This window comes from Lynx rufus, unplaced genomic scaffold (genome assembly GCF_022079265.1).
Source record: "Lynx rufus isolate CCGP_SWC_20201006 ecotype Redwood Valley unplaced genomic scaffold, mLynRuf1.p SCAF_2, whole genome shotgun sequence".
NCBI lineage: Eukaryota > Metazoa > Chordata > Mammalia > Carnivora > Felidae > Lynx > Lynx rufus.
Window position 1 is genome coordinate 6,640,519 of NW_025814834.1, and position 144,179 is coordinate 6,784,697.

Genomic DNA, 144,179 nt, shown 5'->3' on the forward strand with positions numbered 1-144,179 from the left:
CCTCCGGTACAAGGTCAGCATCCCGGGCAGCGGGTAAAGGCCACACCGGCCGACGGAACGGAACGCTGCCGACCGGGTGTTGCCAAGGGTCAGTTTGCGGCTGGAGGGCGCCCTTCCTCTCCCCTCAGGGACACGGGCCTCCCTCCTTCCGAACACCCGGAAACCACCTGAGGGAGGAAAGCAGGGCAAGGTACGTGCGTTAACGGAGGGGCCTTCAAGCAGAGCGGACCCAGAGCGGAGTCGGCTGGTGACGGCGGCCCGCGGCCCCTCCCCCCGCACACCTGGCGTGGCTGGGCCCCCAGCTGGGCTCCCGCTTCCAGGTGGGCTCAGGAAACCTCACGCGCACTCGTCCGCGCTCCCCCCACCCTGGCAGGAAGGTGACCGGAGCCACCGTGGCCACGTGGGCCAGACCCCCAAGTGACACGTGGAGGGGGCCGCGGCCGGGGTACCCGAGTGCCTGAAGCACAACCCCCCGTGACTGTTCTGGGAACCAGAATACACTTGGTTTGAGCCACTGCACTCCAAGGCTTACTTGTTTAGGCAGCTCGCCGGCTCACCAGGAGAGATGGCATCAGCCAGACCGCGGAGAGCACGGGGGTCTTGGCGACGAATTCCGAGCCGGGAGCCGCTCCGGTTTAGAACGACTGCTCCGCCCTCTGCACACACCGCGTCGGCAAGTCTTGCGATCGGATTATACTCGAGCCCTCCCCCTCGTCGCCCTCCCGGGAACCGGGAGAGGACAGAGTGACCTTGACCTTGGAGAGGCCACTCCCTTGGCATAAAGGTGCTGGGAGTAAACAGAAGAGCTTGTGGTCTAGTTTTATATGAAAGATTTAGGAGGATGAGACTACTTGCTTCAATGACCCTCCCTCAGTAGGCTGGGCCACGCTGCCTGTGATGAAGTCTGAACCTCTGCCCTACCCGCGCCCCGCCTCCTGGCTGGGTCCTTCATTCCACAGATCCGAGCGGCCACACCCTAAGAGACACAGTGGCTTTCCATTTTGCTTTTCAGCCACGCCAACTTACTTCCAGAGTAGCTAAGATACAAAATCCTGAATCCGGTTTGGAAAGATCTGGGCGACGAGGAATGACGACAAGAAATCTGACAATGGCAGGTTTTATTTATACACAGAACAACCTATTTACAACCCCGATTGGGTCTGTACACAGCAATACAGGAGGCATTTGCTTCCACGGCGGGCACCGTATAAATTAAGATCATAAATATGAGGGGTAAGCCCCGCCCGAGGGCACAAAACCTTTTGTCCAAGACTCCCCAGGACCCTTCCTCCCTCCCTCCACGCTGACGGGACCGGGGTCCCCGCGGGACGGCGCCCAGCCTCGGCAGGGACGTCGGGGGGCAGGCAGAGGAGCGGCCTCCCGGGAACCAACACGGCCACCGCAGCAGATGCGGCACCGGCCGGACGCCAACACACTTCCATGCAACACTCACGTTTACTCCGTTCGCCTCTAACTTACTAGAATCAGAAAAACGGTTTTTACGTAAACAGTGTTGTTTTAGTCACTGACGACATACTAATTCTAAACACCATGCTTCACCCAGCCCTCGGGCTTTCCCAAGGGAGGGCGCGGAGGGTACGGGACGGCCCCACAGCGTCAGCACCGGCCGCCGCTCCCCTCCTCACCGAGCACGTGCCTGTCCCCGGCTCGCCCCGAGGACCTCAGAGCCCAGGGCCCGGCCAGAGGTGACAGAGCAGACGCCGTTCTGGTACCGCGGGCTCGGGACCCCACGGTCTCCTTTGTCAGCCTGTTCTACCTTGAAAGCCGGTGACTTCCAGCGGCCAGATGATCCCTCTCTGCCTTCCCGGGTCCAAAGCAGCCGTCTGATGGCACAGGGGGCGTCGGGGTGGGGAAGGCCACGCACAACAGCTGAGCGCGCTGCGGAGCACAGGCGCCCCGCCCCACCCCGCCCTGTCGCCGCCGCCACACCCTCAGGGACAGGAGCAGGCCAGGTGCCCGCCAGGGTGCCCCCAAACCGGCAGCAGAGGCCCGGCCGGGCTCACGGGGGGCGGGGGTGGAGGGGCCGCCGTGCACCCCAGTGAGGGGGAGGGGCTTGCAGAGGGAACAGCAGGCAGATGCTGTTCAGCGCCCCAAAGGTTCCCCCGCTTTGAGGTTCCCCCAAGGGTGACCGGATGACACCTGCAGCCCCCCCCCGCCCCCTCACGAGGATGAGGGGTGAAGCGAGCTACAGGGTAGGGGCGCGGGGCCCCGGCTCGCAGCTGGGCCGGGTTACAGAGCCCTGCAGGGTGGGCTGTGGCGGCGACGGGGGAGACGGGGAGGGCCGGGGACGTGGGCGAGAGCGGCCCGAGGCAGACGGCCGCCCACAGGGCCAGAGACGGTCGGTGGGGACGGTCCCCCAGGACGGGGCGAGGCATCGCCCCAGCGCCCGGGACGCGCTCGCGCTCGCCAACACCGAGCTCACGCAAACACACCCTCTGTCTGAGGGGAGACGGGAGGCTACGGCATCTCGGGGACAGAGGGACCACGTGCCCACGCCAGCACCTCAAGAGGAGGGCGCCACGCGGACGAGGCCAAAGGCAACCGGAGAGGGGATCTGTCAGCCCGAGATCGTCACCGTCCGTCCGCTCGGCTCGAGGAGGGCGAGCGCGCTTCGTCCTTCGTCTCCGCGCACCGCGAACACGGGCGGGACGGCAGCGCGTCCAGGCCGCTTTCAAAGCAGGAGAGGCCGCGTCTCGGCCAAAGACTCCGCAATACCCGGGGGACATCAGGCGGGGGCCTTGCAAGGCTGCCGCGGAGAACCAGGGTGGCCCGCGGACATGGAACTTGCCGGTGCGGGAGGCTGCCGGCCAGGCCGGGGTCCGCACGCCCGGGGGAGGCCACGCGGCGCGCGGTCACGGGGCTCGCGGCGGGGACCCGCGGGACAAGCTCGCGTGGCCCAGGCGGGCCGCCTCCACGGGACAACCCGGCGCCCGGAGGCCGGGCCCGGCCCGGGTCCCGGGTCGGCAGGAGCAGAGAGGTGGTGGCGGTCCGCCCCACGCGGTGTCAGGGCCGGACGAGGTGTCGTTTCGAAGGTAGCTGTGTTGGTGTGCGCGAGACCCCGGGACGGTCACGGAACGGGCGTCCGCGAGGCTTCCCGTCCGGAGCAGGGGGGAGTAGCACCATGAGAAGGGGCAGCGGGTCCCCGGCCTCAGTCGCGGGGCGAGCGGGGGACGCAGGCCGACAGGGCCACGGCTAGGCCTCGGTGGCAGGAGCGCTCCGGCTCAGCTCCTTGATGCCACACAGGATCCGCTTCACGTGGCCCACCTTGGTCACGCCGAGGTCCTGCAACGAGAGGACAGCACCCTGACGCCGGGCAGGGAGCCGGACCCCCGCGGGCCTTCCCGCCCGACCTTCCGAACACAAACACGGTGAGGACGAAGACGGTGACGCGAGGTGAAAACGACACACACACAGCCGTGCAGACGCCCGCCACACCCCTCCCGCGAGCCACAGAGTCGCCGGCGCCTTCGTGCCAGACAGACACAGACCCTGCCCGGCAGCAGGTGGAGGCAGGTGACTCGAGAGCGCGGCCGTGAGGACGTCCTGGGGGGCCTTTTGCCCTCTCAGGGCGCAGCTCTGGCGCCACCCCCCACCCCCCCTCCCTCAGGCAGGCCCCAGGGGACTCCGCCCGCAGTCCTGGCGCCTGGTCCCCCCGGGGCTCAGCGGCCACAGGCGTGCCTCATCTCACTGCCCCCGCCTCGCCGTGCCCCGCACCTCAGGGTTCCTGGTGGCCTGCGTCCAGCAGGTCCCCCCGGGGCCGTTTTCCCAACGGCGCGAGTCTCTGTGTCACGTGTTGGTAATTCTCCCAATACTTCAGACATTTTGGCCGTTAAATTTGTTACGGTCACCCGTGACCAGTGATGATGGCTCACCGAAAGCTCAGATGACAGCATTTTGCAGCGAGCAAGTATTTTTAGGCTAACGTGTGCACGCTTTTCAGACCTAATGCCGCTGCACGCGTAGGAGCCCACAGCGTGTTAGAAACCTGACCCTCACGCGCACCGGGAAACCAAGGAGTTCACGGGACTCGCTTCCTCGCAGTGCTCTGCGGCAGCTCGGAGGTGTGCCCGTGTGTGGGCTCCAAAGGGAGAGGGACCCACGCACTGGGGGCCGTCATCACACGCAGCCCTTTGCTGGCCAATTAGCACAGGGCTGTGTCCCACAACAGGCTGTTTTTTTTACTTTTAAGTAGCCCCGCCCCCGATGTGGGGCTCGAACCCACGACTTGGATCAAGAGTCACACGCTCCACCTACTGAGCCAGCCAGCACCGAACCGACCCCCCCCCCCCCGGCAACAGGGTTTTTAATGTTAAAATAGTTCATTGGTCCAAGCAGGTAAAGAAAAGCAAGGTCCCCCCCCGTTACTTCTGCTCTGGCTTCGTTTGGCTGTGGCGGGTTGGAGACATCACTGCTGGGGGGCAGAGGTGGCCTCTCGGCCACTTCCACGTGTCACCCCGAGCCATGCACGAGGAGAGTCCGACGACACCGGAGCACGGCCAGGTCAGAGGGAGGGACAGAGAAGGGAGTGCAGGGAAGCCCGGGACGGGTTCCCAGGAGCCGCTGTGGAAGTACCTTGAGGTCCCTCCGCTCCAGGTGCAGGAGCTCGGAGCCCCGGATGTCGTGCCGCGTGAAGATGTCCTTATACTCACAGAGACTGAGGTGCTCCAGCCAGGCAGCAACCTCCTCTGTCCCCCAGAGGTGAACTGTCGGAGATGGAAAAGCACGAATGCAGTGAGTGCCCAGAGCCCAGTGCGAGGCAGGTGGCAGCCGGCACCCGAGCCACCCCAGTAGCAGGCACCCAGATGCCCCGGCAGCCAGCGCCCAAAATGCCAGCAGCCGGCTCCCCGGATGCCCCAAGAGCCGACTCCCCAGACGCCCAGCACCCTGTACCTGAGACGCCCAGCACCCGGCACCCCAGACACCCCGGCAGCAGGCACCCACACGCCCCCAAAGCCGGCACCCAAGATGCGCAGCAGCCGGCTCCCCAGACGCCCCGGCACCCGGCTCCCCAGACGCCCCGGCACCTGGCTCCTGAGACGTCCCAGCACCCAGCACGTGAGACGCCCCAGCAGCCGGCTCCCCAGACGCCCCAGCAGCCGGCACCCGCCACTCAGCCACACGCACCACCCAGAGCTCTGCAGGAAGAAGCAGGGGAGCCACCCGCATTCAGGGGACATGAGCCACAGCAGGAGCTGCTGTCTGTTCCTGCCGGGTTGGCCATCGGCCTTCTGGACATTTGCCGTGTGTCCCAGGGGAGACTGGATGCCACCAAATAAGAGGAAAACGCCAATCTGACTGTGCAGCTGCAGTCAGCTTGCCCTCCTTTCTAGAGGGTTCACTTCGCTTCTGGTCCACAGCAGGAAGGGAAACAGGCAGAGATTTCACATGGTCAGAGCGACCACTGTTACAGAGCCACTATCGTTAAAAGAAACCCAACTGCTGGGCAAACATTCGAAGAAGAAAAATCAAAGGGAGTGACCACCACCTACAAATCCAAACCTGGGCTGCCGGGCACCGGAGGGCACTGAAAACAGCCATGCTCAGAGCCGACCTTCCAGACAGAGATTTTAAGGCCCAATCTACTGACTCTCCCTCAAAACTGTCCTCGAGTGCCACGTTCTATTGATTTGGCCAACCACAGTCGCTGCTGGCCTGGGCTCCAGCCCGGGGCCCGGATCAATGACTCGTTAGCCGGGGAACGGCAGCCCCTCCCAAGAGGCAGGCCCGGTGGGCCCAGCACAAGACCCGAGTGTGAGCTCTGTGTCTCCGGGGGTCCTGTCACCTCTGCTGCCCTCCTCCCACTCTGCAGCCCCGATCCAGGGCGGGCGGGCAGCGTGGTGCCAGCCGCCGGAGGAATCTGCACGGGGAGCGACTCCAGGCAGGAGCGACCGCCTGGCATGGGACTCAAGAAGGCGCAGTTCTCTAGCTACAGACGGGACGCCGCGGCGCAGGCGGGGACCCTGGGGAAGAGCCACAAGGCCACGGACAGAGCGGAGACCGGGAGGGCGCACGCAGCAGGCGCATACGGCCAGAGGACAGCGGGAGGGCAGGTACCCGGGGCTCCCAGGCTACTGCGGGCTTCTCTGTTCTTGCTGTTTTTCTTAAACTTCGTCACCAGGCGGAATTTGCCACTGCGGCTGCGTTTGGAAAGCTCCAGCATCACATTCTGTGGGGAAAGCGGGAGACACGGAGAGTCAGACCCCGACCTAGTCAGGCCCACTTCTCAGACAGGCGGGGAGCTTGGCAAAGGGGCTGCGGTCCCTGCTTCATTTACTCGGTTTCCCTCAGTTTCTAGTCTTGGCATTTATTGATCTGTGACGCCTTTTAAAAGCGGTTGTGCAGTGACTGCACAGTGTCTATTTTCACATTCGGCTTTCATTTTATAACGTGTTTCTCATACGATTAAAAAGCTTCATAAATATCACCTAAATGTCAGCACGTTGTACAAAGATCATCCAGTAGGCTCCCAGCCGACCTAGTGCTACACTGGCAGGCGGGGACCATCGGTACTGGAGTATCTTTCTAAACAAAGCTTTTCCTGCCCTTGGCGCTCTTTCCTTGGGACCGACTCCCTGAAGCAGCGAGGAGGGAGGGGGCCAGAGGGACAGGGGCACTGGGTCCCCACTTGGCAGCCGCCTCCCCACAGAGCCGCCCAGGACACGGGTGGAGCTAACACTGCCCCTTCCCAGCTGGTCTGTGGACCTTCTCGGAGGATGTTCTCACGCCAGGTAGGAAGGGGGTCTCTGCAGTGAAGGATGTTTGCACACACAATGCACTTAACTGTATTTATAACCTGTGTACTCGTATCACCCCTGTATTCACAAATAAAGCATAATTTCCTTATTTTTCAGGTGTGCCTGTTTCTTCCTGCCCCAGAGCCCCGTCTGCCGACGTCCCCACGTCAACCCACACAGTCAGCCTTTCGGCTTTATGGCACTTCCAGATCTGAAAGGGATTTTCATTAGACTGACCAAACCTAGACGGGGTAATAATCCACAGCCTCACGTCTGGAAATGCGCTCTGTCGTACCTCCAATTTTCCTTCTGCCCCTGATGGCCCCTTCATGGATCTCTTAATCAGAAGCATTTCATGTTTCAGGCTCTTAACTAACAAAAGAAACCTCTTACAATTTTCTAACCAATGACTGCAGCACTCAGGAACCATTTTCACAAACATCTTACATTTGGCAAAACTCTCAACTGTCAATTCTAACAGCTCCATTAAAGACCTCCCACGTGACCAGGCTGTTCTGTCCTGAGACTGGCTGGCGCCCACCTCGCTCCCCAACACTTTCCGTGGGGCCCGGCGACCGCAGGGACAGGCAGCTGTCCCGCAGCACGGCCCAAACAAAATCCTACTCCTAACTTCAAAATTTCTTCTTTTTTTTAACGCATACAGGAGTATTACATTTACTTCTAACTTTTAGTAGGAATATTTTCATCCATGCATAAAATGGGGAGACCAGCAGAACAAGCCTCATTATCAACATGTGATCTTACTTCGGCTCCCTTATTTTAAGACCTCAATCTGCTCCCCTCACAAATACTTCAACATGCCACCCATACAGATGGGAATACTCTCTTCTTAAAGCCTCTAACCACGACACCATCGCCACTCATGACACCAGCAAGAATTCACTTATAGTTAATAACATCAACTCTCCCCGACCACTGCAAAGGTTTATCCTCATGGCTGGTTTGTCTGAATCAGGACCGTCATGAGAGCCACAAGTGACACTCAGCTGTTGTGGCCGTCCAAACCAACTGTCTGTCCTGTAAGACAGCTCCTACTGTGACCTCTGACCACCTGCCGGCTCTGGGGAGCGGCCGCGCTGCCCCCTGTCCCTCCCGCCCACACATGGAGCTGCCGATTCCATCCGGCTTCCCACTCTCAGGCACGAGGAGGTCACCGGTGGTGTTGCCACTGCCCTCCTCCCCACAGGGGAGACATGCTGTCCTCTCTCGGCGGGGGGACACCACAGGTAGAGCTACCCACCGAGGATCCCCTGGAAATCAAGCACTTCCCACTGCGGGGGTGGGGGGGATGGCCTTTCAATCCCTGTGCACGTCCCAGCCGGAAAGCTTTTATAAAGAACTGCTTTCAATTATTTGACTTAAAGAAATTATTCTTACGAATCTCCTGATAATACTGAATTTTGAAATCAGATGTGCTAAGCTTTTAAAAAAATGAACTGTTTGAAAGTTTCAAAGATTTGCTTCACAACATTGTGAACATACTTAATGCTACTTAAACCATACACTTAAAAACAACAAATATGGAAAATCTTTTTTAATTTTTTTTAATGTTTATTTATTCTTGAGGGAGAGAGAGAGAGAGAGAGAGAGAGAGACAGAGTGTGAGTGGAGGAGGGGCTGAGATAGACGGAGACACAGAATGCGAAGCAGGCTCCAGGCTCTGAGCTGTCAGCACAGAGCCCGATGTGGGGCTTGAACTCATGAGCCGTGAGATCATGACCTGAGCTGAAGTCAGACGCTTAACCAACTCAGCCACCCAGGCACCCCCAAATATGGTAAATCTTACGCGTTTAAGAATTTAAAAAAAGAACTGGAACAATGTCCATCGTTTCCTAGCTTTGACACTCTTCCTTATATATAGAAATCACACATTCCTTGACATTTTTCTTTTGCAGATGATACTTATTTCTTCAAGTTGTCCTGTGGCTATTCTTTTTAAAATGTCTTCAGATTTCAATCTGTATAGTTTAAATTTTTCCTGAAGACTCAACAGTTTCATCAAGATTTTTAAATTAGCATTTCTTTGAAGATAGTATAACTTGATTTATTTTATCTATTCTTACATGACCTTTATCACTTCATTTTTTCAAACTTTCCTTGATTATATTTGCCAGAGGCTAATTAATTTCTTGCACTTTACGGGGAACCTCTGAACAACGTAGAAGTTACGGGAGCCAACCCCCACCCACGAAACTGAAACTCCAGTGTAACTTCTGACTCCCCAAAGGGTCTGAATGATCTGATTAACATGTATTTTGCATGTATTATATACTGTTTTCTTACTAACAAGCTACAGAAAAGAGAACGTTAGGAAAATCATAAGAGAAAATACATTTACAGTACTGCACTATGTAGTATGTATGTAAGTGGACCCACGCAGTTCAAACCGTATTATTCAGGGGTCAGTACTTTCAAAGAACTAGCTCACAGAGTTGTCAACTTTTTTTTGCTCTCAAATAAATAATTTTCCTATTTTTATGCCAGTAGAAATGTGGCACCGTGCCCTGCCCCTGCTTCTCTCTGCCCACTGAACGCCACCCCAGAGCCGGAGTCCCACAGGGCGGGAACGCGGAGCCAAACGGCAGCCGGCAAAGAAGGCCGGAGAAGGCAGGAGCCCTGGGAGGCCCAGAAGGCCCCAGGAGCAAGAGTGGTTTTCCTTTCTTTCCCAGGACACCTGGCTGCAGGTTCGGCCTTGGGCTCCACAAAATGAATGCCTGCAGGAACACTACCCCAGCCCTCCCTGCTCTGCCCTGGCCAGCTCCAGAGGGTTTCTGGTTTTGCAGCTAAACCTGCCCCTGGAGTCATCTATACAACTTCCCGCCTGTTACTCTGCACCGTCTCATGAGCTCACAACCAGGAACCCTAGAAACCAGGGCCCCTACAGACATGGCTTGAAGGATTCATTAGGTCAGACCTCTGGGGGGGGGGGGGCGCACTCACGCTGCTTTGTTTCTGCAGTGGCTGTACATTTGGTGATAATTTGTTTTGAAACATTTTTATGTTTGAAGCTTTGGAACCGCAGTTCGTGAAATAAGAGCTTTTAGTATTGAGACCCGAAAGTCCCCAAACAAACCAAGCTGACTGGTCACCCTGCAACCAGGCACTAGGCCATGAGCCTCCTGCTGCAGCAGCAGCCGCAGTGCCCACGAACCAAGGAAAATCCTAGCCCTCTGCTGTCTTCAGAGGGAATCTGCACGGAGAGGGGGAGCTGCCCACCATGGGCAGGGCGTGGGAACACAGGGCCCACAGCTGACGGCTATGGTACCTGGGGTTTCCTGTGGCCCAGCACTGGGCTGCTGAAACCACTCTTGGAAAGGAACCAACTTTAACAATTTCCAGGCCACAGTGGACTGGTACTCCCATGAAATGCAATAAAATAAACTACTAAAAAAATGAAACCGAAAAAGGACATATAAAACATAAACCTCAATTTTTTATTATTTTCAACAGAAATATAATTCTGTTAATTGCCTAAAAGTTTCTAAACGCTCCCTCTCAATTTCTAGAATAACAAAGAGATTCCTACTCTCGGTACTTTTTAATGTCCTATGGGCAACAAGAAAAAATATATGCCCTCTTTACAGAGTATAAAGTTCTCTCTCTGTAGACACATGATATATATATGTTCTATACATACATATTTTTCCAAGTTTTTTTTGTTGTTGTTCATATGCTATAATTTATTTCATTAATCATGGACTGGTAGTGATGGTTCACACTACAGTTTGGTTTCTGTCCCTTTCTCTCATTTCAAGAATTTTTTGCTTTACAGATTTTATATAAATTAAAATTTGGAAGGTAGTCACTAAAAGAATAGACAGTATATATTTCCAAACTACTAGAGGGGACAAAGAGAGTTGTGTAGGAGGAAGGAGAGACTTCTCAATCAAAAAGGAGAAATGAAAAGAAACAAAAAAAGAATACAGAACACAAAATATGGCAAAATACACATATAAATACATTAATAATCACAATAAATATAAATAGACCAAACATTCCAGTTAAAACAGAAAATAACAGATTGGATAAAAATCCAACATTTGACAATACGCTAGTCATAAGAGAGACACTTTTGAAAGTAAAAGTATAAAGATGAAAATACCAAACAAGTAAACTTAAAAACAATCACTAAGGGTCTTTACATAATGATAAAATCTATATGCAGCCAACAATATAGCCTCAAAACACAGAAAGCAAAAATAAGACCACAAGGGTAAACTGAGCTATCTACATTCATGTCAGAGACTTTAGAAATAACTGATAGATCAAGAAGACAAAAATAAATTTTATTATTATAAAAATATATTTTGCCAATATAAAGTGATCGGTTTCTATCATTTATTGCAATTCTATTTTTATATTAATATTGTAACTTCAGATTTTATGTGTTTTCTTGAAATTGTTTTGATCTTTTTGTGTCTAAGTTTTTGCTGGGGGTAGGGAGAGAAAATTAGGCTCTTGTGATTGGTATATGGTTAGATTTCCTTTTTAACACAACCTTATGATAATTTGCTTTTCAGAGGAGAAGCTACACCATTTTTTATCTTTTACACTGTTAGCTACATCTTTATTGGTCTCTTATTTTTTCACAATGTAGATTATATTTTGTTTTTGTTTTTAGAAAACTGATTTGGAAAAACATACACCTTTTCAATTCCGTTAGAAACTACCTTTAAGTTTTTAAAGATATTACTAACTCTGCATTTCCCTAATTATCAAAGTCAAGAACTTTTTTTTAAACCTTCCACCTTAAAGGAATTTAACGGCCTTCATTCCTCTGTCCCTGTCTTCTTCCCAGCCTCCCATCTCACTCTCCACTTCACCGGCTTTGGTAACTTAGTCTGGAACTACAGGCTATGTTATCATTACATCTATTATTTTATATATTATTTGAGGAATTTTCTTTTAAATGAAAATTTTGTATTTATAATTCACAATTTAACTAATTTTGATGAGCTTGGCCTATCCCTTTAAAACAAAATGTCCTCTGCATTTGTCAACAAATGCCTGCATGTTCAGAGCAGAGCAGGACAGACTGTTGGAACTTTCCTTTGTACCATCACCTAACTGCTGCCAACAGGTTCTAACAAACAAAACTGGAGATAGGAGTGCCAGACGTGTAACGTCTAACAGTTACTTCTCTGGCAAGACTGCAGAACCCAAGCCTAGGATGAACTTTTCTCCAGGCCCACCTCTGCTCTACCCCTGAGAAGAAAGGCAATCCACGGTTCGTCTTTATCAGGATGCTGCCCACAAAACTGACCCTCCAACAAGCACCTCTCCGGGGCTCTTCCTGCCTATCCTCCTGCTGCAGGAGGCAACGACATCCCAGGCTGCCATATGCCTGGGGTCCTGTCTCTCCTGGCTACAGGACCTATGACAAGCTGGAGTCTCTAAATACGTGCAAAACAAAAACGTGATTGTGAGCGAAACACACTGACTCCATCCCTGACGACGACAAACTTAAGAAGCTGCCATTTATCCAACCGACGTGTCTGCGCACCAGGGGCAAACAGCGGGGCCGGGCTCAGCCTTCTAGGGACTTCCTGGCCAGCCCTGCCATTCTGTTTCTGAGGATGACGAGTGCCCCAGTCATCAAGGATTATGCTCAGTACTAACTCCCAACCTTCTCGCTGCCAGTCTTTTTCCACGCCTCCACGGCATTTTTTTTTTCTTTTTTTAAAGTTTATTTATTTATTGAGAGAAAGGGAAAGAAGGGCATACAGAAAGGGGGAGAGAGAGAATCCCAAGTAGGCTCCACACTGTCAGCATGGAGCCTGATGCTCTGTGAACTGCTGAACCATATGATCATGTCCTGAATCGAAATCAAGAGTTGGATGCTTAACTGACTGAGCCACCCAGACATGCCTATTCTATTCTTTATCTAAAAGTTCTACTCCACGGCATTTTAATAGAGGAGTCTTGAGAAGCCTTATCAGGGGCTGCAAGATGGCCACCAACTTAATCTCAAAGCCGCACGGGTCACGGTGATTACAGGTACTGAAGGGAAAGCCACTGCATCCCGCGGTGCCCAAGCTGAAGCCCCAGGACCCCCTTACCTCCTCATCACCGGGCTCCACGGGCTGGCACAGCCAGGGGGTGTCCGCCAGCTTCCTGAGCTGCTGGTCCATCTCGGCAAGCGCGGCCCCGAGCCGCTCTTTTTGAGGGGGATCCAACTGCTGCTCCGGGCAGAAAAGAAACACAGCTGGTTATCGGCGGTGAGGAGCTGGGGCCACAGCAAAGCCCCCATGCAGGCGTGCAGGCTGCTCCAGCAGAAGTGGTCTGTTTGTCTCAGAGAGTCCTTACAAGAACTCCTACAGAAAGTCAGTCACACAGCACTGGCTAAGGGGCCAAGCTCAGAAGCTCTCCTTCTAAGTAGGTTGAGATGCAGGAACTAAAACTCTCCTCTCGTAAAGAGCGGAATGAACCAAGCTTGTCTGAAAATTGCAATGGCAGAGCTGACGTCTCGCCTACTTTGGTTGACCTGGGGACCCCTGTGTCAGAAAGAGGACAGGCCCAGCGGGCCCACGTCAGAGTGCAGGGAATGCTAGCAGGCGGCAAAGGGGCGGCTGTCACACCCAGAAAAGCAGAGTATTTGGGGATGAAGAGCAGAGGACGGGGTGGTTCTCCAGATGTGGGATCTTCAGCAGGTCGCCCCACCTCCTTGGCCTCCACGTCCTCATCTTTGAAGCAAGAAGGCTGGCCAGACCTTCCCTCAGGCCCTCCCTACTCTGGCTTCTGCGATTCAGTGAGACCCGACCTGCCTGCTCGCCCAGGGCGGACTCCTCGCCAGGTCTGCAGGGCTGAACGAGGAAGGGTGACAGTGCCGCGTGTCTCAGAACAAGGCCCACGTGCCTGGTCGCAGGCAGATGGCTCCACACCTGCAGATTTCTAAGGCAGAATTCTGAGCACAGCGACAAAGGTGGTCCTGTCCACAGAAGTCTAACACACCAGAGATGACGTGGTTGAGATGTGGCCAGAGAGTCTGTTTGAGAACCAACCATACGGCCAGATCGGATGACCTCCAAGGCCCCTTCCTACACTGAGTCTAGAACTCCCCCGGCCAGGAGTTCTAGACTAAAACGTGCTGCCCTGGGTACCACAACGGTCACTGCACGCAAAGCGCGAGGCCAGCCTGCCCCAGCTTACCAGGGCCATCTTCCCAGCCAGCAGCAGTTCGGTCTCGCTGCGCAGAGCTTTGATGTTATTCACCATTTCCAGGACAAAGCTGCAGTTCAGCCCCTGAGAGGAACCAGAACGACAACCATGTAGAAGGCCCCAGGGCTACAGGACTCCCAGGGAGCGAGACCTGAAAAGCACAGGCACCTCTGTGGCTCTGGGCTTGCCGTACACCCGGTCCATGGACTTGGAGCTGGCATTGACGGCGTGGGCAAGTTCCTGCTCCATGTCGTGATGGGACTGAGCTATCTCCCGGATACTAGAGAAAGACAGAGACATGGCACTCATCAGAGCAGGCGAAAGGGCAGCCTACGACGTCACCTTGCTCGAACACAGACCCAGGTTCAGCCCAGAGGGCCAATGCAGACACAGCCCAGCCATGAGAACGAGCACAGGATGACCCCGACCGGCATTCCCTCACCGATGGCAAACAGAGAAGGTCTTAAACGGGAACCATGACATCAAAATCCAAGTTTTTCCGGAAACTTGACCAGGGAGGAAAATCCCCAGAATGAGACTCACACCCTGTAAAATAGCAAGCTGGCAGCTGATCGTCTGTGAGAGGGGACTTGGCCTGCCTCACTCTGTAAATGGGAACGACAGGACCCTCCTCTGTGGGGACCATCCTGCTTCAAACGGCTCAGATCCCAGGAAGTAGCCACAGGCAGCAGCCTGTTGTCCAAGGGACCCAAACGGGCAGGGAGGGGGCGGTGACAGGGTCAGACACAGCCAGAGCGCCAGGGACAGAAGGAGCACGAGAGTCAGGGAAGCTGGCCAGGGAACCACTCGTCCTGCCCTGGGGAAAACGAGGAGCAGCTACCAGACTTCAAACAAGACAGTGAGATGCAGGGCCCCATCTGTGGGGCTGCCACAGGCTTTGAGGGGACGAGAACAAAGACAGAAGGAAGCCAGAAGTGGGTGGCACACCAAGGAACCGAGAAAAAGTGTAAGAAGCGAAGCCATCAGGCCCGGATACTGATTTGGTCACCGGGAACGAGGGCTGCAAAAGTGGCGCTGGCTGCTCCAGACAGAACTCAGCACAGGGCGTGCTCTCGGGGGACCCAGAAGGACCCCGAGAACCAGAAGTGCCCACAGCATTCCCAGGAGAGCCGCGGGCCAAGAGCCTGACGCCTGGGGAAAGGGCAGGGGAATGGCCCCAAAGGGCGCACAGAGCCCAGAGCCCGCAGGGCAGCGATGCTCCCGGCGAGGACAGCGGAAGAGGAAGCCACAAATGGCACCACCGAAGATGGCAGGATGTGGCGGCCGAGAGACCCCTCTGGAGTGAGGCAGGCCAGCAGCAGGCACACCGGGGAGGTGGGGAGGATGGAGAGGGGCAGAGGGACCTCTGTGCTCCAAGTCTCATGGTCCCAGGAGCCACTTCTCCAAGGCGGAGTAAGAGCAGGAAATGCCTCCGGCTGTTGTCTTTTTTTGTTTTTTAAATACCTACAAGGTGTTTTAATAGCAAACCTGCTGTCTGGGATAAAGGAGAAGAGGCAGTAAGTGAGCGATTCTGAAGAATTCGGGATAGGTTTTAAAATCTGTGAGCTGGCTCTGAAAACGCCTGGGGGTTTTAGGCCTCCTCTACATACACCCCGAGCGATCTCGGAAAGTCACGCGAAATAAACCCCATCCGAGGGCCAGCGGAAACCCCAGCCGGGCCCTCGAGGCGGCGGTGGCGGCCCAAGGAAGACCCGGGGGGAGGCCCAGCACGCAGGGAAGGCGAGGGCCCACCTGTGGATGAGGGCTCCCGCCGCCTGCCCGAAGTGGTCCATCTGCGTGGCCTCTTCCTCAGACAGGATCTCCGGGTGCAGAGAGAAAGACGGAGGGCGAGGAAGTTCACACTTCTGCTTGTCTTCCCAGGACTTGAGGGTGTTCTCAAACGCCTAGGGCACGGAAACCTGGCGTCACACTGTGCGACCCTCTCTCAAGAGGCGTGCACGTGTTCAACCGCAAACGCTGCTGGGACACCAGCTGGACGACAGCCAGAAAAGGAGACACAGACTTCTTTTTTACACTGAGGAGGGCGAATCGTCCTGGAAATTACGCCCCTGTTCACTTAATCTCTGCGTCTGAAAAAAGCAAATTCCCAGAACAAAACGCTGGAAACTCCAGGTCTCCTGACAGGAGGTGCACAGGTGTGCCTGCAGGTGAGCCCCGGGACTCACACAGGTGAGTCCCTCTGGGTCTCCGCACGCAGCCCTTCTTACCCTATCTCTGGTGAGCGTCTGTGCCCGGTTCTTGTGGACGATCCGAATGTATCCTGGAGGCTGGACCCAGGCCTCTCCGTCCACTTGCACAGGTACGCCCTCATCCCCCAGGATGGAAATCTTCACCGTGCGACACTGAGAAAACACCACAGCTGTGACTCGTGCGCCGCGCTGAACCAAGGAGCTAAGGTGCTAGATCTCAGCCCTGCAGGAGCCTTCCTGTCCCACACGCCCCTGCACAAGCCAGCTGACATCTGGGGCGACGCCGTGCCCACGGCCAACCACCACTGCGGCCAGAGCATCCCTGTCCAGGGCACGGCTCATGAAGCCCAAGGATCTGTCCCTCCCCACCATCCCCTCACCCAGCACGGCATCTGTGACCGCAGTGAGACCTCAGTGGTCAGACACGAGCACCAGGCCCAGGGTGGGGACTCACGACCAGCAAGAGCCACGGGGCCCTGCTCAAGTGCAAACACTCCCAGAACAGGGTAAACCAGTCCCAACAAGTGGTTAGCGATGTACTGTTTCTCTCTTCAACAGAGAACACTGCCAAAGAGTTCGATCATAAAATTCAAACACCCTACGCTCCGCAGGGACAGACTGAGGCAGGAAGGGCCGTAACATCACAGCCTGGGACTTGGGTGGGCTAGGGAATCAGCCTCCCTGCTTCCTTGTGCCTAAGAACACTGCCCTCCCCAGCCCATCACCAGTAGCAGGGAAGCCCCTTCCCCTTCTCCCCTCTCCGGGTAGGCCTCAGACCAGCCAGGCGAGGCCACACTTTCTCCACCGCTCCCGTAGGCTTGGCCTCCATTCCCAAACTCAGGATGCAGCTCCCGAAAGCTGCAGCCACAAGCCGAGTTCAGTGGGGCCTGTCTCATCTCATCCCACCGGCACCCGCAGAGAAAGTCACGGCAGGGGGCGCAGGCAGGATTCAAGTTGGCCCCCGTTTTGTAAGAGTGTGTGTTAATTGTCAAATACAGCAAGTGGGGCCGTGGGCGGTCCTGGAAAAGCACCCCTTCTCCCGGGCTCTGTGCAGCAGGAGCCTGCTGACAGAGGAGATGGTTCTGGGCCAGGCCCGGCCTCTCCAAACATGCGTGAGCCACGCTGCCTCCCACGTCCCTCCCACCTGCGGGCCCACGGCCGATACCTGGGCGATTCGGTGATGCTGCAGCCTAATGACGCGAGAGACGGCCATCTGCATACTGCCAAATACAGCGACCACCTCCAGAATCTTATCATCGAATGACGGAGCTGCAAAAGTCTGAAAGGGCCCGTGTTAGGAGCTGACCCCTGCTCCAAACCTCCCCGCACAGCCCTCTGCTGTTCACTCTCGGGGCTGCTGCTCTGGTTACAGATAGGCGCACGACTCGGCTGGTGTGTCCTGAGAAGCAGCTGTGGTGTGACTGTGTCATTGAGGGGGTTTCTAGTGAGACCTTGACTAGAACCAGCTGCCTGGGACCAAATCTCTGATCTGCCACTTTCTGGCAGTGCGACCTCGAGCAAGGTACTTAATTTTCTCATCCTCGGTTTTGGGTAAAATTAGCGTGTTCCCCGAGAGGCTCTCAAGAGGACTGAGTTAATGCACGCACAGTGCTTAGAACGGCAACCGAACATCTTTCTTCTTGTTAATTTTCGGTAATCTCTACACCCAATGTAGGGCTCAAACTCACAGCCCCGAGATCAAAAGTTGCACACTCCACTCACTGAGCCAGCCCGGCACCCCGGCAACCAGAACATCCTGAGTGCGCAGTTCACGTTCATTATTTTGTTAGCTATTACGTACAATGGAAGCTGCATCCGTGGTTAAAAGCAAACACTTTCCAAAGTTAAGAGTAATCCCAGACTTCTTCCGTGGATTACACAACCCCACGTGGGCTCGGACTTGTCTGCACTCTGCCCACTACACGCCGTCAGAGAGCTTCCTCCACACCCGTGTCCCCGCTAAGCCTTCACATGTGCTGTTCCAGCAATTACCTGGAACAGCCTCTGCACCCTCCCCTGACCGGACCCAGCCAATCCTGCGAGGTCTCCCTTCAGGTCTCAGTGCAGATGTCCCCTCCTCTGAGAAGTCTGCCCAGACCACCCCAAATCGGAGTCGGGCCTGGCTGCTGGCATCACACCTGTGCCCCTGACCACATCTGTCCTGCCCGGCCTCTCTTCTCACGAGCGGGGGACCATCTCTGTCTCGTTCTCCACTGTCCTCTGACCACCCGCACAAGGGAGGAGTTCTACCCACACCTCCGCACCACCCTCAGAGCCCCAAGAGCCAGAAGGCTCCATCAGGGCCTGAAGTGGTGGACACTCCTTGAAGGGATTACCCACACCCAGCTTGGGCCCGGCCACCCAGAACCCCCATACGTACATCATCTTCCTTGGTGCCCCCCCAGAAGTTGGTCCCTCCGGCATAGCTGGGAATGTTGAGGACAGCAATCCCCTGGAGACTGGGGAGTGGGATGGGTCGCCCATCACACTGTGCGGCAGAAATGCCAGAGAAGGAAACAAGGGAATGACAGCATCAACCTGGTCCTTCTTCACCAGCAACCCGCCCGCCCGCGGCGGCGAAGGCCACCACCACAGCTGGGCTCTCACTGAGGGACCTCAGGGCAGCGGGACCCCACACCCAGCGAGGAGAGGGGCTCACAGGAGACCAGGCGGGCGCTGGCCTGCCTGCAGGAGACCCTCTTGCTCACCTCCAGCAGGACCTTCTGCTCCAGGTTCCTGTAGGTTCTGTGCAGCAGCTCTTTGGTTCCAAGAACTCCGTACCACATCATGTTCTTGGTCCGGCTCCTGGAGGTGGAAAGCAAAGAAGTGACAGGACTCCCGCTCTCTTTATACAGCTAACGGCAGCCACTACCGCAGCCGCAGGAAGACGTCCCATCACACAGCAGTCAGACTCGGCAACCACTCACAGCCCCGACATCTCAATAAGGAAGGGCATTTCCTCATTATGTGCCGATGTAAGATGTGCATAAAGAGACACGTTTAGTGATAGAAAATTCTGCTGAAAAGTAACATTCCCAAGAAAGTAATTTTACCTAAAAAGGTAAAAAAGACATTACAGAACCTCACAAAAAACCGATAATGATTTTTTTTCCAGCTAGAAAATTATGCTTAGCATAGAAAATTTGGGAAGTGCAAAAAAGCACAAAGGAGAAAAAAATCCTCCTAATCCCCACAGCTGTGCGTCCTGATGGTAAAAACTTTGGTGTATTTCTTCAGTCTTTTCTAAGTCTTCGACTCACGTGGGGAAACAGCCAGTTTACAGTCTGCTGACCGACTCTGCTCACTTGGCCCTGCACCCTGCGTCCAGACGCCGGACTGATCACAGCAGGGCCTTTCCCTACGGGCCCTTGTCCACTTAATCCCTGTGACTGGACCCAGCCGGTTCCCAGTCCCAGGCTCCGTAAGTCACGTGGCAGTGGCCCCTTTGCACACACCTCTTTGCAAATGTTTCGTTACTTCTTAGGATAGACTCGTAGAAATGGAATTCCTCTTAGACCTTTTCAAAGCTCTTGATACAAACTCAGGGATTATCCTAGCAGGGGCCCACAGTTCTAAAAATGTATTGCACATGGCTTTGTCACTCACTATCTTACTCTGTTAAATTGCACGCATTCTCATGCCTTTTCAGTTATTTTTGAACTAACGGGGGCCTTTTTAAAGGAGTCGGGCTCGCCATCATGTGCTGAACAACAGAGATGTCCCTGGGGGGCTTCTGAGACACTTTCCTCCACTTAAGAACCCCAGCATTCAAAGGTTTCTTGAATTCTTAAGCTTGATTTTGTTTTCTGAGAAATCTGCACCTACAGAGCACCTGGGTGATCACCAGGGCAACTCCTTAGGTGTGTGAGCCCCTCCCACCCAGCTCTCCCAGCGTCCCCTTCCAAGTGACAACGGCACCAAGGAAGCAGGGGGCACATGGACGAGATGGGACGACGAACAAGTTTGTAGGCTCTCCAGCAAGGGGCCCCGACTCCTGCATCAGCGGCTGTCTCTGGCCAAACTGCACATCAGCTTCTCCTTTGCCAGTTCTAGAATGTCAAAGCTGAACGGTCTCCTCCTCCAGGTGATTACTGAAGGGTGGGGTGGGAGACGCTAACTCCCTGCTTCACTTCTCGTGTTTTCCCAGGGGAGACGGAATCTCCACCTCAACCAAGGAGAAAGCTGCCCATTTCTCTGCATCCCCTCCCAAGGTGGGGAGGGATGAGTAGACGTCATTTAGGGGGAAAAAAGGAACATCCCCAAGGACACCCCTCGGGCCTCTCACGTGGCTGTCTTCCTACAGAGGGGTGTCTCCTCATGGGCATGGTGGGGAGGCAGCCGGGCCGCCCCCAACGCCGCCGGGGTCTCACGTACCTGGCACAGTACCCTCCTAGCACACTTTGTCACCTGTCCCTCTACAGCACCACCACGACTTACGACGCAGACCCTTCTGACTGACTGCAGTCACTCATGTTCTCATGTGGAATTTGTCCTGACCACACCAACCCTGAGGGCTGGAACCCCCCTCCAGGCTGGCCTCCCAGACCCCCAGCCTGGTCCCACCCACATCTCGTGCAAGCACCTCTCTTTCCAACAACGAGGCACCTGGTTTTCACATCTGCCTTCTGCCTCCGCGCTCTGGACACCCACTGCCTCGCTGACTCTAGCGGTTCCCTCGCTACCCGGAAGGGGAAGCGAGGACGAAGGAGCAGTGTGCACACAAGCCCGCCACACCGCCTACCTGCACTTCTCTGGGTGCTCGTCACGCTTGTTGTTGAAGTCCAGGGATATCTTCGCATCCAGGCCGATGCCAAAATAATTGTTCATGACGCACTTCTCCGTGTAATACTCTCTGCAAAGGGGGTTTCGGACCCGTGAGAACCGCAGGTGGCTTCACAGCCTCCCCCTGCAAGCATTTCTCCCTGAGGGCAAAACTCATGGCTTTTCCTTCAGTAGCAGCTTTACTGAGGCTCAACCTCACATACTGCCTGAGGCGCCCACTTAAAACTTAAGACTCTGATATTTGGTTGAAATTTTTTTTAATGTTTATTTATTTTTGAGAGAGTGAGACAGAGCATGAACGAGGGAGAAACAGAGAGAGAGGCAGACACAGAATCCGAAGCAGGCTCCAGGCTCTGAGCTGTCAGCACAGAGCCCGACGCGGGGCTCGAACCACAAACTGTGAGAACATGACCTGAGCGGAAGTTGGACATTAACCGACTGAGCCACCCGGGCGCCCCAGGACTCGGTGATTTTTAACATATTTGGTTGGGCACTACTATGCATTTTAGGGCATCTCATCACCCCAAAAGCAAGTCCGCAGCCCTTCGCCATCAGCTCCCAAACCCCCCCACCAGCCCTGGCAACTCAGATCTGCTGTCTCCATGGTGCGCCTACTCTGCCAGGTTCGTATAAACGGAATCCACGAGCATAATGTTTTCAGATCGCATCCGTGCTCAGGACCTCATCCCTGTTGATGGCCAAACAGCACTCTGCCGTAGACACGTGAGCACCAACACGCACGCTGTCGTGGACATGTTCTCACTCCTCGGTCGTGGCCCCACAGGTGCTCTGAGCCGCGTGGAAACCGTACCATGAGGAACTACCAGACCGGGTCCCAGAGCAGCCGCGCCATCTCGCGCTCCCACCAGCAGCGTGAACCTGACCATATCTATGGCACACGCGCTCTGGCGTCTTCAACCCAAGGCCTCCCACACGTCTTCCTCCCCGAGATCCGATCAGAGCAGTGCATCCCAGGCCCGGGGCCAGCACCGCCCTTTCCCGAGTCCTCTGCCCACGAGACTCATTTCATTCCAGCTTCTCGGCCTCCCCGGCGATCACTGTGGCCACCAGGGCCACACCGGGGCTCCAGGGCTCTCCTTTCCTTCCAGGAGGCTGGCTGAAGGAAGGAGTCCCTGAGCCTCCACCCAGAGGAAACAGCAAGGAGGAAAGTCCGTGCCTGGCGCTCCTGGGCTCTGCAGGGAACATGTCTGGGGTCAGAACTCGAGGTTTCAGCTTAATTTCAGGTTAATTTCAGGTTAACAGGCATGTGCAGCCTGATTTGGGAAGCCATCACCACATGGACGTGTTTTTAGGACACATCTAATCCGAGTGCCTACCAGCTTAGTGAGAACAAAGCTCAGGGAGAAACTGTTTTCTGAAAAGACGACCACGTGCTGACCAGTATCTACAGGTCCTGGGAAAACGGACAGATCCAACTCACAGAACCAGCATGGGGACAGGGGAAGGGGGATGAGGAGACCGGGCGCAGGGGCCTGGGAAGTGGGGGATGGCCAGGCCCCAGGGGCCACCACAGGCAAAGGCAGAATGACCACAAGTCTAGGGGCCCCAAGCTACAGCCCCAGCACACCGCCCTGCGCAGAGGGAGGAGAGCAGCTGGCCTCCCCGGGTTAGGCTCCCGCTTCCTGAAGCGGAGAGGAGGAAAAGACACCGATGCTGCCAGGTGTGGGACTTCTGGTCTCAGGGGAAGGGAACAAACGAAATACTTGGCTCAGGGGGCCCTGTGTGCGCTGCTCACGGAAGGCTGCGGCTCTGGCCTAAGGAAAACGGCACCAGGGAGCGTCAGGACCAGAGCCCCGTGGGGCAGGCAGGAGGCAGTGTTGGGCCCGGGACAGGGACACTGAGGTGCCTGGGCAGGCCAGAGGCTGGCAGCAGGTAACTCCATTGAGGCCACCCTGGCAAATCGGGGTGGCAGAAACGGCCACTCTGCACACTTCCAGCTCTGCTCTCAGAACCCACGGAGTCCGTGCAAGCTGTGCATTTCTGTCCCCTCCCCCAGCATACCAGACACACGCGGCTGGGAACATGCAACCCACTGCCACCGGCCACACTGCCCAGAACTTGCCATCAACCAGCAGAAAGGGAAATCTAGAAGACCAGATTTTCAAAATACCGTTTGTCTCCATAACGGCCTCCATACACACAAGAACGAAGTCCACTAAACTGCCTCGTCAAAGTCCCCACCACCTGAGAAACAGGGCAGAGGACACAGCACCAGCCCACAGAGCAGCATCGAACCTTCTTCCCTGTGATGGCAAACCTGGGACGGTATCTCCCAGATTCAGCCCCAGAATCCAGGCCACTGCAGCACCAATAGGGCAGAGCGGGGGAAGGAAGGATGTCGGGACAAGGTGCCAACGCAGCACTAGCTGGGTACGGGAGAGCGACAGTGAGAACAAGGACCGAGTCAGCTCCCAGCAGGAGTTTCTGAACCTGCCAAAAACCTCAGACCAGGAGAGATGTTCAGGAGCCATAGACGCGTGACCTCATGGGAAGCTGGGATGAGCCGGGACAGGCTATGCCCGTCACACATTTCCAACCAGACTCTTAGCTGAGGCATTTCTAGGTTTTCCTTATCAGCTAACCAAAGCTAGAAAAGGACAACCTAGTCATCTGTACACGAATTCCTCTGGCCAATGCCAAATCTATTTTCTGGGCTCCAATATTCTTTTTGTTGTTGTTGTTGTTGTCTGTTTTTAACATTTATTTATTTTTGAGAGAGAGAGAGAGACGAACAGAGACAGAGGGTGAGGAAAGGAGGGGCAGAGAGCGAGGAAGACACAGAATCTGAAGCAGGCTCCAGGCTCTGAGTTGTCAGCACAGAGCACGACGCGGGGTTCGAACTCAGGAACCGTGAGATCATGACCTGAGCCAAAGTCGGACACTTAACCGACTGAACCACCCAGGTGCCTCATGGCCTCCAACATTCTTTTAACATCGCGCTCGCCTGGTTTACCCCCATACTCACAGGTTTTCTGATTCCGAGTTGAAGGGATCAGCATTAATTAACAGGCGACTGATGACTGAACCTCCAGGCAAGGAACCAGACATCCCAGCCCGAACGTCTGTAGAGGAGAGAACAGGAAGAGACAGCAGGTTGGGATTCAGAAGCTCATGTCTTCAAGGCTAAGGGACACATACTCTAAAACACTATTGTGACTAAATATTTCTAAATAACGTATAAACAGATCCAAATTTTGACATCTAAGTGTTTCAGGTCAAAAATCACCATCATAAAGCCATATTCATGGAGCAAAATCAAACACGGTAGATAGTAGAAACCATCACCTAAAAGTTCAAAAAACAGCTTAAAAAGACGGTTCTCATTACGTGTAAGAAGCTGCACCAAAATGATCTCTCAGTACAAGTAATCTTAGCGTTCAGTCCTACAGCTGCGCAAAACTAAATTCATGAGACAGAAACATCAAGGAACACCCTCAAGGAACCTGCACCCTTAAGTCACGGGGGTGCCTGAGTGGCTCAGTCGGTTAAGCGTTCGACTTCAGCTCAGGCCATAATCTCGCAGAGTTCATGGGTTTGAGCTCCGTGTCAGGCTCTGTGCTGACAGCTCAGAGCCTGAAGCCCCTGGAGCCTGCTTCGGATTCTGTCTCCCTCTCTCTCTCTCTCTGCCCCTCCCTTGCTCGTGCTCTTTCTCTCTCTCTCTGAAATAAACATTAAAAAAAACTGTTTTTAAGTTTTAAAGGCAGAGATAGAACCCTGCTTTTAAACCTTCTGCCAATCCACCCCTTCCAGTAACATCTATGTCTCTGGTTAACCAAATAGGTCTCGTTAGCCTCATCGCCCAAGGACTTCTGGAATTTTCTTTCTATTCAATTGAGATTCACCAAGAAATTGCTAAATCACTATGGGAGCAGATGGTATGGCATGGGCTCTGCCAGGCCCAGGAGGCCTCAGGAAGTCACCTGAAGCTGGTGAAGGGGCTCTTACTGGCAATCTCAACCCCTTGTGCTACTCCTTCCTTCTGCACAAAGTATGGTCAGCCTCAACCCTATGCCGGGAATGCTGGGAAAAATGAAGGCAAAGACAGAAAAGTGGACTGTGCCCAACTCCCCTGGTGGCCAGTTGTGCCCTCCCACCATCATGCTAGAAACGATGGGATGACTCGACTGGCTCCCCGTCACAACCCTCCCCTCCCCTTTTTCCCAGGAGAACTCCTACTCATCCTTCAGTACCCAGCTCAGATATTACCCTCTCAACGACATCTTCCTGGGGCCCCGAGAAGCAATATGGGTGCTTGCTGCCCTTTACACTAAATAAGGGCACTTTTCACACCATGACATAACTTTGGAATCCTGTCTGTTTGCCACAGGCCTGTATATAAACTCTTAGAGGACAGGGACCCGGTCACATTCATTCTCACAACTCAGTGCCAAAGCAACAGATCCTGGACCTCGCTAGTTGGCAGCTTACTGCCCCACGTGCACGGCCCACAGACACTCAGCCAACCCACGGGGGACACTCACTCGAGAACAGGATCTTGGTGTTCAGTGCGGGCAGCCCATCCCGGTTTCCTGACTGGGGAGGAAGAGAGGCAGAACTGCCCAGTGTCAAACTTCCTTTGCTTATCAGCTTCTCACATGGGGATCTGGACACTATAAAATTATAAAACAGAACCAAAACCCATAAAACTGTCCAAAACAGAACATTACTCAAGTACTGGAAATGGTCATTAGAGAAACGACCGTTCCGAGGGCTGAGGGGACTGGACAACAGTTGCCAGCCGCTGGTCAGCCCCCTGCAGAGTGTGCAAGAGGAAAGAGGAGGGGAACGGGAAGGGGGACAGAGAGGCCAGTGGGCCTGGACGCCCTCCGGGGGGAACACAGGTGCAGCCGAGGCTGGGATGGGCAGGAGGGGCTCGTTCCCGGTCACAGGCGGGGCCCAGTGGAGCTCAGAGCAGATCAGAGCAAACCCCCCTCCGGAAGACACCTCCCAGCAGCTGGTACAGGCTATGAGGGAGGGGGCTGCACACAGAGGGGAGGCCGTGTCTCTCCACAGCGGCAGTCTGCGCTGGGGGCCGGTCCAGGAGGGATAAGCATCCCCAGGCAGAGCACCCCAAAGGGCTAGGTGGTGCCCCGGCCAAAATGCCTGGCAGCCTGGCCTGGAGCAAACTGCACAGGTGCACAGAGCTCGGAGGCTGCAGCCAGGAACGCCTGCGCCCCAGGTCGGGAGCTGCGGTGCGCAGAAAGGACCACAGGCCTGAGCCCTGCTGGGTCTGGGGTATACAAGCAGGTTCTGAGGAAAGCGCACGCCTTCCTACGGGGGTCCCACTGGGTCTCCCCCAGGCCAGGGAGGTGGTGCACGGAAACAGGCCATGCGTCTGCGACTTTTTATACTGCCCGTGGCCAAAGCAATTATGAGAAGGCACCCTAAAACGTCCGGGGCAGGCTTTCCCACTACTGCAAACCCAAGGGGCTGATTGATGATGGCACTGGGATCAAGACCGGCCGGTACCTTTGCGGAGGCTCCTGGCCTTGGCAACCCCACAGCTCTCCGTGGGACACACTCTGTCATCCTTCGGGTCTTTTCTCTCTTCCGACTCAGAGAGACCTAAGGTGAACCCCTCCTGTTCTTGGGTCTGGGCGTTCTGCTCATCGACAGCTGCAAGGAAAGAACGCCCACAGCTAAGCGCGCAGCCACGGAGTGCGCAGACGACGACGTCTAGTGACACGGCGCCTGCTGTGCACAGGCTCCTCTTGGACTCGGTGAGCTTTCTTCCATATCCTCTCAGCAGAAGGCTCACAGCCCGACACTGCCACCCCGTCCCCACTGTTCTCCGAGTGCCCGTAAGAGTGCCAGGCACCTGGGCATCCATGCGGACGGGCTGGGGAGAAGGGGGAGAGCCGAGGGCTGGAAGATGTGGAGAAGGGGAGTGGAGTGAGGGCACACAGTGCCCAGAGGGGACGTGACAAGGGGGCCTCCGCCTGAGGGTCACACCGGTGCGGGGTCACAACCCGTCATTCTCACTGGAGGACAAAGATGGAGTGAGTGGGAACGGGGTGGGATTTCCGAGGGTAACGTGAGCATACACAGACGGAGAAGGAGACAGTCCGAGTGCGGCTGGAAGCAAGGAAGCGCCCACGTCACCGTGCGCCTGCAGCGTTCCCTTCAAAGCTCAGAAACCAAGTCTAGAAAAGGAGTGACCAGCCGGCAAGTCTTTAATCTGACCCAGCCGGTCCCCACCCCCCCGCCACCGCTCGTGGGCTTGTCGTAGAGCGAGCAGCCTGGCCGCCAGGCCCCGAGTACCATCGGCACCACAGCCTGGCGCCCGCCACACATCAGCCCCCACGGTGCCGGTGCTCCCACGGCTCCCCCACTGCTCCCACCACCTCCGGCTCGCCGGCCTCCCACCCCCGCCCTCCACTTCCCAGCCTCTCTCTCCATCTCTCAGCTGACAGCCTCAGCCACGGCCCCGACCCCGCCCTCCTCCCACAGGGCCCGCCCCTCCACAAAGTCGCTGAACCGCTGGGGCCACCGCCTGCCCGTTTCTGCCAAGCTGCGCCCGGGGTCGGGGCAGTGACAGCAGGGCCAGGCCCCTTCCAGGGAGCGGACCCCCACCCAAGGACCGGTCTGCATCTTCCCCAGTTGGGGACGCTCTCTGCTCCCTCCAGTCCTTCCATCAGAAGCGAGTGCAGTGAAGAGGGAGAATGTTCCCCAGCAGGTTCTCGGATACAAGGTACTGCCAGTGACCCCTGGGCATCTGGTTTCGTCCTACACAGTGGGTTGTCTGTCACCGTGTTTGGGGGGAAAGAGAGTGCCAGTCCTTGCCTAAGAAAGTTACTTCATCATTAAGCGACCTACTACCTTTTTCTGTGTGTTCTATGATCTGCCGGATGGCTTTCTTCAGGCTATTGGCTCTGAGCATGAGCTGTTCCCGTGGACGGAATATCTGCGGCCGGGAGGGGCACGTCGACCCCACCGAGCGCTCCCCAGTGGAGCCGCAGCCGCTGCCCGCCCCGTCTCCATCTTCCACCTCCTCCGCGATGGTGGGGGGCGGGGTGGGCAGGGAGGACGAGGCCTGGGACTCATCGTCCAGGGTCTTGAGGAGAGAGTCCAGCTTCTCTTTCAGGACAGAGCACTGGCGGGAAACAAACGGAATGGGGCGGAGTGCTTCTCTGTCCTACACCCTCCCGCCCAGGAGCCCAGGGACAGACCTTCTTGGCCATGACCTCTGACTCCTCTGAGCTCTCTGTGGTCTTCTCGTAGGCCTTCCCCACCCGAGCCACAAAGTCCTTCACCGTCTCGCAGAGCACTCTGTGGGAGGAAACATGGAAAGACACTTTCAGAGAAAGTTCTGGCCGGGAACCAGGCACCCTGCGAGGTGGACCCCCGGCTCCCCCAAAGCCACCGGGCACTCACTTGGCTGAGGAAATCACCACCGAGTGCTGGTCTGAGGTCAGGATTTTAGAAAGGTGGGCCGCCACTGAGTCTTCATAGAAGAGGATTTGTTGCACCTGCAATTATCCCCAGACAGGGGGTGCGGTGACTGAATGCTCCCAGTGAGTTCCTCGCCCACTCTCCCTGCCAGCCCGGGGCCTCGGTCCACTTCACACGCCAACCTGAGATTCGCCAGTGCCGGCTCAAAGATTTCAAAAGCTTGCCCGAGCTGTGCACAGACAGATCCTAACAAAAAAGGCCACGCCAATAAAAGCCTGCAAACAGCTCGTGCTGCTTTTAGTCTGATTCCACACCACCAGCCTGTGCTGGTCGCTGCAGGCTTTCATCGCAGCCCCTTACAGCAGCAAGGTGGACAGGCAAGGCCTCACTCACGGAGGTTCCATTCACAGCGGACAACACGTTTCTCGTTCTGGCTGGGAACTTGGCCCTGGCCCCTCTCCTTCTCTCGGTGTAAATTACCCCCTTCGCCACTGAGCGCTGCCTGCTGAAGCAGGATGACTGTGCGACAAACAGGCCCTAGCCCGGGGCGAGCCAGACGGTAACTATTTTAGTCTTTGCACGTGCATCCTTCCTCTCTCAAAACCTACAAACCGTTCTCTGCTCATAGGCCCTAGCCCAACGTCCCTAACCCTCCCGATGGGGAGACAAATCTTGGCAGAGTGTTCTCTCCGCTCAGCCAGCTCTTCCAGTGGGGAGGAGCACAGCCGAGGGCCCCGCGCTGCACCAGCCTGGGCAAAATCTAGGCCCTGAGGGGACCATTAAATCCGTAAAATGAAGAGAAGAGTTGAACACTGAACGAGCATAGCCTAACTGCACGGGCTGCAGGAGGGAGGGTGGTCACAGAGGATGTGGGACTAGAGAGAGCGCCTGGGGCCCGCGGGGGACAATGGCAGTGGGGGCGCAGCCCAGGCAGTGTCCAGTGCAAGAGCAGGAAGTCCTAGGAGACTGTCATGAGGGCCCCCAAACCCTGGGGTAGCGCCAGGAAGCCCCCAAGCGACCCCGAAGCCCGCGAGGCAGTCAGGATTCACTCAGGTCCAGCGCACCCCTGGGCTGCCCCTGCCCCCCTGCGGGTCTGACCTAGGGCAGGACGTTTAAGGAGCGGCTCATCACCAAAGGGTGGGGGAGGCGGCGAGAACCGGCAAGCGGGCCGGTGAGATAGTGCCGGGGCGGGGGGTTAGGGCGCGACAGCAAATACCTCAGAGCCCTCGCTGAAGTCCTCAGTGCCAGTGGAAGAGGAGGCCGGCCGGGGCAGCTTGGTCTCGTAGGCCATGACGCTCCACCTGCACACACGAAGGCGGCTCTCAGCAGGTGGCCCGGCCCCCAGGCCAGCTCGAACTTCATCTGTAAGCCCTTCCTCTCAACTCTGCCTCCCTTCCCTTAGCTGACAACAACCTTCACGAACAAGGCCCCGCAGCATCCCTTTAGGAGGGGAAAGGGATCCCACAAACGACCATCTGCCTCTGCGAGGAACGGGCTCCCCTTCTGCAGGGTGCAAACACCCCTCGGCCAGCGGACAGCTCGCCGGGGTGTGAGCGCTCCACAGGCACCGAAGGCACACACACCTCCCTAAAGAGAGAGGACGTGGCAGGGGCAGCCAGAGCGTGTGCTCAGACTCACGCTGTGAATCGCAACTACCGGATCCTTCCTGAGACTTCGAAGTGTTTTCAGTGAAACCAATTCGCCACAGGCATGTAGTTAGCAGGCTTCCCCACAGCTAACTCAGAACTAAAAGTAGCTCGCTCAAAAAGGACGCCGATCGGGGCGCCTGGGTGGCGCAGTCGGTTAAGCGTCCGACTTCAGCCGGGTCACGATCTCATGGTCCGTGAGTTCGAGCCCCGTGTCGGGCTCTGGGCTGATGGCTCAGAGCCTGGAGCCTGTTTCCGATTCTGTGTCTCCCTCTCTCTCTGCCCCTCGCCCGTTCATGCTCTGTCTCTCTCTGTCCCAAAAATAAATAAACGTTGAAAAAAAAAAATTAAAAAAAAAAAAAAAAAAAAAAAAGGATGCCGAACTATTTTTAAACCCACACAGGACAGTCACCCAGAACTTCAGATTCTTCTGGGAACACAACACGGGAACGTGGGACCACTCAGCCATGCGACAAGGGCGACTCTGCCGACAGGTGTCCGAAGGGGGCAGAGCCGCCTTCTCCAAAGCCCTGAAGGCCTCTCGAGACCGGACTACTCACAAGCGCTCGGTTCCTAATCTGTTCTGTTGGCTTTTACCTTCTGCTTAATCTGATGAAAAGTTAAAAACTATTAGAAAAAAAGAATTCCTACTCAGGTCCAATTTTTTCTCTTTTCAACAACAAAAAAAATATTAGAACTGACCAAATGCACAAACTCTAATCTCTCAACAAGAGCTGAGATTATTTTTCTTTTACTGACAAGAAGAGTAAGCTGCTCAAGTTCATGCAACTCCCTGTGACAGGGCAAGGATTTACATCTCAGATCTGTTTGACTTTTTTATGTCTTTTACTGAAGTATAATTAGCACGCACTGTTATGATAGTTTCAGGTGTACAACATACTGATTCAACACTCTTCATTCAGGTCCAATTTCTACAAACAGTTGCACAGGACCCATATTTAAGCATCCGACTGGATGGCTCAGTCGGTTAAGCATCTGACTTTCACTCAGGTCATGATCTCACATTTCGTGAGTTCAAGCACCATGCTGAGTTCGCTGCTATCAGCGTAGAGCCTGCTTCGGATCCTCTGTCCGCCCCCCACCCCACCCCCGCCTCTGTCCTTTCTTTTTGCGTGCGCTCTCTTCCTCTCTCAAAAATGAAAGAAAAGAAAAGAAAAGAGAAAAGAAAAGAAAAGAAAAGAAAAGAAAAGAAAAGAAAAGAAAAGAAAAGACAAGACAAGACAAGACAAGACAAGACAAGACAAGACAAGACAAGACAAGACAAGACATACACCTGGTCAAGGTGGCCTGCCTTGTTCAGCACAAGTACGCCCTCCACTCACCGGTCCAGCATCTTGGTGCTGGCTCTTTCTAGCTTTTCCAAGATCTGCGGGAGCTGGGTGTCATCATCACAGGCTGAGCCCCAGCCTAGCACACGAGCCAGGTCGTTCCCTGTGCCGAGGGGCAGCACTCCCAGCTGACACTGACAAGACACAGAGGAGAAGACACAGCATTGAACACTCTCCTTGTCTGGTTACCTACAACGGTGGTTAAATCCAGCAAGAGGTCTCGTCTACAGTGGCATGGCGCTCAGGCTCTAGGCAGAGCCCGCTGGACAAGACAGGGGATCTTCTAACCTGAGAGATGATTCCAGAACCATCTGACCCACCCTCTCCCACACCCATTTCTCATCCTGACACTTAATCCTCTAGGACCTCTCTGACGTAGATTTCCAAAATCTCCTCCCTTCCCCTTTTCACTGTTCTGGCCACAGTCCTGTCCCTCCCTGTGAGTATCTGAACCCCACAGAGAATCATTCTCTGAGTCAACACCACCTCTCCATCCACTACATCTTACTAATGCCAAGCTCATCTTCCAAAAATATCACTAGTGTCCTTTCACCCCACTAAACACACCTTCCGTGCTTCTAAGTTCTACCAAAAACAGGTGCCAGAGCACCCACAGTCTGGTCGCCAAACCTGAACATGTGCCAGCGCCCTGCCTACAGCCTTCCGCCAGACCCTCCCCCGAGCAACGGTGGGTACTGCTCAGGCCCGACCTCCACCCGGAACTCTCATCGGGCCGGTTTGGTCTCAGGGAGCCCTCCAGACGCTGGATGCCCAGAATCTCCACCTCCAGCCCCACCACGCAGCCTGTGAAAGAGCTATCGGTCCTCCCGAAGCACAGCCTGTGGCCACCCACCCTGACCACCCTGCCAGGGCCAGCAAGTCAGACAGAAGGCCCCGCATGCCCGAGGGTGAGAACAAGGAAGCCCAGCAAGCCACGAGGAGGGGACCTGGCACTGGAGCCTTGGAGAAAAGGAGCGGGCAGTGCAGTGAAGGCACAGCAGTGTTCTAGGTGGAGAGGTGACCCGCCTGCCAAGTCAGGAGACAGGAAGTCAGGGAAGCAGAGAAGGAAGAAGGAGCCACACCCAGGGGGCTCTGATAACCATGTTAAAGTCTAGACTTTATCCTCAAGCCAAGGAGGCGTCCAGGAATGCTGGGGGGGGGGGGGGTGGTGAGTGGCACTGCCCCTGGGGGAGGTCCCCGTGGAGGAGCAGACGGACAGAGGCCCAGGGTCAGCTGAGGTGTACCCAGCAGCACACAGTGGGTGGCCTAGACACTCTGGGGTAGCAGATGATCCCAGTGATTCACTAGAAATGAGGGAGGGCGAGGGAAGAATCCAGAGCAACTGTCAGATTTCCGGCCTAAGTGCCTGGTGGATGAGATTTTCAGACTCCAAGGAAAGAAATGAGGGGTAGGTGGGGCTGTGTGGTAGGCTCGGTGCTGGAAGTGCCAGGCTTGAGGCACTACAAGGCATCTAGGAAGGCAGGAGGGCAGCCAGGAAAAAGAGAAGGGTGAGAGCGGGGTCTCAGGGAAGCCAGGAAAGTGAGGGACTGACCAAGTGCCACAGAGAAGCCAAAGGAGCTGAATGCTCACTGAACTCAGCATTCTGAATGGATGAAAACAAATGACTGGTCCCCCCCACTCCCCCCCATCCTCTTGACTAGTGATAATGAACTTACAAATAATCCTAGAAGTCACAGAACTTAAAATTGGGCCAAGTGTATTAGTCCAATTTCACCACTGGGGAGCAGTATGTGCTTGAGTTGAGCAATTCACCTGCACAGGCCTGGTTCAGACTGTCCACTTTCCAACATCATCCTGAGCCCAGGGCTAAATACAGACCACAAAAAGTTCAACCAGAGTCAGGAGAGAAAGCTAAGTCTCTGAAAAATATGCTCAAGTCAGGTAGAAGATCTGGGAAAAAATTATGCTGAAAGCAAATGACAAACTAGGAAAAACATGACCAACAAGGAGTTTATATCTCTAATATAACAATCCTTAGAAATCAATTTTTTAGGGCCACCTGGGTGGCTCAGTCATTGTGCGTCTGACTTCGGCTCAGGTCATGATCTAACATTCAGTGAGTTTGAGCCCTGCATCAGGCTCTGTGTTGACAGCTCAGAGCCCGGAGCGTTCTTCAGATTCTGTGTCTCCCTCTCTCTCTGTCCTTACCCCACTCACACTCTGTCTCTCTCTCTCAAAATAAATAAACATTTTTAAAAAAATAAATATTTAAAAAAGACAAATACCCAATAGGAAACTAGGCAAAAGGGGCACCTGGGTGGCTCAGTCAGTTAAGTGTCTAATTTCAGCTCAGGTCATGATCTCACAGGTTTGTGAGTTCAAGCCCTGCGTCAGGCTCTGTGTTAATAACTCAGAGCTTGGAGCCTGCTTCCAATTCTGTGTCTCCCTCTCTCTCTGCCCCTCCCCTACTCTCGTTTTCTCTCTCTCTCTCAAAAATAAATAAAAATTTTCAAAAAAGAAACTAGGCAAAAAACATGAACATGTGATTCATTTAAAAATCCATGTATTGGGGGCATCTGGGTGGCTCAATCGGTTGAGCATCCGACTTCAGCTCAGATCATGATCTCACGGTTCGTGGGTTCGAGCCCCACATTGGGCTCTGTACTGACAGCTCAGAGCCTGGAGCCTGCTTGGGATTCTGTGTCTCCCTCTCCCTCTGCCCTTCCCTTGCTTGAGGGTGCACATGCTCTCTCTCTCTCTCTCAAAAATAAACACTTAAAAAAAGTTTTTTTTTTAAATCCACATATTGACTTCAACAGTATTAAATAAAAATAAAACATATCTTTGCTTGTCTACTTAGGCAAAACTAAGAAGGTGAACAACACTGAAAGGGAAAGGCTGGTTTCTGTGGCACCAGGAGTGTGAAGCGGCGAGGCCCCGGTGGGGAGCAGCCTAAGGCACGGAGGAGGAGCCAGAGCCGGCAGGCCAGCTAACCCAGCCGCATGGCTCTGCCTGATGGAAAACCGTCGCTGGGCTATTTACAGACGTGGATCACAAGGCAAAACACAGTAACAGAACAGCATGGGTAATGGGAGTGTGTTTACATTAAAACTGCATCAACCTTCTACCCTATGTACACACATACATATGTGTATGTATGTCGACAGGAGGTCTCAAAGACCGTTCTCAAGACGTTAGTGGCAGCGGTTAACTTTGGGGAGTGGGTTGAGGATGACAGAGCAGAGAGTGGAAAATCAATGAACACTTTTCCAATCAGGAAAATCTACTTTTAATTTAATAGCAAAACAACAACAACAACAAAAATCCTAAGTCCCGACGTGATGCCCAAGCCTACCTCCGCCCCCTCCCCCCCCGGCAGGAGGCACGAGGCAGCAGATCTATCGCCATCCAACGAAAGCCAGCGGGGGCACCTCGGATGGCAGCCCCAGCCCCACCCAACTTGCTCCTGCCTGGGACCTCCGGGGACAGGAACACTCTCTGGTAGTTCCCTGTACTTCTAGCTGTGAAGTTCCCATCCCCACGTCACAGCTCCTGGGCCCTGCGAGGCCACCAAGCTACCTGCCCTTCCCTCGGAGCCCTTGGCTGTGCCCTGCCGAGGGCCACGGGGCATCCTGTCACCACAGCATCCCTCTCCCCGGGCTGGGCCCCTCCACGTCCACGCACCTGTTTGTGAAGATTGAGGCTGTCAATCTCAGAGAGCACCCAGCCAACGCTGCCATCCCCACCACAAACCAGAATCCGGAATGTGTCAAACTTCTGGAATAAGCGTAAGCTGCAGAGAAAAGAGAAAGTCAAAGAAATGAGGTGCGTTCTAAAGGACAAATGACGGCCAGTCAGTCCTGCCCCGAGAGGCCCCACCTGCACTCGAGGCCGACCTGCACCCCTGCCGTGAATAAGCCTCTTGGAGCCCGTGCCCACATGTGCTGAGGCTCAGCCTGCAGGGCCGCCCACCCACACCTCTGCGCCCACTGCCCCTCACTCACATAGCTCAGGAGCCCCAGGCTGCAGGACTGTATGGGCCCCTCCGTCCTGGGCAGGAGGCCCGTCCCACTCCCCACAAAGCTCATCTCCATCTCCCTCCTGTGTTCATCTTGGTCGCCCCCCCCCCACGTGCATGGCCCTTCAGGACACCCCACAGCCTTCTGCTGACGCCCCACCCTCCTCCTGAGAGACCTTATCCACGTTTCGGCTTTCAGGGGCCACACAGATAGCGATGACCCTGAATGATGACCTCCAGGCCTTCCTGAAGGACAATACCAGCACCTGTCTACCAGAATGCACCAGCCAGTGTCCCATGGGCACCTCCTCGTCCTAGGCTTCCTTCCTTGGGGAATGGCAGCACCATCGACCTCGGTTACAGGCCCAGACCCCATCGTCCCTCGGAGTGCAGCGCCTCTCTCGTAGTCGCTACAAGAGCCTCCGACCTACCTCGTGTCTCCTTCGGGCACCTTCAATTCGTGCCACCAGCATGACCTTCCCAAAACAAGTCTCATCCAGGGTCTAGCTTTAGAAGTTGCCACTCGCTTCTAGGAAAGGTTCAAACCTCTCAGCCAGTGCCACCTGCCCCCACTCCACCAGCCACCCCACCACGTCCACACCCCCTACACACACAGCACCCTCTGTCTAGTAGGTACCCTGCCTCCCTCTCTGCCATTAAAACACTAACTCTCCTCAAATGCCAGCTCAGCAGAGAAACTGAGACTCTCCAGTTTAATTTATATGCTTCTTTCCTGGGTTCCCAAAAAAGGTGCCCATCAGCCTGGCCAGGGACAGATCGCCCGGTCTTGTGACCTTGACTACCTGTATGTGTGCCGTGCACCATGAAGACAGGGACCCCACCCCACTCAGCCTTGCGTCTGACATAGAGTCCAAGCCAGAAGTCCCCCAGAAAACAAGCAGGGGTGAGTGACACTGCACAAAACAGGTATACACAACAGAGCTGAAGTTCTGAAGCAACAAGGCTGCACCTGACCTTCAAGCGAAATGGGCAGGGGGCGTTGCCTTGGGAACACTGGCCTCTCTCGGGCCTTCTTTCTCTGGAAAAGACGTGATACGTCCAGGTTGGGAATCAGAAAAATGAAGCCATATCTCCAAGTTTCATGGTGAGGAACAGGAGGTCAAGGCTGCTTCCCAGCAACCGGAACTTACTAAACCAACCCCCGCTGCACCTCTGCGGGGGCTTGTGAAGCCGCCTCGTCTCCAGCTGACTCCTGCGGGGGCTTGGGGGCTCGCCAAGACGAGCACACGGCCGTTCCCTGATTGTGCCATACGGCTCACCGTGTCCCTCGTCACCCCCCAGCACCCACCCAACAACCCTGCAGCCGTGCTGGGTAACAGCAGGCCCTGTCTGGGATACAAAGGCTTGTGATCCTGCGCCTGCCCCCTTTTTAACCAAAATGACTTTTTTTTTTTTTTAATGACTCTTTATCAAGCCAATAGTGAACATGCTCCCGCGTCTCTCAGTCCATCGGTCTATCCGCAGAAACCCACGGAGCACCGCCTCTGGGGCACAGGCTAGCAAGCTGCCCTTTGTGACTGTTCCCCAACAGAGACTTGCTGCCAGGGGGCAAAAGCAACATGCCAGACCCCCACGGGCCAGTGGGCACGTTCCTCTCCTCCGCCAGGCACCCAGGCTCCTGTTCCACCAACATCTGGCTGCAAAGTAGCACACTCCGAGGAGCCTCGGAGGCAAATGCACACCAGAGAACGCGTTCTACTTTCCCCGACAAACTTCCCGGACAATCCCCCTTCCAGGCAAGGCTGCCTCTTAGAGCCGCTACCTTGAACTGATGCCGCCAAGCACAGAAGCTAAGAGTTCATTCAAATGACACCATTTACAGCAGCAAATGTTCTCCACAAACTGTACAATGTGCACAAGTAGAAAGAACACCCATCAGACCTCCAGCTGGCAGATAAAAGGCATCAGTAGTTTGCCCCATACACTGGACTTCACACATCTGCATGCGTCACTGCACCCGTAAGGTAACAGACGTCTGGTGCCCTCCCACAATAAGGGATCTCCCTGTGGCCTCACCGGAGAAAACATCCTCCTTAGTACTATGCACCATTAAAAAGAACGAGGCAGATCTGTAACCAGTGACATAAAAACATGTCCATGCCGACACACGCAAGGAGCAGGCGGTACACAGGAGGCAAGGGTAGGTAACCCGGCTTAAAAGTGCGTCTGCACAAGTGAAACATGCTTTTGAAAGCTGGAAAGCCCCGCAGCTGTACTCGCTGTTAAGCGTGTGTGCCTCCGCTGATGGAATCTAGGGAGGGGATGGTTCAACAAAGACTATTTTCATCTCCTGTTTAAATTTTTCTGTATCTTTGAATGTTTTCTTCATAAGCATGCATTATCTTCAAAATTGTTTTGAACTCCAAGAAATTTCGATCGATTTTGTAAGCTTCCTACCCAAGGTGTGGTCCTCCGTTCATGAGGTCAAACACTTGGGCAGGGTTCAGCAGCTGTTTGAATCTTCTGAGGAACTTCACACCCTGGTTATCCCCACTTTTGGAGTTGACAAAGACCAACAACGGGCTCGTGCAGGACGGAGGGCACGTGGCCTTCCAGAAGCCTGGACATGAGAATGGAAAGGGAGGGGAGAAAATCAGAGGGCCATCAAAGACTCCGGGAGCACAATCATATAAAAAGCAGCAGACACCCCAAAAAGACCTGTGACTTACACATACACGTCCAGTCACCAGCAAGAGAGCAATAAACAGATCTCCACATCGCCATTCCCTACGAAGAAGGACGGGAGTCCCATCCGGTTTGACCTTACGTTTACATGACCGTGCACCTCACCACTGTCCTTCCCTCTTGCTCTCCATCTGGAGGAGCTAGTTCCCCCAGCTTCCCACCTTTCTACCAACACCTGCTAGCATACATCATCATCTCCCATCTGGACAGTGAGCAGGTACGGAACAGCATGCTGACCACTTCTGCTGCCGGATAAGCCAGCACATGGGACAGCACGAGTGTGCCGGCTCCCGTCCGCGTGTGCCCCGCAGCCATCAGGACCCCGTTTACCACCTCTGCGCGTATCTTCTCCCCACAGCGGTCCGGCCTGACCTCTTCCCGACCACATCCCCACATCACCAGTGTGACCAATGCTGGCATGGCAGAGGGGAGAGGGCATGGAGAAAGAAGGCCAAGGAAACAGGTGAGCCAGGAGAGTGTGAGGCACCCACCGTCAGAATCGATGCTGTTGAGCGCTGTGGGTGGGATGACCGACACCTTACACAGGCCCAGCGGACACTTGGTCTGTAAGGACTCTTTACACGACGTGTGCACCTGAAACAAGAACCCACGCATGACAAGGGTCACCGCATCCCCCGCGACTGTCCCTGCCACCATGGGAGTGGGCACTCCAGGACCGGCCGAGCTGCCGACCCCATCCGGGCGTGTATGGGATCGGGCACGGGGCCTGCACGCACTCACCATGGCCTTGCACCAGAGACAGCGCCAGTCCTGCAGGCGCAGCACGCTGCCACACGTCTTGTCGCACACCGTGCACTTGGCGCTCACGGGCAGGTTCCCTTCCAGCCACTGGTGCGGCATGGCGATCTGCGAACCGCAAAGACGTGGGCGCTCAGACGAGGAAGCCCTCAGGCAAAAACGTCCTCAAATAAACTCAACTGCAGCCACCTCCACAGCACAAGCGGGGGCGGGGCGGGGCGGGGCGGGGCCTGTAGGGGTCTCCTGCAGGAGCCGGCCAGGAGCAGGGGCGCGCTGGACCATGCCCGGCCCCCAACACGCACGAAAGCCTGCGAGCCAGAGGAGCGAGCGCGGGCCTGGGGACGGGGCTCCCTTTGGCCAGCGCCAGCACAAGGCGGGGAGGTCTGCGCAGGGTCGGCAGCCTGGCACAGGGCCCCCATGCGTACCCCGTCCTCATCCTCAAGGATGTCCTTCCCGATGGAGGCCAGCGTGGTCCACTTGCAGTTGTTGGTTGCACGTACAGCACACCGTTTGTGGGCCTTAAATTTGCACACTGTGAGAGAACAGACACGGGACCTTCAAGCCCCATTCGAGACGGTGCTTCCCATGCTGGAGGAGGCGACTGCCCTACTCCTCCAGGACCGTTGGGACCGAGCACGGAGCGCTCCCCATGCTGTAAACTGAACAGCCAGGGCGTGCACAGTCTGACCACAGTGAGACCGGCATCCAGGACAGGCTCTGACCCAACTCCCCAACTCCTCAACCCCGCCCGGCAGCACGAGGGCCACCGCGGGCCATGCTCCATGTACAGACACCGAAATTTAAATGTGACAAGATCCCTATGTCACAAAACTGTCATCTTTTGATTTTTTCCACTTAACATGTACAAACCATTCTTAACCCCACAGGTGGTACCAGAACAGGCGGCAGGTGGGAAGTGGTCCGCGGACCAGAGCTCGACCACCCCTGCTCCTGCCCCCTGCTCCTGCACGACCGCTGGAACCTGCCCTCCGCATCCGGAAGACCAGGTTTCACCGTTTATCCACAACCTGGTTTACCCAAGGTGGGTATAACCACCTCAGGGCCGACAGAGACTTTTAACCTCTTTTCCCTCTGTCCCTTTAATGTTTCTCCTTCGTGTGTCCTTACCACTTCCCTTCTTTCCACTTTGTCTGTTACTACCCAAGATCATTTATCAAACTCCTCAGTAGGTACAATAAGTAAGCACAGAGTCCCAGAAATCACTTTACACGGACTGATTTGTGGTGACCATGCTAAGGTTTCTAAGGTTTCATAAAGGCAAACATCAGGCTACGCTTCCCACGGCACACCACGCCATTCGCACCTTCACAGGACAGTCCGTGCGACGTGACCCCAGACAGAGCCTCGCGACACACGTTGCAGTAGGTCGGCCGTGCATGGGAACACGCGTACCAGTTGTGCATCCCTGAGAAATGGTCCATGCTGTACTGGGAAGGCTGCAAGAACAAAATAAAGATGGCAAAGGTAAGCTGTCCCTCTGACACTCTTGAATGGGACTCAATGAAGTATCCAGGGGAGGGGAGGGGAGGGGAGGGGAGGGGAGGGGAGGGGAGGGGAGGGAAGGGGGGCAGGCTCAGCCAAAAGGTCGAGCAGCAAGCCTAAATTTTACAAGGAACACACGAGAAAGTGAGTTCCAGGCTGCTCGGTCCACACGTGGAAATACTGGGACGGCAGAGTATTCAGGGGCAGGCCCCAAGGAGGGACATTTGTCTTTCTGAACCTCAAAGTGCTCCCTGTTCTGGACGGTCTTCAGCGCTGCAATCCAGTCTTCCATCTCTTTCCTGTGGTCAGCACATAAGATGAGCTTCCTACATGGAGTGATGACCTGTGGGACGAAACAAGAACCAGGTGGTACAGCGAGAGCAAAGGACAAATGCTAACCGCTGCAAAACTTCTCCACATCTCCTTCTGTTATGTGTGTGTGTGTGTGTGTGTGTACATTTGTATGAAAAATGGCCAATTCGTTCGGATTCTCAATTGAACACAACATAAAAATGATTATCATGGGTCATTAAAAATCAAGAAAAATCTCAAACCAAAAAGACAATCAACTTCAATGTATACATTCACCAAAAATCAAGTAAGTGGGCATTCACCAACCACCTGCTACTCGGACATGGTAATAAGCCACAGGAAGCGTTTAAAAAGAAAAAAGAAAACACAGTTGCCATCACTCCAAAGAGCTCACAAACTAAGGTCCAGCACATGACCAGTTTAGGGAAATTGGTCCAAGTTACTCTAGGAATGGTGTACTTCAAATGCACCATACATGATGTCCTTGTACAAAACCTTGTGATATGTGACAAGAGAAAAAACCACCAGTTACTACACTGAAGGGCCTCAACAATTTAACTGGAAATGAGGTCAGGAACCTGGTGATAATCAACAAATGTAAACTGTATCTACAACATATAAAGAGTTTTTACAAACCAATAGAAAAGTCTTTCTTACAAAAAGAGGTTATAAACTTGCATTTCAGAGAAGAAGTACAAAAGGGCTAACAAATAAAAGATGCTTAACTGCTCTAGTCATTGGGGAACACGAATGAAAACAGCCAACAGTCTGCCAACAGACTGGCAAAGTTCTGAAAGATGGTAATCCAATGTTGGCAAAAGTATGGGAGAGAAGAGTTCTCCTCAAGCAATGATAGAAACTCAATAGGATATATATTTTGGGGAAAAAATTTGATAGTGAATACCAAAATTTTAGAAAAATAACCTTTTATGTACTTCCGTTTTACAGTGATGTAAAATATCTGCATGGTTCTAAAGTCAAATCCACAAAACAAGGTATAGTCAGAAGTCCAGCTTTTCCTTCTGTCCCCTCCACCCTGGGTCCCTCCCTTCCCCATATGCAGCTTTATAAAAGTAAATAAGAGTATGGTTTATCCCTCCATTTTTAAGACACATGCAAACACATACATATATTCATATTCCCCTTCTAAAACAGGAGTATATCATACACACTTTTCTCCATCTCTGCTTTTTCATCTAATTATCTATCTTGCCCACCTCTCCTTAGCAACATGGAGCATCTCTTTACTCTTTCTTAGGGCTGCACGGAGCTTTGCTGGACAGAAGCACGAGAGTCCATTCAACCAGGTCTCTATTAATAGAAATCTTTTTTTTTTTTTAATGTTTATTTTATTTTTGAGAGAGACAGAGGGTGAGTAGGGGAGGGGCAGAGAGAGAAAGGAAACACAGAATCGGAAGCAGCAGGCTCCAGGCTCCGAGCTGTCAGCACAGAGCCTGACTCTGGGCTCGAACTCACAAGCCATGAGATCACGACCTGAGCCAAAGTTGGACACTTAACCAACTGAGCCACCCAGGCGCCCCTCTATTAATAGAAATCTTCTGTTGTTGAAAATCCTTTCCTATCTCAAACAGTGCCGCAATGAATGGCCTTTGCACAGACCTCATGTGCTTCCCAGTGTATGTGGGGGAGAAGTTCCTAGAAGCAGAACTGCCCTGACAAAGAATAAGCGCATTTGTAATTTTGCAGCTGAAATCCCTCCCCAGGGCTTGTGCCGTCTGCATTCCCACCAGCAGTGTTAGGAAAATGCCTGCTTCCCCAAGGCTGCACCAATAAAACATGTTAACTTCTGGATCTCTGCCCATCTTCTAGCTTTAATTTATATTATTAGATGATCATGTTTCTGGCTCAGAAAACTTAGAAATGGTGTTTTATAGATTATCTCTTTGGTGATTTCTATAACCACCTATAAAGCTTAATCACAGAAGCGGCTAATTAGAGCTGGGTCACAAATGCATGGTTCATTCTCTCACGTCACCAAGGTGACAGGGATAACTACACACAGGGGCCAAACTGGGTGTAGAAAGAAGGGAAGCTAGGGGAGGGGGAGGGGAGACTGGAGGACAGAGAAAACAGAACCAGAGAAGCTGGGTGCCCTCCTGAGGGTGGGGGTGAGGGTGACAGCCACACTCCTTTACACCTGGACAGTGCCACGAAGAGCCCACATCCCAGCATCTGCTGGGCAAGTGCATGATGAGTGTCTGCTCCACACCTGAGATTCTAAGACTATACAGGCAAGGTTCCCACTCACAGAGAACTTATACTGGGGAAAGGCAGAGAAACAAGAAAACAATTTCAGACACTGACACGGGCCCTGAAGACAAAGTGGTAGTGTGAATGGGGCTGGTGGGTGCTTTGCACAGAAGGCCATGGGAGTGCTGGCAACTGCCAATGGCCTGGGGTCAGTGCTTATGGAATTTTCATCAGTAACCGTCTATAAAATCTCAGCAAACATTTCTTTTCATTCATTCTTGGGTGGGTTTTAATATTTAAGCATTTTTATCGGTGTAATAAACATAGTTAGAGAAGAGAATATATTTTTTATAACTCAGGGATTCTATGCAGAGTTATGCAACATGACAGCTACAGAAAAGAACAATGACATTTTTTAGGTCCGTTCTATTTCAGGTTTTGTTTCTGCTAGTCCGGTGACAATCTTTACAAGATGAAGTACCCACATTATTCCAGAATTCAGCTATGTCATCGAATCTTTGGGTCAACCATCTTCCACGTGACAAAGGAGAGAGGTTTTGTGGAATAGCTTTGTGAGTACTGGGCACCACTGGACAGCAAGTTACAGACAAAACTGTTGTGTTTAAGTTAATGAAACAAAAGACAGATGACCTCACTTCCTCAATCCATGTGACTGTTTACAGGGAGTAAACACTGATGGATGAATATCCAAGAACCTGGTTTCAGCCTTTTTAAAAAAAACTCCTACTTGTGCATGTTTGAAGAAGCCTCAGACAGACTCAGATCTGAACCCCACCCAGCCACTGAGCAGCCAGGAAAAATGGGCAGACTGTCTTCATTTCTATTCTGGAAAAGGGGGATGATAAAGTTACCTGGCCTGGGTTGTTATGGGATCGAATGGGACCAGCATGCACAGGAGTGGCATAGGGCCCAACACACAGCTTTTAAGACGCACCTCCAGGTCTGAAGCCCTGACGAGCTGGGTAACTGAAGCAGCTGACTCCCCTCGCCAGGCCTCCACATGCCCCTCTGGACACTGGGGCCGTAATGACGGTGTCACGCCCCAGGGTCATCCGAGCGTGGAAGCGTGTTCTCACGTGCACGCACCTGCCACTCACCCTCGGCGTTGCTTCAGACTCTAGGGCCTGACCTTGGGGCATTATCTGTTTGATAGGACCACGTGACACCTCCCTCCATTCAAGTTGACACCATTCAAGTGCCAACAGTCCGCGTCCCAGATCATGAGATTTGTCACAGAAGATTCTCTGCTTCTCCTGCTCCTCTCCCAGCACATTCTGTCACCTTCGAGACAGAGTCCCTATTTCTTAGCCACCCGCAAAACTGGTCAACCTCCTCACAAGGCTCCTCCTCACCCTGGTCCCCTGGCAAGGTCCTCAACGGCCTTCTGGCCATGGAGGAAGCTTCCCGAACACCGGCTAGCAGTATCACACGTCCCGGCAAAGGCTCCCGCCAGTCCCTCTTTGTTCCCTGAACAGCAGCCTGGGACCAACGCACGAGAGAGGTGAGGGTGGAGGGCCTATACAGTCGAAAGGAAAACGAGTGACTGTTAATGAGAGCTGTCTTGGACGGGGCTTCTTATTCAATCCCTTGACTTTGGAGACAGAGTGGGCAGGACAGGCCCCAGGAGAGAAGCAGGTGCTGGATGAGACCTCTCCCGGCTGCTCATCCAGCTCAGCAGGGCAGGAAGAAGGCGGGAAGAAACGTTCCTACAAATATTAAAACTGTCCTTCTGTTGGACTGTAGCCAAGATCATCCCTCTTAAAAATCAAGGAACGGTGCAAAAAAAGGTAAAACCGTCCCCAAGGATAAGACTTTACAGACCAAAAAGGCTCTGTGTTTTTCAAGCGAAGAAATGGCTCACGTAACTCAATCAACTGAAATGATAAATGCGAATTAAAAGCAGGGTCATACATGAACTTGATAGGACCAATCAGTGACACCACAGAGATTCGGTGAGCCAGGACCCATGACTGGAATGAGCAGGCTTGGTACCAAGGGACAGGGCAGAGTTAATACCGCAGAGCAAGGTGACAGACCACAACACGCAAACCCACGAGCTGGAGAGTGAAAGTACACGCAGACCTTGACGCTGGAAGGATGAGGGAGGCTGAAAGAGAACACAGGTCACAGAGGAAAGAGTGGAAGCATGTCTCTCCTACTCCTCGGAGGCAGGCTAGGAAAGCAATAAACAGGTGTGAGTCCTTAGTCACTCAGCGAAAGTCTCCTGAAGGTGAAAGAATTTAAAAATCAATAAGAAAATAGACCAACTAACAGAAAAATGGACAAAAGCCTCGAACGCTTATTTCACAAATGACCAACAAGGCACACGAAAATGCATTCCACTTTGTCAGTCATCTGGGAAGCGGGCATTAAAACCCCAGCACGGAACACCTTTCCCAGTGGCTGGGCTGAAAAGATGGACACAAGTGAGTGTTGGTGAGCATGCGGAGCAACTGAACACTTGCTCGGCACCAGCGGGAGGCAGCCGGGCACAGCTACTCTCTAAAACAGTAGAGGTGAACTCTCGTACACCCCATGGTTCGGCAATTCCACCCAAGCACCCATCGGAAACACAAACACGTATCCTCCTCCTCAAGGCACAAAAACATGTATAGCATCACTACTGCTAACAGGCCTACAATGGACACAACCCAAACACCCAGCACTGGTAGAGTGTGTAAATGCGCTGTAATGTATTAATATAGGGGACGATGACAGAACAACAACAAGGAACCATCTGCTGCTAATCCAATAATACAATGTACTTTACATGCTGAAAGAAAGAAGCCAGGCACAGAAGAACATAAATATTCATATAATTTCATTATGCATATATAAAGTTAAAAAAAAATTAAAAAACAGGGGCGCCTAGGTGGCTCAGTCAGTTAAGCGTCTGACTCTTGATCTCAGCTCAGGTCACGATCTCACGGTTCATGAGCTCGAGCCCCACGTCAGACTCTGTGCAGAGCCTGCTTGGGATATTCATTCGTATCCTCTCTCTCTCTCTCTTTCCAAATAAACATTTTCTTAAAACCATATAATCATTTCAATAGATGTAGAAAAAGCATTTGACAAAGCACAACATCCATTCATGATTAAAAAAAAAAACCCTCTGCAAAGCAGGTCTTGAGGGAACATACCCCAACACAGTAAAGTCCATATATGAAAAACCCACAGCCAACACCATACTCAATTGGTGAAAAAAATCAGACAGCTTTCCCCCTTATCAGGGACAAGATAAGGACATCCACTCTCACCACTTTTATCCAACACAGTACTGGAAGTCCTAGCCACAGCAATCAGACAACAAAAAGAAATAAAAGGCATCCAAAGTAGTAAGGAAGTAAAACTCTATTTGCAGATGACATGATACTATATACAGAAAACCCTAAAGACTCTACAAAAAAAACTACCAAAACTGATAAATGAATTCAGTAGTCACAGAATACAAAATCAATATACAGAAATCCGTAGCATTTCTATACACTAATAATGAAGCAACAGAGAGTGATACTAAGAAAATAATCCCATTTACAATTGCATCAAAAACAGTAACCTATCCAGGAATAAACTTAACCAAAGAGCTGAAAGACCTGTACTCTGAAAACTATAAAACAATGATGAAAGAAATTCAAGATGCAACAAAGAAATGGAAAGACATTCCACGCTTATGGGTTAGAAGAATATTGTTAAAACATCTATACTACCCAAAGCAATCTACACATTTAATGCAATCCCTATCAAAATACCAACAGCATTTTTAACAGAACTAGAACAAACTAATGCTAAAATCTGAATAGAACCATGAAAGACCTGAAACAGTCAAAGCAATCTTGACAAAGAAAAAGAGAACTGGAGAGACCACAATTCCAGACTTCAAGTCATATTATAAAGCTGCCATGATCAAAACGGTATGGTACTGGCACAAAAACAGACTCATAGATCAACAGAAAAGAACAGAAAACACAGAAATAAATCCAGTGATGTGGTCAATTAATCTTTGACAAAGAAGGAATGAATATCCAATGGGGAAAAGTCTCTTCAACAAAAGATGGGAAAACTGGGCAGCTACATGCAAAAGAATGGAAGTGGACCACTTCCTTTCACCATCTACAAAAACAAACTCAAAATGGATTAGATCCATAAAAATCCTCGAAGAGAGCACAGGCAGTAATTTCTCTGACATCGGCCAGAGCAACATTTTTCTTGATTTGCCTCCTGAGACAAGGGAAACAAAAGCAAAAATAAACTATTAGAGCTACAGCAACATAAAAAGCTTCTGCACAGTAAAGGAAACAATCAATAAAACTAAAGACAACCAACCTACAGAATGGGAAAAGATATTTGCAAATGACATATTCAGTAAAGGGTTAATATCCAAAATATATAAGGAACTGATACAACACCAAACCCAGCCCCAAGCAATCCAATTAAAAATGGTCAGAAGAGGGGCGCCTGGGTGGCTCAGTCGGTTAAGCGTCCGACTTCAGCTCAGGTCACGATCTCGCGGTCCGTGAGTTCGAGCCCCGCGTCGGGCTCTGGGCTGATGGCTCAGAGCCTGGAGCCTGCTTCCGATTCTGTGTCTCCCTCTCTCTCTGCCCCTCCCCCGTTCATGCTCTGTTTCTCTCTGTCTCAAAAATGAATAAACGTTAAAAAAAAAAAAAATTTAAAAATGGTCAGAAGACAGCAGTCATTTCTCCAAAGAAGACATCCGGATGGACAACAGATCTGGAAACATGAAAAGATGCTCAACATCACTCATCGTCAGGGAAATGCAAATCAAAATCACAATGAGATACCACCTCACATCTGTCAGAATAGCTAAAATCAAAATTATAAGAAACAACAGACGTTGGCGAAGGTGTGGAGAAAAAGGAACCCTCCTGCAATGATGGTGGGCATGCAAACTGGTGCAGCCATTGTGGAAAAGAGTATGGAAGTTCCTCAAAAAGTTAAAAACAGAATTACCCTAAGATCCAATAATCACACTACTGGGTATTTACCCGAAGGAAGAATAAGAAAACCCTAATTCGAAGGGATACGTGCACCTCATGATTACTGCAGCCTTATTTACAATAGCAAAGATATGGAAGCAGCCTGTTTCCATTGACATAGAAATGGATAAAGAAGCTGTGGTATTTACATACAATGGAGTATCACTCAGCCACAGGAAAGAATAAAATCTTAACCCTGCCGTTTGCAAGAACAGGGATGGAAGCAGAGTACGTTATGCTAAGCAAAATAAGCCAGTCAGAGAAAGGCAAATACCATATGATTTGGTGGAATACGTGGAATTAAAGAAACAAAACAAGTGAGCAAAGGAAAAAAGAGACACAAGACTCTTCTCTCCCAACTATAGAGAATAAACTGATGGTTGCCAGAGGGGAGGGGGGCTAGAAGGATGGGGGAAATAGGCGTTGGGGATAAAAGAGTGGACTTACCATGATGAAAAACAAAATAAAGCCTTAATATATGCTAAACACTCTAAAATAGAGCCTTAGAAGTTTTACTTGAACCGAGAACTTTTGCTTCCATCCTTTCATACAAATGGTCTTCCAGGAGGTATGCGGAAACACCTAGCTACTCCAAACAAATCTGAGACACCCCCGCCTGATAAAACCATCTCCCGGTGTCTGGGGGAGAGTTAGCCAAGGAGGTTCCTAAACTATGGGCAAATGGTCTTTGAGAAATACAGGTGAAAAGGGAGGCATGCCAGAGAACAAAGAAGTGATGCTCAAATGAAGAAAGCTGAAGTACTCCTGAAGTACACACACACTAGCTCTTATGACAGGGACAACAAAGAGGGTGTCACATGCCAGTGGCAGGCTCCAACGCCGGGCACTTGGTCGTCTCGGGAAACCTGCTGCGTATTTACAGGTGTTTGCACACCTTGTCTTCTCCACAGCCTGATAAAGCAGGTGTCCAGAGAGGAGACTGAAGCCCCGAGACCCACGGCTAAGGAAGCAGGGGCCGGGACGCCAGGCAGACTGGCTCCTGACCTCTACCCAAGGGCAGTGTCCCTCCCGGATTCCCGGCAAGACTGCAATAGAATAAAGCCAGCACGGAGGGCCTGGGGTGGGGGAGGAGCTGGCACTCACCAACAGTCTTCCCGGGCTCTCAGAACAAGCAGGGTCTGGCACAGTGCATTTCCTTTTTGGCAGGGGCACCGGACTGGGCCACCAGTGCAAGGACGACAGGGACATCTCACTGAGTCATCTGCCCACTGCCCCGCCCACCCCTCTTTGACCAGGTTCCCCAAGAGCTTGAAATGAGAGGGTGGAGAAAGGAGATCTGGAAGATGATGACAAGGGCAGTCCCTGACTCACCAGCCATGTTCTGTCCAGCAATTTCTAATCACAGATTTATCTGGACGTGCCTCTCGTTCATAAAAGTGACCTTAAATGACAAAAAGATCAAGAGCCTGCAGACTCTGTCGTGCTGGAACCACGGGCCAAACCAAACCACCTGAACACTGATTAACACCAGGCCCTGGGCCTGAGATGGTCCAAAGGCCACGACGTGCAGGCGGGGCAGACATGCAGCCGGGACTGAGGGCCGCTCAGACACGCTTTGTCGAATCTGCAGGTCCAAAAAATAAGAAAAGTAACAAGCAGACTTCTGCTTCCAGGAAGAACCTTAGACATACTTCTTCCTACTCCTCTGGCTAAGTACCACTAAAACCCTGGACATTAGATATTTAAAAAAATATGAAAAGACTCTGAAAGGTGGAGAGAAGCAGGCAGACAGGGGCCCAGAGCCTCAGAATGACACATGGTGCAGCTCTGTGGGTTCTCTGCTGACCCCAGACATCCTAGAGCGGGACTGAGAAAGCCAGCAACCAGAAAGAGCAATGAGCCAGGAAGAGTTAAAAAGCCTATCAAGAGCCTGCTTCTCCCTAGGTGTGGGACCAGGAACGGGCAAACAGGACAGAAATCAATAGCAGTAGAGTTGCCAATGACCACGTTACTCCAGTCAAACACCACAGAAAACACTGTGGCCCCCACCCCCACAGCACTGGGCAAAAGCGAGGCACTCCAGCACCCCACCAGGTAGTGTCCAGAGAAGGCCAAGTAGAAATGTCCATCCCTGCAGACCATACCCCGGGCTGTCGGGAGATATGCAGAAGCAAATAAGCACAAAGAAAGGTATCCCACCTCATTAGCCACGAAGGAAATGCTGATTAAGATCACAATGCACTATTACTAGATACCCATTAAATGGCTTAAAATAAGAAACAGTGACAACACCAAATGCCAGAGAGGATGTAGGGAAATCAGCTCACACTGTTGGTGGGCATGTAAAATTGTACAGCCACTCTGCAAAACAGTGTAGCAATTTCTTAAAAAACCAAACGTGCAGCTACCATACGACCCAGCAATTCCATTCCTGGGCATTTATCTCCAAAAAATGAAGACTTGTGTTCAACACAAAAAACGTGTCCATGAATGTCCACAGCAGCTTTATTTGCAATCACCAAAAACTGGAAACAACCCAGATGCCTTTTAGTGGCAAATGATTAAACACACAACACACCCTTTCCATGGAATACTACTCAGTAATAAAAAGGAACAACTATCAAATACACAACAACCTGGGGGAACTCCAGGGAGTTATGCTGAGTGGGAAAAAAGCCAATCCCAAAAGGTTGCATACCGTATTCTCCCATGTATAGATCATTTTTGAGAAAACAAAATTGCAGAAACGAAGAACAGACAGGGGTTGCCCCAGGTTAAAGAAGAGGGTGGGTGTGGCTATCAAAGGGCATGAGATGGATCCCTGTGGACATGGAAACATTCTTGACGGTATCTATGTCAACATCCTGCTTGTGATGTTGTACTATAGTTTCACAAGACGTTACCGCTGGGGAACTGGGTAGAGAACACAAAGGATCCCTGTACTCTTTCAATTCCATGTGAATCTACAATGGTCTCAAAATAAAAGGCTTAATTAAAAATAACCGCAGTCAACATTTTCTAATATCTAATATGTTTAAATTGGGAAAAGAGGGAGTAACTCCAGAACAATGTTGCATTTCTTTAAGGACAAGTGCATCTGTGGTCTCACTCGGCATAAATTAAAAGTGTAATCTTATCGGGCGCCTGGGTGGCGCAGTCGGTTAAGCGTCCGACTTCAGCCAGGTCACGATCTCGCGGTCCGTGAGTTCGAGCCCCGCGTCGGGCTCTGGGCTGATGGCTCGGAGCCTGGAGCCTGCTTCCGAGTCTGTGTCTCCCTCTCTCTCTGCCCCTCCCCCGTTCATGCTCTGTCTCTCTCTGTCCCAAAAATAAATAAACGTTGAAAAAAAAAATTAAAAAAAAAGAAAAGTGTAATCTTATCTTGTTAAAGTCATTTGTAGGTAGTGCAAACTCATGAAACGTCTGACTTGCCAAGGAAATATGTGGACACACCTTCAGTGCACATTCTCTAAGAAATCCAAAGCAGGTCCTCTCCGTATACCTGAGTGCAGGGAAGCACATGTGAAGGTCACAGAGCTCACGGTTATCCGGCTGTGACACGTGGCCTGGAACTCAAGCCTCCAAAAAAGAGAGCACCGGAAATGGCAGGACTCATTTTGACACACGACAGTGCTTGAAAAATCAATGAAGCCGTGTCTCGTTGCAGCCACGGAAGGAGGATGTCAGAACCACACACAGCACCGCACTTCCTGGACGGGGCGACCCCAGCGCCCCCACCCCAACTGCAGGTGCGCTTGGGGAGCAACCAGAAACCCCGCAAGACAAGCCGCTCCCCCAGCTCCAGACCCACAGATCCCACCGCCAACCAGACAGGACCCTCAAGGTCCCCGCTCCCACTTAGACATGTCCTTCTGCTGACAGTCCCCCACAGGCCAGCTTCACCTCCTCTCCCACGCCCCACCCTCCTGTTTGGGCTCCAAGTTCTTCCTTTCTTCTCAGAAATAAATTCAAGCAATCTTTCACTTGAACAGACAGGTGAAACAGATAAGACCCTGCTCTCATGGAGCTTACATTCAAATGCAGACAGGAAATGAATACTAAATACTTATAGTAGATTATACAGCATGGGGAGTAGTGGCTGGTGATAAATCTATCGAAAAAAGACCAGACAAAGGAGGTCGGGGTTAACACGGGCCTCACTGGAAAAGACTGGAAGGACGTGGAAGGGAAGAGGTGGTCCAGCTGGTGGCTGGAGCAAAGTGAACAGGGGCAGAGGAGCCAGGCATGAGCTTGCAGAAGGAACTGGCCATGGAGCATCAGGCAGGCACCACCAAGAGCTTTGGCCTTCACGCCAAGTGAAATGGGAAATGGTGGAGCTTTTGAGCAGAAGACGGACATGGGACTTAGGTTTAAAAAGCAGCATTCTGGCAGCTTTATTGAAAACTGAATGCACAGGGCCGGGCAGAAGTCAGGACCTTTGGGGGAGGGTGCGTGGCACTGCCATCCAGAGAGAAGGGAAGGGGAGTGGCTGCACTCTGGCGTCCTGAAGGCAACAGGGTTTCCGGACACGCTGGACAGGGCACAGGACAAAGAGGGGCCAACAAGCACCCCTTGAATAGCTGGCAAGATCAGCTCCCCTCCTGGGATGGAGGAGGCTGAGAACAGGCCTTGAAGTGGGGGGAGCAGTCTGTGGCTCAATCTCAGACACGCTGAGGTTGAGGTGTCTATCGGTCAAAATCTTGACCGTGACCAATGCCTTACCACATCCATGGGGTCTGCGCCTTGCCGTGAGCCTGGCTACGTTAAGAAAAGAAATGAGGGGCGCCTGGGTGGCGCAGTCGGTTAAGCGTCCGACTTCAGCCAGGTCATGATCTCGCGGTCCGTGAGTTCGAGCCCCGCGTCGGGCTCTGGGCTGATGGCTCAGAGCCTGGAGCCTGTTTCCGATTCTGTGTCTCCTTCTCTCTCTGCCCCTCCCCCGTTCATGCTCTGTCTCTCTCTGTCCCAAAAATAAATAAATGTTGAAAAAAAAAATTTAAAAAAAAATTAAAAAAAAAAAAAGAAAAGAAATGAGACCGCTCATAAATTACCACTGCTGGTGGGAGTTTTAAAAAAATCAAGTTTTAGAGAGCAACCTGACAATATCTCGTCAAGCTGAAGACGTTCACACCTGACAGCTCGATCCTTACAGCCACACTCTAGAGACTCGTGCCCGGGCACCCGGGGAGGCAAGCGTACGAATGGCAGTGCTGTTTGTAACGGCCAAAGCTGGGAAGACACAGGTCGAGTGTGGGATGCTCCGCACGCTGGGCCACTACGTAAGCCACACACTCACAACTGAGCACATGATCCTCAGACGACAGCCGTACCCGTCCAAAGTTCTGAGGTTCGTGCCCCACTCCCCAGAAACTGACTTAATTCCAGGAATCAGGAATCAGTCATTTTAAACCTGGAGCCACTTAACTGAAGACAAACGTGTCCACACAGATAAATCTTGGAAACGCAACGCTGGGGAAAAAGGGCACGCTGCAGGAGATACAACATGGCACGATGCCATTTACTCACAACTGTAAACCCGGCCAAATATGACATGCTGTTTATACCTACATATGGAGTAGAAAAAGGATAAAGAAGCACGCACACGATAAACACCAAACTGAGAACTAGGGTGACCTCTGGGGAGGGAGGGCAAGGGGGATGGGTAGGCAGGATCTGGACTATAAAAAACATCAACTATATCCGCACAGTTTCGTTCTCGTTCTTGGGCTGGGAAGTATACACAGTTGTCCACCGTGTCACTTTTGAAAGCCTGAAATATTTAATAATGTTTTAAAGGTTAAACATTTTGGCACAAACCTACGCTAAAACCCCTAAGCCAGGGCTTGAGATTACACAGTATGTCTTACATTTATAGCTTATCGTTTATTGTATGTGTATATACAAAAATACACACGCACGGTGCACACAGTTTAAGTACTTCTAGCGTATGGTCTAGCCTCGGAGAAGGGAATGGCTCGGCCCGAAAGCATGCCTGCGGACAGATTCTGCCCCTGAAGCAGAACCGTCAGCGCGCCTGAGCACGCCGTGCTGTTCCCGCACACGATCACGCAGCGACGTAACGCCCTCCTGCAGGCGCTCCTGGGGCACTGTGCACCCGGCTGCCTCCGCTGGCTGCTGTGCCATCCGCGGCAGACACAATTATTCCCGATTTGCCCTCCAGCTTCTCACCCTAGAACAGACTCCTGCATTCTAAAGAACTGGCTCAGTGTGTGAAAAGAAGGCCGACAGTTTATGGAGGGAGGAAGGGGAAGGTACCGGTTGGACTGTTGAGAAGGAAGCTTTTAGAGACCAACAAAAACACCTCTCCAACACGCCCCTTTCCGTGAATCTTTAGGATGGCAGCCACCGGAAGCTAATATCAAACCCTAGAAACTTCCTTTTCGAGGATTATCAAAGCACACGGAGATACACGTCCTGCTGCTCGAGGACAAGCCCGCTCAGTAAGCCTGAGTGAGGGTACGGGCACGTGGCAGAGAGGGCGGTACCACACAGCAGACAGACAAATATCACAGACCCCGGTGCAGACGACCTGTCCCTAAGCCTCAGCTTCTCAACCTGCAAAATGGGCGTCAGCGCCTGTCACTCGGGCTCATTCTAGGGGGAACGCAGCAGGATGCCCCTGCCGTTGGCAGCTGGGGCCATCACCTGCTGTCCTCCAGCAGGAAGACGTTGGTCGGTCCGCAGGCCAGCACGGGTCAGAGTGGACAAGGCTCCCCAGCTGCCCGTACGGCGAGATGGTAGTCACAGCGGACAGCTGGGCGCGGGGGACACCGAGCAGCCCACGTGGGCATCTGGTCAGCAGCTGCCCGAAGTGCGGTCCAACAGCACTGGGAGACAATCACTGGAGTCAACGGCACTTCAAACAAGGAGTGAGCACTCCGCCTGGACAATTTTCCAGGCTCCGTACTACTTGTCTCAGGGATGGTGGGGTGAAATCTCTCCCGTGACAACGTTCAGACAACAGAAATTCATCAAAGAGAAGTCTACCCGACCTGCAGGCTTTCTACCTGACCAGGTAGAGACCAAAGAGGTTTCTAGCATGTGGGTGAAGTCACATCACCAAGCCTATGGCTTTAAGAATCCCAGCCTTCCACTTCTAAGAAATACGAGACAAAGATCAACCCTCTAGGGATGCTTACAGTAATCTTCAATTCCTTCCTCTTACTTCGTTTTAAGCCCTTACTTCTCAGCTGCCTTCCCACACAGCATCACCTGGCCCTACTGCCCCCCAACACCTGGGACTCTTACCTGCCCTCTTGGAGAACATTTTCCAACTGCTCAAAACTGGGTCGGAACTGGAGTGGCCCAGCAAGAACAAAACTTGAGCTTTAAAACTGACGGACAGACAAGACCCCGTGGGTCACCGTGGTAGGCCAGAGGCACCAGAGTAACAAATCGGCACCTCAAAGTTCAGCCACTGACCAAAAGAGGAGCAAAGGAACAGTGTCCGGGCAGGATCAGGAACCTGGAAATACTGTACTAAATATAGCGCCCCAGCCTGCGGGACTCGGAAAGGTGGCCAAGAATAAGTATCTGGCGCATTTGGTAATTTCTGTCACTTCCTGTTACTCACATCCTGCTGTTCTGATGCTGCCCAAAACTCTGGATTCGCCACACACACATCCCTACCTTGAAGCCCCCTGAGACCCGGACTATTCAAAACAGCTGGGATGTGCGTAGACAACGGACTTCCTCACAGAGTGCCATACACAACACAAAAATAGCACCATGCAAACAAGCTCCTGGAGGTGCCTGGGTGAAAGCAGCCCCAGGATGCAGGTTCAGACCCCCAGGTACCCAACTGCTGTGGCCAGACCCCCAGAGAGGAGCCCAAGTGCAAACTGCTCACAGGACATTTGCTCTCTAAAGCTGCACTCCTCTCCAGTCTCAGGACAGCTTTGGGGTCAAAAGGAGGCCCCAACCACAACTATGCCACCTGCCCAAGGGCCCAGAGCACACAGCCTAAGCCAAACACCCCCTGCCCCACCCAAGCCCCCAACCCGTCTCAGGATACCAGTCCCCGGGAACACAGGATGCTCAGGTAGGGAGCAAAGCCAACCGGGCCAGAGGCCAAAAGCACATGTAATCCATCAGATGGTACATTTTTAAAAAGGAACAAAAAGCAAGACGAAGCAAAAAGTAAAAGTTATACCTAAAACAGAAATATGACAAACACTTGGGATTATTTCTTTATTAAGCTTTGAAATGTGCTCCAAGTGTGGAAAACTTTACAGACTGGAGGACACCCTGAGCAGGATGCTGGAGGCAGCGGGCCCCGGCAGGGGAGGGAGGGGGCACTAACAAAGGGCACCCTAGGTGTGCAGGTGGTGCCCACACTGCCTCCCCCGACCCCGACAGTGGGCAGGAAACAAGCAGCTGAGGCACAGAAGGCAAAATACAAACAAACAAAACCTAGCGTGCTTCCAGCGGCAAAACACTACAAATGACCTAAATCTCCAAAAACTCATGCCATGATCACACAGGGGAATACCATAGAGCCAAGGCTTAAAAGCACAACGTAAGTGTATATTCATGGACACAGATGTTCATAATATAATACATTTCAAACACAGGTTATCAATTAGTATGTGTAACTAATCGTACTGTTTATAAAACTATTTACTAATATTCGTAGGAAAACACCTAGAGAACTATTTGTCTGACCTGGTGCAGCCATCTGGAAAACAGTATGGAGGTTCCTCAAAAAACTAAAAATAGAACTACCCTACGACCCAGCAATTGCACTACTAGGTATTTATCCGAGGGATACAGGTGTGCTGTTTCGAAGGGGCACATGCACCCCCATATTTAGAGCAGCACTATCAACAATAGCCAAAGTATGGAAGGAACCCAAATGTCCATCGATGGATGAATGGATAAAGAAGGTGTGGTATATATACACAATGGAGTATTATTCGGCAATCAGGAAGAATGAAATCTTGCCATTTGCAACCATGTGGATGGAACCAGAGGGTACTATGCTAAGTGAAATTAGAGAAAGACAAATATATGGCTTCATTCACAGGAGGACTTTAAGAGACAAAACAGATGAACACAAGGGAAGGGAAGCAAAAATAATATAAAAACAGGGAGGGGGACAAAACCCAAGACACTCTTAAATATGGAGAACAAACAGAGGGTTACTGGAGGGGTTGTGGGGGGGGGATGGGCTAAATGGGTCAGGGGCATTAAGGAATCTACTCCTGAAATCACTGTTACACTACATGAAAACTAACTGAATGTAAATGTTTTAAAAAATAAATTTGAGAAAAGGGGGAAAAAAGAATTAGTAAAATAAAATAATAAAATAAAATTAAATTAATTAAATTAAATTAGTAAAGTAAGTTTCGCTGGAACAAAGCCATTCCTGTTTATTTACATATTGTCTCCAACTGCTACATATGGCCAGAGAGACCCTACAGCCCACAAAGCCCTCTAAAGAAGTTTGCCACTAGCCCTGGACGTATAAACCATTCGTCACGTGTATGTGAGGAAGAGCATAAAGAGAATGTGGTGTGGGGGTGTTAAACGCAATGTGCCACAAAAAAATGGAATTTGCACCTTGTCCGTCTCCCTGACTCTGGCTCCACAAAGGAAGGGTCTCCATTCTGTCCCCAGAGGAATCCCTGGGTGCCTGGCAGGTAGTACGTGCTCGATGAATACTCACAGAATCAAAACCTCCCCATCTACAACGAAGGGTCACTCACTACGCAATTTAGGGTGAAAACCCTCGTGGACATGGAACATACCACCGTGACGTGTCCTTGAGCACAACTCCCCTAACCCATCCTGTCCCCACCTCACGGGGAACATTTCCAGGTGGTTCACGCTGCGCATGGAGGAGTCCCACGCTCCCCCATCCTCCTGCGATTCAGTCTGGGAGCCACGCTGTCTGTGAGAGGCCCACACCCCACACTGAGGCCACAGGGCGACATGCATGGGGACGCGCTCAAGTCTTGCTCCCAGCAAAGCCAGAGGCCAGCAGGAGCAGGAGCGGAGGTGTGGGTCCTGTCCACCCCTTACCACAGCCCTCACGGTCTGCTCCCAGGCAACCCACCTCCTCCCCTCCAGGACTAACCGAGGACCATGGCTTCAGACATGTTACTGACACTACAAAGTGAAGGCTTCAAATCTGATGGTCGTGATGCGAAGCTGGAGGAGGAGGAGGAGGAGGAGACAAAGACGGCTGGATGTGAGCCCTTGCTCTTCACAGCTCACAGCTGTCGAGTGGCTCCGCTGTGGTTCCGCCGGAAGCTGAGGTCACAGACTCACGCACATGCCTATGACTGGGCGACCATCTGTCCTAACCCCGTTTCACGCGCTGGGACGCAGATACCCGGAGAGGACAGATGACTCCCCAAGGCCACATGCTTGTAGGAGGCAGAGTGAGGGCCAGAAGACAGTTGGCCAACCAGTCACATCCAGGGCACAGTGTGGCCCTTGAGGGATGCTTGAGGGATGGAGCGCCTGCTCCGCCCCACGTGGTCTAGGGGAGCAGCGAGAGCCAGCAGGGGCCCGGGAAGAACATGGGACCAGGAGGGGCACAGCTGTTGCTCTCAGCTCCCTCACCCAACCTCTGCAGCTGCTGGAGGTGCACACAGACCCAGCCCCCGAGATGCAAATGAGAGAGGGGGGCACCGGACCTGAACAGGGTCACATCCTCACAGAGATGCCCAGTCCAAATCACCCTGTCCTGTCTACCCCCCTGAGTGATCCCTGTCCTAACCCTGAGTGATTAATATACTCAGTCCGGAGCTGGCATCTGTAAGCAATCCAGGGAAGGACATCTCAGACCACGTTTCCAGTCAGGCAGGTAAATCACACACTACGTCAACCGCCTTTTGGGATCATCTCGCCCCACGTATAACCCCCCTTCCTAACTTTAAACAATTCATCCCTTTCCTCTGACCAAGCTTCCTGCAGTCCTCTGGTGTTTCAAGTATATTTCAAAACTGAAAAGAGTAATTCTAACCACAGGATTTAACATTTTAAAAAACCAAAACAGAAAAAAAGTTGAAAATATTTCCCCCCTTCTCGGCAGGTCGTGACTCAGAGGTCTGTCTACCAGGGCTGTGGGACGCATCACCAGGTTATCTGAACAAGCCACCGTGGGAGGGCATGGCATGCGGGTTGGCTGAGGCCAGCTGGCCTGACTCAGGAGCCACCTTCCTTTGTCATGGCACAGCTATGACACAGGCCCATGTGGACAGAGAAGACAGGAAAGCTTCCCAGAGATGCCAAGTGGCAGAGACACAGGAACAACAAACCAGTTAACCCAACGGATATTTACAGAATGCCTACTTTGTGCCAGGCATACGGCTCTGGGTGCTGGAATAAAGAGAGAGTCAACAAGCCCCAGGAAATCCCTTGTCTCACAAAGTTTACAACTCTCCCTCCAACAAACAGAAATCAAGAGTGGGAAAGAAAGGGTGCGTATGTTAATGTTGACATAAAAAACAGAAACTCTAAATAGCCTACATCCAATAAAAATTTTAATTCATAATAAAAAATGTCAAAAGGTATTATCAAAAACGTTCCCCAAAAGGAAACCCCACACCCAGTGGCACTGGTAAATTCTAGCAAAACTTTAAGAAAGAAGTAACACCAAATTCCATCAAAAATGGGGGGGGGAGTGATATTGCCCCCTTATATTATGATGCTAGTTTATGTTTTATAAAGCCAGCTTAACCCATGTACCAAAACCTGGCAAAGATAAAAGGAAAGAAAATTCCAAATCAATATCTTTCACGGATATAGATGCAAAAATCCTTAACAAAATAAAAGCAAATTAAATTTAACAATAAATAAAAACGATAATACATCATGAGGAAATAAGGTTTGTTTCAGGAATACAAGGTTGGTTTAACATTTGAATATCAATTTAATTTGCCCTTTTAACAAAATTAAGGGGGGAAAAAAACCATGATTACTTCAATAGATGCAGAAAAGCATTTGACAAAATTCAGTACCCATTCATAATAAAAATTCTCAGCAAGTAAGAAAATCCTCAAACTGATAAAGGGTACCAACAAAAGGGCACCTGGATGTCTCAGTCAGTTGAGTATCCAGCTCTCGGTTTCGGCTCAGGTCATGATCTCACGGTTCGTGGGTTTGAGCCCTACATTGGGATCCATGCTGACACTGCGGGGCCTGCTTGGAATTCTCTCTCCCTTGCTCTCTTGCCTCTTCCCCACTCACGCACTCTTTCTCTAGCTCTCAAAATAAATTTAAAAAACTTTTTAAAAAAAGGTGCCAACAAAAAGCCTACAGCTAACATCATACTCAAAAGTAAAAAGCTGAATTGTTTCCTATTAAGATTAGAAGAAACGAAAAAATTCCTGTTTTCACTACTTCTATTCAACATTGTCCAAGCAATCCTAGCTTTTGCAATGAGGCATGAAAAATATAAGGCATTTGGGTAAGAAAGAAGTACAGCTGTCCCTATTTGCAGACGATATAGCGGTTTATACAGAAATTTCTGGGGAATCTACAAAAGAACTACCAGAGTTAATAAGTTGTTTTCCAAGGTCACAAAATCCATTGTATTCTTATATATTTGCAGCAAACAATGAAACATATTTTTAAATTTCATTTAACAGGAACAAAAATCAAACTACACAGGCATAAATCTAACAAAAGACATGAAAGACATGTACCCTGAAAACCACAAAACTTTGATGAAAGAAATTAAAATAAGATCTAAATAAATTATATCTAAATAAATTATATATCACGTTCATGGAAAAATTCAATGTTAAGATATCAATTCTCCCCAAACTGATTTATAGATTCGATGCAATTTCAATCCACAGTCCAGCAGGGGGGTGCCTGGCCGGCTGAGTGGGTGGAGCACACGATTCGATGTCAGGATTGTGAAATCCAGCCCCACGGTGGGTGAAGAGATTACTTAAAAATAAAAGCTTGAGAAAAAAAAAAGATTCCAGCAAACTTATTTTGTAGAAATGGACTAGTTACTCTTAAAATTTACATGAAAATGGAAAGGACCAAGAAATAACCAAAGCAATTTTAAGAAAGAACAAAAGTTAGAGGACTTGCCCTGATTTCAATACTTACCACGAAGCTATGATAATCAACCAAGTATGGTACTGGGGTAAGGTGAGATGTATAGATAGATCAATGGACCAGGAGAAAAAGTCGGGAAACAGATTCACAAATATATGGTCAATTGACTTGTGACAAAGGTGGCAAGGTGATTCAATGAGAAAAGGAAAGTCTCTTCAACAATGCTGCTGGAAAAACTGAACATCCGTAAGGAAAACAATGGGTATCAACTCTTTCCTCAGACTACACACAGAATTAACTGTACATCAATCATAATCCTAACTTTTAGCAAAAAACCTTTGCGGTGCTGAGGTAGAAAAAGGTCTCTTGGATAGAAAAACAAGAAGCATGAACCATGAAGAAAAAAACTGATGAATTCGATTTCACCAAAAAGAATGACTCTATTCTTCTAAAGATGCCATTAAAGGGGCGCCTGGGTGGCACAGTCGGTTAAGCGTCCGACTTCAGCCAGGTCACGATCTCTCAGTCCGTGGGTTCGAGCCCCGCGTCGGGCTCTGGGCGGATGGCTCGGAACCTGGAGCCTGTTTCCGATTCTGTGTCTCCCTCTCTCTCTGCCCCTCCCCCGTTCATGCTCTGTCTCTCTCTGTCCCAAAAATAAATAATAAAAAAAAAAAATGTTTAGGGGCGCCTGGGTGGCGCAGTCGGTTAAGCGTCCGACTTCAGCCAGGTCACGATCTTGCGGTCTGTGAGTTCGAGCCCCGCGTCAGGCTCTGGGCTGATGGCTCGGAGCCTGGAGCCTACTTCCGGTTCTGTGTCTCCCTCTCTCTCTGCCCCTCCCCCGTTCATGCTCTGTTTCTCTCTGTCCCAAAAAAAATAAATAAAAAACGTTGAAAAAAAAAAATTAAAAAAAAAAAATGTTTAAAAAAATAAAAATAAATAAATAAATAAAGATGCCATTAAAAAAAAAAAAAAGGCAAGCCACAGATTGGGAACAACATTCATAACACATGTCACACAACTCAACAATAAGACAACCAATTCAATACAAAAATGGACAAATGGTTCTACCATATACTTCACAAAAAATGACAAAATGTCAACAGGCACATGAAAAGACGCAGACGTTATCTGTCATCAGGGAAATGGAAATTAAAAGCACAGTAGGATACCACACCGCTACCCATCTATCGGACCCGTAAGATAAAAGACAAGTGCTGGTGAGGATGTGGAGAAGCTGGAACTCACATGCACTGCTGGCGAGAATGGTAAAGTCCAAGCACTTTGGAAAAGAGTTGAGCGGTTTCTTAAAAAGTTAAACATACACCTACTATATGCTAAATACCCAGCAATTCTACTAGGTATTTACCAAGGTAAAAGAAAACATGTCCACACAAACACTTGTATACAAATGTTCATGGCAGATTTACGTGCAATAGTTCAGAACTAGAAACTGCTCAAATGCCCACTAACGTACACGGATCAACAAATTGTGGGAAAAGAACAAACTGTGGTTATACTCAATGTGGAAAATTTCAAAATCATTATACTGAGCCAAAGATGCCGTAAAAAGGGGGACATACTTTCAATTTACAGTGAATTATTATTCAATTCAATTTACATGGGATTATTCAATTTATACAGAATTCTTTAAAAAACGCAGAATAATCTTAAAGACAGAAAACAGATCCATGTCTGCCTGGGGAGGGGTGTAGAGAAAGGATGGATCCCCAGGAAACCTTCAGGGGGATGGAACCATTCAGGGGATGGAAATGTTTGCTGCCCTGACCGGTGACCGTTTCAACAGAGGTGGGGGCGGGGGTGTGAACACCCAACAAGCCTTACACTTTAAATAGCGCAGTTCCTTGTACCGCAACGACACCTCAACTAAGTTATAAAAAGTACATCTAATGCACTGGAATAGTCTTTAAAGGACAGGGTGAACCTTTCTCTGAATGACTGGGGTGACCATATAGTTTTATCATCCAAGCCAGGAAATTTGTGCAAGTCAAAGTGAGTGCTAAAAATAATTAACGGGTGTTATCTCATCTACAACAGGGTGTGTGAGCTGGCAGTGCCCTGCACAAAACAGCGCTTACGGCTTTGGGAACAACAAATACCCAATCTATCCCTCGGTGTGATTAGATACTTGTTACATAAAGCAAACCGCAACGTTCACTCCTCAGAAGACAGCCAGAGCTGGCAACGGCCAGCTGGAAAGCAGTCACGGAAATGGTGCTGGTCTTCAGTGTCGCGCAGGACAGATGCCAAGGCTCCCGCCTCAAGGTCAGTGTCCCTCCGGCCCCATCAAGGATGGGGTGGGGCCCAACCCACTCCTAACTACTCCCCAAATGTGTTAATTACTCTGATCTACAATCTCTGGACTTTGGCAGCCAGGGACCATCAGGCAACGGTGGAGAGGACACCTGACACGACCAGGTTGTTGCTGTTGTTGTTGTTTTAAGTATATTTTGAGAAAGAGAGAGAGACAGCACAAGCAAGGAAGGAACAGAGACAGAGCGGGGGAGGGAGGGAGTGAGAGAGAGAGAGACAGAGAGAGAGAGAGAGAGACAGACAGAGAATCCCAAGCAGGCTCCGTGCTTTTAGCGCAGAGCCTGATGCGGGGCTGGAACTCATGAAACCACAAAATCATGACCTAAGCCGAAGCGGGTCACTCAACTGACTGAGCCACCCAGGCACCCCATGAACCAGTTTTTCCAATGCAAGTCCACCAGGGGACACCTGGCTGGCTGAGTCAGCAGAGCACAGGACTCTGGATCTCAGGGTCATGAGTTCAGGTTGGGCATAGAGCCTACTTAAAAACTAAATTAAATGTAACTGTAACTGTAAATATAAATATAAAATATAAATATAAATGGTACAGAAGAGACAGCCAGTGAACAGCCCTGTGCAGGGGGTGCTCCCAGACTTATGAGAACACCTCAACACCGGGCTGAAGTCTCGAGGTTTAGCTGAACAGAGAACTGGGACAGCAGTTCCTACAGTCCTCCTCCTGACTAAAAAAAAAAAAAAAAAAAAAAAAAAAAAGCAAAGCTGGGGGTTGGGGGGGTGGGGATCATGTGTTTCATTCTTGGGTTTACATTTCAAAGCAGGTGCTTCAACTGTGGAGAGGGAGGGATTATTGAGTCAATAAACCAGAGCCTCCCCACCACAGGGCAGGGAATTATCTTAATTTGATAACAAGTCGTTTCAAGGAAATAAAAGGATCCTATTCACTACTCTACCTGCTCTGAAATACCAGGTTATCCTGGGACAGAAAAGTAGGGGTTTTTCTAAGAAAAAATATAATATCCTACAGAATGATTCCATTTTCCTAACTTTCAAGGGGAAAAAAAAAAAAAAAACCAGGACTTGACTCAATCATATTCCTGGCACATGTACCAAAGAATATTGGGTAAAGGATGACTGAAATTATTACTTTCCTAGACACCCTAAGAAAAAACTCACGCACATCCACATACCTTCTCCAGTGTTTGTCTTCCCGAAAAACTCTAAATGTACTAGAGTCAAACTACAGTCTCTCAACTGTCCATTCTGGTTGTTTCCTCTATCATTTGTAACTAAGAACAATTAGAAGCATCAACAACTCTCTCTCTCTCTCTCTCTCTCTCTCTCACACACACACACACACACACACACACACACACACACACTCTGAAAATGGCTTACATTTCACAAACACAACCCCTCCTGGACAACACCACACGGCCCAGACCAGTGAGAGTCCTCCTACACCCCCACCTCCAAATACACCTAAGAGACCACCACTGGCCCCAGCACTCACCACAAGGTTGTCAGGAAACAGTGTCCCCTCCCTCTGCCTGCTTGGAACAACTGTAAGACCTGAGTCTGAACCCCTGCCGTGGAGCACCTGGCTCGGAGGCTCCAGAGGCAAGCACTGCCCACAGCAAAACCCCACACTTAGCAAACACACGCTACCAATTTGGCTCAACGCCTGCTTCTTCCTGCTTCTTGAAACTGAGAACACAGAGTGGCTTATGAAGCAGAGGATTTGCTGGATTCACTTCCTCCTGCAGCTGCTCACTCGGTCCCATTCCACCGCCCAAAGGCTGTTTTAACAATCACAGCCTTTAATTCGCTAAGCACCTACTATGTGCCGGGCACTTGCCCCACCAGCATACGTGAGTGCTGTGACAATGGGAGGACAAAGCGACAGGTGTTGAGAAGCGCAGGTCCCACAGCTGACAGCTGGCACAGCCAGGACGTGAGGTCAGCTCTCCTGGAGCCCTGTGCTTGAGCAGGAACCAGGGTGGGCTTGCTCGTGGCAGGGAGCCCAGGTGGCAGGCGCTGCTGTCCTAAATACGTGGGGCTTCCCATCTGGCACGTGGTCTAGCTTAAGAGGACACATGGGACACCCTCAACCCACGAGAACGACCTGCCCCACCCCAGCTCCAGGCCTGCAGTCACAGAAATTGGGAAGAGTTTTTCCATGAAGGAAATTTGCCAACTATATATATAGCTTTTCCTCTCTCCAAGCCAAAGTGACTGGCGTAGGGGTTTTGCCCAGGAAATATCCGAACTCCAAACAAGCTGAGAAGGAAAACTGATGTTGAAATCTGGATAAAGGTCATGGTTCCTCGGCAAAGGAGCAGCCCTGATCACCCCACAGGCTGACGTCGACTGGAAACAGCTGAGAAAGTCAGGTCCAGGGTTCCACCCTGTGCAGTTCTACTAGGGAACGTTCATTCATTCAACAAACATGAATGCCTAACAGACGAGATTTAAAACCACTAAAAATATTACTTAAAATCATTGCATAGCTTCTTTCTTACTTGAAGTTATTAGGCAATAACTACTAAAAACAGGAACCTTTTATTTCTCCTGTTTTTAGTAGTTATTGCTTGATAATTCTAAGGATAATAACTCTCCCAATACCTACTCTTCAGCAGCAGATGCTATTTTTTAACACTCTCTGGACTCCATCTAAAATTCCTGTGTAGGGGCGCCTGGGTGGCGCAGTCGGTTGAGCGTCCGACTTCAGCCAGGTCACGATCTCGCAGTCCGTGAGTTCGAGCCCCGCATCAGGCTCTGGGCTGATGGCTCAGAGCCTGGAGCCTGTTTCCGATTCTGTGTCTCCCTCTCTCTCTGCCCCTCCCCCGTTCATGGTCTCTCTCTCTCTGTCCCAAAAATAAATAAACGTTGAAAAAAAAAATTTTAAATTCCTGTGTATCAGAATAACTGCTAAGTGTGCAAGTTGAACCCTATTACCTTCTTACTATCACTGATGAGTGCCAGTGGAGATAGAAATCGGGAAACCCTCAGAGGGCACTTTTTTGCCAACCCAGTGACCTAGGAGAGGCTATCCCATTTCACAGATGAGAAAATGGAGTCACACAGCTAACAAAGAAGACCACCTTTATAATAGACTTCATAAAACCTCTGCATACAATTAAATATTTCAACAATAACAGGGTACCTGTCTGGCTCAGTCAGTAGCACATGTGAGTCTTGACCTCAGGGTCATGAGTTCAAGCCCCACATCGTGCGTAGGGCCTACTCAACAATATTACTTGGGGAAAGGGAAGTCACAAATACAGACATGACAAATTACTCCTCTCTTTGCAGGGCACGGTTATCCTCACACGGTCATTTCAGGGCAATCATTAGGATGACACTAGGAGCAAAGCCTGCTGGATCAATCCCCATCCCAGCAAGCCGTGCGGTGTGGAAACATGACCCGGCAGAGGTGCACCATGATACTTCGGGGAAGCCACGTGAGATTTCAATATGGCATTCTGCAGAAGCAGTCCTCTAAACACGTATATCCCACATGAGAATACAATTCCCAATTTATAGGAAATTACACTGAAATATGGCACATCTTTTTTGTGCCATGGACCCCTTGCGACAGTCTGGTGAAGCCTATGGACCCCTTCTCAGAATGTGTCTAAATACAAAAATTGAAACACTTAGGATTGCAATGGAAACCAATTTTAATAAAATATAGTCATGTCCACAGACCCCTTGCAGGAATCCAAACGTAAGTTAAAAGCTGCTACCAGGCAACACACTTTCTTCTCTCTTCCCTCTCTCTTCTCTCTCAAAAGGAGATACAAGGGGTGCCTGGGTAACTCAGTCAGTTAGGCATCTGAGTTCTGCTCAGGTCGTGATCTCACAGGTCGTGACCTCACAGGTCATCAGCTCTAGCCCCGCATCGGGCTGTCGGCAGGGAGCCCACTTGGGATTCTCTGAACACCCCCCACCTTTGCCCCTCCTCCGCTCGTTCTCTCTCTCTCTCTCTCTCAAAATAAATAAACTTAAAGAGAGAGAGACAGAGAGAGAGATAAAAGGGGACTGACACTCTGGCACTGATCTGGAGCTAGGAGAACCGAATTCTGGAAGGACCCAGATGACTCTGTGGAACTGCCATACTGACCAAGGACTGCCTTCTTTTGCATGGAATAAAACTTTACATGTTCACATCATTCTTATTTTGGCATTTTTTCTTATAAGCAGATGAAGAAGGATGAATGATGGCCTCCAAGATGATACGTGCACATTCTATCCCCTGGAACCTGTGAACATCAGCTTGTTTGGAATAAGGATCTTTGCAAATGTAATTAAGGATCCAGAGATGAGATCATCCTAGGTTATCTGACTGGGCCCTAAATCAGTGACAAGTGTTCTGAAAACAGACAAGAGAGGAACCAGGAAGCAGGGGACAGCCATGTGGAGACAGGCAGAGACTGGAGGGATGTGGCCACAAGCCCAGGAGAGCCAGGGGCTGGGAGGGGCTGGCGTGGAGTCTCCCCTAGGCCTCGGGAGGAGGCACAGTCCCACCACACCTCCGTCTTGGATTTCTGACCTCTAGAAGGGTGACAGAATAAATCTCTGTCGTTCTAGTCTGTCCTGGCAGCCCCAGGACACTAACAGTGCAGCCAAACCCTCTTCTAAGAAACACATCTCTATGATTTTCTAAACATTAAATACTGGGAATTCAATATAAACTCCCTTTTATGCATGCAGTGTTATATATGGCATGATGCCAAAGTGGCCCTCTAAGCATGAATATCCTACACTTAATTCTCATCCAGTTCATACTGAAAACCCTCTTTCTTGTCCATCCCCATTATTTGCAATCCATTTTCCTGAAATTTAAAAATAAATTTAAATTTATTTAATAGGGCCTTCTCCTTCCCTTTACTCTGTTCTCACATGATGCCAACAGACACTGGCGTCTCGCTTCCAGCCCTCTGCCCGTGCCCCTCTGCTCCCTCTCACACCCCTGCCCCTCATGCCAGCGTGCACTCACTCATCCTCTGCCCTTCTCCAGCCCACCCTTCTGCTCTCGCTTCTTCCTTGGCCAGCTCAGCTCGGTCACTTCCACCCAGGTCCCCTGATTTGCCCGCTTCCTCATCATCAACCCAGCCTCGCCTCTATTCCTTTATCACAGGCACGTGACACGCTCACCAGAGATTCTGGGGAATCAGGACACAGTACAGCCCCAACCATGATCCATCTGAAATGAGGTAGACAGAAGCCGAGGAAGCTGTAAACCAGAACCAAGCCCGAATCAAATAGATCAGGCAACAAAAAGGACACAAGACAGAGCGAAGGCTGCCCTTTCAAGGAGAACTGCACCCTCTCTTGGGCAGGGGGCTCAGCACAGGGGCTGCTCTGCAAGGGAGACCACACTCATTTTCCCAAACGTCCCTCCTGTGGCCTACGATGCTTGTTCTAGCCGTACCATCTGCACGAACACCTGAACGCATTCTGAGCCCCCAGTGCTACAGAGCGAGGAAATAGAGTTTAAATGATCAACTTTGCCACATCTACAGATGAAATGTCTCCACCTACACAAGTGATCGTTGTAGACCCATGATGTGGAAGGGCTTACGATGAAAATGTAAAGTTACACACACACTGCTCTGCGTATAACATGGGAAAAGCAGCATACGCCCCCGGCAAAAGCCTGAAGGGACTCGGAGAAAGAGAAGAGCTGCTGAACTGTGACCTTTCCTCCCCTCACTTTAAATCTCCTCTAGAACCATTATTATGATGTAAGCACTCTGCACAATAAGGGGGTAAGCTGCCTGCACGTGTTCCGGTCCCAGGACGCTCCTGGGGCCCGCCCCCCAGCTCACTCACTCACTCGCCCCTTCTCAGTGGCCAGTCCAGCCCCCGGGCCCACAGAGATCTGCCCCACGCTTGCACTGTGTTCTGCCCCTTCTGCTGTTACACCTGTCACGGGACACTATAATCACTTCTTTTCACGTCTAACAGGCTGTGAGAAGTCCCTGAGTGCAGGGGACATGTTTATCCATGTCCGTCTGCCCTCAGGCACTGGGCAGAGAGAGTACCTCCACGCTGGATCCTTGAAAGAAGGAAAAACAAGTCTGTCCAAAACCTGCGTCTTTTCCAATTGGTTTCTGTTTGTTTTCAGAAATCAGAATGCCAAGGTACAGCCGGAGTGTTGTCAAATTGTTGCTGGGCTCTCCAGGGGTAGATGAGAAGTTTTCACACTGTCAAACTTAAGGGAAACACACACACACACACACACACACACACACACACACAAATGAACACCACCCAGGGACACACAGACAGACACACACATGGACATACATACACGGGCGTGCGCGCACACACACACACACACTCACACTCACACAGAAAAAGGAGCCGGACCCAACCCATAGCTGCTCCTCAGAATCCAAAGACGCACAGCTCCCAGCAAGCTCTCGGCCCAGTACGAAGGGCATTTGTAAGAGGGTAACAGCAACCCACAGCATAGTCCACTGCGACGAACGAACCATTCAATATCCTCTCTGAAGAGAAAGACGCAACAAAGCCTCCTTCCCGGCTCACGCTCGCCGGCACAGAGCCCATGTGCATCCTGCACGGGGAACAGCAAGCTTCAAAGAGAACCCCTAGCCTCAAATCAAGACCTAAGAAAGTGTGACCAAGTGCACAGATTACTAAGGAGCCTGTGCGCATCTGGCATCACAAGGGTGTGAGTCCCAAACGTGGCTGCACTGCAAAATCATGGAAAGCACCGAAAAGTCACCCACTTACAAATCGGCATCAGAATCTCTGGGGATGGTGCCGATATTTTTTTCCCAAAGGGTGCTCAGGCACAGCCAAGTTTGGGAACCGCTGCCCTGAGTAAGCAGAAGGTGGCAACATGTTACCTTCTGACCACGGCATGAACACGAAGACCTCCCAGAAGAGACAGTTGTCACCCTACCTTTGAGGAATGGACAGGTCTGTAGAGGGAACTTCAGCAAAGGGCCCCCATACTGAGGAGCCCCACCAAGACCAGGGTGACCTGTGCACAGGGTACCGGTTCCCTACAAAAAGCAGGTCAGCTGGAGCAGGTCCGTGGCGAGGCGAGAGGCTGGGACAGCTGGGGAGCACCACGTCCCATGGACTGGAGGAGGTAAGAACTGAGGTGGCCCTTGATGATTTACACTGCTTTTAGAAATGGGCAGAATGTGACTCTTTTTAATGGTTTTATATTTCAGGCATATTCCAGTCAAACTTGTCTTTCCTCTTCAAGGTCCAACTCAAGTGCGGTTGCTGCCAGGACCCCAGGGATAAGAGTAAAACAGCCCGACTGCTTTTAGGGCCAGTGAAGTCTAGAATAATCCACAGTGATTTTAATTAGAAGTTATTATTCAGCAAACAGAGAAAGTATGAAACATTTCACTTAAGAAATGTAAGTAACTCAAACTAAAAGAAAAAGGTCTAGTTAAGTACCAAAGGATATCATAAATTAATTTGGTCCACTGCTTTCAATTTACCCACTGAATAGATAGGCAGTGAGTGCCTATAACCATAATGTTAACAACAGCCAACACTTACGTCATGTCTACATTTTATCAGCTCATTTAATCCTCACAGCAACCTCATAAGTAGGTACTATTATTATCCCATGTCTCAGATGAGGAAGCTGAGGCTCAGAGTTGTTCAGTGACTTGCCCAGGGCCACTCAGCTAGTGAGCTGAGATTCATGACCTGGCTTCCCAGTCCTTGTCTCTGAGCCCTGCTGCTTCTGCACAAGGTCCCACGCTGGGTACTTTCAGCAGTGAAAAAAAGAATATAACCTAGTTCTACTGTCTAGGTTCTTACACTTGAGGAAATACAGATCCCAGACATTCAAAGACAGAGTCCCTGATTCCTCTGGGAAAACCAGAACATGGAACACCACATAGCACATCATTTTCCCCAAAAATGAAGTAAAGAGTAACCGAACCTGTTACAGCCTGAGTCCCTAACACACAAGCTGCGTAACTTATAAAGCCCCGTCCTTTCCTTGGGATCCTGTTCCCCCACAGCGCTGGCTTTCTCGGTCCCTGATGACGTCAGCTTCCGTCCCCGCCCTCTGGCTGCTCAGGGGGGACCCAGAGCCCCACCGAGGGAGGGTGCCGTGGGCACCCCCACCCACCAGCCTGGGGAATGGGACGTGCACCTGGACAAGACCAGAACTGACTGCTGGTCCCAGGGCCAAGGTACCGTCCAACACCAGCACCAGAGCCCAAGGGGTTCGAGGCGGGGGGTCAGGCCTCAAGCTCGTGATGCTGGGACAGCAGATGACCTCCCCGACAGAGGTAAAGGGCTCCAGAGTGCGGAATGAACTTCCAGAGAGCCACCGTCCTCTCCCAGGCAATGCGGGTGCAAACGCCTCACAATCCCCGTGGGCCCCAGACTCCCTGCCATCCAAGGGACACGGGCCAGTACTCGGCCTGCACCCGCCTGCAGTCAGCCCTCAACCTGCTTCCCGCTGTCCATCAGCAGCACCTGAGTCACCCTCCGATGACGAGTCCCTCAGTCCTACTTAGCTTAGAAAACCTTCACTAAATTCACCTCGGCTCATTCTACCTCCCTCAAAAGGGACAGAGCCTCTGACACCAGCAACCATGAAGTCAGCGTCTGAGGTGAAATTTACAGAACTGGAGGGGTCAGTGATGCACCCCTGGTAAAGGGAGGGCGTCCACAGCCACCCCTGAGTCTGGCCCTGCACGCATGTACCGTGGGGCCTCGTGCAGAGCTGCTTTCTGGGAAAGCAGCAATTACCAACTGCTCAAAATCCCATTTTTCCTCACCACCCTACTGAATTCCCAAGTCATGCAAGACAAGGAACAGCATGGTAGCAACGAGAAGTGCCTAGCCAAAGCGCCTGCAACCCTGCTCTCCATCCGGCCCCTCCTCTCCACAGTAGCTCCATCGAGGCTTCCACACGTCCCACTGGGCCACAGCAAGGCCACCCGTCCGACCTCCACACATCCATGCTGACCTCCTCTTCCTGCAAGACCTCGTCTTCGGCAGCAGCCAGACTTGTAACAAAAACAGTCACCAACCCCGGCTTTGGTGACTTAGAAGAACCTTAACGGCTTCCCAGCACCCATGACAAAAAAGTCCAAACTCCGCATGGCGTGGAAAGCACTTCACCTCTGACCTCTGCCCATCTCGCCGCCCTCACACGCTCTGCCCTCTCTGGCGGGAACCACTTCCACCCCCTGGACACTCGCATTGCTGGCCAGGGCTCCCTCTCAGCCTCAGGCCTCCAAGACTCTCGCCCCTGACACCTGCCCCCCACCGCAGCCCCGAGCTGGTTCCTCCCCGGCCCGCTGCGCCCACGGAACCACACACCACGTGAGGGCAGACCTGCCCAGCCGCCCGGAGTGCGCACTGGAAGCGTTCTGCTGGTGAGATCAGCCAAAGGAACGGGGCGGGGCCCAAGTCATCCTGGAGTCAGCGGCAATCAAGTCACCCTTCGAGCAGTACCGTGTGGGGGCTCTCAGGCACAGCAGTGAGCAAAACTAAACCCTTGCTCTCGCGCAGGAGATGCTACAGCCCTGTGACAAGCAGACCCAAATGGACTCAGAGGAGGGGCTCTCAGGGACGGGGAGGGGGGAGGCGGGGGGGGGCAGGGGGAATGGAGCTGTGCCACGCCCCACTACTTGGACTTGTTTTTGCGGCCTTTTGACACTTCAAGTAACATTAAAGGAGGTGATGACATTTCATCGAATCTTTATTAAAATAGGACAAAGCTTTAAATGATGAAAACACTGACTTGGCAAAATAAGTAAGAGCACTAAACTCTGATGGCCCTGCTCCTCCTTGCACACTCTACAGCTCTATGCCGCTCCGGGAAGGTCATAAAAGAAGCCAGTGCGGGACTGGAAGACAAAATCACCACCGAAAACTCAAAGATAAAGAGATCAGGCAAGGGGGAAATCCAAATCAATGAAAACATTTGGAAGCCCAAGAGAAAATGGAAAATCTTTCCCGAAGCAGAAAATGACATTAAACAGAAAGAATTTTTAGAATCTCTCTCTATCTGGGTGCCTGGGTGGCTCAGTCTGTTAAGCGTCTTGATTTTAGCTCAGGTCATGATCTCCGGGTTGTGAAATTGAGCCCCACATCGGGCTCCGTGCGAAGCGTGGAGCCTGCTTAAGATTCTCTCACTCTCCCTCTCCCTCCTCCCCAACTTGTACTTTCTCTCAAAATAAAGAAATTAATTAAAAAAAAAACAACAAAAACCTCTCTATCAAATGAGAATTGGCCAGGAGATAAAAACAAGGCAAAAATAACATGAAAGCTATGCTGGATGGGGGTAAAAATCATAAGGAAATGCAATAGGAAATAAAATTAAAACTTTCCTAAATAGAATCTGGGAAAATCAACAAATTTAAATAATGCAGGAGAACTCGACAGACACGGAGATACAGAACCCTCCTGGACAAAACCTGACACCTTCATCCGCCTCCACGGGGCTGTGCCGATGGCACCACCTGTCCAGTGCCCGCCCTCCGTCCCCCTCCACTCAGAACCAGCAGCAGGTGGTCTCCCGCCGCCTCCTACATACCCTCCGCCCTCTCCCTTCCTCCTCCAGGTCACCCTCCACATTGCAACCAGAGTATAACATTCTCACACTGCAAGTCTGGGAAATTCACCAAAAGGAACGATTCAATGGTATTACCTGGTGAAGGATGAAGCCTGGAGCCCTCCCCCTGGTCTCTCTCTCCCCCTCAGGCCTCAGCAGCCACACAGCCCTTCTTCCGCTTCTTCACACAGGCTGTGCCGTGTCCTCCATCACGAGGCCTTTACACACACTGGGCCCCTGACCTGCCCCATTCTAGGGTGCCTACAGGGGCACACACTTCCTTCAGCTGATTTACCACTAACCGGTCTTCACATCTCAAGGAAAATATCACCTCTTCAGGGGCAGTCCTCCCAACTCCACCCCAGTACCAGTGGGGGGGGGGGGGGTCCTCACTATGCAGGCTTCCTTCCCTACCACCTGCTTCAGCTGTCACCTCTTCCTGCGTGCTGCCCTGAGGCCCAAGGAGGACACAAGCTTGACGAAGAGCCCCTCTTTTCTGCTCACCAATGAAACTCCACCACTGAGAATGGTGCTCCGCCCTGGGCAGGCCCTCAATAGACATATTCTGAACCAATAAATGAGCAAACAACAAAGTTCCCAAAGAACAAGACAAAGCACATGAACCAGAACTATACAGAAAATAAAAGGAAAAAAAGATCTTTGTAAAAGTTGGAAAACCAAAAGCAAGTCTGGAAGACAGAAGATTTAGTATATACCAGACAAACTAGTAAGCAAAATCCAACAGCACAGAAGAGAAAAAGAATCCCACAAGATTTCAAGCAGAAATGTACAGATATCCTCGACGATAACGACAACAGCAAGGCTAGCTTCAGATGCCTCCCCTCCAACACCAGGATCAGAAAACATGATGTTGTTGGAATTATCTAATAAAAAAAAAAACAAAAAAACAAAAAAAACACCATATTTTGTTTCCTTTGTGGAAAGCAGAACATTCTACATTATTTTTCTTTGTTCCTCGGTGCCTTCTCATTTTCATTAGTGTAATACAAACAACAGTTGGTGAAAGAAAGCACTGAGAAGCGTGTTCTATGTGACTAAACACCCTGTCAGTTACAAAGGTTGACCAGAAAAGGACATCACCAACTGGGCTGGCTATAAGCAGATACAGCATAAGAAAATCTGTGAATTATAAATGTATTTTTTAAAGGAATTTTAAACTCAAATCATTAACAAATATCAACAGTGCACACCACTCACAAAAATGCCAAACAGAAGAGAGGTACCAAGGAAGCATCCAATCAAGAAAGCACAACAGTCAGCCACCAAACACAGGAGTCCGAAGTGCACAAACCCTGACAAGTAGAAAATGTCTAAAGTCCACTATTACAGGCAAAGAGCTCCAGACTGAAGTAAAACAACTTCTAACCACATACTGCTTACAAGAATTACAATCTAAAATAACAAGGAAAAACTGAAGCTAGAAGTGAGGGTGGGAGGGAAGTACACATTCTTAAATTCTGAACAAAAAAAGATGGCAATATTAGTATCACAGTTAGTGGTAAGAACTATTCAGTGTAAAAAAGATCGTACCTTATTGACAAATGGTTACTCAGGAATGGTTAACATCCACGCGCTTTTTTTTTAAAAGAGCTTCAGAAATGATGAAGGTGAAACATGTTGCAAATTTAAGAATAAAATGACAAATATAATTGTCCTGAAATAGAGTAATTCTTCATCAGTCTATGGAAGATCAAGTAAATTAAAAACAGGATCATAAGAAGACCTAAACAACAAATTTCATAAATGACAAAGGCCAAACATTATTCCCTTTGGTAAATACATCATCCTTCAAGTAAATGGTATCTCACGTTTTATAATCGGTGATCTTAATGTCAGACACCTATAAATATCACTGAGTGACAGGATGCAGAAAAAATTAAACTAGTGACAACTGCAGATTCATTCATAAGTGGGTTCACTCATAAGTGGAAGAGGCTGAGACGCTAAACAGAGCTTCTGGTAATACCACAGGACTGGTGGGAAAAACACAAATTCAGAGCCCAATAGAGAACGAATACCTCAAATTTATAGATGAGACTTCTGAAGGAGTATCCCATAAGGAGTGCAAAGAGACTGGCCAATGGAAAAAGTAAAGTCCACATTCAAATTAGCTCTATCACAAACTGGATTTAAGATAATCTGCTGCTACCCTGCTTACCTAACTAGAAGCAAAAGTAAATGCTCTCTAAGGGAAGACACCATCACCTGAGCATAAAATTATCTTGACAGTTTTCCAACAATATTTGTCAACCAAAATTAACAGGCATGCAAGAAAAAAAGACTAAAGGAACAAAAGCCAACAGAAAGGCCAGACAATAGAAGAAGACCCATAAAAGAACCAGATATTTGAGTTTTCAGACATAGACTTTAACATAAACATGCTTAATATAGGGACTTTGGCAGGCAACTAGAAATCTTTTTTAAAAAATCAAATGAAAATTCTCAAGCTGAAAGACAAAAGAACTGAAATGGATTTTTTTAAGTTCGTTTATTTATTTTTGAGAGAGAGACAGAGAAAGCAAGGGAGGGGCAGAGGGAGAGAGAGAGAGGGAGGAATCCCAAGCAGACTGTGTCCGGACAGCACAGAGCCCAGTGTGGGGCTCAAACCCACGAACTGTGAGATCATGACCTGAGCCAAAACCAAGAGTTGGACTCTTAACCAACTGAGCCACCCAGGTGCCCCCTGAAATGGATTTAATAACAAACAAGAAAGACCTGAAGAACATCAAAAGATAATAATGATAATAAAACACCCCGAGAGAAAAGAATAGAAAATACTCTTTTTAAAGAATACAAAAAACAAATGGAAGAGAGTGAAAAGATCTAACACACAAGCCCCAGAATAAGAGGAAAAAATGAATGGGTAGAAGCAACACTTGAAGAAATAATAACCAAGACTTTGCCCAAACTGACAATAAAAGGAATCTAAATCCATAGATTTCAGAAGTGCTAGGAATACTAAGCAAGATAAATACAAAGAGCTGTGCCTGGAAAAATCGTAAAAAAACATAATAATTTTTAAAGTAGTAGGAAGAATATACTACTCCATCCAAGGAGCAACAATGAGTTGCTAATGAGTTTCTAACAGAAATAATGGAAGCTAAAATACAAGGACTTTTTTTTTTTTAATGTAAGCTATCTGTGCAACGTGGGGCTAAAACTCATGACCCTGAGACCAAGAGTCGCATGCTCCACCAACTGAGCCAGCCAGGCACCCCTACGATAACATTTCTAGATTGCTCTAAGAAAATAACTGCCACGCTAGAATTGTGTAACAAGCAAAAACATCCTTCAAAAAGGTGAAATAAAGGTATTTCAAACAAAAAGAGAAACCTATACTAAAGAAATACTGAAGGGAGTTTTTCCACACAGAAGGAATATTACCACAAATGGATCACAGAAATACAAAACGAAATGAAAAGCAACAGAAAGGTTAAATATCCATTATAAATCTAAATGAAGGTCCTATGAGGCTTCAAATATTTATAAAATTTAAGAAACCAGCAGAAAGGCTAGAGGAGAGTACAGAGATGGTTGTTGTTTATTTAAGTACCACAACTTAATTGTAATTTCAATTATGACTTCAGCAGCAATGAAGAGTATAGAGAGTGTAAAGGCTCTAGGGTCCTTGCGTTATCTGGGAAGCACTAAAAGTACTTCTTTTTTTTTTTTTTTTTTTTTCAACGTTTATTTATTTTTGGGACAGAGAGAGACAGAGCATGAACGGGGGAGGGGCAGAGAGAGAGGCAGACACAGAATCGGAAACAAGCTCCAGGCTCCGAGCCATCAGCCCAGAGCCTGACGCGGGGCTCGAACTCACGGACCGCGAGATCGTGACCTGGCTGAAGTCGGACGCCTAACCGACTGCGCCACCCAGGCGCCCCTAAAAGTACTTCTTTATTACTTTAGTACTCTTATTAGAATTTAATTAAAGTCAAGGATGTATTTTGTAATCTGTAAAATATACACTAAAATAATGTATACACTTGTTTTTAATGTTTGTTTATTTTTGAGAAAGAGAGACAGAGCATGAGCAGGGGAGGGGCAGAGAGAGAGGGAGATACAGGATCTGAAGCAGGCTCCAGGCTCCAAGCTGTTAGTGCAGAGCCCAATGAGGGGCTCAAACCCACGAACCGTGAGATCATGACCTGAGCCGAAGTCAGACGCTCAACTAACTGAGCCACCCAAATACCCCTAAAATAATGCATACAAAACAAGCCGTAACAGGGGCACCTCGATGGCCCAGTCAGTTAAGTGTCCAACTTCGGCTCAGGTCATGATCTCACGGTTTGTGTGTTTGAGCCCCACATCCGCTGGCTCTGTGCTGACAGCTTAGAGCCTGGAGCCTGCTTTGGATTCTGTGTCTCCCTCCTTCTCTGCCCCTCCCCTGCTTACACTCTGTCTCTCTCTCCTTCAAAAATAAATAAACATTAAAAAAAAAATTAAAGAACTGAATCTTAAAAAAAAAAAAAAACAAGCTATAACAGAAGGTAAAAAAGAAATAATTAATCCATTTAAGAAAGAAATGTGTGAAAAAAATATAAAAAGACAAAAAGAATATGTTAGATTTATACCCAAATACAAGAGTATCTAAACTAATCACAGATTAAAAATAATCCAACCCAACTGAAAATATAATCCAATTAAATAATACAATGGTTAATTTTAAAAACCACAAAACCATATGTTGCTTACAAGAGATACACCCTATATATAAACAAAAAGGCTTGAAAGCAAAAGAATCGAAAATTATGTACCATTACTTACAAAATAATTACCAACCACAAAAAAGCTATTGCAGCTATAGTAACATCAAAGTAAACTTTAAGGCAAAAAAATATGAAGAGAACAGAAGGTTATTTCATAAAAAGCTCAATCTAGTAAGAATATAAAATAACCCTAAATCTATATGCACTTAAAAATAACCCTCTACATATATAAAGCAGGACTAGCAGAATGAAAACAAAAACCAGGTAAGTCCAAAATCACAGGAGATTTTAATCAATCTTAATAACTAATAGGAAAAGTGGAAAAACAAATCAGTAGGTTATAAAATATTTGAGAAAAATAACTAAACCTTTGTCCTAATCAACTGCATACAGGAACTACTGAATCTGAGTTACAGTCAAATGCACATGGAACATTTATGAAAACTTGTAGGTGATACAAAGTCTCATCAATTCCAAAGGTTTAAACTCACAAAGTATATTCTCTGATCATAGTAAAATTAAGCTAGAAATCAATAACAATACAACAAGAAAAATCCCCCAAGTGCCATGATATTAGGAAATGTACAGATCACAAAAGATACAAAATAATATACATTATGAGTCCCATTTATACCAAATATCTAAAACCATCAAAACTAATCTACAGTATTGGATGGTCAGGATAGTGTTTACATTTGGAGAGGGGAGGGTAACCATGACTGTGAGAGATCACGAGCGGAGCCTCTCTGGGCCTGGATATGTTCTATCACTCAATCTGAGTGGTCATTACACATCAAGCTTGCACTTATATTCATGTATTTTTTGGTAGGCAAGTCATTTTTCCATTTAAAAACTTATCTGAAATATATAGTTTCAGTAAAGTGGAAATTCTGCATTGATAAACTCCTTTGGAAAGTTATAGTAGTAAAAATACACCTTCAGTACAAATCTGTAATTTTATGATCATAAAGCTGAAAATAATTTTAAAACATGTTAGAAAATGAGAAGGAAAGAAGCATGAAGGTAAATGAGAATTTTTACCTGGTAACTTCAGCCCCACCATTACTAGATGAAATCTACTTTAAAAGGAAAAAAAAAAAAAAAAAAAAGACAGGGGTACCTGGGTGGCTCAGTCAGTTAAGCATCCAACTTCAGCTCAGGTGGTGATCTCATGGTTCATGAGTTCGAGCCCTGTGTCGGGCTCTGTGCTGACAGCTCAGAGCCTGGAGCCTGCTCCCAATACTGTGTCTCCCTCTCTCTCTGCCCTTCCCCATGCTCGCTCGCTCGCTCTCAAAAATAAAAATGACAAAGCACTAAAACTATCACAACCAGTGAGGGCAAATTTAGATAGACAAAGCCAATGAGTAAGGTAATTTGAACCCTAAAAATACAGTGTCTAACTATCTGAAAGCCCATGAAAAAAAATAATTCATAAAGAGAGAAATTCAAATAGCCAACGTTCAACCTCACTTTGATAGTTGAAGAAACAAATCAAAACAAATTACCCTTTTTATTTGAGAGAAAGAGAGAACGTGAGCAGGGTAGAGGGGCAGGGGGAGAGAGAGAATCTCAAGCAGGCTCCACATTCCGCGTGGAGCCAGATGCAAGGCTCAATCCCACAACCCTGGGACCATGACCTGAGCTGAAATCAACAGTTGGACGCTCACCCGACCTGAGTCACCCAGGCACCCCAACAAATTACCATTTTTTAAACTATCAAAATGGCAAAGATATCCTAAAATGTTAAAACATGGTGTTTGTAAAAGGATTTAAAAAAAGAACTTTTAGGGCGCCTGGGTGGCTTAGTCAGTTAAGCATCCCACTTAAGCTCAGGTCATGATCTCACAGTTTGTGGGTTCAAGCCCCACATCAAGCTCTGTGCTGACAATGCAGAGCCTGCTCAGGATTCTCTCTCTCCTCTCTCTCTGCCCCTCCCCTGCTAGAGCATGTGCACATGTTCTCACTCTCTCTCTCTCACTCTCTCTCTAAAAATAAATAAACTTAAGAACAAAAGAACTTTCATGAAGTCCCACTGATATAAGTTCTAAGGGCAAGTTGGCAATGAGATATGAAAAGCCTCTAAGTTTTCAGAGATTAGGATTAACATGTTTAATCATCAGAAACATATAATTTCACATTACAGAGGCTGGAACCTAAAGCTGGCAAATTCCCTTCTCCTATTCACGCCACTTTTTTGGCCTTGTGAGGGGGCGGCCCCACCTGAAGGTGAGAAGGCAGAAGACACCGTGAGCTCTACTCCCCATCTTCTGGAAGGTCCCGCTGCTGCCAGGCCACCAAGGAAGAATCTGAAGGCAATCTCTACGTCTCCAGCCTCACCCCAGCCTCACACTGTTCTTAAAGAACAGGATGACAAGCAGACCCCCTCTAGTTACATGAGCCTCGTTTGTGACACCTCCTCCATCCAGCCTGTCTAAAATCTCTCCCCTCCCCACATACCCTCCCCCATCTCCCTTGGCAGTCTCTTGTCCTATGGGCCCTCATTTCTTAACGTTATAGCTCTCTGGCCATCCGGGGGAGAAATAAAAATGGAGCCTTTTGTACTGTGGAGCAAATGTACTCATGCTTCTCAGCTACAAAAGGTTTCCAACTGCAGCAGCTTTCACGGACTGATTGTAGCAGGCAGGCAATTTAGTAGACATTGTGCAATTGGGGAATTACTCCAGGAATAGCTGGAAAACCAAATGAGATGTCCCAGGAAACGTAGCAGCTTCTGGACAAATGCATTCGTCCTGCACTTGCTCCTGGCGCACGTGTGCCAAGCACCGGCCAAGTCCACGGCTGGGCCCTGCCTTTCGGGAGGGCCGACTTCAGACAGACCCACACAGGGACTCGGGCAGTTGGCTGTATGGTAAGCACCAGGTTCGGGGTGCGGACGAGAAATACTGCAGGGGTGACTGAGGGGGAAGATCATCAAGTATGAATTTTAAGCCAAGAAAATACTTCTATTGCTCACAGCTCCGGAACTGCCGGACTCTCTACGGAAGCATGACTGGCGGGAAGCGGGCCGTGAACTCGCCCCGTGTATCTTCCATACGCCATCATGGATCACTCATGGGATGAGCTTGCCTATCTACGCATGTTTCTGGGTAACCTCAGTATTAATCTTTCTCTTGTCCCCTCTCAGTACATCCTCAGGTGAAAAGGCAGTTTTTAAAGCACTAACGAAATCAAAAATAAATGTGAGAGAATCGGTGCCTCGTCCCTGAAGGCTGGGAATCGTCCATGACTACCTGACAGAGATGTGGTTCCAGAGGTTTCTCCAACACAGACTGCCTCCACATCTGCAAGTCCAGTGTGGGCACTCTGAACACATTTCCCATAGAGACAACATACAAATCAGGGTTCACTGTCGGAGCAGGCTGACAGAGCTCCATATTAACTCACGTGGTACCAAAAGCATAGTGCCATCCTATTGTTTCCATATTTTTACCGAGATATAATTCCCACACAGTTCACCCTTTTAAAGTGTACAACTTAGTGGCTTTTAGCATACTCCCAAAGTTGGGCAACTATCACCTGTATCTAATTTTAGAACATTTTGTCACCCCCTGAAAAAAGCCTGTACCTCCAGCAACCATTCCTCCCTCCTCCACAGGCCCCCGCCCCACCACTCAGCTACTTTCTGTCTCTACAGATTTGCCTACTGTGGCATTTCATATAAATGGAATCATCAAATATGTGGCCTTTTGTGTCTGGCTTCTTCCATTTAGCTAACGTTTCCAAGGCTCATATAAGTCGTGACCTGTATCACCCATTTTTCAGAGGCCTTTTAACAGCTCCTACTTTGTACCTCAAATGGAATTCCATGTCCAAGAATTTAAAGAAATAATCAGAAATGCACCAAAGGATCTGTGTACAAGTGCATATCACAATATTACTTACGATAGGAAAATACGTTCAATGTAGGGACTGGTTAAATTTAACAAACATATACGCTGAAATACTATGCAACATTAATACACAAGATTTTAGAGGATATTACAAATGAAAAGGCTCACTGTTAACTAAAGAAAGAAGGTTAAAAAACCGTATTTTATAAAATGTATTTGGTGGGAATGACATCGGCCGAAATTATTACCAGTTATCTTTGGGTAATAGGAATATGGATTGTTTTAAATTTCCTATTTACATTTACATACTTGCAAATTTTCTTCAATAACTGGATCAGAAAAGTGTTTTGTCTTTTCATTTTAAATTTTTTTTAATGTTTATTTTTGAGAGAGAGAGAGACAGAGCGTGAGCAGGGGAGGGGCAGAGAAGGAGGGAGACACAGAATCCAAAGCAGGCTCCAGGCTCTGAACTGTCAGCACGGAGCCTGACACAGGGCTCAAACCCACGAACCAGGAGATCATGATCTGAGTCGAAGCTGGATGCTTAACCGACTGAGCCACCCAGGCACCCCTGAAAAGTATTTTGTCTTTAATCACACTCTTCTACTGGGAGAAAAAACAACTTTCAGAATGTGAACAGAAAGGCACTCAGAGTTCAATTAAGAGTCCCTCGTGTTTTCATCACATAGACAATTTCATTGTGTATATAATTATATACATACACACACACATAACGAAAATGAGAATAAGCTAATCAGTAGGTTGTTTTTAAAAGTTGTGAAAAGCAGAAAAGAGACAATGAATATAAATGCAGAAACTCAATTAGGTGCCAGAAAAAATGGAACTGATCAATAATCCAAGAACTGGTTCTCATATAAAACAACAAAAGTGATGGAGTTTAAGAAATCTGACAAGAAAAACAAAAGCTAAACAAAGGCAATTAGAAATACAAAAGGGATAAAACCAGACACACTGATGTTTCAAGTGCAAATAATATACGCCACTGAATTTGAAGGTGCAGGATAAGGGGGAAAGTAAAATACAAAAATGGAGTCAAGCAGTAAAAAAGCTCCAATCATCAGAAAGCAAAAACAAACCTTTTCATAGCCTTACCTCCCTGAAGAGTCCTTATGACCGAGAATTTAAAGTAATTTCTCTCAGCTTTTCAAGAAACCATCAATTCTAAAGCCATATAAAGTGTTCCAGAACACACAAAGTTATGGAAAGTTACTAAATGAATTTTATGGGGCTAGTCCAACTCTGAGATCAAAACAGCAAAGGCTACCTACCTCCTACTCCAGAGGAAATGTCCATCCATACACATTAGATAGGAAAAGCCTAAACAAAACGAGGTTGTAAAATCTAACGTGACCAAGACCAACATATTATTAGGAAGTGTGTAAATACCTAAAACCAACATGATCAACTAAATTAATGCTCAAAACACCCCAATAAAAGTCAACACCTCTTCCTATTAACACTCTAAAAGCCACAAATCACAGAATAATCCACTTACATAGTTTTCAAAGTATCTCCCCAGCTGGTAAGTAGACAATAAAATTGATGGTGAAAAAGTAAAAACATTCCAAGTAAAACGAAGAATCAAGTAAGAGAGACCACCAGGGAAGTCTGACTAATTCGATAAGCCATGAACCAGAACCAAGAGCAGTTAGATATATCAAAACAAAATAAATAAAAGTTTAAATGGAAGAAGAAAAATCCCATTTGCAACAGCAACATCAATAATCAGCCCGTAAATAAATAAAACAAAACCTGAAACTATCCAAAACTAACATGCAAAATGTCAGATCCTAAATGTAAAGAAAGTTACGCACTTTGATGGAGTTACAAAAGAATTGAAAAAAAAAAAAAAAGAATCAGGTAGCATACTTTACTTCTAGATGGACTAGCTTAATCATAGAAACATACTTTTAAATACTCCACTCCTGCCCTTAGAATCACACTTTATACAGAACGATTTTAAAGTCAGCCCCTGAAACCAAAATTACAGTCACACCAGAAATGCTATCTATATAGTGATTAAAAAATATGAGGAACATTTAGATCAACTGACATGGAAAAATATCCACCATAAATTCTCAAGAGGGGGGAGGGAAAAAAAAAAAAAGCAAGTGTAAAACAAAAGGATCATAAAAATCTCATGGTGTATGTGGGTGAAGACACACATATTTAGAAATAAAGATAGGGGCGCCTGGGTGGCTCAGGTTGGTTAAGCATCCGACTTCGGCTCAGGTCATGATCTCACACTCCGCAGGTTTGAGCCCCGCGTCGGGCTCTGTGCTGACAGCTCGGAGCCTGGAGCCTGCTTTGGATTCTGTGTCTCCCTCTCTCTGACCCTCCCCCGTTCACACTCTTTCTCTGTCTCAAAAATAAATAAACATTAAAAAAAAAATTTTTTTTTTTTAAAGAAATAAAGACAAACACTCTAGAGTGAGCATCTGGCTACCTCTGGACAGTGAGGTCACATGAATTTATGCCATTAGAACTTTTGCAAAAAGTACAACATAACTGCTAGAAATTGGGCAGTTGGCAGGGGGTGCGAGGACAGTCTAAAAGTAAAGAAGAAATACACCAAAATATCAACAGTATATGTCTTGAGGTAGCTGAATTATGGTTACGTGCTTCAACATATTTTCCCGTGTTTTCCAAATTTTCTACAATAATCATAAGAAACAAAGCTCTGTGCAAAACCTAGAGAAATGTAACAACACGTTAAAAACAGTTCACTTGGACCCTCTTGTTCTTTCGAGCTTACATGTGCCAAATTCCCAGTTTTTCTCCAACCACGGTATGATTTTCAACATTAAATTCAAAATTTACCAGGAAGCATTCCAATCAGAGAAAAGAACTGCTCACACGCACGTGTTCAAATTAAAAAGGAAAGCTACACATGGTGAAGAATCGAGAAAGGTGTGGTCGGAGTCTTACCGTGAAACTGTTGTTGACGTTCTTGGTGCTGGATTCAGCCACGCTGGCATCTGTCAGGTCCACCTCGTCAAATATGATGGACTGCAGAGAGGCACAGGCACCACGGTCAGTGCGCGGCCAAGGCACCCAGCCCAGCATGGCCCCCCCACTCTCCTCAACCCTAGTCAAACACCCACAGATGCCCACGTGCCTGGAACCCTGGAACCTTGGAACCTTGAGCACTTGACACTTGAGGACTAGAGGTGCAGTGACTACACACGGAGCCCACAGGTAGAGCTCCAGGGGTTAATCCAGGAGTTCATTAGTGATTGCATCCGTGGAAACAAAACAAAACACTGTGATTTCTGTATTTAACTTTTGTACTCCTCAGCATTTTTTTATATGTGAGATATGCCTTCCCACAGAGTCCACCTGAGGGAACAGGGGTCCAGACTGAGGATCTCCTTTCCTTCCGGTTTTGGTTTGTCCGGCCAATGCACTTCGCGGGAAAGGTCCTGGCTGAAATAAATGATTCTAGGAAGAGAGACCAACCCAAACAGAAGGGATGTGGCCATGAACAAAACAAAAAAAAAAAAAACCAAAAAAAAAAACCAAGGGAGCAGAGCAGAAGGAATTCAGTCCTGAAGAGAGAGACCACCAGACTCCAGGAGGAGGTTGGGAGAATGAGTCCTGGGACCTTCTCCCCAGCCCATTTCCACCCTCACTCTCCCCCTCCAAATCCCCTCATCAGTCCACACCTCCCACTTACCTTACTGTCCCCTCTAAGAGGAGTCCACTGGGAACCCTGGAGGAAATGCTAATGACTTAGAAAGACTCAGCCTTTTAAGTAACCTCCTCCCCCCACTCCATACACACAAAGAACTAAAATAACTATGAGTGTTTTGTTTTGTTTTTTTAAATGAGGGATGTGGTCAGAACCCTATCTAAACAAGTTGTTCTGTTCAATTTCACATTTGAATGCACTCTCTAGGGATACATCTCCAACACAAATCTGGAAGCTGAATCATTTACATTTTAATACCAAAATATAAGTATTGACAACAATACTAATACTGGTATTCAGAATACCAAAAACTAGCTTTGCATTTACTGCATTTATGTAACACAGCAGTAATTTAGTAGGTTTGACTGGCTCCTTGTCTTCCACTAAGCTGCCTGGTGGCTCTCACGGTTAAGCTCACATACAAGATTGCACATGGAAAGAAGGACCACGGCTAGAAGCCTAGAGACAGAATCTCAGTTCTGCTCACACACCAAGAAGCCCAACGTACTTCAGAAACACTTTCAGTTTCACAGATATTTACTACCTGTCTCCAAACTAAGCTGTACACGTTAAAGTTGTACAGATTTTGCTTGCCAATTATACCTCAATAAAGCACTTTTTTAAAAAAGACGTTTTAATTTTAGTCCGTAATTAAAGAGTTCTAAGGCTGTGACCCCCCAATCCTTCCGAAAGAAGGATCTCTAACTGTAATTTGATTATTTCTGTGACATTTCCCCTTTTCTTCATTGGTGACATATGACATTAAGGAAAGAGAAAAATGAGTAAAAGTGTCTGTAAGAAATAGAACATGGCTTGAGACAAATTAAAGCTAGCACCCTAGAGTATTGCCAAACTCACTGGAAGTAACAGATCCAAGAAGCGAAGGTTTCTCCCAAGACGCGGACCCCGTAGGAACCCTCTCCCCGGCGGCCCCTCCACCGCATCTCACCTTGGCCGTTTTTGCATAGTACAGCGTCCGCCCCCGCAGCTTGAAGTATCTCCTTTTTGATCGCTGGAATGAATTGTTCTGTTTGGTCAGCATCCCCTCTTTGATGACAGTCTGAAAACACAGAAATGATTCATGAGCAAGCGTTTGCATGGTGCCCTCGGGCCCGTCCGGCAGAACTGCACACAGACGGGCCAGTGCGTGCATGTCCCTAACGGGGCAGTGGCCTAACTGAAGGAGGGATTCCCCCACTCTCCCCAGACCCTGACTACTTATGGACCGGCCGAGCGCGCTGCTTGGGGGGGGGGGGGGGGAGGGAGGGGGGAGCGGGCTACACGATTCTCTGAGGGACACCAGCGTGCCTGAGTGGTGAGGTTGTCTGGGGCCCAAGGTGTGCCTGGCTATGCCCTGGGGATCAGCAGCAGGGGACATGAAGGCTTGCAGGCCAACAGTAGGCAGCAAGGGGCCAGAGCATTTTCCAACTTCAGCGTTTGGTATTTTTCAGCTATTCTTGGCCCCGTCTCCGTGTTCTCTGGCTTCCTGCCATTTCTCAGGATCCTGTTGCCAAAACTGTCGACGTAGGTTGCTGTGGGGTTCAGCGTAGCTCCAGGCCTGCACCCCACTCAACCATCACCCCATTCACAAGCTAGGCATGTGCCTCCGCCCACGCTGCAGAGAGAAGTTCCATGACCAAAGTCACGAAAACTCCTCTCATCCCATAAATCTGATGCATCCACCACAAACTGGAGTTCCCTTAACAATCTAGGTGGACAGCACTCCACTCACCTTGGCTCAATTAAAGCCAAGAATGGGACATGCCTTCTCCTGGACCTGCTTCCCTCTTGTGCTGTCCCCTGTGCTGGTCTGACAGGACAAAAGGAGCCCTGCAGAGCACTCAGAAGTTAAAATGCTCAAGGAACCACTTGATCATTACACATCTGAACCGCTGGGAGCCACTAAGAGTCAAAACAAATAAACAACGTGCATGAAACAAGAGCCTGGCTCTCGGCATGTGCACCCCGTTTTCCCCAGCTGACAGAAACGGCCATTCTCCACAGAGTCCCACCATGGAGTCAGGCAGAATGCACAAAACTCGGCTCAAGTACACAAATATGGTTCAGAGGAGTTTGGGTTGAATTACCCAATCCCACATTGCTTTGCACCCTAAGTAACTTCTTTAAGAAAGTATCTGTCGGAAGCACTTGGGTGCCTGTGGCCACTGAAGACAACGTAAGACAAAACCAGACACAGAAACTTCACGTAACCCAAACACATCACAAGGCGAGAGTGGAACACCGGCGCTGCCCGGTCCCAACATCAGCCAACATCAGACAGAGAAGTGGGGAGCTTGGGATGCAGTCACCCCCCACCCCAAGAAGCATGACAAAGAAAGCCTCCCGTCCCACACACACCACTAACACCGGGTCAGGCACCAGAACCCCAACCTGAGCAGCCCAGGGGGGGCCTGGGATTGCGGGCCGTTGCTCTCTCCTTACCCTGCCACAGGGCATCCTCTCCATGGGCCTCCCGGGCAGGGGAGCCGCACGTGCCAGCTCCCGACCACGTGCCAGGTAGCATGGGGTCTGTGCGGGCAGGGCTGGCCTAGCAGGACGAACAGCAACCTTCTCCGACTCCCAGGAGAAAAATCACTGAGGAACCTCCTTCCTCAGGTAATAAAGAGTGCCGGCAGGAGAGAGAGGAACACAGCATCACCCAGTGATCAAAGAACAGACTACTGACGACAGTCACAGAATGCAAACTGCCATCCTTAGCTACAGGACGGCGCTGGCCTTTCTGAAGTGCGGGAGCATGTGCTGAACCAGAGGCTGATCCTAGGCGGAGAGAAAGCCCCACCTCTGAACCCAGGAGCTGCAGGTAGAAACCAGTCCTCGGTACGGAAGGACTACCAGGTTGTCTCCTCACATTGTTTTCAGACCCAAGTACACATGGGACACTCATGTCAACGTGCTCTTCAGACACCTGATGCAGACCCACGGGCGCCAGCACTGCGCTCCGGGCCAGCCTCTCCTCCTTGGCCTCAGAGGCCTCGCTCACAGACGAAGCACCTCTCCTCGCCCCCACGCCTCTTGCTTACCTCTGCAGGGGGGGTCACCACTTCCATCTCTTCCCTAAATGCAAAGTTAAAAAAAAAAAAAAAGACGACGACGACAACAAAACCAACAAGCTCCGACCCAGAAAAGTTATTAATAAGTTATCTTTAAAAGATAAACACTGCAGTATTTTTTCTTGCATCTCCCGCCACACATCTCACACATAAAAGAAAAGAAAAATTAAAACACAATCCAGTCCACCACACACACACACATCTTTCAGAAAGCGGATGAGAGCTGCGCTCTTGGGCTACCCGAGGAGGGCCGCTGTTCTATTTATAGAACAAGAGCACTCAGAAAAAGACTCTGGTGGGTTTCAGCGGAAAAGGCTGGGGAAAAGATAAAGACCAGTATTTCTTTGAAGCTTTCTCAGAAACTGCGTCTCTTCTCCTGATTCGCTGCTCGAGAATACTACAGATATGCTGCAGAATATTTTTAAACACTCAGTCAAAAGCAATGAACTAAAAGTGGTCAAGAAAATAACACCCCTGAATAATCTGCTATGTTTTGCATTTGGCAGCTTGTAACTGGCACCCACAGGAAACACTGCTCAGCTGGCAGGGCTCCTCCTCATGCCCAACAGAGCGGAGAACCAGCAGTCAAAACCCCAGACTCCAGCACAGCTCGCTCAGGGCGTGCTGGGCGGCCAGGCTCCCAGAACCGTTTGGTCAAGTTCCGTGCGCAAACAAAAGGGCCCACTCTGTCCTTCCAGCCATCCAGGGCACCTTCATTACCATCAGGAACAAGAAGGGACAGATTTGAAACACACTCAGGCACTGAGAATCAGGTAGAGTGCGAAAGCGAGCCCCATGCCCACCCCCAAACAGGGAGGAAGGAAATCCCCAGGCTGGACTCCAGGGATGAAACCAGCAGTCTTCAGCCTGGGCGCCACGGCCACCCGCAGTGAGCAGACAGACCGCTCCTGGCCCATGGGCGAGACTACCCGGGCACCTGCTGTTGGGGAAGTTCAAGTCTCCAGTCATCCTGCCCGGGAACAAAGGGCTGAGGAACGCAGCTCTGGAAATGCCCTTAAAGAGGCTTCAAACCAGTGGGCAGGGAAAGGCGAGAGCAGGCCCCACAAGCCCTACTCAAACCTGCTCTCAGATCACTGATTGTCAGACCTGTCGGTCTCCGGCCTTCATGTACACTTTGGAAAGATGGTTCTGGCCGCAGTGTGGAGGAAAGGGGGAGGGAAATCTGGAGGCATGCAGAACACTCCAGAAACTCTTATAAGAGGGCAACCAGCAACAATGAGCATCTGGGAGGGAGACAGGAAGAAGACGGCCACAGACAGGGGCAAGGAGGACTCAGGTCTCATGGGTGGGGGGATGGGGGCCTCGTCTGGGGCATGCCACAAGGGCCTCGATGCTGCCAGGGCCAGCTGAGCGGAGAGATGGCTGCGGAGAAGAGGTCAGGGCGTGAGAGAAGGTTTAACAGGGAGGTGCTTCAATGAGGCCCGTATGGAGGAGCAGAAGGAGAGCAGGCGCGGGGAACAGGGAATCCCAGGACACCGGCTCGGGTGCAGAAAGGAGGCGGGAACCCAAACGGAGGATAGAAGAAAGTGGGCACAAGGCCAGGGGCGAGGAGAAAAAACCCAAGAGGACACACTGATGATGTCAACTGGGAGGAGCCGGAGGAGGACCTGCCAGGGCAAAGCCAGAGTACAGCACCCCAAATGTGACCGGGATGGGAGGAAGCAAAAATGGGAGGTGGGTTTTTTTTTTTAACCTGCACGTTTCTTAACTTTTTATAAACGTGAAATCATAGTGCACATACCGTACTTTAACTTACTATTTTTTCTGTCGAGATATATTGTCAACACCCGTCCATATTAGTGAATCTACCTCTGTCAGCTGCAGAGTATCTCCCTGTACTGATGTGCTTTATCACTCAGCTCACGCCCTGCTGCTAGAACAGGTGGAATGCTTCCCCCCTCTCAATACTACCAACAAGGCTATTGCTACAACAAAACACCTGCACGTGTCCTGGGCTATTCCTTAAAGCAAATGAGAAGCAGCAGCATTTGGGCCTCAGGACAGCCCAGAAATAGATGCTCACAGATTGGAAAGTGTGACATGTGACAACAGCAGCTTCTCCAGCTGGGGGGCGAGGAGGGACCAGTCAGTGGCCGGCCTAAGACAGCAGGTCACCCAAAGGGAAGGACGCTCGCAGTCCTCTACCGCACACGCCACAGACACAAGTCAGCCCCGGGGGGGGAGGGGGGGGGCCTACAGATGCGACGCAAAAGGCAGAACTTGAAGTTTCAGCAGACAATACAGGAGAACTGCCTTATGACCTTGGGACTGGGTGGCAGTGGAAGAGGGGATGGATTTCTTAAATAGGATTGAAAAAACACTAAACACAAACTGTAAGACTGCTAAAGCCAACTACATTCCAACTGAGAACTTCTGTTCATCAAAGACACCTTACAAAGAAAGGGAAGGGTGAAGTCACACGCTGGGAGAAGATACGCGCGACACTGCCAACAGCCAGAATATTCTAAGAACCCCTGCAAAATGGTAACGAAGAAAAAGAAGCTGCCAAACGGTAAACTGACAGAAGGCATGAACCAGGGTTAAGTCCAATGGAGACTGAGAGATGCTGAAGGGCAGCGGGCTGGACAGAAAGGAGCCCTGAGGGTGACATCCCAATACCCTGCTGAAAGCCTGGGCTCACACGTGCAGTTTTGCCACGTGCGTTTATGCTGCACTGACGTTTACATACATGTTCTTTAGTATGTAGAAAGAAAGGGGAAAACAAAGTCAATAAAAGGACAGAGGTAAAACCTCAGGCAGAGCTCTGCTGATGCCATCAGCGTCTCGCGCACTGTAAGCATAAGAACTTCCACACGTTCCTTGCTGGCCAGCCTGCCTGAGAGGACAGGGCTAGGGGCTGCAGGCAGGCCAGGAAATAAGGAGGGTGGGGAACGAGGCGGGGGAGGAAAAAGAAAAGAAGAGTGACTGGGGCGCCTGGGTGGCTCAGTCGGTTAAGCGGCAGACTTCGGCTCAGGTCATGATCTCGAGGTCCGTGAGTTTGAGCCCCACGTCGGGCTCTGTGCTGACAGCTCAGAGCCTGTTTCAGATTCTGTGTCTCCCTCTCTCTGACCCTCCCCCGTTCATGCTCTGTCTCTCTCTGTCTCAAAAATAAATAAACATTAAAAAAAATTTAAAAAAAGAAAAGAACAGTGAAAAAATCAGCCATCGATTTGTCCTTAAGCCTTTTGGGTCCTTCAGCAAAAACCTACATAAACCTGATTACACTAAGTCCACGCCATCCAAATTCACAAAGTTAAAAAAAAAAAAAAAAGTGGGGCTATTACCATATAAAGTTAATAAACAAAAGAACTATTAAAATGTTTCTGTGAGGGGCGCCTGGGTGGCTTAGCCGGTTAAGCGTCTGACTTGACTTCAGCTCAGGTCATGATCTCAAGGTTCGTGTGTTTCAGCCCTGTGTCAGGCTTTGTGCTAACAGTAAGGAGCCTACTTGGGATTCTCACTCTCCTTCTCTCTCTGCCTCTCTCTAAATAAATAAATAAACTTAAATTTTTTTAAATAAATAAAATGTTTGTAAAAAAAAAGGTTAGTAAAAGTTATTACCGTAAATTTGCATATCACTTGAAATTCTCTGGAGCACTTTTGTATCTATTACCTTTCTTAACAGAACAAACACATGCTAATATCCCAACTGATAAGACAACTGGCCACTGACAGACTGAGGAACTTCTCCACAATTAAATAGCTAATAACAGACCACAAAGAAACAATCAGGCCTCCTTACTCTTACATTGAACCTTCTATGGTTTATAGTATCTGAATACCATAAACAGTATGGTTTGTTCACAAACCCAATGACCTAGAGGTTATTTTAAATGCTTACTGAGGGGCGCCTGGGTGGCGCAGTCGGTTAAGCGTCCGACTTCAGCCAGGTCACGATCTCGCGCTCCGTGAGTTCGAGCCCCGCGTCGGGCTCTGGGCTGATGGCTCAGAGCCTGGAGCCTGTTTCCGATTCTGTGTCTCCCTCTCTCTCTGCCCCTCCCCCGTTCATGCTCTGTCTCTCTCTGTCCCAAAAATAAATAAACGTTGAAAAAAAAAATTTTTTTAAAAAAAAATGCTTACTGAGTGAGTACCCACCATACCTACTACGTTCATGCAAGACATTTTTACCTTTTAACCTTCACATCAACTTCAGAGGTATGTAATAATACTCCCATTTTACAGATTAGGGGACTGAGGGTCTGAAGAATTACGGAGGTCATTCAAGGCCACATAACTAGTAGACAGAAGACCTGTAATTCAAATCTAGGGCCTAGATAGTAGGCAAAAAATATTTGTTGGCAGAATGAAACATAAAAGTCTACTGATAGCTCTGATTTAAAACAAAGTAAGCAAAGGTAAATTCCTTCATCAATTCAAGACACCACCCACAAATCCATCCCAGTTCATCCGGATTTGGAACTACCTGCAACTTACCTACAACTCCCCTCCCTACTCACTACCACCCGGTCTTATCACATCCTATCAGAAACTGAGGAAGTGTGCACACCTCAGGCCACAACTGATTATACACATTAAGTGTCTCCACGGCACCAGCAACCAGCAGGAGAGAGAGGGTACCTGCTGGGTACACATGGGTACCTGCTGTGCTGGAGAATTCCTCCCAACTCTGCACAGCCAGAACCCATATCTGAAGCCAACAATCTGACACAAAGGTGCCCCACATGAGTTTTCTAAAGACCCCAAAACCGCTAACTCGTGAAAAAAGGACAGCCTTGTTTTCTACCAATCAAGAGAACCCAACTTCCTCTTTGCCACTAACTACCCTGGTTTTCCTCCTTCGATGCACTGCCTGCAAGATGAAAAGCAACCATGTCCCCACGCCCCCGTCACTTGAGAGTTAGGGAGATGTCCCATTCCTGTCCCACTAATATGAGGAAGGGCCAAAGCAGAAAAGCCAAAAAGTGGCCGGCCCCAAAGCATAATGCCCAAATCCCTCCAAAGAGCCGCTCCTCAATCTGCCCTTCCCTTGGTGTCCACACCCACACCCCCTAAACCTGAGGGCTCTTCTATCACTGCGGGATGGCCCCCCCAACTCCCTGCCCTCTCAGCTAATGCAGTCTCAGTTCTGAGCGGGCTAGTTGTACCGAGTGTGACCAACATCACAACGCTGAGCACGCTTCCCCAGCCCCAGCCACAGGATTCAGTCTTGGTCAGACAGACCTACATGAACATCCTGCGGGGGCTGCGAACTGCTTCACTGATGTGTGAGAACACGTGTGGCTTCAGCTCCCCCCTTCCCCCTCCCTCTTGTCTTGAATGCGGACACCGCGTGTAGAGCTGTGGCAGCGATGCTGAGACCCCGAGGTGGGAGCCAGCTGGTGAGGCAGAAAAGCACAAACGACGTAGGTCGTAAGGCATCATCCATCTGCCAGATGCACTCCTGTCTAGTCAAGGTGGGTTGGCTGAGTTAGCTCCTGCTCCGTCACCATCAGTGGCTGTTCTACTACCAAACACTGGTGTCCCTAGGTTTCCGAGGCCCCGCACCCTAAATGTGACTCACATCCAACCAGCCTCTTCATCAGCCCCTCACTTTCTAACTTGCTCCCACCCCTCGGTATTTCCTCTGAACAGCACCATCAAAGCTGACAGAAGCACGAGGCATATGCCACTCGTTCCACCTCCACTCCCCGCCCCTAACTGGTTACCCAGTACCGACTCCACTTGTTAAAGTCACTCAGGACTCCGCTCTATCTTCAGGCCCTGTGCCAGAGCTTAGTTTGGACCCCCACCTCGGGCTTCAATTACTGTCTGTCTCTGTGTCTCTCAGGGAGGACCCAGGCCACCAGGGTCAGAACCCCCGGAACACTCACGAAACCCACTGTTCCTAAATCCCCGGAATGTGAAGACAAGAGCCCCGGGCGGTGCCTGAGCACACCGCAGTGGGGGGAGTCCCTGCCTTCCGCTACCACCGTGCACCCTCCGGCCTGCTGCCAGCCCCTGCTGCCTCTCAGGTCCACCACCAGCAGCATCACCTAGCAAGTTCTGAAACGCTGCCGGCCGCTCCCCAGCGGGGGACCAGGTAGCCACAGAGTGCAAAAGCTCCCCTGAGGATTCGGATAAGCACCCTGCCCTAACCAAAGCGTCCCTGGCCCACTCGCAAACATCCCCTTGTTTTCCTGTGTCTTGAGGGAAGCCAACTGTGGCCCTTCAAGGCTCTTTTCAATCCCTCCCACCCACCCCAGAGCCTACTGCCTCAGCCCCAGAACCATCCGACCCAAACACACCGGCTCCTTTGTAGCCACCTACTTTTGGATAGGTCCTTCCTCTGCTTGGAATCTTCCTGCGGATAGAAAACTCCTGCGCCTGAGACCCAGGTCAAATGCCACCACCCCAGGAGCCTTTCCAACCCCCAGGCAGAGCCGGCTGTCGTGTGTCTTGCGAGTCTATGACCCTCCATCATGTGGCTGACTCCCTGACCAGACCAAGGGCGTCCCAAGCGCTGAGGCTGTATTAGCGATCTGAATCATCCCCGTGCCCACGCACAGCACATTCTGAGGAAACTTTCTCTAAAATATCATAAAGGGCTAAATCCCCAATCTACAACAGCTTCTAAAATTTGTGAATAAACTAACAATCTGATAGAAAAATGGGCAAAAAAACATGAATAGCCATTTCATTCATTCATTCATTCATAAATAAATAAATAAATAAATAAATAAAGAGGGGTGCCCGGGTGCCTCAGTCGACTTTGGCTCAGGTCATGATCTCGCGGTCCGTGAGTTCGAGCCCCATGTCTGGCTCTGTGCGGACAGCTCAGAGCCTGGAGCCTGCTTCGGATTCTGTGTCTCCCTCTCTCTCTGCCCCTCCCCCGTTCACACTCTCTCTCTCTCTCAAAAATAAACATTAAAAAAAATTTTTAATAAAACAAATAAGTAAAAATGGCCCTTAAAACACATGAAAATTTGCTCAATCTACCTTTAAAAAAAAAAGAAAGAAAACTAGGGGCACCTGGGTGGCTCAGTCAATTGAGCATCTGGCTCTTGATTTTGGCTCTGGTCGTGATCCCAGGGTCATGGGATTAAGCCCCAAGTCGGGCTCAGTGCTGAGTTTTTCTCTCTCTCTCTCTCTCTCTCTCTCTCTCTCTCTCTCTCTGCCCCTGTCCCCCCTCACTCTCTCTAAAATAAAATTTAAAAAAAAAGAAAACTAAACTAAAATACATTCTCACCGTCAGACTGACAGAAAAAACAAACAGGCACTGTGGGCAAGGCTATGGGGAAACCAGTACTCTCAGCACCGCTGATCCAACTGGGCATGAGGTGAGCCCTGAGCACAGAGACCTGCCAAAACCTAGCAAACCCACACCACCACCCTTTTACCCTGCACACCCACTCCAGGAAACCTAGCCCACAGATACTATGGCAAAGAGCATAAAATGAAGTTCGTACAGGGCTATTTGCTGCAAAATATCATGGCAAAAGACTGAAAATAATGCAAGTCCTTGAATAAGCTATGGTACACTAAAAAAAAAAAAATACTATACAATTGTAGAAGGAATGAGGGAGAGTTGTATACAGCTATGGATTCTATGAAGTAAAAAAAAGAAAGGTGTAGAACATATAGGGGGCATGCTACCTTTGTGTAAAAAGGATATCTGTGTGTGTGTGTGTGTGTGTGTGTGTGCGCGCGCGCGTGTGCAGAGATAAAACTTAAAGGCAAGTATGTGCATACAGTATCTTTAAATTTTCAAACAACAGTGGAAGAATTAACCAAAATAATAAAACAATAAAAATGGTTAGGTGGTTACCTCTGGGCGGGGGAGGGACAGAGCAGACAAGACGGGGAAGGAAGTGAGCCAGCCCTCTGGAAGGTACGTGATTGTATAAGGACACAGAAGGGGCAGCTGCCGCCGGACGCAGCACCCCGGACAGCTCTCATGGCCCCCGTCTAAGAGCTTCCACAGATGACCCCACTTTGTCTACACAACCCACCCAAGAGAGACACTGCACCCACTCCCATTTGCCACAAACCAGGCAAGAAGAGAAAGACAGGGTCGGTATCTGTGCAGGGCCTACTCCATACCAGGACAGGAACTTAGTTATCAGAACCTCATTCAATCCTCACCGCACTGAACACTTACTACCCCATCTCACTTATGAAGACACTGAGGTCCATCCAGAGAGGACCTATGTCCACAGAGAAGGGACAGACATGGGGTTCAAACCCATGTCTGTCTGATTTCAACTCTCCACATTTCAATATCAAGTGAAAAGATTAAAAAGCATGCCTGAGGTAAGGTTTTCTTTTGTTCGTTTGCCTTTACATGTAAGACTAAAACTACAGCCATAAACTGCTCCTCCCACTTCTTGGGGTGAGCGTGTGGACAAACGTGCATGTCGAGGCACAACCACCCCCCTGCACACCACGTGGGCAACCCCAACCACCAACAGCAGGAGCGACTTCCAAATACACACACGCTGTGGTTCAGTCAAGGCACCAAAGGCTCGCCTGGCTTCTGTGAGCCTCCAGAGGAAAACCCGTCTCCCCACGGACCTGTGGAATGAACGCACTCTGTGTTTCAACAAATATTTATTGAACACTTAAGTGCGAGTACGGCTGGGAATATGATGATGAAAGAGACAAGACCCTTGACCTTTAAGGAAACTGTGCAGTGAGAGAGGGATACTTTTACAAAGTAAAAAGTACGAGAGGAATTTGCTTTAAATACTCAGAAGAAAGTGGGGCTCGGGGGTGGGGACAGACGAAATATGAAAGACACAACACTGACGACTGTTTACACCCAGTGACTGATTAAAACCCCTCTCCTTACTTTTGTGTATGTTTGGAAATTTCCATTAGAGGTACAGACAGGGTGCTTTGGAAACTCAGATATGAATGAAACACACCAGAGGCTTGAATGCAAGGCCCGGAGCCGCTACCACCGGGGCTAAAGGCAGCCACCCCCCACACCCCAGTTCCTGACCTGCCGATCCCACCTCAGGGGTGCTGCACAGAGCAGGAAATCCCTGAGAGAAAGGCTCACACATGCTGCAAAGCGCCACACAAACATAAAGCAGTGTCATAACCATCACTACTCAAATGCCCCTTCCCTGGGTTCCACAGCCCCTCTGTCTCATTTTCAGACATAAGGTAGAAGTAAAGTCTCGTGTTAAGCAGCCAACTCGGTCGACGTGCTTACGGGAAGTGCTTTTTCTTCACTTGAGAACATTCAGCCCAGCCATGCTAACACCTGCCACTGACATCCTGCGATAACATCCTTCGTGTTTTCAGTGCATGAATAAAACAGAAAAGTGGGGTTATGTAATACACAAATTATTTAATGACCTGCTTTTCCAAATATATTGTGACCAGATCTGTTTTTGTGTTTGTTGCTCTGTATCCTATTTCTGGTTCATCTTTTCAAATGTTTAAGGATACTGAAATAACTAGGAACAAATCTAAGAAACTGACAGCATTTCATACATGAAATAATTTCAATGTCAGGCTAAAATATATCTTCTTTAAAAACATATCTTGGGGTGCCTGGGTGGCTCAGTCGGTTGTGCATCCGACTTCGGCTCAGGTCATAATCTCACAGTTTGTGAGTGTGAACCCTACGTTGGGCTCTGTGCTGTCAGCACAGAGCCTGCTTTGGATCCTCTGTCTCCCTCTCTCCCTGCCCCTCCCCTGCACACACATGTGCACGCACACGTGCACTCACTCGTGCTCTCTCAAATATTCTTAAAAATATAATAAACAAATAAAATATATCTTATTTAGGGGCATCTGCGTGGCTTAGTCAGTTGAACATCTGACTCTTGATTTTGGCTTGGGTCGTGATCCCAGGGTCGTGGGATCGAGCCCCATGTCAGGCTCTGCATTGAGCATGGAGACTGCTTGGGACCCTCTCTTTCTCTCCCCCTGCCCTTCTACCTTACTCTCACTCTCTCTAAAATAAAAAATTTTTAGAAAAGCTTGGGTGGCTCAGTCTTAAGCATCCAACTTCGGCTCAGATCTCACAGTTCATGAGTCCAAACCCCACATCGGGCTCTGCGCTGACAGTGCAGAGCCTGCTTGGGATTCTCTTTCCCTGCTCCTCTCTGACTCACTCTTTCTTTCTCTCTCAAAATAAATAAGTAAACTTTACAAAAATTAAAAAATTAAAAATTAAATTTTTTTAATCTTATTTATATCAAGACCTTTAGTTCTCTGTTTAGGTAAGTTTAGCATTATTTTCAACACAGGAGTTAAAAGTTTAAACAAAGGGGAGGTGCCTGGGTGGCTCAGTCGGTTAAGCATCTGACTCCTGATTTTGGCTCAGGTCATGATCCCTGAGTTGTGGGATTGAGCCCCATCAAGTTCTACACTGAGCATGGTGCCTGCTTAAAATTCTCTCTCATTCTCTCCCTCTCTCTCTCTCTCTCTGTCTGTCTCTCTCTCTCTCTCTCTCTCTCTCTCTCCACCTCTCCCCCACTCGTGTGCTCTCTCTAAAATAGAAAAAAAAATGTAAGTTTAAACAAAGGGGGACATCACTAAGATACTGCATATAATGTACACATTTATTAGGATACTCTGGAGTTTAAATCCTATGTTTTTGCAAGTCATGCCCTTCTGTATTATCTGGCTCCTTAAACTTCATCTGTTTTGATCCTGAGAGTTGGAACTGTTTCAGCTGTGTTTCAGGACATTCCAGAGAAGAGACTAAGGACAGACTCTTCTCCATCTTCTGCTACCAGCACACAGCATCCTACACCATCCATGTCAGGAATTCTCAATTGAAGGACAGCCCTGTTTCTGTTTCCTTTAGTATAAAATCATGCTCATTTTAGGAAATTCAGAAAAGTAGAAATAGAAAGAATCCAAATTGCACCACCCCTGGTATCAGGGCACAATCCATGGCATTAGTTTGGAAACTTTCTTCATCTTACTTCCCATGCACGGTGTTTTGCACAAAGCTGAATGGCCTTCTGTACACAATGCCTCTCTGTTTCCCCAGCATCACAAAGTACTGTCCACATTACTGCCTTCCTCAATCACCTGAATGGCTGCTGTACGCACAAGAACTGCCACTTCCCAGTTCTGTGGCCTGGACACTCGGCCACCTCATGGCAACCTTCTCACACTCCTGAAGATGAAGTAAGACCACCTATGCATGGTGCGGAGTGCCAGCACACAACAGCTGTCAGCCGTGGTCATTAACTCAGTGAGTTGTTAAACTGGAGTGTCTTCTGGGCTTACAATTTTTATGTTTAATGCTGCAATAAACACAACATCCTCTGTGCTTTTTCATATTTAAGATTATCTCCTTGGGACAGGATCCTACCATGGAAATTACTGAGTCAAGAGTAGGGACTTTCTTGGAGTTTTTCAAACATGTCACCAATTGCTTCCCCAAATGGTTGCACCACATGTGCTGCTGGAGGGTGAAGAAGCTACAGGGTTTCTATAAACAGCAAAATTCCAGCTCATACACAACACTGGCTGGATATAAAAATACACTTAGACAATTATGACTAGTCGACAGTAAAAAAAATACACTTAGATAATTAGACTCATAACTCAGTATTGACAAACCTGGGTTTTTTACTTGCCCTCTTAAACTAAATGAAAACACAGAGAAAAGAGATAACAATTTCTGACTTCCTTTTCGCTCAGCTTCTGAGTACTAGTCCCTCTTTATCAAAGAGTTTAAATACAAAGGCTACCAAGTGGAATTAGACTTAACGAGATGAGTATTTCAAATTTTCCCAAACCATATAAAGAATGAGTCTGCACTCCCAAACTTGAAATATAGAAGAGTTCTAGGATAATAAAAAGTCAGAAATACAGATATTTCCTTTCAAACCCTTCACATACGTAAATGTCTCATAACCATCCATAAGATTGATTCTATCACGCATCCCTCTATGAACTCCACTGAGACCAACCCAAAATGTCCAAGAATACCAACCAATTCTGAGAAGTTCATAGCTGATTTTAAGTATTACAGCGTATGTAGCTTGAGAGGCCAAATCCAGATGGAAAAAAGTGGTCCTCTTCAACAAACAGTGCTGGAATATCTGCATGGGAAAGGGTGAAACTGGACCTTTTCCTTCCACCACATACAAAAATTAACTCAAAATGGATCAAAGACTAAATAAAAAGATAAAACAGTCTTAGAAGAAAACACTAAAGTACATCTTCGTGACCCTGGATTTCTCAAATATGACACGAAAAGCACAAACAAGAGACGGAAAGCATAAGGCGGACTTCATCAAAATTTGTAATCCTTTTGTGCTTCAAAGGACACTATCAAGACAGTGAAAAGAGAACCCACAGAAGGGGAGAAAATATTTGCAAATCACTGATTTGATAAGGGTCCAATATTTAGAATATATAAAGATTTACAACTCAACAGAAAGATAGCCCAACTTAAAAATGGGCAAAGGACTGAAATAGACATTTCTCCAAAGATATACAAATGGCCAAGAAGCACATGAAAAAACACTCAACAACAAAAAGAAAGACAGACAGACAGACAGACATGCCCAACATCGTTAGTCACTAAGGAAATGCAAATCAATACCAGGAGATACCACTTTGCACGAATCAGGATGGCCCATTTAAAAAAAAAAAAAAGTGCTGGCAAATGTGGAGAAACTGGAATGCTTCTCTATTGCTGTTGTGTTGTTGGAAATGTAAGATGAACAGTTTAGATGTTCTTCAATAAGGTAAACACAGAATTACCCAGCAATTCTTCTCCCTGGATAAACACTCAAAAGAACTGAAAACAGGTATTCAAACAATAACTTGTCCATAGCAGCTCTATTCATAACAGCCAAACAGAAGTGATTCAAACATACATCAACATATGAATGGATAAACAAAATGTGGCATATCCATACAATGACATACTATTAGGCCATAAAAAGGAACGAAGTCCTGATACATGCTACAACATGGATGAACCTTGAAAACACTATGCTAATGGAAAGATGCCAGACACAAAAGGCCACATGTTATATGATTCCATTTATACAAAATATCCAGAACAGGCAAACCCATGGAGACAGAAAGTGGACGAGTGGCTGGGGAAGAGGAGGGAATGGGGAGTGACTGCTCAATGGGGAAGGGGTTTCCTTGGAGGGGAAAAAGTTGTGGAACTAAATAGTGGTGCTGGCTGCACAACACTGCTAATGTACCTAATGCCACTGAATTGTATACATTTAAAATGGTCAAACGGTAAATAAAAAGAATCAGAGTATCCCTCTTCTATCTTGGCGCAAGGGACAAAGCACTGCTCATCTTGGAGCATGGGGTGTACCTCACCACGGTGGGGCCAGAGAAGCCGGCTCAGGAAAACCACCACTGCCCAGACACCATCACCTTCAGATGAGGAAGAGCAGAGCCAGCCAGAAGTGGGTGACAGGTGACCCAAGGCACCTCACTGCTCAGACCGAGGCCGCAGGGATGGCCCGGCCAGAGCAGCAGGCACAGCGCTGGACCTGTGGCCAATATCAGGCGGGACTCACATTCCCTCTGGCAGCCAAGCACACAGCTAATGGCAGCTCAAACCCGTAGACTGGCAAACACATTCTAGGACTGATAAATCAAAACAAAAAAGCGGAGGTAAGAGGCTGAAGCTACACTATAATGCACATGAATAAATCTAAATGAATTTATTACAGAAACTGGAAGACCATTTTAGAAACTATGCGCTTCTTGTTGTAAGATTACAGGAAGACACTGACTCTATTAAAAAATTAAAGTTTTTTCAAGGACAGGGTGCACCAGAATGAGAACATGATGAAATTAAAGTACAACAAGCTGCGATACAGGCCATGATTAGAAAAGGAAGCAAAAACAATCACTCCAGCAGAATTAAAACCCACATGTGAAGGGCTAAAGGGAAAAATGTACACTGCAGAAAATGTCACTGGTCATGAACAAGACAAAATTGAGACACAGAATGCTGTAGCCTACAGTGGAGAGAAGAAAAGACAGGGGAAAGCTCTCCAACAGATTGATAAAGGGACAGATCAGCCTACAATAAGAACCATCCAAAAGAACACAAAATAAGCAGAGATGCAAAAATCTGAAGTACAAACCCAAAAAAGAAAAGCAAAGACCTGCCAGGCTGATGTGCCGAAATTCCAGGCACAGGAGGGAGGAGGGCAGCCTCCCTCACTCAGCCCAGACTGGACACGGTGCCCCACAACCCCACCTCGGGGCTCCGGCCCAAAGATGAAACAACAGATTGCAACACAGCAAGCAAATGTTCAAAGGCCAAAGAGCCAGCTTGAAGGGGCTCTCCTGGGGAAATGTAGACAATTTGAGCATCAAAAGGAATGACTGTGACTGATTGTAAAACACTGAACAAAAATAGTGAATCCATAGGGAGAGAGAGAGAGAGAAAAGAAAACATCTGCCTTCTGTTGGGAATGACTCTTCTACCGAATCCTTACTTTGAAAATTGGTAATTAAACAGAATCTAGCAATTACCCTGCCTTTTTTTTTTTTTTTTTCAGGAGAAACTGTAGTCCTTCCCCAGTTGAAGTGGGTAAATTTTACAGAATACCAACAGATACACATGGAAGAAATGACAGAAAGGGGCAGGCGGGGCGGCGGGGTGGGGAACTCTCCATTTTGCAAACTCTTAACGTAGCTGATTCAGGCAAGTATTATGTATGAATGCTCAAGAAAGCAGCCGAGCAGATTGTTAAAGAAAAGGATATTTGCACGGTGCCCAGGAAGCACCGCACAGGTTACCTCCTAACTGCCAAGAGGGAAATCTACATTTTCAGCAGGAAGATCTAGCATCTCCACATAAAGCAAATGATGACACAGCAGAGGGGACAGCCTAACAGGACACTGAGAATCCCAGATTTAGGAGATTTGCCCAAAACATCAACCTGAACGTATTCGAGTCTTCAAACCTCTCACTTCCAGTTTACAGCAAATAAAAGGATCAAAGAAACCACAAGGAAACAATCAGACAAATCCAGACACAGATTTAACAAGACCGCTTCCCTGGTCTCTTCACAGAGTCAGTGTCATAATGGGGAGGAGAGGGAGAAGGTGGCTATGGGGAGCTGTTCTAAGCTGAGAGTCTGAAGAGGTACAACAACCAAACACAATGCATGTGGGGCGCCTGGGTGGTTCAGTTGGTTAAGCATCCAACTCTTCATTTCAGCTCAAGTCATGATCTCACAGTTCATGAGTCTGAGCCCCAAGTCAGGCTCTGTCTCTCTTCTATTTTCATAGAATATATGGTACAACCATTACAAGGGATAAGAATAAAGAGATTTTATTTTTTTAATGTTTATTTGTTTTTGAGAGACAACGAGAGCAAGTGGAGGAGGGACAGAGAGAGAGAATCCCAAGCAAGCTTTGAGTTGTCAGCACAGAGTCCAACTTGCGGCTCAAAACTCATGAACCACAACATCATGACCTGAGCTAAGTCAAGAGTCTGACGCTTAACCGACTGAGCCACCCAGGTGCCCCAAGAATAAAGAGACTTTAATAACACGAGAAATACCTGTAACATGAAAGTGGAAACTTACATATACGTTCATTCCAACTCAATTAAACACACCCAGAAACACAGTCTGGAAGGAAACACAAAAGTAACAATAATAATAGTGCAGATGGACCTCTGGGTGCTGAATTCAGGAATTTACCTTCTTCCCCTCCCCTCCCTTCCATCTTCTTCCTCACCAGCTTCTCACTTCCTTCTCAGATTGGTTCTCCTGCTCCCCCCCACCTCTGAAAGCCAGTGGCCAGAGCTAAGTGGGCCCTCCCACTGTGCCACTGTTCCCTCTCTCAGCCTCCAGGAACCACCCCCACTGTCAAGGGGCTGGGTAGGACCCAGTAGGAAGAGGTGTGGTATGGAATCTACAAGGCTTGGGTGGCACACTGGCGAGCCACCTAACTGCTCTGAGCCTACATCCCTCCGCTGTAAAGTTGGGATAGTTGAGAATAAAGAATCCAGGGTACCACTGCAGCAGGGCACAGTGAGGGCAAAATCCCAAAGCTGGTCCCCACCAGTCCTCAAGCAGACCTCCTTATGTCAGAGAAGAGCTCCAGTTATCCCACAAGCCTCCTCTTCCCCAACACCCACACCAAACCATCACCAAGTTCTCACAATGTCAAATCCAACTAAGTCTCCCTATTACCACCACCACAACCTCGGCCCAGGCTACCAGCACTCACTCAGCCAACGACAACACAGCGAGAGCAACCTTTTCAACATAGATCAGATTATGTCTCGCTCCTTCCTGAAATCTTTTATTTATTTTTTTAAATGTTTATTTATTTATTTTTGAGAGAGAGCAAGCAGGGGAGGGGCAGAGAAAGAGAATCCCAAGCAGGCTCTGCACTGTCAGCACAAAGCCCAACATGGGGCTCGAACCCATGAACTGTGAGATCATGACCTGAGCCAAAATCAAGAGTCAGACACTTAACCAACTGAGCCACCCAGGCGGCCCTAAATCTTTTTTTTTTTAATGTTCATTTATTTACTTTTGAGGGGGGGAGGAGAGGCAGAGAGAGAAAGAGAGAATCTCAAGCAGGCTTTGCACCATCAGCACAGAACCCAGTATAGGGCTCAAACTCACAAACTGTGAGACCATGACCTGAATCAAAACCAAGAGTCAGGGGCGCCTGGGTGGCGCAGTCGGTTAAGCGTCCGACTTCAGCCAGGTCACAATCTCGCAGTCCGGGAGTTCGAGCCCCGTGTCAGGCTCTGGGCTGATGGCTCAGAGCCTGGAGCCTGTTTCCGATTCTGTGTCTCCCTCTCTCTCTGCCCCTCCCCCGTTCATGCTCTGTCTCTCTCTGTCCCAAAAAAAATAAATAAACGTTGAGAAAAACAAAAAAAAAAAAAAAACAAAAAAAAAAAACCACCAAGAGTCAGATGCCAACTTTTAGCCAACTGAGCCACCCAGGCACCCGTTTTTTGTTTTTGTTTTTGTTTTTGTTTTGAGAGAGAGAGCACAAGTGAGCGAGGCACAGAGAGAGAATCTCAGGAGGGGCAGAGGGAGGAGGGGAGACAGAGACAGAAGCAGGGCTCACCGGAAGAAGGGCTCATGGGGTGGAAGCTCACACCGTGTGGGGCTGGAGCTTACTAACCATGAAATAACGACCTGAGCCAAAGTCAGATGTTTAACGACTGAGCCAGCCAGGTGCCCCTGTCTTTTTTTTAAAGTAGGCTTCACACCCAGCATGGAGCCCAAAAGGGGGCCTGAACTCAGGACCCTGAGCTCAAGACCTGAGCTGAGATCAAGAGTCAGACGCTGGGGCACCTGGGTGGCTCAGTCAGTTAAGCCTCCAATTGTGGCTCAGGTCATGATCTCACAGTCCATGAGTTCGAGCCCCATGTCAGCCTCTGTGCTGACAGCTCAGAGCCTGCAGCCCATTTCAGATTCTGTGTCTCCCTTTCTCTCTGCTCCTCCCCCACTCACATTCTGTCTCTCTCAAAAATAAACATTAAAAAAAAGAAAAGAAAGAAACAGAACACTACCAGCACTCCGGAAGCTCCCTCTCTCATGGGCCATCCAATCACTACCCATATCTTCCCACTGTGCAAACTTCTCTGGTAATCATTTCTTTGCATGCAAACTTAAAGACACAGGCAGGCAAGACTAAACACCTTAGTATCCTATCCATTCTGAATTTGATCTAAATGGAATCACACATAACATTCTTTAATGTCTGGCTTTTTTGGCCAGACTACATTAATGCTGTAATTAATCCTTAACTCAGCAGGTAGCAGTTCATTTTCATTGATGCATAGTATTCTCTTGAAAGAACATACCACGATTTATTCATCCATTCTACTGTTGACTGACATTTGGCTTCTTTCCACTTTTGAGCTACTACCAAAACTACGCTAGTAATATTCTTGTACGTGGTGCCTCTTGAAGTACATTAGCTTGTATAAGCTATTAGATACACACACCTACAAGTGGAATTGCTGAAATACAGGATACACATTTCTTTAAGAGACTTTAAGAGACACTGACAAAATGTCTTCTAACATGGTGTCACCAATTTAATATTCCCACCAACGGCAGGTCAGTCTCCCCTTGCTCCACATTCCTACGAACACCTGGAAAGAGACACCACATGGAAGAGATGTGCAGGGTATGTATGGGAGTGGGGAGGAGCAGAGCTTCCATGCCCTCTCTGGGCATGCCAGCCCCCACCCCTGCCCCACACCCACACCCACACCCACGCACACACACTAGTATGTTCACCAGCCCAGCAACTCCTCGAATCCCCTTGTTAAAGAGTTGTTATAACTCAATCTCCAAACCCCCTCTGCTCCTAGAAGTTGGGAGTAAGGCTGAAAGTTCACATCTTGAATCACTTGTTTGGTCTTTCTGGTGACCAGCTCCCATCCTGAAGCTATCTTGGATGACTTCAGCCACGCCCTGAGGCACCTCGTTAGCCTAAGTTCAGGTAAAGCCAAATGGGGCTCATTATGAATAACAAAAGACACTCCTATCACTCCTGTTCCAAGTGAACATGAATTTTAAGGGGATGCTCTTCCCACTACAGACCCCATTACTGAACTCAGGGGAAAAAGCAGGGAGCCCCAAATGCCAGCTCACTTCCACAGACCTTCATCCTCCCTGGTTCGCAGCCCTGTGCTACTGCACTGTCTCATCAGCTGCCTCCTGTTAGCAGAAGCTGCAGACAGCTTCTCAGTTACCTGGCCCACCATCACCAGAAGCAGAAGTCACTTTTTTGCCACTCATCTCTCCCTACCACCACCCTCCCGTATCAGGTCAAATCGCCCTATTGTCTCCTCCCAAAGCACTCTGGCTGTCACCTGCTTAACGCTCATCAGTGTCACAATGCCACACTAACCGTGCGATTATCTTACCCACGTCTGTCCTGTCTTCAGACTATTAGCTCCAGGAATGTTTTTTGTTGTTGCTCAGTAAGGCACCCCAAGTGCCTAGCACACTTAACAATATTTGCTGAGTTAAAAATGAATCTGTGAAACAAGAAAAATAATGACTAGCTATGATATTCCCACTAGGATTCCATAAATTAATTTTTTAAGAAAGATTTGCATAGCTAATTGTCTGCCAGATTCACTCTTACTTGCTCTCCTGGCCGCTGGAGACGAAGAATCACTCAGCTTGAGCTGAGGGAGGAGGGGTTTGGGGAGAATGACCAAAAAGGCAGAAATAATCCTAAAAGAAACCATTTACTGAATGCTGACGATACACCAGGCACTATGCTAGCTAAGTGGACACAGACTGTCCCATTTACTTCTATGACTTATCATCATCACCTCTGTTTTAGGGTTCTGAGAACTACTATTATCCTTTCTATTTTGCAATTTTGCAGATATGGAAACTGAGGCTCAAGAACACATGTCTCACATTTACTGGTATTTTCCCTGTTTCAGATCCGGAAACCAAGTCTTAGGAGAGGAGGTTTGGAAACCTGTGATCACGTGTCTCATAAGTGGGAGAGCCAGGTGTGAATCAACTTCACTCGACACCAAAGTTTAGGCTCACACGTGAGCTTTAAAAACCTTTCATACCACCATATACCCGCTAGGATGGCTACAGTCAAAAGACGTAATAACTGAGGACCTGGAGAAAACGGAACCCTCACACACTGCTGGTGGGAATGTAAAATGGCACGGCCACTTTGGAAAACAGTCTGGCAATTTCTCAAAGGTTAAGCACAGAGTTACCTTGTGACCCAGCAAATGTAGTGGTAAGTAGATACCCAAGAGAAATGAAACATACGTCCACAAAGAAACATGTACATAAATGTTCACAGCAGCCTCATTCAGATTAGCCAAAAAGTGGAAATAACCCAAATGCACACGCTCTAACATAGACGAGTTTTGGACATTTACGCTAAGCGAAAGAAGCCAGACACAAAAGGCACATACTGCATGCTTCTATGGATGTGAAATGCCCAGAATCGGCAAATCCTTACGACAGAAAGGAGATTAGCAGCTAAGGTTGACAGAGTTGAGAAGGAATAAGGAACAGATGCTAAAGGTTATGGTGTTTCTTTTGGGGGTGATAGAAACGTTCTAAAATTGACTGTGGTAATGGTTACACAACACGCATATACTAAAAACCACTGAGCTGTATACAGTTTAAGTGAGTAAACTGTATGGTATGTGAATCATATCTTTATAAAGCTATGTTTTTAAGTCTTTTACATTTTGCCTAATTTCTACTAGTTTTCATTTCACAATGGGAAAAACGCTTTGTTTAAATTTGAAATCAGGGATGTAAGCACTTTCATGCACAAAGCCAAAATGTTAACGTTTTTAAAACCTAGAAATAGATTAAACTCAGTCTTAACTGATATACTTCACAGAATCACACTGTTCTTTACTCAAATTTCAAAATAACCTATAATGAGCTGGTGAATTAATTTACCAGTGTTATTTCTTCCATTTTCTTTTTCCCACTCTTAACTATGTGGTCCTATGGAGTCGTTATTGTGCACTAGTTAGGAAATACAAACGAAGTGATGTGTTTGCTAGGGACAGTTGGAACTTTTAAAAATATCAGACATGCATGAAATGCTAAATAAATGACCATCTCAAATCTCCCCTCATCAAGTTTTCAGTATGCTAAAGACTCCGGGAAAAGTTTTAAAAGAACCTCATTAACAACTAAAGACTGACTTGGAGTTTTGGTAAGGCTTCTCTTTTTTTTTTTTTTTTTTTTAATTTTTTTCAACGTTTATTTATTTTTGAGAGACAGAGAGAGAGAGAGACAAAGCATGAGGAGGGAAGGGGCAGAGACAGAGGGAGACACAGAATCCCAAGCAGGCTCCAGGCTCTGAGCTGTCAGCACAGAGCCCGACGCGGGGCTTGAACCCACAAACCGTGAGATCAGGCTGAAGCAGCTAAGCATCTCTTGAGAGTTGACTAGAAATGACTCTCAGGCCCCACCCTAGACCTACTTGACCAGAATCTGCATTTTAACAAGATCCCCAGGGGATGCGCCTGCACATTAAAATCTGAGAAGCACTGGACTGCTATTTCAAAAACTTGAAATACATACAGCTCTGGTCCTGGGCCAGCTTGTCCTGGGGGGGGGGGGGCTGATCCCGAACGCGCTGGGGTTCCCAAGCAAGAGGCGGGCGGGGTTAGACAGCAGCTGCAGCAGCGCCCTCCAAAGGCTCCAGGGCCAGATGACCTAGGGCAGTTCAGCCTCTGGCAGGTGGGAGTTGCTCCTGGGGAGTCTGAAATGCCATGCCCTCCCCTGTCCTCCAGCTTAGGGGTGACAATGGTTTCCTGTTTGTTGCCTCATCTCAGGGTTGCTTCACTGCCCACTGTTTGCATCCCCAGTCCTTCACCGCCTGGGAGACCACCCCCTACACTGAATTCCCTCTGTTTTAAATGAATGGTTTCAGCTTTCCCGTCTAGACCTAGAACGATACCCCATACCATTTTGGATCTCTCTCTTATGCACCACATAATCCCAGTGCAATTTTCTGAATGGCTTATCTGCTTAAAAAACGGGGCGGGGAGGGGGGGCGGATAGCTAGTGCACACAGAAAACCTCACACTTCCCACATTCAGGCAATCTCTAACAACCCGAAAGAAAAATTAGCCTGAAGCTATTTGTACAGCAGATGTGACTGTATTCAGCAACTCAAGTCGTCAGGGTGTATTTTTAACACTCTACCCATCACTCCTCCTCAACCACAACAGCTGGTAGGTACAGCAACTATTGTGTTGGGGAATGGGGGGGGGGAGGGAATGCCTCCTAAAGAACAGAATTCTGGACAAACACTGGAATCTCTGAGAGATCTAATCTTAATCACACTTGTAAATCATATGATCTACCCCACACTGGGCACATACCATGCTCCAGGACCAAACAACAGGGGAGAGCAACTCTTATCAGTATCATTTAGGGCTACTTGGAGATCTTCCTAAAAGCACATCTGACTGGTCACTCCCATGCTCTGAATAACCCTCAGTGGCTCCCTCTTGCTCAAGGCCAAAAACCCAACTCCAGGGTTGGCCCTTTAAAATCCAGCCCAATCTACCTTTCCAGCCTTTTCTTAATCCCCCTCAAATTGACCCACTCACCTTCTGACCATTCCCAGCTGTGCCTACACCTTCAGCTACAATGTGTGTCAGTATCTGTCAACTATGTGGAAAGCGCTTCCTTCCCCAATTAGCTTGGCAAACTTTTTCTCTCAAGATCATGGTAGCTGCATTCTCTGTCCCCTGAGCTTCCACAGGACTTACTATGTCATACTGTCACGTGCACAGGTTCCATCTTCTACACGGTAGGATCCAGACTCCTACTGTCCATCTTGGGATCCGATGGTTCCGATCCAGATCCACATTTATTACCTGTGACACCCTGGGCCAATGCCATCGGATGGGGATGATAGGTAACACCCAACTCAATGGGTTCTCCCTAGTACTACATGAGTTAACCCACATAGAGTGCTGTAAAGTTAACCCAAGAAAAATGCCTGGCACCTTGCCTGGTAAGCACTGAAGAATTGCTACCTTACAATTAATTGCCATTACTGCTATATCTGGAACAAAGGAGGGGTTCAATCACCTATTTGCCGAATACCTGGAACACTATACAATAAACCTGTTTGTAACATGCTAAGCCCAAAGACTACCCCACCACAAGTATCAAAGGCTGACAAAAGGTAAAGCAAGAAATGGCTCCCACGGTGAAAGTACCAGCTGAACCTAACTGGCCCCGGAGGAAAAGCGCACTGCAGCAGGGTGAGAGTCTGTGCCAGCTGGATCCGCCAGGGCTGCCCACAGACCCGGCATGCCCTCAGCCACCTGTCCAGCCACCTGCCTCAGGCAGCCGTGTTCTAACAGAGAGGGCTCACCTGTAGCAAAAACCATAAGCAGTTTTCAACGGGAACCGCAATGGGAAAACAAAGGGCGCAACTTTCCTCCCGCAGAAAGGAAATGCGTCTTTCTGCAAGCGAGTATTTGGCGTCTGGAGTTCTCCACCGAGTTAGGTGCCCAGCGGGTGCGCCGCCAGGGAAAGCCCCCCTCTCCCGGCTTTCCCGAGGGAGGGTGAGCTGGTCACAGAACGCGCATCCCTTCCCCTAGGGCACGAAGACACAAGCGAGTCAAGTCACACCCGGGTCCTGTTGAATTTCCCGGGGGACCACAGGTGAGTCCACAGAGCACCCGGCGGGAAATGACCTGGCCAGTCCTCAGAAACGCGGGGCTCGGGGAGCGTACGCTTGCGGGGCGCAGCCAGCAGCCCCCATTTCTGGGGCGCTCGCCCCCCGCCTCTAGGCCTCAGTTTCCTCCGGGTCCTCGCGGCGCGGGGCTTCCTCGCGGCCCACTGCGGCTGGCGCCCCTGGCCCCGGCGCCCCGCCCCACTCGCCCGGCCCCGCGCGGCGCCCACCTGCGCCCCCGGCCCGGGGTCCCCGCCGCCGCCTCGCCGGGAGGGCGCGCTCAGCCCCGGCGCGGGGCGGGGCGCCCGGCCCGTTACCCCGTGGGGCGCGCTCCGCCCGGACAGCGGCGCCCGGCGGGACCCCGGGCCGGGCTGGGCCGGGCCTGGGCGGCTCTCGGGCCCGGCCGCGGGCCTCACAGGGCTGCCGCGGCGTGAGGGGCGCGCGCCCGGGCCGCCGCCGCCGCGGGCTCACCTTCTGACGGATCTGGCCCGACGTGGACACCTTGCGGATGAGTTTCTGCGGGGAGCCGGGCTCCGCCTCGGGTTCGCTGTCGGACGACTCCTCGGGCGGCGGCGGCGGAGGAGGTTGCGGCGGACCCGGCGGAGGGGCGCCCGCCGCCGCCGCCATGCTGCCGGGCCAGCGCGCGCACAGCGGGCGGGGGCGGGGCCGGGGGCGGGGTCTGGAGGGCGGGGCCTGTCCGGGCGGGGGCGGGGCCGAGACTGGGTGGTGCCCCCCCGCCGCGCCCCCTGCCGGTCACGCGCGCAGCCGCAGATGGAGTCGCGCTCTGGCCCCTCCGCCTCCACCCGCGGTGTCCCCTGGCCCCTGGTCTCAGCATCTGTTTATTTTCTGTCTAGGGCACGATTTGCGTCATTTTGTTCCTGTGGTCACTTTTTTTTAAATCTTCAGTCTTTTCGTTCAAGAATGTAAGTGATCTCCAGGAGGCCGGAGACTCTGTCTTGCCCTGCATTTTGTCGCCAGCGTCAGAAGCAGCGTCTGGCATTTAGTCGTTAGTTGCACCATAAACAATTCGGAGTGGAGGGATGCATGCATGAATGCAAGAAAGAAAGAAGAAAGTACTTGGACGGACTTCTGGGATGCCAGAAGAGGGGTACACAATTCCATCTGGTAAGGGTTCCTGGAGAAAAGATGCCCAGGAGAAGGAAAAGGCTAGCAGGAGTTATCCCTGACAGGGGGGGAATTGTGTTCTAAGAGGAGGGACCAGATTGTGCAAAGGCCTGGAGGCAAGAAAACAAGTGTCCAGGAAAAAAGGAAGTTGTAGCCTAAAGGGAGGAAAATAACACCAAGAGATGAGCCTGGGGGTGGGCAGGTCAGATAGAGCTTTGTCAACCCGATAAAGAGGTTAGTCCTGAGGGCAACAGGAAGCCCTTAAGGGATTTTAACCCTGGGTGGGGCTGGGTCACAAAGCTGGAGCCTGTGATCCAGGCTTTGAAGTAATCAGGGCAGGTGGCTGCCTGGGTCATTGGGAGGGGCTGCAGAGATAAAGTAGACGCAGAAGTAGGTGGAGGCAGGAGGCAAAGGTGACTAAGAGGCCCTGGGTGCTAACCAGGGCTGCCGGATGGTAGATGAGGTAGGTGGAGCCCTTCCCTGGGGGGAGCAGGAGAATGCACTTGTTTTCGCTGCCCTTTGAGACGTACAGGTGTTTGAAAAGAGCTTGGTGCTACCTGAGAGGGGCAAGTCCTTAGGGGACTGCGTGACTGTCCCCTTGCTTTCAGAGGGCTGCTGCTAGAGACTCAGTGGCCTCTGGCCTGCCTGCTGGTCAGCATGCTCTGGCCCCTGCTCCTCTGGGTGATACTTTTCAGAAGCAAAACAAGTGAAACCCCCTCCCCCCCACCGGGGGACACAGAATAGCATCTAGCATGGGGAGGGACATGGCCAGGGGAATGGACGCAGAGCCAGGACAGAGCATGTCAGGGCCTAATGCAGGAACACTCTGGGACAGGCCCCGAGCCCCTGGCTGCACTGCCCAGTGCCATAGCCACCGGCCACATGTGGCTACTTCAATTTCAATTTCAGTTAATTATAATTAAATTTTCGGTTCCTCAGTCACACTAGCCACATTTCAGGCACACGATAGCCGTGTGTGGCTTAGCAGCTACCACAAAAGACAGCGCAAATATACATTTCCATCCCCACCGTGAGTTCTGATGTGCACAAAGATAGCGATGGCCCTCGTACGCTGCCCGCCCAGCACGCACCAGACACTTGAGCAGTGATTTTAGTCTCACACACCAGCCCCACAAAGCAAGCTCGCTGGGCCTGTTCTGGCGATGGAGACGGTGGCCTGGGGTTCAGATACGTCTTCCAAGGAGTGGAAAAGAGACCGGGTTTGGACATGGACCGTGTGTCTTCCAGGCCGGCTCTCCCACAAAGCTGGGCCCAAAGGAGCTCGTAGAAAGCAAGAGGGGAGAAGGGCCTGTTCTGGGCCGAACCGTGTCCTCCCCCCCCCCCCCGCCAGCGTCCCCCCAAACGTTCATAGGTTGAAATCCTAACCCTCAGTACATCAGAATGTGACTGTGTTTGGAGATAGAGCCTTTAAAGAAATAATCAAGTTAAAACGAGGCCATTAGGATGGGCCTTAATCTAGTGTGACTGGTGTCCTTCTAAGAAGAAGAAATTTGGACACAGACAGGCTCAGAGAGAAGACCATGTGAAGACACACAGAGATGCCATCAACAAGCCGAGGAGAGAGGGAGGCCTCAGAAGAAACTGGCTCTACCACACTTGACTTCAGGCTTCTGGCCTCCAGATCTGTGAGAAAAAGATCTATTGAAGTCCCCCCAGTACTTTGTTATGACAGCCCAAGCAGACTAAGACCAATACAGGCACAGAGGAGAGGGTGTCCCGCATCCCCATGGAGGTTGGTCATTTTGTATCAATTAATTACAAATAGTGTGATACGTAAGTGCAAAACCTAGGGGAACTGATGATTAATGCATCAAGGGTGTTGGAAGGCTCTCCGGAGGAGGGGCGACCCCAGCTGGGTTTGGACATTTGAGAAGAAAGGTAAGGGCGTGCAGGGACTCTCTCGGGGAAAACACAAGGCAGAAGACTCCCGGGCAAGTTGAGAGAATGACACGGCTAGCCAGCCGTTGGTGAGGAGAAGAGGAGGCCAGGAGGGTGTGGAGCTGTGGCTGGCCTCGGAGCACCCTCTGTGCTGGCCAGGAGCAAGGACTCTGTCCCTCGGGCACCGGAGCCACTGAAGGGTATTTAAAATATATCTGGACAGAGAGTGATCCAGAGGAGGAAAGACTAGAAACAGGGAGGGCATTAAAAAGTGATTCGCCAATCCAGGCAATCTTGATTTGGAGCAGAATCAAGGCCGTGGTCACAGTGGTGGAGAGAGGAAGTGACACGCAGGAGACACAGCAGAGATGGAAAGGGAGCGGGTGCCCTAGTAGGGAGATTAGGGATGCCTCCCGGGGACACGGCTTTCAAGGAGGATGCTGTCCCCAGTGACCACAAGTAGACCTAGTGGAGGTGAAGATCAACTCGGTTTTGAACAAACGGAGTTTGAGGTGCCTGGGTGAGCTGTTGCCTACACCTGAGAGAAGCTCAGGGGACATGTGGGCTCCAGAATCCATCATCTTAGAGGCAGGAAGCCACAGACATGAACATGAGTTGGGAGGTAGCAGCTGAGGCTGGATGGGAGTGTATCTACAATCATGAGAAAATACTACAGATTGTCTCAGCAAAGAGGAGCCTTTAAGAAGACAGAATGTCATGTGGGATCCTGGAACATGAAAGGGACATTAGGCAAAAGCTACAGACGTCTGAATAAAGAACGGGCTTGAGTTTAATAATAACATGTCAATATGGGCTCATTAAGTGTGGTCAACGTGCCAGCCTAGTGGAAGATGTTCGTAATAAGGGAGATGGGCGTGGGGGAATTCACTGTCCTATCTGTGCAAACCTTCTGTAAATCTAAACCTACAGGACTTGAAAATAAAAGGTGTATTTTTAAAAAAGACATTCGGCTCGTTAAGAATTGTATTATGTTCCTCAACCAGCGAAACATAACTCTGGCATATTTTTCTCTGATGAGTGAAAAAGGTTTTCTGTTCTCGGGTGACTGCAGAGCACAGTTCCCTCCGAGAGCCCCCCCCGAAGTGCTGTGCCTGTAAGAGCACACTCCCTCCGGTGCCTCTTTACGGCATGAGTCACGCTGTGAATCATCTCTAACAATGTGCAGCTCCCTGAGTTTACCCCACCTTAAGGGCATATCAAGGTGGCAGTAATAACACACTTCACATCCAACCTAATCTTTCTTGACCTGTCAACGTAGAAGTGCACGCACCTCCTGTCAGGAAAACCCGCTCCATGTTAGAATAAATGATGCGGTTCAAAACATGGTAATTTTTTTATTTTTTCTTGGAGAGAGTGGGGCGGAGGGAGAGAGAGAGAGACAGAGAATCTTAAGCAGGCTCCATGCTGACTGTGGAGCCCGACTCGGGGCTCAATCCCATGACCCTAGGATCATGACCTGAGCCAAAATCAAGAGTCAGATGCTCAACCGACTAAGCCACCCAGGCACCCAAATGTGAGAATAATCTGATTTTACCTTGAACTAGGGTTATGATTGACATTTGGAGCAGGACATCGCTTCTCTCTGTGGGACATATAATTTTCCTGGCCCCCAAGCATTGTGACACCCAAAACCACCCCCATACATTTCTAAACAAGCCAACAGGGGCCCCCCACCTACCCCAGCTCCCCAAGGATTAGTGAGGTAACCGGTACGGGCTGTGGCCTTGGAGTAGGATGGGAGCACCGGGTAGAGTTACCGGCATAGGCAAACAGACTCTCTATTTAGCTAGCTACACGCATGATAAAATTGTAGCGCACCAAATATGCTCACCTCACGAGGACAAGTAACACTGGGGAAATCTGAAGCCGATGGGTGGGGTGTACCAGTGTCGAGGTCCTGGTCGTGATAGCATACACCATAGTTTTGCAAGACGTTACCCTTGCGGAAAATGCAGGATCTCTCTGTATTAGTTCTTACAATTGTATGTGAATCTACAGTTCTCTCCATAACATGTCAATTAAAATAAAAAAAGAACTTACAGGCAGCCAGTGCTGAACCATAAGCGCTAATCTCCCCCTCTGGCTCTCCAAGGTCTCATATACTTATTCAGCATCAGAATGTGAGCAAAGGTTGGGGTATAGACTCAGGGAAACCAGAGTTCAACTCTCGACTCTGACCTCTCTGAACTGCAGTTTCCCCACCTAACGACTGGGTATGACGGGACCCCCTCACAAGCACAGAGGGAATGATGAGACATTAAGGTACTCAGTGCCCCGCGCAAGGCAGGCGCCCAGTAAGTAGCAGGGATTCTGCTTCTCCAGGCTTCTGCTTGCCGGTTGCAGAACTTTCTCCCAGGTTCCCAGCCCCACTTTCCTCATGTGGCACGCTCAGTTCCTTGGTACCCTGTTTCTTCCAAATGCAGCTACCTGGAAAAAGCCCCGGGCCACACAGCCAACCGGCGCAGGCACATCCTCCCTCCCGACATGCCAGCAGACCCTCGCGTGCATGCCCAGCCCAGGCAGGGTTCCCATCCCATTCGCAGCAGCCGGCTGCTCTCTTCCTGCTCCTACCCCCAACCCCCTCCCCAGGGTGGCCAGCTGCAGGCTGTATTCCTGCCAGCACATGGAAGTCTCGGAGTTGGGCATTTGGGGACTAAAATAACCTGGAGGGCAAGAGCTGTTCTGACCGCTGGTGTGCAGGGACTGGCCTTCCAGCTCTGGTCTCCAGCTCTAACCCACACAGTTCCAAAGGTCAGGCCCACTAACGTCCACCCTGACTGAGGATGTCCCGGGATCAAGCGATGCAGGACCCAACAGGCTGGTCCTCTGGCCAGGCACCGCAGGGCTGACTCCCGGGTGCCAGCTCGCCTAGGATCTCTAGTGGGAGCCAAGCACAGCTGGCCTGTGGGCTTGGGTGGAAACAGAAGAGGGGCTCGGATCCCCAGAGTGGCCTGCTGCCCTGATCCTTCCTGAGTATCCTGAGAGGGGGCGTAGGCTGGCATGGGAACGTGCTCTTCTCTTCGAATCGGAGAAACGCTAAGGAGAAATTGTGTCTGACCCCACAAACCCACAGGCCAAAGGCCCAGTCTTCTGCCTATTATTATTATTACTATTCCTTCTCCAGAAATGAATCCTCATCCCTGTCAATATCAGAATGGCTCAAACTTGACACATAAATCCACACCCTCCTTTGTGTATATGGGAGCCTCCAGCCTAAATCCCAGTCCCCAGGACACAAGCCAGCCTGGAATCCTGCTGAACAAGCCCAGATGTGGAAGCCTTCGTGTGCATGGAACCCAGGCTGCTGTGCAGCCCTCTGCCACTGCTTGTGGTCCTGGAGACCCCACCCCACGTGTCCACCCCACCCCTGTCCCCTCCTTTCACCCTCCTACCTTCTGTGAGGGGTAGACCTGTGCAGAGCTCTGCAAACCTCTTTGTTCCTACTCCCTTGAAACATGGACCAGAGCCTACACACCCCCCAAAGCCCCTCCATGGCCCTAGCGGCCCCCAAGCTGGCAGATACCACGGGCCAGGAAGGGGACTCTGAAGGACACCACCAGGCACCACCTACAGCCCCCCTGCTCTCCTTTAGCCCCCCCTTCCTCCCTGACACATAGCAGCCTGTCCCCCACCTAGTCTCAGGGAAGACACCCTGAGAAGTGCCCCCTTCCAGGACAAGCCATTCCTAGGGCTGGGTTCTGCCGTCATCGGCCGCTGGGCATTGACCGACCTGACCAAAGCTGGGCCAGCCAGATTCTCTGTCCCAGGACCTACACACTGGAACCAGAGACCCCGAGGCTGAGGGTACCTGGTGCCAGGCCACCACTAACGGAAGAATGGCTGTCCAGAGGGCAGCCCCGGGAGCTGCTGATTCCTGCCCACCTCAGATTCTTCCTTTAATTCCATTCTCTGAGCCCCTCCAAGGTCCTTCCAGTGCACTCCCTGTTTTCCCTTAAACCAGCCAAATCTGATTTCATTGCTTGCTTTCAAGAGAGACTTAACCAACAACCCAGAGCTCAAACAGGGACTTGGAGCAAAAGTTAAGCGAGTGATGAAGAGTGTTTTGGCCACATTTGTCCTCTGCTCTGTTCATCTCAGGAGGCTCTTGGGGGGCCGTGGAGCTAGGATTGGTCAGGTCACTAGAAACATTGCCTCCCCCCACCCCCTCCACCCCCCCACCCCCGCCGCCTATATGTTTCCAGGGAAACTGTTTACCCCAGGCCCCCCGGTGAAAGCCCTGGACACACCAGGCTCCACCAGGTGAGCACACCACATCTGGGATGCCTTCCCACCTCGATGAGCCAGCGCTGAGCAGGTCGGGCTTCCTTTCTAGATCCCGCCCTCCCCCACCTGAGACATGGGGACTCTGATGGCTGCAGCTTGCATGTGGGTGATGTCACCTGGGCCCCTCAACAAGCCAGCCTGAATCAGAGCAGAACAAACTTTATTTCTGTGAGTAGACCCACGCTTCGGTATTTAGCATAACTAAAGGACTAACTGTGGAGCTCCGCTCATCAGGCTGTGAACTACCCCGTTTCCCCAGTGCCAAGGGTGACCTCTTCACTCATCCGCGGCCTCCCGGTCTTTCTTCCCTTCCTCAGTATCTCCCGAGTCTTTCAGATTTTGGCGAGCAAACTCCTCGAAAACCAAATTTTCATCCTGTAAACTACAATAAAGCAAAGGACGTTTCGATCATGGCATGCTCTTCGAAGCTTACAGTGAAATCCCAAGCAAAGCAAGATCTTTGTTCTTCCTTTTGCAACAGATGAACTGATCAAGATTTTTCTAAATGATGGAGCAGGGCATCAAGCCATCCTCCTCACAGCTTTTCACATAAAATCTCTTAAACAAAAAAGAGACAATGAAGAAACCCACAAGGCAGACACACATACCCAGTATAACTGAGCACGCACACATGCCATAGTGCTAGGGAGCAAAAAGAAAACCAGGGCCTGAGGTGGTGTTGAGAGCATGGGGTGTGTACAAAAAGAACCCCAGAAGGGTTTGGACCCAAGGAGGGAGTCACAGAACAAAAGGGACACTCAGAGCAATGGCTCACCTGTCCTTTGCTGTAGCAGTAAGCATGGAATAAAGGAGAGAAAGAGAAATCTATCAGAATAAATTCTGTCTGACAGTTGCACCTGAAAAATTTCTTCCTTATTTTGGTGACTTTATAGTCGGAGGGATAAGAAGCCCAGATACGCACATTTCACAACAACCCCACGTAATCCCCACCTCTCTGTCTTTTCCAGCTCCCGTAGCCCTTCTCCCTGCACATTCGAACCACGGCCTCCTTTACAGAGTGCCTGCCCTCACCTCCTCTACCCTCACCTCTAGGATGCTTTCTCCCTTCCTGTCCTTTGGACTGCATCTAGAGCAGAGTCCCAGGTGCTGTAAGGACCCGCTTGCCAGGCCCGGCTCACACCTTCTCCTCCGGCTCGCTACGGGGGTGTCCTGGGACTGGATGTCTAACCAGCACCTCCCGTGGTTGGGGTATTTGGGGTACACGCTCAAGCTTGGGAACCACGCCCGGGCCCCTCAGGGTCTGATTTCTCTGTGAACAGGTTAATCATGTTGTTGTTGTCATTGAGTTATGTTTTCAGATACGTTGTGCAGCCCCTGATTGACTGCTACTCGTTTGAATGGTCCTTTGCTCTTTATTTGCTCCTTTCGCTTTCTGCCCACTTAGTAAGGCGCTGTCGTAACCCTCAGTGGTGAATCAGCAAGAGCTAAGTGAAGTGAACAACTCCAGAGGGTTTTTCTGAGAGCCCAGGAGTGATGGAGAGTCACTGCTCTGGTCTCTCAAGCACGGGGAGGGAAGTGTCTGTGCGGGCTGCTGACCACAGGAAAACAACAGAGAGGCCCCTGGGCAAGAACCATCCTGGGCCCCCACGGTGCTATCATGATTATACTAACTGGGACCATCAGCCTTAAAGAGAGTCAAATCAACCCCTGCCTTCCATGTGGATGCTCTTGACATGGGATAACAAAAACTTGGTAGCATTTCCGTAGTGTGTATTAGGTACAAATCAATTGGCCCCTGGTCCTGGCAAGGCTTCTTAGCTACAGGTTACACCTTTCCTGCTCAGTCTACCTGTCTAACTCAGAGCCAGGAACTAGACAGGTAAGATGTGTGCACTCCTGTGAATGAAACATCTGTGACTCAAATCAGAATCCAGACTGCAAAGTCAGAATTTTGAGGCCATGGCGTGATTTGTCCTTTCCCCCTGAAATCTCACAGCATAAAAGATCATTGTGTAGTCTTGATGTTGTGATATGTTCAAAGGGAGGGCCCCAATGACTGAAACACGAAAATGTCATACCCAAAAAAGGAAGAGCCCCATTTTCCCCCAAGTGAAGTTTAAAAGTCTGCTCACAGCTCTAGAAAACAATCTGGCATAAATGGTGACATCCCCTCAGGTCATAGTTTTAAAATATTCTTTTTAAATGTCCTTGGAAGGGACCAGAATGCATCTCAATCTCACAGAGTTAAAAAATAGTATCTGAATGATGCCAGCGTATAGGAATAAGAAAAATGTGGCCAGACTACTTTTTCCCCCAAAGTACATTGACTATTTGAATCCAAAACATTTGGAAAAAAATACCTTGAGACAAAATATTTTTGAGACCAACCCAAAATGAGTATGGGGGTGGGGCTCATTCTAATGTCTAAATGCCGTTTCATGATCAATATTTAAAAACCTAGAAAGTGTAAGAAAAATAAATCTTCCTTGTTTATACCACTTTTGTTTGTTTGTTTGTTTGTTTGTTTAGTAATTTCTACACCCAGCGTGGTGCGTGAACTTACATCCTCAAGATCATGAGTCGTACGCTCTACCGAATGAGCCAGCCAGGCGGCCCTGTTTATAACACTTTTACTTAAAATATTCTTTGTTGCTCTAACTAGGGAGGGTTCTCATTCACCCAAGTCTATTTTCCTTTCCTGCCAACTCAGCCACCTTAACATTAACACAGTGGAGAATTTTCCCCCAGAATTTCTGAGCTCGCGCCTGTGTGCTGTTTGCCGCTCCATTTACTTCCTTTAAAAGAGCCGTGTTGAGATCTAATTCCTATACCACACAATTGACCGACTTACATGCACACTCCAGTGGTTTTTAGTATATTCACAGAGTCGTACAACCCTGGCTTCGTTTTCTTCAGACAGCCATACAAGAGCCAACAGATTTGCAATTCAAAGGAGAGCCAAGGTGTCAGGAACTCAGCCTGACACTCTTTTCTAGTATTTTCAGTGCTCTCACGATAATCCTGTCAAAAATCACTGTCCAAAATACTTGTCAGGCATTTTAAATGCCTGTTAATGTTTTCCCATGAAATGCAAAAGTTTCAGCCTCTTAAATGCGTTTTTTGCCTACATTTTCTTTCAATCTCAATCAGGTTCTATTCCCACTTGAGCTTCTGCTTTTAAATCATTCCTGATCAGGGCGCCTGAGTGGCTCAGTTGGTTAAGCATCCGACTTCAGCTCGTGATCTCATGGTTTGTGGGTTCAAGCCCTACATCGGGCTCTGTGCTGACAGCTCAGAGCCTGAAACCTGCTTCAGATTCTGTGTCTGGCTCCCTCTCTGTCCCTTCCCTGCTCGTGCTCTGTCTCTGTCTCTCAACAATAAACAAATGTTAACAAAATAATAATAATAATAAAAATAAATCATTCCTGACCCAACCCAACAAGAGAGCCTATGTCCAAGAGGAGGGATGCCCTGTCCTCCGCGTTCTAACTGAAGGTAGACAGGCCATGGCTCATGGATGAGGGGATAAATCCTCCCCTGTGGGCTGGCCCGGGGCACCTTGAGGATGGCAAACCATCACCTGTTGTACCTACGCCCAGAGACACCCAGAGACTCAATCAGGAATGACTACCAATGGATAAATAAGAACTCTGCAAACAGTAAACGGTTAGAGAAAACCACGACAACGTGTGACTGACCTGGGTCCTCGGGCCGGGGGTGCATGAGGCGGAAAGGCACCTCAGAGGCCACTTCACTAGAAAAAAAGAATGCAGATAGGTGAGAACACGTGCACGATTATAAATCACGCGGAGAAGAGCTGTGGCTGCAGAGATTCCCAGCTGGCAGAGGATTCAGCGTGATTTGAAACAAAACAAACCAGAAATCAGGAAGTGGTCAAGTAGGAATCTTAAATGTATTCCCTGGAATGTGGTCCAGAAAGTTCACTTAGGCCTGGCAGAGACAGCTAGGATTTGTAGGCTCCCCATCCCTCCTGGATTCTAGTTTCAGTGACATGATGTTCTGGGGAGAGGAGAGGTGAAATCCTGGAGAAAGGATGGTTTTGGAAAAAATCTGGCAAAACCGTACACGACTTTTTAAATGTTAACTCCACATTAACAGTCACATAGTCGCTTGCTAGAAAGAACAGAGCTGAGCAGGGCCCTCCAAATTCCAGAAGCTGAAAGGCTTCGGGAAGACTTGGAATTTATACAAAAAGAAGGCAGGAAAGGAGTCAGGAAGGAGAACAGAAGGGAAATCTGGACCAAGGAAGAATGGAAAGGAAAGGGTGACAAAAAACAAGGGTCTCTCCTTGCTTCACCCAGGACCCACGGCCTCCCCCTGCCAGCTTCCATCAAAGCCCATCTGTTTATAAGGCCACTCTCGTCAGTCCCCAGTACAGGTGAGGTCTGGGAGGAAAGCTGTACCCTGGGTCCCGTGCGAGGGATGGAGATGGTAAGGGTCTGAGGGAAGGACTGTGTAAGGTCAGTGCCTGCCTCAAACATCCCTTACCCTGCCTCTGTGGACACGATTTATAAAAGGTAACCGTTACCATTCACAACACCCGGAAGGCGGAAACCACCCAAATGTCCGCCCCCTGATGAACAGATGAACAAAACGTGGTGCATCCACACAGTGGAATATTGCTCAGCCACAAAACGAATGAAACACTGACACGGGCTACCTCACGGATGAACGGCGAAACCATGACACTCAGCGACAGGAGCCAGGCACAGAGGGACGAATACTGTCTGATTCCGTTTAGGAAATACCCAGAGTAGGCAAGTCCATAGAGGGAGGAAGATTGGGGGTGGCCAGGGACCAGGAAAAGGGGGAAATGGGAGAGCCCACTTAACAGGTCTGGGGTTTCCTTTTCGGGTGGTAAAAATATGAAGGACACAGATAGTGGTAGCCATGGCACAACATTCTGAAGGTCCTCGATGCCACTGAATTGTACATTTTAAAATGGGTAAAATGAGGGGCGCCTGGGGGGCTCGGTCGGTTAAGCATCCCACTTTGGCTCAGGTGGTGATCTTCCAGGCCGTGAGGTCAGGTTCCACATGGGGCTGTGTGCTGACAGCTAGGAGCCTGGATTCTGCTTGGGATTCTGGGTCTCTCCGCCTCTCTCTCTCTGCCCCTCCCCCCCTCAAAAATGAACATTAAAAAATAAATGCCTAAGTAAATAAATAAATAATAAAATAAAACCAAATGGTTAAAATGGTCAGCTTTGTGTTACACACAGACACACAGACACAAAGGCAGTGGCCTGGAGCACGCCAGCTCTCTGAGTGTGTGTGTAGCTGTGTGTCCCTGCCCAGGGGAGGCCCGGCTTGCAGTCTCGGGGGGAAATATCCCCAGCCTCACACCGACGAGGCAAGGTTCACATGATGCATCCTAAAAGCAAGTGGGCATCATTTCATAACACCTCTGAGCATAACTGCCAATAAACCGGATTTCACTGCTACTGTTTTGAACCTCAGATTTGGTCCCCTGCGATATCCTGGGAATAGGGCAGGGAAGGAAGGTGACGAGGCTTACCTGGAGGTCAGCTCTCCAAGAAGGCTAGAAAACACAAAAGCAAACAGGGCTGGTGACTGTCCCAATTGTAACGTGACCTTATTTCCCATTATTCAGCGGTGGACCTGTCCCAGGCACGCTCCTCACTCACAACCTTCCCGTAGGTTAGGGATCGTGCATCCCCGTAACAGGCAACTCAACTAATCCTCTCTACTTGTGTTTTCATCTCTTTCTCAGGCGGATTAGCGAAAAAGAGGAATCACTTGGGTCCAAGCCCTGATGTTCAAGAATAAACCACAAAGGTCATTGCGAAATACCTGTTATTCACTTATCTTGACTGCTAAAAGAAACTCTGTTGAATGCTTTAGATCCTCTCAGAGAAAATCAAAGAAAATGCTACACACTTTGAAAAACACTACACATATGGACACCGTAGTAACAAAATTTGTGAAATCAACCCATGCTCTATTTTGTTGTCCGAAGCAACGTTTGGGCAGCTCTTTATCGACTTAGATTTATGGAAAATATGCCCGGACTTGCCTTTGATGGCAAGCGAAAGGTGATGGCCAGGTGAAAGGCCAGAGCCTTTGGCAATAGATTTTGAAAGGAAAAGGAGAATTCAAAGTTTTTCCTTTTGATGAGATTTTTTAAATAGAAGTTCATCTCATTAAAAAAAGGGAGGGGGGAGGGTGCTGCCTGGGTGGCTCAGTAGGTGGAGCGTCCGACTCTAGATTTCAGCTCAGGTCATGATCTCACGGTTCGTGAGTTCGAGTCCTGAATAGGCTCCACACTGGCAGTGTGAAGCCTGCTTGGGATTCTCTCTCTCTGTCTCTCTCTGCCCCTCCCTAGCTTGCTCACTCTCTCTCTCTCAAAGTAAATAAAAAATGTTTAACGTGTATTTATTATTTTTGAGAGAGAGAGAGAGAGAGAGAGAGCGAGCAGGGGGAAAGACAGAGAGAGAGGGAGACACAGAATCTGAAGCAGGCTCCAGGCTCTGAGCTGTCAGCACAGAGCCCGATGCGGGGCTCGAACTCATGAACCGTGAGATCATGACCTGAGCTGAAGTCAGATGCTAAACTGACTGAACCACCCAGGCGCCCCCTCAAAGTAAATTAATTAAAAAAAAAAAAATTTAAATTAAAAAAAAAAAAAGGAAAATCAGTTCCCCAGAAATCTGAGGTATCTGTGCTCTCGTTATGAGAAGGAGACTCCCAAATCCTGTGATTACATGCTGGGGAGGAAGGAAAGGTGTTCCCATTATGGATGGTTGCCTCCTGAGATGCAGGCATGAAGATCTGCCCGGAGTGTGTCTGCAGTGGCCATTCCCTCCTGCAGGGCAATATAGTGCGAAACTTATTTCCCTTTTTTGCATATCGACTTCCACCGCGTGAGCATACCACGCTCACTTTTGCCAAGCAGTACTAACAGGGCACATCCCTCGTAGTTCGCTTTTCTACTTTTTTCCACGTGCTGTCATATCAGACAGAATTGACAGCCAGACGGGTAGGATCTCTCCAAACCTCTACTTGGTCAGCGATTGAATCTGCAAACCTTTCTTACTTTCTGGCCCCTAATCAATCATTCAAGGAAGGGTCAGTTCAGACTGGGAAAGGCCACGACAGCAGACAGCGTTGCATCTTGAACACTCACCCTGACACCGTGAGCTTCACCTTGATGTGGTAAGACACCAGGATGCCCAGGACAGTCCGGTCTATGCCCTCCTTCAGTCTGCTCAAACAGAAGGGAAAAGGGGAAGGATGTAGTGCAGCAGCAGAAAGCAAGAGCCGGATGGATGAACAAAGCCCTCACCTCCATACAAGCCTATTACAAGGGGGGCATCTTCTCAAGGAACCAGTGAACTCACTCAAGCTGTCAAAGTCCTAGAACTTTCCTTACTCAGGGAAGGGGATTCCTTTCCTGCATTGTAGCCTGGCATTTTCCCCCTGGACGTTCAGAGGCCACAGTGTGCTTCCTGGTTCTCCCTGCTCCGTCTCCACTGATGCTCACCCACCGGCTTATCAGCCAGAAACCCCTGTTCTCCTCGGCTCCTCCCTCTGCCCCACCTGCCATCTACTGCGTCCCTCCCTGGGCCAACCAACGAGTCCCTCATTGACCTCTCCTGCCTATATTATCTCAGTAACTTACCTCCCACAGGCCAGGCTCCTTCCCTGAGCTCTCAGCCACCCTGCAGCCAGAGAGCTCTCCCAGGGTCAAGTCTAGCATGGCCTGGGAGGCAGTCTGGGGGCTGGCCTTGCCTGCTTTTGCCACCTCAGGCCCTGCTATGCCCCAGCGTCTCCCATGTGCCCACCTTGCCAAACATAATGCCTTCCTCCTCTGCTCTCTAAGATCTCAAGTTGAAGTTGAGCCTCCTTTGTGAAGTCTTCGTGCACACCCACCAAGCAGCTTGGGTCTCTCTCCTTTGTGCTCTGGCCCTGTGTCCCCAGCACCCAGCACCGTGTTGAAGCAACATCGAGTGAACACGGTGCGTGGGGCCATCACGTGTGCCCCGGAGACAGTGCCGTCTAACTTTCCCCAACGGAAACTCCATTTCAGGTTCTACCATCAGGTGCCGAGCTCCTGCTGTCTGATAGGCACCGTGCTGGGCATCGGCAACACAGATTATCGTTTCATTGGTCTGATGTGGGGACGTTAAGTATTCCCGGATGCCCAGTCACAGGAGTTATGGTCTGAAAAACATCATGACATGCTAACTGGAACAGTGTGAATGACAATAGATAACGTGGCCAAGAAAGCTGAAGGCTTGAGGCAGAACGCAGGGGGAATGGTTGTGCTGACAGGTGTGAGAAGGGTCTGAGAGAGTGCAGGGCACGTTCTGGGCCCAAAGACCCCAGCCCAGGGATCCATCTCACGGGATGGGATGCACCTTGGACGTTGTTCCCAGAGTCGTGATGCCCCCTGAAGACTCCATCGGCTCATTCATTAGTGCCTGGAGCTCCTTGCGGAGGGCAAATGCCTTTGTCTGGAACCGTGGATGTGGTCACTCAATAGAGAGAGGTTGCCACCAAAGGGGGCAAAAAGGGATACAAGCCTGAGACCCTACCCTGTTGCCAGGACTGACTCTCTGACTTGTACTGAATGGGGTCAAATAGCTGGAGAAGAGAATGTGCTTCGTCTCATGCCTGAGAATATCCTGCAGACTCTCTCCTCTGCCATTTTCCTTGAATGCATTAGGCTGTCTGCTCCCCCCTAGTCTCTCTATCTCTATCTCTGTGTCTGTCTGTCTGTCTGTCTGTCTATCTGTCTCTCTCTCTCTCTCACACACACACACACACACACACACACACAGATTGGTTAATCTGGGTTCTGCTGTGGTTGTCGCTTTCCAGAGCCCTGGAAGACAGCCCTGAAGGTGGGGGTAAGTAAAGGACTCAGGTTTAGGGGTGGACTTTGCTGTGTCATCAACTGACCAGGTGACCTTAGTCAAGCTGCTCCCTTCTGGCTGAACTTCAATTTCCTTATTCAAAAAATGAGTATAAACTCACCCTCCACACAAAAGTGTGGACGACTTACATGTTTGTGAAATAGCCCATGAACCCTAAAACATTTTCACAAAGGCGGCATGCCATTGCCGGTGTGGTGATCACACACCCTGGAATAAGTTGACCTAGCGTCAGTCTCCTAGACCTTCACCAAAGCGCCTGAGAATCCAACATACCAACTCGGCAAAGTACCCTCAGAAAATCCTCTGACTCCTGTGATGCTGCTTTCTGCCAAATGTCTGCTGACCCCACTGTTGTCTCAGAGAACGTGTGCTACTGAGCTATGGGGTCATGGAGGTCAAAGAGGCGATCCTCTGCCCGACAGCATCGCCTTGGAGGCGGCCTGCTGGGGCCATGGAGGGAGCCCCAGCGCGCCACACGGGGGACGGCAGCCAGTGGGCCTTGAGCCTCGGCCGCGGCTCCGCCCAAACACTCAGGGCTCCCCAACAGACATGCTCCGGGAGTGGAAGCCTCCAAAGATGGCCAGAAGTGGCAGTGGAGAGTTGACCTTGAAGCTTCACTCTCGGTTTTGCTAGATCCGCTGGCTGAATGCAGCCAGCGGTTCTTTGAGTTGGGGTCAGCAGATCAGTGAACTTCATTTAAATTTAATTGACATCTGTAGCTACCAGCACTTCCTGTTCTTTACCTTTCCTGGTAGAAATGAATAAATGACATTTCCGTCATTCGTGCGGCCAACTGCATTACGACGTTTGTTATATGTGAAGGGCGCCACACTAGCGAGTGATACTTTTAGAAGGGAACGGCTGACATTTCTGGAACGCTCACTGCGTCCCAAGCACCACACTGTCCATGGATTGTCTCCCATAATCATCCTAAACCTCTCCAGGAGGAAAGGCAGCACCCCCCACCGCACAGACAGGAAAACTGAGGTTCTCAGCTCGCGTAATCTGCCCAGGGTGGCCCAGACTGGACGCAGTGGAGCTGGACAGCCATCATGCCACACGTGGGCCCATGAGACCAGGGGGTGAGATGAGGAGGGAGGCAGACGGGCACCACCTCTGCGCTGAGTCCCAGGGGCCCGTCTCCTGAGCTACAAGGACTCACATGGTGCTGGATGCCAGGTTCGTGTCCTCGTGCTTGATCTTCCCATCCAGGGCGATCCCCCTTCTCTCACGGTTGCTGGCCAGCAAGGGCAACAGTGTCAGTCTCGTGGTCAGAGTGCTGTTTGGTAGCACTTTCTCTCTGCAGGAAGAAAGACAGGATATTTGGCCAACTGTTCTTCTGGTCATGAAGCAACCATCGGATCCAAGTTCCCTGCAACCCACAGGGAAGACGGTTCAGGTATCTGAGCACTTGCTTTACGACAAGCATTATGGCAGCTCAAAATGGGCTAGCAGTTGGGGTGCCTGGGTGGCTCAGTCGGCTAAGCGTCCGACTTCGGCTCAGGTCGTGATCTCGCGGTCCCTGAGTTCGAGCCCACGTCGGGCTCTGTGCTGACAGCTCAGAGCCTGGAGCCTGCTTCGCATTCTGTGTCTCCCTCTCACTGCCCCTTCCCTGCTTGTGCTCTGTCTCTCTCTCTCTCAAAAATAAATAAACATTAAAAAAAAAAAAGGCCGCCAGCAACATTAGGACATTCCTTCCTCATCCTGTTCTGAGTCGCTGAATTTCTGGAGTATTTTGTGGGGTTAAATGAGACTGACTAGCACAAGGGTCAGGGACCACACCAGGAGGTGTATAGCACGTGTCCAGGGGAATGGATCGCTGAGGAGGGCGCGGTGCCGCCCTCTGTGAGCCCCGCAGACTGGACTGGTTTGGATTTGAGGCACACGTGCTCTGTCTCTCCCAGAGCTTCCCTGTCACTGGCCGGGTGGTGAGTTTCTCAGCATCTGACAGACACAGGGAGCCCATGACAAACCGTGGGTCTGCAGGTCGGGGATGGAGCTGGGGACACAGCAGCAAGGGGTCTGGAGCATCCCTGGCTCATGCAGCGAGAATGTGGGACTGAGGCTGCAGGACTGGCTCTGCCATTCACCCGCACAGCGCACACCAGGCCTATGCCCAAGAGTGGTCACGCGGCCGCAGGGCCCGGCCAGCCCGCAGCCTGTGTCAGTGCTCCTGGCACACCCTCCATCCTTGTACCCAGCCAGGAGAAGGCAGAGGGGGGCCCCGAAAACACAACCCAGGAGTCGGCCCCCAGGGTCCTGGGTGCCCCAGGGTTCAGGGACAGTGACTCAGGCTCTACAGCCTTCTGAGTGGCTTCTAGTCAGAGACCCGTGGGCACCATCCAGCCCAGGTTTTTCAGTCTCCCTGCCTCCCACCCTTGGTGGGGGGGGGGGGGGCCCTAGAATGATGGCCAGTTTCCTGGGAATCATTTGCTCCAAAATGCACCGAATTGCTGAGAAGAAGACCAGATAATGGGCTCTCTGAGAGAAAAACTCGGCCAGGGGCCATTTTCTCCTCTCATCATTGAGCATGTGCCAAAGGTGAGCCCGGGAGACTCCGGGACGCGAGGATGTACGAGGACGCACCTGCAAGGGAGAACAGGCCCCGCCAGCCCAGCACCAAGGGAGCAGCTGGTGACTTACAGCTCTTTCCTCCTCCCTCCCCTCTGGATCTATATTTAAACCTGAGGCCAGATCTGCTTTGAGTAATAGTTTATTCCAAAGTTGTCTTTTAAACTTGACGTCATGTTCTCTTGCTGAATCAGTCTGTCTTTCCTCACCAGTCCCCTTCCTGTAACTCTGGTAATATTTTTTGCATACAACGGTGCTTAGACACACCAGCAAGACAAAGAGGAACAGGCCTGCCCAAGCGACACGCTCTGGGGGAGGCGTCACCCCAGTGGCCTGTGTGGGAATGAAAAGCGGGGAGCAAAACCAGGCAGGTCTCTCGCTCCAGCGCGAAGACGCCATCACAGGACTCTCATCTGTTTCTGATTCTAATGAAGGGAGAGAAATGATTCACGATGCCGGGCTCAGAACTGATCTATCATTGGAACCGGCTGTCACTGGTACCACATTTTCAAATTGAGTTGAAGATCAAAACACAGAGAACCTTCGCTTGAGCTGAGAGATCATTTGCTTATCTGCTCTGGGGGCAGAAATAGGATCAAATTCCTACCAACGTATTCCAAGGATCAACAGAAAGTCCCACCTCTTCCCACTTGGACATTTGGATCTTTATTCCTCTCCTTTCCGTCATCCCTTGTGAGCGAGATCTCGCAGAACTCTTGTGAGTGAGAATGGAACTGAGATGCTAACTTTCTTTGCAGCCCTTGAAGTGAGAAAAAAGGAAGGAAGCGAAGCATCCTACTTCCCTCTTCAGCATGAATGAAAGGGGAACTTGACAAAGAAGCCTGAGCTGTCCAGGAAGTAGAAACCCAACAAGCGACTCACTGTGTTTCCTCCTCGGCAACCGGCTTGGTGTAATAATCACTCGAGTAGAGAACCACGTTGGCCACTTGTTCCACTGCAAAGGAGGGACAGGGGTGGTGATTCGACGTGGAGTCCTCCGCACATGTGCACGGAGCCTGCAGGGGACACGGTTGGTCTCCCTCTCCAGTGGCTCTTGGACTGTACTTCTCAAGCTTGGCTTTAAGGCTGAGGTTTCTGGGTTCTGTGCTCAGGACACTTCTGTTCACCAATCATCTGCTCTGTGGCAGCTCCCAGCCATGGGCCAGCCTCCCTCAAATGGCACCTCTTGGGAGACCCCTCTCTGCAGAGCCCACAGCATACCCCTGGGTATCCTTCCAAGTGTTCTGGAACTCACCAATTGCTCTGTCTCCAGACCCACCTTTTCCCAACACTATCTTATTTAATGAGCACCTCCTTCTAGTTGTTCAAGCTAGAAACCACCTGCCGGCAGCATAAGACTGACAGGAAGGTAGGCTTGGAGCCAGACTACTTGGGCTCAAATCCCAGCTTAGCCATGAGCCGCAGGGTGAGTTACTTAGCTCGTCTGAGCCTCAATTTCCCCATCAGCAAAATGGGGGAGATAATTGTATCTAACTTACATGGTTGTTGTGATGATCAAAAAGATAATTTTTAATCTCTGTTAAAACCAAATTTGAGGATTAAAAGAAACAATTTGCGTGAAGCACTCAGCACAGTACCCAGCATATAAAAAGCTACTAAAGGGGCCCCCGGGTGGTTCAGTTGGTTAAGCATCCGCTCTTGATTTGGGCTCAGGTCATGATCTCACAGTTTGTGAGACTGAGCCCTGCATTGGGCTCTTCGTTGACAGTGGAGAGCCTGCTTGGGATTCTGTCTCTCCCTCTCTCTCTCTCTGCCACTGTCCTGCTCTCTCTCTCAAAATAAAAAAATTAAAAAAAAAAAACACATGGAAAAAATTTTTTAAAGCTACTAACATCTTGCTTCAGAAAATTCAACCTTCTTTCAAAAATTAATGGCTTCGATATTAGAATCCATAAAACTTTGAGAAACAATTTAAAATCAAAGTATCAAGTGATATGGGGCTGCCTGAGTGGCTCAGTCTGTTAAGCATCCAACTCGATTTCGGCTCAGGTCATGATCTCACTGTTCACGAGTTCGAGGTCCGTGTCGGGCTCTGTACTGTTAGCGCAGAGCTTGCTTGGGATTCTCTCTCTCTCCCTCTACCTGTGCCCTCCCCCCACTCACCCATGCTCTCTTTCTCTCTCAAAATAAATAAATAAACTTAAAAAATAAAAAATAAATTAAAAAAAACAAAACAAAAAATAAAGGATCAAATGATACTTTCTCAATCCTGCTGCTTTGTGGAACACTATGTTGGATACTACACACAAAAGATGCTAAATAACTCCAGGTCCCACAAAGACTAAATGCAGACGAAATAACCAACATAAAACAAAGCTGTGAGCATTCATATTCGTATCGGGAAAACTCTGTAATTCCTTAGTATGCATTCATCAAAACTCCTGAACCTCCTTACTGATGAGGGACACACAAACACAGAGGAAAGTGGTGTATGTATGACACGAGCGATCAACCATCCTGATTTTCCTGGAACTCGCCCCACTTAGCATTGAAAATCCACACTCTGCGTCTAACTTAGTCACTGGGGGTTTGAGTTAGCAGTGAGCTTACAGGTCACCCTCCCTGGCCATTCTGCTGTGTCTTTTTTACGTAGCCCCTGTAAGACCATGACATCAGACCATCCCCTGCACTTTGATGCCCTCTGAGCTGAAGAGGTGTGTAGAACAGCAGGCAGGAGGCGCCCTGCTGGTAGCATGAGGCCAGGCGTGGTCATCGCCTCGTGGTGTTGCAATAGCAGCAGAGACGGTAGGGCTTTGCCGTTCACAAAGCACCTCCAGTGTGGCCGGTCCCTGCAGCCTCATGAAATCCAGGCAGGTAGACCGGGAATCAGGGCCGTGGATCTCAGCTGGGATTCAGAGAGGACTCACACGGCTTGAGACCACAAATCAGGCCTCTGGCTGTCAGTCTAGTGCTTTGCCCACTGCACTGTGCGGTATCTACCAACAAAAATTCCTTCTGATCCGAGAGAGAAAACTCCATGCCTTCCCCGGAGATCTGGCAAGGGGCTCCTCCAGGAAGGCATGGCATGGAAAAATGGAAGATGGCCTGTCAGGGATGTTGTTTCAAGACAAAAGACAGCCCTAAAGCAGACACGAGGTTTCAGGAGGTGATGCTGAAGGTCTCGCCTCCAGCAAGTCCCTGCTGTCCATGACAACAGAGATAAACAGGCAGTTCCAAAGACCCAGGAAGTCTTTATCCAACCAGAGGAGAGACCCTTGGGAAATAGGACCAGACTGAGAAGTTCTAGAAGACACTACCCTCCCGTTTTGAGAAGAGGGTCCTACCTAATGCTTTAATCTTCTTCACTGTCTTGTCTGTGTTGTTGGTCACAGTAATGGTCACAGTAATGGATTCCCCATGGAAATAGATCTGTAAAGGTCAGCAGACAAGTCAGAAAAAAGGAACAGAGGGTGGTGGTATCTTTAATCTCATGGCTTTTTCTAGGTTTATCTCAACCCTTTAACTAGTGTAAAAGTGACTGAGTTCCCACACTTTCAAGGAAGATAAAGTGACAGCAACATGTTTCCTTTGGTGACAGTCCAGAACACAGCCTGCCTTGCGTGTGGCATAAACTGAGGAAGACTATGGTGACCAACGTGGAGGGGAGCGAGGGTATTCCCGCCTGGAACACCCAGTGCAGAGGGTCTGAGGGTCACGGCAGAGGTGGCCATGGGGGTCCTGAGTGGAATTATAAGGCCATTTTGGGGCAGGATGAGTGCAGTGACTGGGAATCACTGGGAGCCCAGTAGCCGAACTCCCATCTGCAGTGCTCCCCACATGATCTAGGCCCAGGTGGGCACACCCGGACATACATGCGCACACACAGAATGCGCGTGCACACACGCGCACACACACACACACACACACACCACGCAGTATGTTGAGCTTTTGCCCATGTGTGTGCCCAGCTCTTGGCAACCAGAGGACCAGAGACGGCCTTGGCCGGTGCTTCTTCGCCCTTTTCCACTGTGACATACTTGAGTGATGACATTCACGTGATTCAGTCACCCCTTCCTCATGATGTTGAAACTTAAATTTCCCAGGGGAAGTAAACCATTTGCAAAGCTGCACCCACTGGTGCTACACTGGTAAATGAGGCCCATGGGGGCAGAGGGGGCGAAAAAGAGTCTGGGGCAGGGGGATGTGGAGACCACCACCCCTTTCCCTAGTTGGTCGGGACTGGCGGTGTAGGGGAATGTGGCCAGCAGGACGCTATTCTAAGGGTCACCTCCATGAATTCCAAATTATGAAAAATGCCAACTGCTCACAAATGCTGGTGCTTTAACTGTGCCTAGAAACAAGATCGCGTGCCACACGCTCACAGCAGACGGGGGCCCGGGGCCTGTCCCCCAGGCCTGCTCCCACATGGGACACACCTCTTTGTCACCTGCTCACCTCTTTGTCAAGGGAGACCGCGAGGTGCAAGGGCTTGTCGGACATGAAGAACTGCCAGGCGGCCTCTGCTTGGGGCTGGGGGCCCATCTTCAGGGGCGCGTGCTGTACTTTGCGGATCAGTAAACGCACGGAGCTCCTACGGATGAAGATTTGGGCTCGGGTCATGATTTCACAGGTTGTGAGTTCAAGCCCCGCGTCAGGCTCTCTGCTGACAGAGCTCTCCCTCTCTCTCTGCCCCTCCCCCACTCTCGCTTATGTGCGCTCTCTTTCTCAAAATAAATAAACTTAAAAAGAAAGAAAGGAAGGAAGGAAGGAAGGAACGGAGGGAGGGAGGGAGGGGGAATCTAGAGTCTTTCAGAGGCTTATGTGAACCCCTGAGGTTGCTAACTCCTCTCCATCACCCCTCAAACGATCAGCCACTGACTCGCCCCGTGCATAGACAGTCTTTCCTGACTGTCTGGCCACGCAGCCCTGTGGGGAGAGCTCCTGTTCACGGAGCCAAAGCGAGGGGTGGTTTTCTACCCCAGTTCCTTGCCCTGCCCCCCCAGCGCCGCCCCTCCTCCCACAGCTACACTCTTACTTCCTGGGCACTTTGTCCTCCTCGTCCTCCATGCTGTCTCTGGCGAATGCTTTGACCTCAAAGTCGACCCCACAGCACTGCAGGGGGCAACAGAAGAGACAAGGCCTGAGTCAGCACCTCCCTTCCTGGGGGCTGGGGTCACACTGCCCACGGGATGTTATGTGGCACCTTCTCTTTCTATCTTTGCCATGTCCTTTTTGGGGCTGCCCCAGTGAGGAGAGATTTGCCGTGTAAGGAAATAATGACATCAGCACGAGAAGCGCACCGTGGTCCCCAAGCCCCCAAGGTGATCATGTATGGTGTCCACCCCCCCATTTAGTTGTCCCTCTAGATGTGACCCTGCACGTGTGTCACACTACCTACAGTGGGGCCAGACTCAGGTGCTCACGGAGCAACAGAAGGCCCTCGACGGCCCATGCCGGCCACCAACGCCCGGCCCAGGGTGGGGGAGGGGGGCAGGGAGGGGCACGGTCAATGGCCAGGCTGGACACGGTGGGGGGGGGTCTGGTGCTGGCGGCTCTTCCAACTTGTGCTGAGAAGCTGGAAATGGAATTTGGAGCAAAGTCTGCTAACATTGAAATGAACTACCTAACGGTATGTTGCATGGGTAAAGCAAAAGCGTCCCCCACACCTTCCACCACCAGCCCCACAGGGCCCCACCCCAGCCTGCTCGTCTCTGCACATTATCACTCGTGGGGGGCATGGGGGCCGCACCGCCCTCACCCACTGCCCGGAGGGAGAAAGGGCACGAGGCTAGCTGCGTTGATGGTGACATACCAGCCACAGTCTCATTGGCTCTGCAGCTGTGGAATCGTGGCGAGTCTGAAATCTAGGTCGCGAACGTACCGGCGCCACTACCCACCATCACGCCAGCACTGCTTAGTGGCATGACTGAGCCCTCTCTGTCCCTCCTCGCTCCCCCTGCACCCACTTCGTTAAAGATGCTGCCTATACAAGCCAAGCCCTCACTCTGGTCCACCCTGGACACATGCTGTTCCTTCTGCCCGAACGCTTCAAGCCTCTCTGTCTCCCTCTTTTTTATATTTGGCAAACTCCTTGGTGTTCTTGCCGTTCCAGCTCCAGGGTCTCCCCAGCTCTAGGGCCCCGAGGCCCTCGGCCGTGCAGCCGCTCCCCTCCCGGGCTTCGTGGGCCCAGCCCATGCCCACAGCCCTGCTGCTGGGATGGAGTAGAGGGAGCACTTGGGTTGGCACAGGGTCCCCCACTCTGATTTAGTGACCTCGTCTTCCTCCATCTTGGCCACCCACATCTGGGTTTCCCTGGACCAGTGGCTTTCAAATGTTTCAGGCCACCCCCACGGTAAGAAGCAAAGTTTATAATGTGGCCCAGTAAACAGACATGCGTGTGTGAAATGGCTCGGGAAGTAACACTGAGCTTTGTGCAGATTCCCCATTTTATCCTATTTCATTCTATTCGATTTTTCTCACATGCTCCTTCTGGTTCACTGCACCGATTTCACAAACCACCAGTGGGGCAAGATCCCCACATCGGAAATCCCTGCCCAGATTGTGGCGTCTGTCACCGTGCCCCTCTGTACTCGGGGATCAGCCTCGCCACTCTGGTCTTCACTTCACTCCTGTCTAGCCCTCTCGCTCGTGACACCTCCGATTTCAGGGCCTGTAATCCCTGGGTCCTGGCACCTTTCACTCTCGCCCCCTGTCCTCACCACCCTCCTTCAAGGCTTAGAGCCTCTGCCCACCGCGTAGAGCCCCCTGGCCACTCCTCCTTACACACACTCAGCCCCTTTGCTTCTCTCTTCCTTTGGAGCTCATGCTTGACCCATCCAGCCCCTCGCAGTGCAGTGGCCAGATTCATTAGAATGTCTCTCTACTTTTGTATCTATTTGAAATTTTCCACAATATATGGCTATTTTTAAAAGTCTTTTGAGGGGCACCTGGGTGGCTCAGTGGGTGAAGCGTCCGACTCTCGATTTCGGCTCTGGTCACGATCTCACCGTTCATAGGATGGAGCCCCACGTTGGGCTCTGTGCTGGTACCACTGTAGCCTGCTTGGGACTGTCTCTTCCCCGCTCTCTTTCTGTCCCTCCCCTCTCAAAAAAATATATATATATCAAGTCTTTTGAAGGAATGAATTAATCCATGGCATTTCTTTTTGAACTAACCTTCCCCGTATCTTGTGGAGCAGGCTGCAGCATCACTGAACAGGGCAAGTAGTCAGGAAACTGTGGGAAGAAACAAATCATTTTGTTCAGAGGGGGTTCTTCCACGTGTAATATGCATTCAATGTACAGAAATTGGAAGACGATGACGAGCAAGCAAAAACCACAAAAACAAACAAACAAAAACACCGTGGTCACCCGGAATAACATCACAGACACAAACTTGCAAGCGTCCTATGGGCACCCTTGCCCACAAACACGTACGCAGATGTGTGCTCTACAGAAATGAGGCCAATGATGCACATTTCCTGTCCTCTGCTTTGCTCACATCGCCACCCTAGCCCTTCTCAGAATGCGTTATGACCATTTTTCTATGTGCGAGCTCTGCACCACTGTTTCTGGGGCTTTGTTAACACCACATTTAATTTCGCCGGCCCCCTTCACAGGCTGGCCCTTCATGAAATGGTGCTTTGTTTTGTTTTTTTTTTTTTTGCCATGATAAACAATGCTGCAATAAACCTCCTTCTTCATCTACCTTAGCACAATTTTCTCTAATTAAGTCCAGAGGCTATGCTGCTAGAAAGGGAACCATCAGGTCAAAATCACATTTTAAAGGTTCTTGATACATGCTGGCTTGTTATCTCTAAAAAGTTATGGCAATTCAGGGACGCCCGAGTGGCTCAGTCGGTTGAGTGTCCGACTTCGGCTCAGGTCATGATCTTGCGGTTCATAAGTTCAAGCCCACGTCGGGCTCTGTGCTGACAGCTCGGAGCCTGGAGCCCGCTTTGGATTCAGTGTCTCTCTCTCTCTCTCTGCCCCTCCCCTGCTCGTGCTCTGTCTCTCTGTCTCTGTCTCTGTTTCCGTCTCTCTCTCTCAAAAATAAATAAACATTAAAAAAAAAAAAAAGTTACGTCACTTCAAACTCCCAGTACAAGATCACAAGGACACGCACGACCACAAAACTTTTTTTTTAAGTGATTAAAAAAAAAAAAAGGTTGTGGTAAAATGCATAATGTAAAACTTAAACATTTTAAGTGTATAGTTTATTGGCATGAAGTTCATCCAACCTTGTTCTGCAATAATCCCCACCATCCATCTCCAGAACATTCCTCTTGTCCCAAACTGAAACCCTGTACCCGGTCAACACTGATTCCTTCCCCGCCACTCCCGGCCCCCCCTCCCCCCCATACCCTGGCACCTGCCATTCTACGTTCTGTCTCGATTAATCTGACTGCTCCAGGCCTTTCCTGTCGGTGGAATCATACAGTCTGTCCTTTTGTGTCTGGCTTCTTTCACTTAGTCTGATGTTTTCAAGGTTCGTTCGTGTTGCAGCATGTGTCAGAATTTCCCTTCCCTTTCGAGGCTGAGCCGTGTAACTTTGGAGCAATAGATAATCGTAAGACACACAGACACGCTCATAGGGACGGCAGTAGCTGCTTTGGCTGTACTGAGTTCACGCCCAAGTGTTCAGAGGCACGCAGGCTGGCACCGTGGGTCACCAGGTCTCACCAGGTGGAACAAAGCCCCAGGAGAGGTGGAGCCACTCATCCGCCGTGACCACTGAACATCGGTCAAGGCTACAGACGACTTCCGACTTCAGTAAGCTCTCCCATCCTGCAGGGAGCCCTTTCACATCTAGAACGAGTCCAGGCCAAACGAGGGGCACTTCTTTCTTTTTATAGATCAGCAAGTGAGGGAATAACGTGCCCGTGTAATTAGCTGGTCAGATGAAGGGAAATATTTAAACCGTGGGTTGAAATGGTGCCTTCAAAGGCTGAGAGGCTATTTTCAAGGACTTAAAAAAAGACAATCACAGCCCGTGCAATCTAGAATTTCCTCCAAGGATGCAATTTGAAGGCCCACAAATGTGAAGTCATTACTCTGTCCCCTCCTCCTTCGCTCCTGGTCGCACTGTAAGGTGAAGGAGCTGGAGCAGGGGAGAGGGGAGAAGGGAGAGGAGTCACCCACCGTGAGCAGGAAGGGGTATGTGTTCTCCCCCAGCTTCTTCATCAGGCTCTCCTGAAGCTTTGTGGGGGCCCCCACGGCCCCCACAGGAGGGAACACTTGGACCTGGGAGAAGTACAGGTCCCTGCGGAAGGTCAGGCCAATCACATCGATGTCTTCCTGGCCGTACCGGAAGGCGCAGGTCAGAGAGACGTACACTGGAAGGGAGACAAGAGGAGGATGGGCTTGTCCCACTGGCGTGGCGCCTCTGCCTGGCTGAGTGGGTGTGGGGCAGCCACCGACATCCACCCATTAGCATCTAGAAGCACAGCACCCACCTGTTTCTGCAGATCCGGCACCTTCCCTGGGGCTTGTGTTAATTACTCTAAAGCGTATGTCAGAGGACACAGAGGCACCTTCCATGAACCACCTATTTTGCCTTCAGGCTCCCCTGTGTCCTCCACCCTATCACCCCCTCCTCTTGACCCGCCTGCTCAGGGACCTCAGGAGGTGCGAGGTCGCTGGGCTTCTGGGGACAGGATGTCTGCATGGAGTTGAGAATGAAGGTGATAAGCAGAGGGAAACAGCACTAGGGAGCAAAACAGACCTGTGCCAGACAGGGGCCTGCCAGAGGCGCTGGCCAGGGCCTTACGGACCAAGAGGACAGACGAAATCAGATCCCAGAAACGCTTCTTTCACATTGCTCAGAAACCCACCAAGCATTCTCTAAGCCAAAACTTCTGCAAATTCAGGTTAATCAAACAGATATAATCTGTGCCTCCAGTGAACCAAAAGGATTATATAAAAACTATACGTTTTGAGGGAGGGCTATTTACAACAGTCTTTAATGGGGTAAATAAAAGCGTGCAAAGCTCATTATTCTTGAACAGGAAGCATATCAGAAGGGGTGCCCCCAAGTCCTAGAAGTCATCGGTTGTAGATTTTGTCTGTGTCCTCCCCACTAAGCTCAGAAGAGCCAATGATCACTTGCCTGTCCCTCATCCAGTGTTTGTAAGAGAAGGTGCCCAGAGATGCCCGGGCGTTACGCCTCCCTCACTGGACAGTGCTTTCCCTCAGAGCGGGAGGCCTTCTCCGGCCAAGGGTGTGGGCTGTCAGGGCTCAAACCAGGATCCTCCTGGTGCCAGAGGGAAGCAGGATACCCAGGAGGAAGTCAGAGACAGCAGAAGGGGTGGTTTTCAACCCCATTTCTGCCATGACCCCTGGGTGCTGATGGCCCCACCTCTGACGTGCTTCCGTGGTCACATCCAGGGGTGGGAATGACGCCTTGTAGTTGCCAGTAGCAACCACTCTAAAAAGCGTATTCACAGTGGAACAGACTCAGTAACGTTATCATAAGGAGAACTGGGGTCTGCCCTAATTTAGTTCACACAACTGTTATTAGCACCAAATTACTTGCCACACACACCACAGCTGCCAGACGTCTTCAGGGATGCTGTGATGCTGTGGTTCAGAACCACCACAGTCAGCATTTAAAAAAATGAGCCTTCCAGCAGGGCTCAATTTCCCATCAATTTCCCTCCTGAGTTTGCCTCCAGCAGAGAGCCACAAGGCACAGGGTGACCACAGAGCTGATGGAGCCCACAGACTTGCTCTCCACGCTCCGTCCACCGTTTACCTGTCCTGCCACCCTGAACAAGTGACTCCCTTGGGTCTTTACCTTCATGTGGGAAATGAGGACGATGAGCTCTGACGTGAACAGGACAGGGTCCTGAAGATTATACCAGGGAGTGTGGGCGACAGGGCCTGGCAGCGATGGGTGTGAGAGAGCACCAGCGGACTCCCCGACCCTCCGCCCCCAGAGCCAGCCAAGACCAGACCAGACCAGGTCCTCAGAGTTCAAGAAGCCCGCCTCACCTTTCTTTCCCTTCACAAGTGCAGGATCCACCAACACGACACCATCTACACGGAAAGGAAAAGAATAATGAGGGCGGAGAAGATGAAAGAGACCAGAGGCCTTCTTTATATATTTATCTGTGGTTCTTTAATTACACGGTAATCCATGTTCATTATAGGAAAATCAGAAAGGACAGTTAAGCAAAGAGCAAACAAAGTCACCCAAATTTCCACCACTCAGAGATACCCATTGTCAAGATATCGGCACAGGTTTTTTTTCCAGATGTATATACACTTATATGGATGATTTTACTGAAAAATTGAGATCCCACTCTATATACTATTCGGTTAACTGCTTTTCTCATGCAACTATATATTGCAAACAGCTATTCTTACACACACACACACACACACACACAAATGTACTAATCATTTTAATGACTATACACTGCTATTGCTTCATTGAATGGATGCACCATAAATTATTTAATTAACCCCCTCTTGTTAGGGCATTTAAGTTGTTTCCAGTTTTCCCCATTATAATGAGTATTGCGAGGACCATCCTTACTACATACATCTTTGATCTATCAATGGTAGAACCGGATTTGGCTTTTGATGACATATTGCCAAATAACCTTCCAGAAAACGTTCTGCCGAGGGACATTCTCATCCTCAAGTGCCTAAAAATACCAGGGTTGTTTTGTTTTTTTTTTTTACAGTCTTTTTAAAAATAGCTATTTTACTTGAAATAATTATAGATTCGCAGGAAGTTGCAAAGATAGCACAGAGAGTCCCTGCGTATCCTTCGTTCAGTTTCTTCCAGTGGTTACATCTTAGATAACCGTCCCGCAATATCGAAACCAGGAAGCTGACATGGGTACAGGGTACGGTGTGTGTATAGTTCTAAAGTCATTTTATCTCATGTGGAGGTTTGTGTAACCACCACTGCAATCGATACAAAGAGGTTCCCCCCACCATAGAGCAATCTCTTGGATCATCCCCTCCCCCACCATCCTCTGTCCCCGGGGAACTACTCATCAGTTTATCGTTTCTATAATTTGGCCATCTCTAGACTGTTATATAAGTGAAATCACATGGTATATAGCCTTTGAGACTGGCTCTTCCCGCTCAGCACAATGCCCTTGAGATCCATAAGCTGTGGCGTGTATCAGCGGCTCATTCTTCCTCATTGCTGAGTAGAATTTCACGGTATGGATGTACAGTATCTCGCTTAACCTTCTTCACATATTGAGAGACATTTTGGTTCCTTCCAGCTTGGAGCTGTCACACATAAAGCTGCTATAAACAATCGTGGACAGGTTTTTGTGTAGACGTGAGTTTTTGTTTCTCTGGGATGAGTGCCCGGAATGCAATTGCTGGGTCATCTGGTAAGTGTATGTTTAATTTTTAAAGAAACCCCAAAACTATTTTCCAGAGGAGCTGTTCCACTTTACATCCCGGCCAGCGATGTATGAGTGATCCAGTTCCCAGTATCCTCACCACCATTTGGTATGGTCGCCATTTTTATTTTTTTTTATTTTTTTATTTATTTATTTATTTTTTTTTTAATTTTTGGGACAGAGAGAGACAGAGCATGAACGGGGGAGGGGCAGAGAGAGAGGGAGACACAGAATCGGAAACAGGCTCCAGGCTCTGAGCCATCAGCCCAGAGCCCGACGCAGGGCTCGAACTCACGGACCGCGAGATCGTGACCTGGCTGAAGTCGGACGCTCAACCGACTGCGCCACCCAGGCGCCCCTGCCATTTTTAATTTTAGCCATCCTGACAGGTGTATAATGATATTTCAACTCACCGTGCTTTAATTTGCATTTCCCTAGTGGCTAATGATGCTGAACATTTTTCCATGTTCTTATTTGCCATACATACATCTTCTTTGATGAACTGCTTTTCATGTTTTTTGTGTGTTTTCTTTGTTTTAGGTAGAGTTTTACTCTATTGTTTTTAAGATTATTTATTTTTGAGAGAGACAGAGAGAGTGAGTGAGTGTGCGACCAGGGGAGAGGCAGAGAGAGAGGGAGAGAGAGAACCCCAAACAGGCTCTGCCTGTCAGCTCAGAGCCCGACTCTGGACTCGAAATCACGAACCATGAGATTAGGACCTGAGCCAAAATCAAGAGTCGGATGCTTAACTGACTAAGCCACCCAGGCACCCCTTTGTGCATATTTTCTAATTGGATTTTGTTGTTCTTACAGTTGAGTTTCTTTATATATTCTAGAAATGAGTCCTTTGTCTCCCCCACGCTCTGAAATTGTTTCCAATCAGCATTGCACCT

The 144,179-nt window shown here is 49.8% G+C and overlaps 1 protein-coding gene across 8 annotated transcripts; it reads right to left on the reverse strand.

Annotated features, from left to right (window-relative positions):
- Positions 1-1,103: 1,103 nt before the first annotated feature.
- Positions 1,104-112,809, reverse strand: DGKD (diacylglycerol kinase delta). Of its 8 annotated transcripts, XM_047086077.1 has the most exons (32): positions 89,021-89,310; positions 88,422-88,586; positions 86,929-87,039; positions 85,628-85,729; positions 85,217-85,297; positions 40,520-40,624; positions 40,103-40,235; positions 39,204-39,310; positions 38,761-38,886; positions 38,511-38,613; positions 37,732-37,894; positions 34,980-35,088; positions 31,329-31,468; positions 29,556-29,640; positions 28,322-28,416; positions 28,117-28,216; positions 27,767-28,040; positions 26,417-26,563; positions 25,429-25,557; positions 23,913-24,009; positions 20,886-20,996; positions 18,853-18,949; positions 18,525-18,632; positions 17,310-17,423; positions 16,163-16,297; positions 15,687-15,838; positions 14,103-14,214; positions 13,926-14,018; positions 12,836-12,955; positions 6,076-6,187; positions 4,594-4,724; positions 1,104-3,303 (listed from the first exon to the last, which is right to left on the reverse strand). In XM_047086077.1, the coding sequence occupies exons 2-32, from the start codon at positions 88,443-88,445 to the stop codon at positions 3,214-3,216; spliced, it is 3,606 nt and encodes a 1,201-aa protein (XP_046942033.1). In that variant the 5' UTR covers positions 88,446-88,586; positions 89,021-89,310; the 3' UTR covers positions 1,104-3,213. The 8 variants fall into 8 exon arrangements, with proteins under 8 accessions (XP_046942033.1, XP_046942030.1, XP_046942029.1 ...); XM_047086074.1 differs by lacking the exons at positions 88,422-88,586; positions 89,021-89,310 and adding an exon at positions 112,649-112,809 and having other exon boundaries at positions 85,628-85,714; XM_047086073.1 differs by lacking the exons at positions 88,422-88,586; positions 89,021-89,310 and adding an exon at positions 112,649-112,809.
- Positions 112,810-144,179: the final 31,370 nt, after the last annotated feature.

Coding starts and splice junctions, on each gene's coding strand:
- DGKD (XM_047086073.1), bottom strand. CDS start 112,804: ATGGCGGCGGCGGCGGGCGCCCCTCCGCCGGGTCCGCCGCAACCTCCT. Junction 85,730..86,928: donor ACTATGCAAAAACGGCCAAG/GTGAGATGCGGT, acceptor CTCTCTTCCTAG/AATCATTTATTTCAGCCAGG. Junction 24,010..25,428: donor CACCAAGATCCTGTTCTCGA/GTGAGTGTCCCC, acceptor TCTCCTCTACAG/ACGTTCGGGCTGGGATGTCT.